The sequence below is a fragment of the Aphidius gifuensis genome, linkage group LG3 (genome assembly GCF_014905175.1).
Source record: "Aphidius gifuensis isolate YNYX2018 linkage group LG3, ASM1490517v1, whole genome shotgun sequence".
Lineage (NCBI taxonomy): Eukaryota > Metazoa > Arthropoda > Insecta > Hymenoptera > Braconidae > Aphidius > Aphidius gifuensis.
Genome location: NC_057790.1, coordinates 12,624,936 through 12,769,114, shown reverse-complemented (window position 1 = coordinate 12,769,114; position 144,179 = coordinate 12,624,936). Strand labels below are relative to the sequence as shown.

Genomic DNA, 144,179 nt, shown 5'->3' with positions numbered 1-144,179 from the left:
TAATACCCTGGTGAAAAAAATCTGGCAGATTCTGCAAAATTCGACAAAAAATGAAAAAAATTCGGCAGAGATTCAGCCAATAGCTTTTTAACAGTCTGCCAGATTCTGTCAGGTATTGCCAGTCATATACTCGACTTTCAACAGTCTGTCAGATTCTTCCAGATTCTGTCAGATTTTGCCAGCCAAATACTCGACCTTAACAGTCTGCTAGATTCTGCCAGATTCTTACAGATTCTGCCAGATTCTGTCAGCCACATATTTGATTTCCAACAGTCTGCCAGATTCTGCGAGTTCAATTGATAAATATTGTTTTTTTTTCAATAAATTGATTTTTTTGAATTAATACAACTGATTAGGAGACATCAAGTCGTCATCGAACTATTAGTATGTTATAATTTATTCTTTTATAGCTCATTTATCATTATTTTACGTTAGTTGTTATTCAACGATTCTCACATGTGCTCAGGTCAGAGTTAATTCACATATATAGGAACTGAGATTATGATACTTATAAAAATTTATAAAAACATATTCAAGTTTAAAAAAAAAAATGCAACGCTTCGAGATTGAAGTTTCTTGATACCTTACCGTGATGTTTGTAATAACCACAATAACTCGTCCAGAATTTTTTTTTTTTTTTAGAATTTTTTCGTAAAAATAGTCTGGCAGATTCTGGCAGATTCTCACAGATTCTGGCAAATTATGACAGATTCTTACAGATTTAGACCAGTTTTTGGAACAACTGCCAGATTCTGTCAGTTTATTCTGCCAGTTTTTTTTCACCAGGGTATATATATAAATGTGGCATTCTTAGCCAAGTCACGAGGTTTGTGGCCTGACCCTCTGCGATTTCGCTCATTTTTGGAAATGTTGTAGATTTTGGCATTAAAAAAACCCGTATTTTTTTTTTTTTTCTTCGATTTTCGAGGGCGTCACCATCGAATTTCAAGATATCTAAAATAGTACCATTTTTTTTTTTTGCTGAATTTTTTATCACAGATTTGAGGACGCAAAACAAGTATTTTAAGCTCTTCACTGGAGTGGGCACTCAATGGGAAGTATTTTTTTTTGATCTTTGAAATTTCAATTTTTGAAAAAAAAAAAAATTTTTTTCCTCAATTTTATTTTTTTTTAGATTTAAAAAAAAAAAGATAACGAAATTTACTCTTATGAAATTTCCAATTTCTTTTTAGTTTTCGAGAAAAACCATATAGTTTGTTTTGTTACTCTCGATTTGTTATGTGGTTTTTCGGAAAAACTAAAAAGAAATTGAAAATTTTATAAGAGTAAATTTCGTTTTCTTTTTTTTTTACATCTAAAAAAAAATAAAATTAAGAAAAAAAATTTTTTTTTTTTCAAAAATCTAAAAAAAATACTTCCCATTGAGTGCCCACTCTAGTGAAGGGATTAAAATACTTGTTTTGCGTCCTCAAATCTGTGATAAAAAATTCAGCAAAAAAAAAATGGTACTATTTTAGATATCTTGAAATCCGCCCTCAAAAATCGAAGAAAAAAAAAAAAAAAATACGGGTTGACTTGGCTAAGAATGCGGCATGCTGTTAGATCGACACATTTAAAATTGACACGGGCTAGTTAGACACATAAAATTTTCACAAATAAAAAAGACACAAAATACAGTGCCATCTCTCATTTTTTTTCTGAATTACCGACACACTGTAATAGACGAATTTGTCTATGTGGGACTCAAACTCATCTATGTGTCCAACTATTAAGTTTAAATTTTATTTGTGTCGTTCTTTTATTTTAATGTGTCCGATTAAAAAATGTCAATATATTATGTGTCTAACTTTGATATTTTTATATTTATGTGTCTAATTAATTTTTGTCGTATTTTTATGTGTCAAATATTAATTAATATGTGTCTATTATATTTTTTATTAATTATTTTGTGTCGAATTTTTTTGTGTCTAACTATGAGTACAATATTTTCATGTGTCTTATAAAATAATTAAAATATTATGTGTCCGTTTAATACATGTAAATTTAATTTGTGTCATTTTAAATAGTGTCTAATTTATTGTGTCGTTCTTTGAAGTTTTTTATTTTAATGTGTCCGATTATTACGTGTCGATTAATTATGTGTCTATTTTTAATGTGTCTAATTTATTTTTGTCGTATTTTTATGTGTCTAATAATAATTTATATGTGTCTATTTTATTTTTTATTAATTATTTTGTGTCGAATTATTTTGTGTCTAATTATAAGTGTAATATTTTTGTGTATCTTATAAAATAATTAAAATATTATGTGTCCGATTAATACGGGTGAATTTAATTTGTGTCGTTTTAAATTGTATCTAATTAATTTGTGTTTTTTTTATTCGTGTAAATTTTATGTGTCTAACTAGCCCGTGTCAATTTTCAATGTGTCGATCTAACAGCATGCCAAGAATGCCACATATATATATATCATTCTAATTATATGTGTACTCTATTTCCCCTCCATTGAAATAATATTATTTTTTTTTTTTATAGATCTACACGGAGAGAAATCCGCAGCAAATAATGCTGTAGAGTATCAAACAAATTTTACTGTAGTCTACTGGAAATGGAGAAGTTGCGTGGGGAGGCCACCAGGTTCGACTAGAATTTCCTACTACACTACAGTAATTTTAATCAAAACAAAACAAAAAAACGTCACAAAAAATTAAATAAAACCTTATTATTTAAACATCAGAATAAAAATGTAATGTGTTTATTAATTTTAAAAAAATAAACCATTTTATAATTTTCATGTAGCCACCGTATTTTTATTTAAATTCATGAATTAAATAAAAACAATAAACTTTTTTAGAAGAGGTTAGGAACACACTTGATTTCCAATAAATATTCGTGTCATCTGGCGGGAAAACCTGCTGTACACTACAGTAATTTCTGGCATAAAGTATACCATTAACTCGAGACTTCCAAAAATTCTGGTAGACTACAGTAAAAAATTTAGATGAAATATAATAATAATCATTATAATAAGTGGGATTTAGTCGCTTTATTGACGTCAGCTATGATTTTTACGATACCACTACAGTAATATTTGGTGCGGATTTCTCTCCGTGTACATTATTATTTTTCTGTGACTTTATCTTTCACGTTTCGCTACGTGGTACCCATTTATAAAGTAAGCCCGAGATGGCGCAAAAACTAGTGAATTAGAAAACTATCGGCGTGGGACCCCTCAGTCTTCTCTCTGAAAGCCATAAATTAAGGTGAATTTCCACATAATAGTTATCCCAGTCGCTCGAGATAACTTGCGGATAATTATGTCGAGAATAGCTATGCTGGTTTAGTTTTATTTGCAAGAACTGCAGAACCGATTTCAGCTTGTCGATTTCCATCTTAAACAAGGAGAACAATAAGAGGAAATTTCATATTAAACAATAAAATACGGATTCTCTTAAAACCCGTTCTTTAAAACCCGTATTTTATATGAGTATATTGTATAGCTGAACTATGATCTTTTCAATTTTGAAACTGTTAAGACAATTATTATTATATTCATTTCGCATGTGTGTACTTACTTCTGATCCCTCATGATTTTTGAAAATAATTCATCAGCTGAAAATGATAATAATAAATTGATACTCAGCAATGTTAAAATTACAAATGAGTTGTCTGCACAAGAAAATAATTCATCCGCTAAAAATGATAATAATACATCGGTACTTAGTAATGTTGAAATTACAAATGAGTACGAAATACCCTTAAAGAGGTTATGCACAAATTCATTACGGGTGTTGCGGGGTGCTTCTGACGTCACAGGCAGAACGGAGATCGGGCTCCACTGTAAAAAAATAAAGTGTGAAGTGCCTGCGCTCCGCAGTCTAATTCACAGGGCATTACAATTTAGGGGTTTTTTTCACCACTCACGGCGCTTGTGAAGCTTTTGTATGTAAAATCTATATGAAAAAAATTTTTACAAGCGCCATCAGCGGCAAAAAAAAGCCCTAAATTGTAAAAAATTTGCCCTGTGAATTGGACTGCCGTATACAATATATGGGACTGCGAGTCTGTGTGTGTATTTGAACATGCCATACGTTGCCACATCTAATTTTTGTAAAGTTTATAATTAATTAATTACTCAGTAATTGACCGATCAACATATGAAAATTTTTCGAGCAATTGATAAAACTCGGTTTCTAGTATATGTGTGATTTTTTTCAATGGCTCTCACAGCAGTACAGCACTGCTGTTGCAGGTGAACATTTTACTGTCGATGAGTTCAGGCGTATTAGCAGTACAACGAATAGCTGTATGACACGTGAAGACTCGTTCTATGAATTAAATGATGTATATATGTATATTATTAATATTCATTATTAATAAATATGATTAGATATTATTATTATTGAATATGATTGATTTTAAAATCTTGTATATTATAAGAAAAATATATATAAAGAATTTGAAAAAAAAAAAAAACTTATTGAATAAACGAAGAAATTGCATGAACTATAATGATAACATAAAAATAATATTACACGGTAAATTAAAACTGTGAAAAACTTGATTTTTAACGTGAAAAAAATTTTTTAAATTTAACATCAAAAGAAATGTTTAATTGAACATTTTAAAAAATGCTAAATTTTAATCCTAACTTATAAGTAATGTCAAAGTCGTGAACCGTATATGACCGCGCATTCAGTTGCCACAGCAGTGCTTTGTACTGCTGAATCAGCAGTACCGTTTACCGAGAATATACGGGTGCTTACTGCCAATGTCCCTAGATGAGTTACCCTGGTGAAAAAATTTTGTGAGCCCTCTAGACTCGCGGGTTTATTATGTGTAAACATCTTCGGTGTGTTGTTGTAATTGAATACAATAATAATAAGTACACATTTAAACAAATTTTTTTCATTCATTTATAAAAATATTGTTTGTTTTTATTTCGTTTTTTTCCATTTTCATACAATTATTGTTGTGCAGTAGTTTTCAATAATCAATGATTTTAGGATTTCGATATATCGATTTTGTGTTCGTAATTTTATAATAACGATTGATAAAACACATGAAGTAGAAAAAAGAGTTCAAATAAAATTTTTTAATATATTCCGAACAGCTGGTAAAAATATGTAGGTATTGTTTGTTTGGCTATATACATATATGACATTAAATGAAAAATATAGCTAAGGGAAAATTTAGCTATGGAAAAGATGTAGCTGAGGGAATAATTGAGCTGGTAAAATTATGTAAATATTGTGTCTTTAGTTATAATTGAGACTAAAAAAAAAATTAAGTGGCTAAGTAAAAAATGTAGCTAAGAAGAAGATTTAGCTGAGAGAAAAACTAAGCCGGTAAAATTATAAAGATATTGTGCGTTTGGCTATAATTAAGACTAAGTAAGAGATCAAACGGCTTAGTAAAAAATGTAGCTGAGGAAAAAATCTAGCTAAAGAAAAAATTCAGCTAAGGAAAAGATGTAGCTGCGGGGAAAATTAAGCTGATAAAAATATATTTGGCTATAACGGAGATTAAGTAAAAAGTCTAGCGGCCAAGTAAAAAATCTAGTGGCTTAGTTAAATCTAGCGGTTGAAAAAAAAAAAAAAAAAATTAATATATCGAAATTGTTATTTTGACTTTCTTTTTTACTCGAAGAGTTTTATCGACTGCCATTATTATATTTGCAAAATATATATATATATATATATTAAAATTTATAAATTCCCTGGTAGAATTCCGTGAGATTCAATTAGTTTCAATCCATTTGTTAGCTAATTTCAATGGCTAAAAAGTGGATACAATATAAGTAGGCATATTGTAGCTAATAAACAGCTATTTAAAATAGAAAAATTTTTGTTTCTAACAAAAGTGGCTAATAAGTAGGTAAATGTTAGATTCAACGATTAGATTCATTTTATTCTGAGCGCCCTCTGTAACTAGTACCACTATGATTATTTTGTATCTAAAATATGACCTATAAAATAGCTAATAAATAGGTAAAAATTGTCTTGCTACATATTTGTTTAGTTTTAGTGCTCCAGAGGGCACTGAAGTAAATTTACAGACTTACAGGGGATTGTGTTTGAGAACTGCAAGAACTTAGAGTTGCTTAGAGTCCATTTACAGCTGTCAGTGAATAACATTAATTATTTTATTTAATTTACAATCAACAAGAAACATTACAAAATTATTTATTTTCTTTTGAAGGTGAAAAAATAAAGTAAGTAAATTTTTAATATGAATATTTTATTTAATCTTCATTTTTTTAATTTTGTTTTTTTGTAAATTTTTTTTGCAGCTACTTGAGTAAAAAATTTGAAGGTTAAATGTCGTACCTACACCATCATTTACCATAGTAATATTTTTTTTTAAGTGAAATTATTTGTCATTTATTGAAATGTGAGTAAATATTAAATCTAAATTTTTATCGAACCATTTTTTTTCCTTGACGAGCTTTATTGATCGATATTAATAAATTTTATAATTAATCGTTATTTTAATAACTATACGACATATAACCGATAAATAGCCGTTTGTTACATACTTCAACTCCATTTTTAATGACTTTGCGCATGTGTAGGAATTTTTTCCGTAATCGTGAGAAAATTTTTTATAAAAACTGAATAAAAAAACATGTTGTCTGGAATATGATAATATCATCTGAAAGTGTCAATATAATAGATTTGTATTTGTTTTATTAATATTTTTTGATTTTTTTTTATATTAATACCCCTGGTGAAAATATTTCTTCGAATTTCAACGAATTTTTGACGAATTTTCGACGAATTATTACGAATTTTTACGAAATTGACCCATTCGTAAAACAGTTCCGAAATTTTCTCCGAATATTTCTTTGCGGATTTTTGCTTTCGGAAAAACTTCTCCGAATGCTTAAAAACTTTCACGAAAGCCGACTATGCGTAAAAATAGTTCCGAATATTTATTTACGGATTTTTGTCTTCGGAAAAACTTCTCCGAATGCTTAAAAAACTTTCACGAAGGCCGACTACGCGTAAAAATAGTTCCGAAATTTTCTCCGAATATTTATTTACGGATTTTTGTCTTCGGAAAAACTTCTTCGAATGCTTAAGAACTTTCACGAAAGCCGACTATGCGTAAAAATAGTTCCGAAATTGACACGTCTTTTTCTCTGATTTTCAAGTAGAATTTCTTTGAATGACTGAAGATGTTTTTGATGATTGTTGGAAGGTTTAGTATAGTTATTTCGAGGAATTTAGGGAAATTTAGAATAATTATTTTACATTGTTATTGTTTTTATTGTATTCATTGATATTTTATTAATGTTCGATACACAGTGTCATCACGTTAACATACAAACCATATGGTATCAGAGTAATGAATTCTGATTGATTTAGCTTTACATACAACACGGTCGAGCTAAATTGTTGTAAATAACGAATATTATACGTCACGTTTTGATTGATATTCACCTATCCTATCCGAGCTAACTTGATATACATTTATAAACAAAATTATTATTTCTTGGGAACTGTGTGAAACCTTATAAATATTTATAATTTTACCAAAATTTCCGGTCTTGAGAAATACGACAGAATCATTTGACTTTCTACATCGCTGTTTATGATACGAATTCGTAACGGATCTCACACCATTACAAACTATTTTGTCGAATGCACAACAAGCATCTACATCATATTGCAAAAGAGACAACTCCCTCCTAGACAGTACATGATTTCTTCCTTTGCCTAGTAAAACACAATCGTCTATTTTTGAAAAAAATTTGAGGTTTTTATCGAAAAGTGAACTACAGAATTTTTCAACTTTCGAACTGATTCTTGTCTTTTCTGGAAATGATTGAATTTGCTGAAAAGATAAAAACCTCCTACTCATTTGAGGAATGAGACGAGTTGGACTATGCTTGAGATTCAGTAAAAATCGGTTTGGGCTTTCGAATAAAAATGTACTATGTACCCACATAGGACCCCAATTACGTACACTTTGACAAATATGTAGAAGAAGATGAATGTTGTAATTCATTGCATCCTTACCAAAGATTATTTGATACATAGTCACGAACTTGATCATAAGTATTTCTGCTTCGTTCAATGATTCTTGTGTAATACTGTCTCGAAGTAAAATATTCATCGCTGCGACAAACAATGCCCAATGCTCTAAGTATTTCTTTTTCAATATTCCATTTAAACAAATAAGTGAATACATAATCAACCAATCTTGCCATTCAGATCCCTTCCAAAGTTTTCTTTCGTTTAGACTTCTGGGTGTACGTGTTATTACAGTTGGTGGTGAAATAGACAACAAACGTTTATTAAGAATAGATAATAAATAAGGTGACCCTATATAATAATCTTCATTGGTTGACGACAAAACAGTATTAGTCCATTGACGAACTACCCCTAGAAGAGCAGCATGCAAATGATCAACGTTTATTCCCTCTACAAGATCAAAATGATTAAGATTCATTAAACTACTCGTTCCCCATACACCGAAATTATCAGTCCGCAATCTTCTGAGATCAGAAGCTTCTAGCATTAACAATTTAATAGATGCGTCAGTGCGGAGTGGTGGGACTGTCGTAGATATCATATACTTTCTTTGACCGTCAACTGATTCAACTGGATGCATGCAGAATGTGCATCCAAAATAACCATTATATTGTTTCATATTTAGCATTTTGCATTTAGCAGGAGTATCTACTGAACATACTAGAGGAATCATTTTACTTGTTATTTCTTTATTGCCTAACTTCCACGTGACCCCTGTCGAAGAAAGATGGTTTGCCTGCCTAACGAAAGATTCTAAAAAAATATTCATTTTTGGTTCTACTTTGTCTATCCAAAGTCCAGCTAGTATCATATATTTTTTACGTTCTCTAGGAGGCATATCATGTAACATCATAAAAATTGGCCAAACAGTAACTTGAGAGGAATCCGCAGCCCTACATCCATCAGTGTTGAACGTATACGACAAATTTGGGTTATTACCAAATAAATGTCTTTTTTATTGGTACATACGGCCATCAAATACATCTTCTAGTGCAGTTTCATTTTTCTTTACTCGTGTGTATCGGTAATTCAAATTTTCTACGAACTTTTGGTTCTTAAAAAAATGTTGTAATTGATTTTCAACATCGAATTGTAAAAAATAGGAATTCGTATTAGACATATCCAGTCTATGTCCACATAAACAATCAATATTGCTTTCTTGATCGTTACGTTTGCCCAAGTATCTATAGCATTCAGGGCAATAGAAATGATAAATATCATTTCCAATGTTAGATGGAAAAAATTTATTCAAAAAATATTTCGTAGCATGAACAACCTGTTTATCAAAAATAGTATTTAGCATTTTAAGGATCGAAAGGATAGCTTCCCATGTTAGTAAATGGCGTAATCCTATGCTCATTAACATTAAAAACACTTCACCACGAGTACATTTCAAAAAATCACACAGTGGTTCAGATAGATAACTACTGTTACTGTTACTTTCATCCGTACTATCGTCTACCTGAAATTAAATTTTACAGAAAAGTAATAAATTGAATATGTTGACGAGCTTTAGTTTGTATATGATTGCATTTTCGTTTGAAATTTGACTTTTTCTTATAATAAGGTAAGTGTAGAAAAATCATAGCTGAGCGACGGAATCCTTACCAAGAAAACTTTAATTTTGTTCTTGGTAGTTGACAGACCAAAAAAAATGAAGCGGGGAAATTTAAAACCCTCAGTATGAACAGAAAAAGGTAGCAGTATATTTTTACTAGTGCACAAATAATACATACACTTGAATCATTGGCATCGAATTCTTCATTTTCATCGTCGTCGGAACCACTTATATCAATGTTGCAACTTTCAATAGTCGTATTATCAACTCTGTGAAATGATTCTTCGCTTGACTGACACATATGAATATCGAAATTATTACTAGAAGAGGAAGCATTTATCATGGCAGCAACGTCATCCCTGTTCACTTGGTAGGTATGATTATGATTTGCAGTTGCCAAAGAAATATCTGGCTCTTCAGTGATCGTTTCATTCTGAAATAAAATCCACATTCGTTTTATTAATAAGCAGAGGTAATCTTAACACTATTCTATAAACCAGGTGATAAACATCAAAAAACCAGGTGATTGTGCGAAAGCGATAACTAAATCATTATGGACAAATGAAGAATTGCAGGACAGAATCATCCGACCAACTCGAGGTGTCAACAAAAAAGTTTTGACACCAGAAAAATTGGACAAGGCCAAAGGCATTTTTTCAGAGTGGCTTAGAGCTAAAACATATGGGAGAGAAGCAAGAAAAATAGAACTCCAAGAGTTTAATACACATGCAAGTCGCTGTATCGATTGTGCTAATAAAGTAGGGAAAAATAAATCAAAGAGTAAAGAAAAAAAATCTGAAGAAGTCACGGAAAATACATCCAAGAATTCAGTTGACAAATAGAGAAACAAATACATGATGGTAAAAACATACGGGAAAAAGAAAGAGATTTAAACCGTGAAAATTGAGAAGGATATTATAATAGAAAATAAGGCTTAAAACATAACTTTTATGTAGAAGAAAAAAAATATGTTGTACAGTCATCCTTGGATTGTTTCTTAATAAAATTAATGTTATACATTCTAAGAAAATTCCTACAACAATCACAAGTATTTGCCTGGTTGAGTCATCAGTTTTTCCGAATTACCAAACGCCATTCGTCTAATTCAGTAAAATTTCTCAAGACCCGTAAAATTCAAAGAAATTTTTTTCGAATCAGTCGAGAGTTTCGAAGTAATTTCTCTGAATTATTACAACCAAATGAAGAATATGTCGTTTGGTTAAGTAATCGAAAGAATATTCTTCAAAACTCTCGTCTGATTCGGAACAAAATTTATTCAAAGTATATGATCCGATAACAAATATTTAATAGATCATATAATTCGTTGAAATCTTTTAGATCATCGGAGAAAGTTTTTCCGAATCAGAGGCATAGGTAAAGGGTATACGAAGAGATCGATCTCTTAATATATTCCGAGTATATCTTAAAATTTTTTTCCAACAAGGGACGATTTCGTAGAAATTCGTTAAAGTTCGTTGAAAATTCGTTAAAGTTCGTTGAAAATTCGTTAAAGTTCGTTGAAAAATCGTTAAAGTTCGTAGAAAATTCGTTGAAGTTCGTCGAAAGTTCGTTGAGAGTTCGTAGAAATTCGAAGAAATATTTCTACGAGGGGAGTGGTAAAGATTACGCAGAAATCTTTCGAAGATGTTTCAGAACTTTTTCTCAGCATGGGTCAATTTCCTAGAAATTCGTAATAATTCGTTAAAGTTCGTAGAAAATTCGTTGAAGTTTGTCGAAAGTTCGTTTAGAGTTCGTAGAAATTCGAAGAAATATTTCCACCACTCGAGTGGTAAAGATTACGCAGAAATCTTTCGAAGATGTTTCAGAACTTTTTCTCCGCATGGGTCAATTTCGTAGAAATTCGTAATAATTCGTTAAAGTTCGTAGTAAATTCGTAATAATTCGTAGAAAATTCGTTAAAGTTCGAAGAGAGTTCGTAGAAAATTCGTAGAAAATTCGGAGAAATATTTCCACCAGGGACGTCTTCACTTTTATACACCGTGTACCTATACATTACAGCACCTCGATAGTTCAGTTCCCAAATTATATTCTACAAACACTATTTCGCATTTAGTATGTTAAACGAACGTGAATAATTGGAAATCAATAAATATCGGCAGATGGAATATAATACATAGTTAGATCCTCATAATATCGATATTGAAACTTTGAATATCACTGTGTTTTTTTATACGTAATATATTATACTTATTAAAAAAAAAGGTACTTTTTAGTTTAAATGAAAAATTATTTTTTAAACTAAAAAGTACCTTTTTTAAATTCACTATAATAAACTTAATAATTATAAATATGGGTATATATATTTAGCAAGTATACCATTTTTTCTTTACTTTGATTAAAAAAGTATAAATAAATTATATTGTAAAATTATTGTACAATTACAATAATAATTTTCTTTTTCAAACTAACACATCAATGCCTATTTCTCTTTTTTTAAAACATGAAATTAGTCATTATTGAATAATAATTCAATATTTTGTTTTTAGTTTAGGAAATATTATTTTATATAAACAATAGTATATTAATAAACTAATCTTACAATGATAATCTTGTAAATTAATGTAAATGAAAATATATTATATATGTACAATATGAACTTTACTTCGCCTAACAAATGCAAGCATAACCAATAAATAAAAATAAAATACTTGTATATTAATATATACAACGGTATATATATAACAATAAATAAATAAATATATAAATACTCGCATTTAAATTCATCTATACTACAGAACGCCCGATGGTAACGGTTACTGACCGATTACCATGGCGCTGCATGGTGCAATGTAGACTGACAGAAAATGGAGTCCTGCCCAGATCCACTACCGGATCTGACGTCTAAACTCAATTTTTTTCCTTTTACTCCATACCCAATCCGCGCCTAAAGATGTTTACACATCAAAAAATCTGGCAGATTCTGTTAGATTCTGCAAAATTCGACAAAAAATGAAAAAATCTGGCAGATTCTGCCAGATTCTGCCAGCCAAATATTCGGCTTTCAACAGTCTGCCAGATTATTCCAGATTCTTTCAGATTTTGCCAGCCAAATACTCGATCTAGCAGTCTGCTAGATTCTGCCAGATTCTGTCAGCCACATATTTGATTTCCAACAGTCTGCCAGATTCTGCCAGTTCAATTTATAAATATTGTTTTTTTTTCAATAAATTGATTTTTTTGAATTAATACAACTGATTAGGAGACATCAAGTCGTCATCGAACTATTAGTATGTTATAATTTATTCTTTTATAGCTCATTTATCATTATTTTACGTTAGTTGTTATTCAACGATTCTCACATGTGCTCAGGTCAGAGTTAATTCACATATATAGGAACTGAGATTATGATACTTATAAAAATTTATAAAAACATATTCAAGTTTAAAAAAAAAAATGCAACGCTTCGAGATTGAAGTTTCTTGATACCTTACCGTGATGTTTGTAATAACCACAATAATTCGTCCAGAATTTTTTTTTTTTTAGAATTTTTTCGTAAAAATAGTCTGGCAGATTCTTACAGATTCTGGCAGATTATGACAGATTCTTACCGATTCTTACCGATTCTTACAGATTCTGGCAGATTCAGGCAGATTCTCACAGATTCTGCCAGATTCTTGCAGATTCTGCCAGATTCTTACAGATTTAGACCAGATCATTTATGATGATTACAGATTCAAAAAAAATTTTAATCATTCATTTTGTGACTGCAATTCATATAACTTGACGCCGTAGCAGTTTGAATTTGCGCGGCTCCGCCATATTGGGGATATCGACGATTTTAAGGCGTGTGGCCACTAGCATAGTTTTTCGAACAAGTTCTATGCCATAGTCCATTTATTACCAGAAACATCTAGATTATTCCCAGTTATCACTGAAAAAGTCAGTTGTTTCTGGTAATAAATGGACTATGGCATAGAACTTGGTCGAAAAACTATGCTAGTGGCCACACGCCTTTACTTCGGATGACTTGGGGTACGTTCCAAAACCTTCGTTCGGTTCGGTATATCAAGATGGCGGATTTCAGTGTTTTTTTTGCCATTTTTTTTATCGCAATAATAAGTTAATCACTTATTATTGATGAGAATAAAAAATAACTAACTAACATTATTCTCCTTCCTCTACTAAAAATACATCAACTGACACTAATATAGAAAAGTTTATAGAGGTGTTTAAAATTTTCATAAATTTGATTTGAATCGCTGCCATCTTGATATACCGAATCGAACCAGGTTTTGGAACGTACCCCTGTATATTGGGAATCATTCTAGGGACCTTGCTTACTGCGGATTTACATGGACATCCTGCTACTGTAGCTGTCTACCATTACCGGTACAATGGACCGTGCCTGCACCCGTATTCACAGGATGATCTCATTAGAGCTTCTTTTTCCAATGGCGGCCCTAACGGTACGACCCAACCCCTTATGAACCGTTTTTAAACGGTCGTCTCAAGGTTGGAATGTGCGCAAAAAAAACCGCAAACAAACCATTTTTAAACCTAAATATAAACAAAGTAGAACTAACCGTTAATTGACCGTTGATAAACCTTGTTCAAACCCAAATATTTTAGATTGAAATAACTAACCAAAAACTAACCAGAAACTTACTTTTCTGGTCAGCATTTATGGTTTACTCATAGTTTATTTAGAGTTTGTTAGTGGTTCGTTAGCGGTTAATTCAACTCAGTTTATTTGTGGTTGGTTAGCGGTTTGTTAGTGGTTAATTATATGATTATATATCACAGTAAAAAAATGACCATATAAATTCGTTTATATTGAAAATAATCTGAAAATATGCATAAATAACAAGGTTTCAATAATAATTTATCATTTCAGTCATATAAATATGGTTACAACATACAATATTGTATATAGACGATACAAATGAAAAATACATAAAAAGAACAGAAAAAAATAGAGCGATAAAAAAATTCTATAATTATGGATGTATATAGGGTTACCATGCGTCCTGATTTAGCAGGACATGTCCTGATTTTGATTGGCTTGTCCTGATACGGTCCTGATTTGTCAAATGTCCTGATTTTTGAGACTTGTTCACCCTAGCGGAACACTCAACAACAGTTCGATAGCGACTTGTTAATAACATGGGCGCTTATTCAATAGCAAATTAATAGCAAGTCAATAGCAAAAAGAATTATGGATTACAAAGGCTCTACATTACACTAAACATATTAAATTGATCTACATAAATTAAGGAAAAAATTAACAATGTTCCTATCACATTATTATAGCGTGATTCGATGTCATTTCTCAATAATGATAGCGAAGAATGATGTTAAATTTTTTTAGGTTATGTCCGAGCTGTCATTCGTTGTTGTCTGAGTTTTGGTAATTTATGGAAACTTACCGCGAGAATGGAATGACATGAAACATCCACTCAATAGCTAGTCAATAGCTAGTTAATAGCAAAAAAAAAAAAAGTACAAAATACGATATTTATCATTGCTCTTGTTTAATTGTTTATTATATTGTTTTTTTAATTTTATGTATTGTTGTTAAAAACTTTTAAAAAAACAATATAATAAACAATTAAACAATAGCAATGATAAATATCGTATTTTGTACGTTTATAACATAACTAGCTGAAATGATGATGTTTCATGCATTCCATTATAAATACCAAAACAAAACTGCGCTGCTTCAGGCTTACTGTTTAAAGCCCAACATCATTCTTCGCTATCGTATTGAAATAACATCGAATCACAAATGATAGAACATTTTAATTTTTTCCAATATGTAGATAATAAATGCTTTATCCCGCCATAATTCTTTTTGCTATTGACTTGCTATTAATTTGCTATTGAATAAGCGCCCATGTCATTAATGACTCTTCCGCTAGGGCACAATTTTTAAAATTTTTTTTTTATTATAATTTTTTTTTTTAATAAATATAGTATAGAATTTATCATTTACGCTAACTATGATAGACTCTTGAATACCTCTAATTATTGAAATTAAAATGGCGTGCAGAATATGTACCTCGTCCTATCGAGTATAGAGGGCCCGATGCAAAATTTCTATAGCGTAGGCAACCCTTCTTTTATTTTTGTAAATTTTGTGGCTTGCCACTTAATTTCTTTAGCTAAATTAATTTTTTAAAAATGAATAAGTAAGCCACATCCTTCCCTTAGCCATTTTTCCTACAGCTTATAATTTGTTTAAATAAATAAAAAGCTATTAACAAATGGCTAAAGAAAGGATGTGGCTTGCCAGTTAATTTTTTTAGCTAAATTGATTCTTCAAAAATTAATTGGTAAGCAACATCCTTTCCTTAGCCATTTTTTCTATAGCTTTCAATTTCCCTGGTAGAAATAATTTATCCGGATTTTTTCCGGATTTCTCCGAATTTTCTACGCAATTCACAATTGAGACTACCGGAGATATTAATCCGGAATTTATTCGGATTTTCTCCGGATTTTCTTGGAAGAAAATTCGGTTTTTATATTTCGGATGTAAACTTTTATTTCTGGTTCTTTTATTGATTTTTCTATTTTTTTTGTTGGTTTTTTTTAAGCGAAAATTCCGCAAAAATCCGGAGATATTATGAAAATAGTCTGGAGATTACTCCATAAATATCTCTGGAAGTCTCAATTACGTCGAAATCCGGAGAGATTTTTTCCACCAGGGTTGTTTAAATAGATAAAAGGCTATTGACAATTAATTGGTAAGCAACATCTATTTCTTAGCCATTTTTCCTATAGCTTTTAATTTGTTTGAATAAATAAAAAGATATATTGTCAAGTTGCTAAGAAAAGGATGTAGCTCATAATTATTTTCTTTAGCAAATTAATTCTTCAAAAATTAATTGGTAAGCAACTTCCTTCCTTAGCCATTTTTCTCATAGCTTTCAGTTTGTTTAAATAATTATTAATTTAACAACTTAAAAGCTATAACAAAAAAGCCTAACGAAAGGATTTCGCTCACCAATTAATTTTTGATGAATTAATTTAGAACAAATTAACTACTGTAAAAATTTTTCTATCGTTTGTGTAATTTTGATGAATAATTATTGAATAATTAAAAGAAAACAAATGAATAAATAACATATAATCAAAATAAATGAATTGTTATAATTATCTACTTAAAACATAAATTTATAGGTGGAGGGGGTAAAATTTTGGAGTGGGAGGAAAATGTCCTGATTTGGCTTTTTCGAGATATGGTAACCCTATTTACACATGTATAGTACATATATATAATGATTAACTGTCAAAATATCAAATTGTCAACAAATAAGAAAGCTTATATTTTTATTTATTTTTTATGTGTTTCTAAGCAAGTTGATACAGCTGAAACAATTTCAAGAAACGATTAAAACGCCGCCCTATAGCCGTTATGTGTGAACTTTTTCTTCCATAGTACTATGGCATAGAACGTGGTCGAAAAAATATGCTAGTGGCCACAAGCCTTAATGGTCACCCGCCCACAGGTAAGCCAGTTAAAAAAAACGATTTTTAAACAACGTTAAAAATAGAAGGCGAGCTTGATTTTTTTTTTTTTTTAATGTATTTCAAGTATAAAAAAAAAATTTCTACCAAAAAAAAAATTGTTAAACTCTGTAAACCCCACTCATATTATCAACCTCGTGGAGGACCTTTTGTTTCTACTGGAATGACTTCTAAATTCAATATCAAATCACTAGGTGATGCATCATGATATCAAAGTTGAATTACCCTAACAGCCCTGGTGAAAATAATTTGGCGGATTATGTCATAATATGGCATAATATGACATAATCTGACATAATATGACAAAATATGCCATATTCCGACAAAATTCATTTGCCAGAAAATGGCATATTATGGCATCCAAAAATCATGTAAGAATATGTCAGAATATGTCATAATATGGCATATTCTGACATATTCCGACAAAATTAATTTGCCAGAAAATGGCATATTCTGGCATCCAAAAATCATGTAAGAATATGCCATATTCTGACATATTCCGACAAAATTCATTTGCCAGAAAATGGCATATTATGGCATCCAAAAATCATGTGAGAATATGTCAGAATATGTCATAATATGGCATATTCTGACATATTCCGACAAAATTAATTTGCCAGAAAATGGCATATTCTGGCATTCAAAAATCATGTAAGAATATGCCATATTCTGACATATTCTGACATATTCCGACAAAATTAATTTGCCAGAAAATGGCATATTATGGCATCCAAAAATCATGTGAGAATATGTCAGAATATGCCATATTATGACATATTCTGACATATTCCGACAAAATTAATTTGCCAGAAAATGGCATATTCTGGCATCCAAAAATCATGTAAGAATATGCCATATTCTGACATATTCCGACAAAATTCATTTGCCAGAAAATGGCATATTATGGCATCCAAAAATCATGTGAGAATATGTCAGAGTATGTCATAATATGCCATATTCTGACATATTCCGACAAAATTCATATGCCAGAAAATGTCATATTCTGGCATCCAAAAATCATATAAGAATATGTCAGAATATGGCATATTCTGACATCTAAAAAGTTTGTAATGGCAAAATCATTTTGATAATAGTTTTTTTAGTAAATAATATTTTATTCTCGGTCACGTCGTTGTTTTAATTATGTGACTTTGTTATTAAATTATTACGCAAGAAATTTTTTGAGTGATACCATTTTTTTTACATTTCTTCTTGTACATTGCTTTTTGAAGTTTCTCGCATGTGGTCATCTCACAACTAGTTCTTATATATACGATAACGATATGGATCCATCATATTCATATCCAAAAAATATGACGATATAATAATACAAAAATTTAAATAATCAATGTTTCCCGTAATTGTTTGAAAGAAGTAAAAATGAATAATACGTAAATAGTTATGTTTAATGAATATCAGAAATTCGCCAGGTGCCATAAAATGCCATAAAAAGTTGCGGCGGATTATGCCATATTATGACATAATGTGCCATAAATTGCTATAAAAAGTTGGCGGATTATGTCATAATATGCCATAATATGCCATAGAATGCCATAAAAAGATGGTAAATTATGTCATATTATGACATAAAATGCCATAAATTGACGTTAAAAAATGGCGCATTATGTCATAATATGTCATAATATGTCATAATATGACATAATATGGCATAATCCTCAAAAAAAAATCTTGTAAGAATTTGTCGGAATTTGTCGGAAGTCCAAATAACCTTAGAAATTCCGGCATTTTCCGACAAATTCTGAAAAGTAATAATGACAGAAGATGTCAGATTATGTCATATTATGCCATAATATGGCATAATATGCCATAATTTTCCTGTCATTTTATGGCATATTATGGCATATTATGACATAATCCGCCATATTATTTTCACCAGGGAGAACTTCCCAACCGTGAATAAACCGGAAATAAAGGATAATTACGGTTGAAAGTTGCACAAATCAAACCCAAATTGAACAGGCAACCCTAATTGAACCGAGAATAAACCGAAAACAAACCCGGCGAAAAATCGATTTTGTTCCAAAGGTTTGAATTTGGTTAATCCAACTGAGTTCAAATCAAATAGATTACTCGACCAAATTTGAACACTTTTAAAAACTGTTCGGTTGGGAAATTCTGCTAGGGTATAATCAGATATAGTTGTGATATTTATTTTATTTTTGTCAACATGACTTGCAATTCAATTTCATGCAATACTTATTTCTTGGATTGGAATTATCTTTTCCCGAGATATATGAGGTGTGTTCGTTCACTTTTCACACCGAGCGTATGCACGGAGCGTATGCAAGGAAGCGCTAGCCTTCGTCAGTTGGAATCGGGTTATTTTGGGGTTAAGTTTTTCTAAGGTTTGTTCGTGGTTGGATAACTGTTACCTGACGGTTGTAATGTGCGCAAAGACAACCGTCTCTAACCGCGTTGTATAATGGTTATTCTAAGGTTATATGAACCGAAGACCAGTTTTCTGTAACTGTTATTTAACTGTTCAATAACTTCGGTTGGATTTCGGTTACTTCGAGGTTGCCACAACGATATGACCCAATCAGTCTCGTGGATTGGAATCAGGTTATTCTGAGGTTTGAAGTTTTTATAGGGTTTGCTTGTGGTTGGATTACATCTACTAATCCGACATATCCCTGGTAGAAATATTTCTCCGCCATGACTCCGGCATTACTCCGTTTTTCGCCCATTTCCGGAGAAATTACTCCGGCATGAGATTGGTCGATGGGGGGGGGGGGATTACTCCGACACGAGATCGATGATGGGGAAATCACTCCGGCATGAGATTGATGGCGGAGAAATTTTTCTGGCATGAGATTGAAACTAGAAGTCTTTTTTTCATCGGTTGAATATTTTCATGATATGACAATCTTTTTTTTTGTGTTCTTTTGATTTATGGAGAACCACATACAACCTCGCACATACAAATACTTAATTACAAAAAAAAATTGTCAAGTTCCATACTTCCGTCACACATTTATAATCCAATACATATTTGATCACCGCTTGTTACATAATTGTTAGGCGTTTCTTTCCACGGCGAATGCCTGCCAGAAATACCACCTCCACTGCTCGCCGTCATTACTCCTATTGACTCCTAATGCGCCACTCAAGAAGACTAGAAAGACTTTCTAGTCTTCTTGGTGCCACTGTAACACTTACACATATTGACGATGGGTGCGTTCCGTGGCTATCCAGTCCGTACGAACTTCAAAATGGCGACGAAAAAAATGAAAATTCTAATAATGTTAAAAGTTACTATGATACATCACTATAGCCAAAGAGAAGGCCAGAGATTTATAAAAACTTAAAATATTAAGTATTACTATTTTTTTCAGGTTTAAGTTGACAGAGTTTCTATTTAATTATTTCAAATCTGTCGAATAAATTGGCTAACGTCAAATTTGATCAGATTATTTTCAAATGAAAAAAATCAGGTCTACCACAACAAAGGATCAAAATATTTCCAAACTCCGCCATTTTGAAGTACGTACGGACTGGATCGACTGGATAGCCACGGAACGCACCCATATATAAGAGTAGTGACGGTGAGCAGTACGGTGAGCAGTACATAGTCCGCCTTCAAAGAAAGCCCGGCTTGCGGCCTGCAGCGCCATGTCTCAATCCTCGGGAATCAGAAAACACCGTAAATGAAAAAGTCTTTCTGACATAGTATTGCGATTCCATCTATTGTGAGCTAGAACAAGTTGCCGACAAGTTGGTCTAGCCGACTAGCGGATCTTTCCAAATTCTGAAGTGTAAGCTTCGTAAATGAACTTTTCTTAAGTTGGGCCGAACTCTTAAAAATAGAAATTATTAATTAACGTTTATAATTATCATTCATAAATTAGATTAGGACGAATTTAGAGATTTCGAATATTGTTGTTTGCATTATATTGAAAATGATAAACATTTTTTTGCCGTTTACTGAATTCTACTAAAAAAAAATTATGTTTCATGTGAGTTGATAATATTTACTAAAAATATTATTAGATAAAAGTATAATTTTTTTTTGTTCATATATTTGGAAAATATATGATCCCGGGAAAAACGGTTTGTATACAACCATATACAACCATATACAACCATATACAACCATATACAACCATATACAACCATATACAACCATATACAACCATATACAATCATATACAAACATATACAAACATATACAATCGTATATAGATGTATATGGAAAGTTGATTATTTTAGTGACTTTGTATACAACCTTATACAGTTGTATATAAGTTTATACAATCATATAAACTTGTATATAAGTTTATACAATCATATAAACTTGTATATAAGTTTACACAATCATATAAACTTGTATATAAGTTTATACAACTATATAAACTTGTATATGAGGTATAAACTGTTTGTATACAACAATATACAACTATATACAACCATATACAACTATATACAACTATATACAACCATATACAACCATATACAACTATATACAACCATATACAACTATATACAACCATATACAACTATATACAACCATATACAATCATATACAACCATATACAACTATATACAACCATATACAATCATATACAACTATGTACAACTATATACAATCATATACAACCATACAACTTGGTAGCTTAGTTTATTAATCTTGTATACAATCATATATGGTTATATACAAACATATATGGACATATACAACTGCATATATTTATATATGTTTATATATAAATTTATAAAATCATATACAACTATACAACTTGGTAGCTTACTTCATTTATCTTGTATACAATTATATATGGTTATATATACAAACATATATGGACATTTTTAAAATTATATACAATTTTACAACTCAGTAGCACATTGAAGACTGACCAACCTATGACTTGCCATTCATCGATTTTTATTCGGGTCACTAAGGCTGATTTTTTTTCATTCTTTCCATGTATATATAAAAATATATTAAGAACCGCTATTATGTATTTAATATTGGAAGGGTGTTTGTTTAATTATATATAACAGCTACTTATTTTTTTTACGAAACGAAAATTTCAGGGATAAAAAATTTTTTTCATAAATTATGACAATACATTCCGGGGTATACGAAACAAATGAAATTCATATATCGGCCGAGTGTTAGTTGATCCTTGGATTGCTATGATTATAATGAATATTTGAGTAGAACAAATTTTCCTAATTTTCAATTGTAGCTGCCGTGGTTAGGTAAGTAAGGCTCTGGAGTTTCAACTAGAAGATACCGTGTTCAAGTCCCGGTAAAGTCAAGTATTTTTATGGTGTAATTTTTTCGGTCAAATAAATCATTAAATATATAAACAAAAAGATTAAATTGTTTAAATAATTATAAATTTTTTTTTTTTTATGATATTAATAAATTTTTGAAAGTCACGGCATATAAACTTGTATACAACTATCTATGTTTGTATACAACTATCTATGTTTGTATACAACCATTCTTGAATTTGATCTATAAATTCCATATATGGTTGTATACAACTGTATACAACTTTATAAATTTGTATACAGAAAATGGCGATATACAACTGTATGAGTTTGTATACAATCATATATGGTTGTATATGATTGTATATGGTTGTATACAAACCGTTTTTCCCGGGATATTATCACACTAAACTTTTGATTCTCTTAATACGAGTTGGTGATAAAAGCGAATTTTATTCTACAACTTTTTATCATTTTAATAAATATTGATAAAGAATTAAATGCCACTTTATAAACGATAATAAAATAGAATTCTGAATTTGCACTTAACAACCAAATAGTTATGTGTCCGCAAATATTGTTTCAATAAAATTAATATTCTATTTCTACACCAATTTTCGAAAATAGGAAGCTGTTATTTTTGTGCACAATCAAAAAAAGTTAATCCGAATAAACAATTCTATAAAAATGCTATGGAACTTTTCAAGCATCGTATAATTGTACCTTAGGCCTACTGTATTGTTACACCAATTTCATAGTCATACGACAGTGAAAATCATCTGTCACCCTGAGTCGTTAAAGTTTTCAATCTTAAGAATAAACAATAGTCAAAAGTGAAAATAATATAATCAGATTATTGACCGCTTGTGTGCATGCAACGTTAATACAACTATGTGAATAATGGTTTTTAATTAAACGGTTCTCTACAAAATCCAAAATGTGAAATCCTGATTCATCCGCCGTATAATTTATCACCCAAAAAATACCGTCGATAAGGCAGAAATTTTAGGTGTACAGTTTTTTTACGATTATTATTATTATTATTATTGTTGTTGTTGTTATTATTATTATACATAGCCTTGAATTGTAAATAAAAAATTTTTGATGTTATAAATGATGTAACTATAAAAAAAAAAAAAACAACAACAACAATAACAACATTGATGTATGTATTTTGACAACATATTTTGAGGTTATGTCTATAAATTTTAAATAAATTTGAATGGTGTCGCCATCTTTTGCCAAAAGAGTTAGTAAAACAGGGCCCTATTTATCCATTAATTTTGCGGATGAATCAGGATTTCTAGTATTTCGTTTTAATAACAAATGCAAATCTGAGCATTGTAAAAATCTAGTGTTACATAATTATGATGGAATCATCACTAGAGTTTTATTAAATTTCAGAAACTCTATAATGGTTAATATATTCGAACGGAGAAAATACATTGCGAAAAATATAGAACAAATGAATATATGATTAGACAATAAAGATACAACTTCAGAAAGCTATTGATCGGCTTAGCTGATTGAATCTGAAAACAGAAAGAGGTTGTAAAATAATATACATAGATTATTATTCGGCTATATCAATCAAACGGACAATAATTTTAATATAGAAAAGTAGAATTAGCTATATATACATTTGATTAAAATCGTTTTTGGCTCATTCGTACTAGCGGAATTTGATAATAAGAGTACTCTATGTATATAGATGAACCAATTTTTTTACGATAGATTTTACCGTTGATTATTTGTTGTCTGTAATCTATTTCTACATATAAATATAAGACGGATTTTTTTTCAGACGATGAATAGACACAAACTCGTAAAAAATTACTAGTGATTTTTATCGTATTCGGTATAATTATTGAACATTATTTTTCGTTAAAAGGTGACTCATATATTATGATAAATATCGTAATAACATGAATTTAAAAAATTAAAAAATTAAAATATGCTAATTAATAGAAATACATAGTGTCATAAATTTATTATTACAAAATATGAGAAAATAAAAAAAAATATATCATCGAAAATTATAACTCTTAAACATAATAAATATATCTTATTTATCATTCATCTTGTGGCATAATATTATATCGGATAAAAGCAAAATATTTTAATATGTAACTAGGAAAAGTCGATTTACGTAAAGTATTCAAGTCGGACATAGTGCCAACTGGATATTTACCGACATTCAATACCCCTATTACGGACTAAATGAGCTTAAAGAGACAGGGTTGCCAGACGTCCAGAATTGTCTGGATTCTTCCAGACATTTTAGTGGCTGTCCAGAATCCAGATTCTGTATCATTTTTTTCCAGATTTTTTAGATTTTTTAGATTTTTCATTTTATTCATTTATATTTTAATCTTTCGCTAAACTTTTACAGATACCGATAAAAGATAATAACTAAAAATTACCTACAAATTAATTTGGACCAATCACAATCATATTATTATGGTTTCCATGTTTGTGGCGGGATATTAAATGAGCAGAAATTTTTTGTCGAAAACCATATTTTATTATTCATATGGTATCTAAAAATTTCAAAGGTTGATTTTGAATTGAAATTTTATAATATATAATATATTCGTAATCAGTTATTGCCGTCCATGATTGTAATTGTAATCGATTTGTACTTCAATGTAATGTATTTGTTGTTATTTGTAACCCCCATTAATTGTAATTAATTATTGTGTTTTATACTTAGCCGACAACAGTGAATAATTTATGATTGTATTTTATGGAAATCATTTGTACATTCAAATAAATATTTGTAATGTTTGTCCGAGGTCAACTTTTTTATTAATTAAATAAACATTTAATATTAATTGCCTAATTAAAAGCAACGGCGCATGCGAGAGGGTATTTTTCAGATAGCTGCAAAAGATGGCGGCGGATGTTTATTTACAATAAAATGTTCAACAAAAACAACAACAGCTTAAAATTTACTCTAACAATATAATGTTTAAATTGTTTTAGTAAATTGCTGTTTGTTGTTGAAAATTTTTTATTGTAAATAAACATCCGCCGTCATCTTTTACAGCTGTCATCTCAATTGATACACTATATAGAAAAAAAAATCTACGCGCATGCGCCGTACAACTTTTATTAGGCAATTAATATTGAATGTTTATTTAATTAATTGAAAAAAAAAGTTGACCTCGGACAAACATTACAAATATATATTTGGAATGTTCAAATGATTTCCTATAAAATACAATCATAAATTAATTTTTACAGCTGTTCCTTATAATTTGTCCTTATGCAACATAGAATTTTAATTAATTAATTACAATTAATGAGGGGGGTTACAAATAATTACAAATACATTACATTAAAGTACAAATCGATTACAATCGATTACAATCATTAGTTTTATGTCGGCCCGTCAATTGTTGGCTAACTGATTACAACCAATATATTCATTTAAATTTTCAATCTAGGATAGCTATAATATATGTATGATTCTTCTTTATTAACCTTATCTACTTTATTATGTGGACTATATCAAGAGGCACGGTAGTGCCTCGCGTCAAGTATGAGAAAAAAAAAAAGTGGGAGAAATACCTATATTCAATATTAAGTATCGATATTAATATTAATGTTAAAAAAAAAAATTAATATATTTTTTTTTACATATTAATAAATGATAAATGGTAAAAATATATATTTCTACCATGCCTATTAGTGCAAAATTTTCTCCTATTAATTTTTCAAAGATATTTATTAATATGTAAAAAAAAATATATTAATTGCTAATAGGTATATTCCGTGTTTTACGCTATAAAAAATTTAATAAAATGGTAGGGTTTTTAATTTTTTCTAAGCCATCCAGATAAATACAGACTTTTGCTCAGCCCCCTCCAGACTTCTCTTTTAGACTGTCTGGCAACCCTGTAAAGAGACTTTATTTTTCGGATGTTCACCCTGAACGGTGTAACCGAAACTAGCGCTCCGAGCCGCAAGCCGAAAGCCCCTATTAATCGATGGAAGCAACGTAGACTGTTTTTATACATTATCTTGTAAAAAGAAAAAAGTTAGAGTGTTGTGCCCTAGTGTATAAGGCAATGGAAAATCATATAAATAAACAGATAAAATAATAAAAAAAGCAATATTGTGCCCGAGGCTTATAAATTTCGCTTGGGTAAAATTTGTGGTTGAGGAAATAATGGCAGCAGCCGACTCATCAACCAACGACAGCCTTTATCCAATTGCAGTTTTGATAGATGAATCATAAAAAGAAAATTTACTAGTAAGTACAATAATTATTATTTTTGACAATAGTACCAAAGTTTGAAAAAAAAAAACAGCTTGATCTTAGTCAGCAAGTATTTGTAACAGTGAGGTTACAACTACGGGGGTTTTTTTTGATTAATTTCATCATATCAGTTGATCGACAATTTTTTGAAACGATTGTTTAAAATGTAAATATGATAAAGAATTTATTTTATTTCAATTAATAAATATATTTTCATTTTATAGCTGCGATTTAATTCAATCGAAAAACTTTCAACGATTGCCTTGGCACTTGGTGCTGAACGTACTCGTAGTGAGTTGATGCCTTTTTTGACGTGGACAATGTATGATGGAGATGAAGTTTAATTGGCACTCGCTGAACAAACAGTTTTTAAAAGTGTTCAAATTTGGTCGAGTAATCTATTTGATTTGAACTCAGTTGGATTAACCAAATTCAAACCTTTGGAACAAAATCGATTTTTCGCCGGGTTTGTTTTCGGTTTATTCTCAGTTCAATTAGGGTTGCCTGTTCAATTTGGGTTTGATTTGTGCAACTTTCAACCGTAATTAACCTTTATTTCTGGTTTATTCACGGTTGAGAAGTTCTGTTAGGGTAATTCAACTTTGATATCATGATGCATCACCTAGTGATTTGATATTGAATTTAGAAGTCATTCCAGCACCCGTATTCAGAGGATGTTCTCATTAGGGCGTTTTTTTCCGATAGTGGCGCTTGTGAAGCTTTTCTATGTAAAATCTATATAAAAAGTTCACAAGCGCCGCCATCGGAAAAAAAAAGCCCTAATGAGAACATCCTCTGAATACGGGTGCAGTAGAAACAAAAGGTCCTCCACGAGGTTTATAATATGAGTGGGGTTTACAGAGTTTAACAATTTTTTTTTTGGTAGAAATTTTTTTTTTATACTTGAAATACATTAAAAAAAAAAAAAAATCAAGCTCGCCTTCTATTTTTAACGTTGTTTAAAAATCGTTTTTTTTAACTGGCTTACCTGTGGGCGGGTGACCATTAAGGCTTGTGGCCACTAGCATATTTTTTCGACCACGTTCTATGCCATAGTACTATGGAAGAAAAAGTTCACACATAACGGCTATAGGGCGGCGTTTTAATCGTTTCTTGAAATTGTTTCAGCTGTATCAACTTGCTTAGAAACACATAAAAAATAAATAAAAATATAAGCTTTCTTATTTGTTGACAATTTGATATTTTGACAGTTAATCATTATATATATGTACTATACATGTGTAAATAGGGTTACCATATCTCGAAAAAGCCAAATCAGGACATTTTCCTCCCACTCCAAAATTTTACCCCCTCCACCTATAAATTTATGTTTTAAGTAGATAATTATAACAATTCATTTATTTTGATTATATGTTATTTATTCATTTGTTTTCTTTTAATTATTCAATAATTATTCATCAAAATTACACAAACGATAGAAAAATTTTTTACAGTAGTTAATTTCTTTGTCTAAATTGATTCATCAAAAATTAATTGGTAAGCGAAATCCTTTCGTTAGGCTTTTTTGTTATAGCTTTTAAGTTGTTAAATTAATAATTATTTAAACAAACTGAAAGCTATGAGAAAAATGGCTAAGGAAGGAAGTTGCTTACCAATTAATTTTTGAAGAATTAATTTGGCTAAAGAAAATAATTAGCGAGCTACATCCTTTTCTTAGCAACTTGACAATATATCTTTTTATTTATTCAAACAAATTAAAAGCTATAGGAAAAATAGCTAAGAAATAGATGTTGCTTACCAATTAATTGTCAATAGCCTTTTATCTATTTAAACAACCCTGGTGGAAAAAATCTCTCCGGATTTCGACGTAATTGAGACTTCCAGAGATATTTACAGAGTAATCTCCAGACTATTTTCATAATATCTCCGGATTTTTTCCGGAATTTTCGCTTAACAAAAACCAACAAAAAAAATAGAAAAATCAATAAAAGAACCAGAAATAAAAGTTTACATCCGAAATATAAAAATCGAATTTTCTTCCAAGAAAATCCGGAGAAAATCCGAATAAATTCCGGATTAATATCTCCGGTAGTCTCAATTGTGAGTTGCGTAGAAAATTCGGAGAAATCCGGAAAAAATCCGGATAAATTATTTCTACCAGGGAAATTGAAAGCTATAGAAAAAATGGCTAAGGAAAGGATGTTGCTTACCAATTAATTTTTGAAGAATCAATTTAGCTAAAAAAATTAACTGGCAAGCCACATCCTTTCTTTAGCCATTTGTTAATAGCTTTTTATTTATTTAAACAAATTATAAGCTGTAGGAAAAATGGCTAAGGGAAGGATGTGGATTACTTATTCATTTTTAAAAAATTAATTTAGCTAAAGAAATTAAGTGGCAAGCCACAAAATTTACAAAAATAAAAGGAGGGTTGCCTACGCTATAGAAATTTTGCATCAGGCCCTCTATACTCGATAGGACGAGGTACATATTCTGCACGCCATTTTAATTTCAATAATTAGAGGTATTCAAGAGTCTATCATAGTTAGCGTAAATGATAAATTCTATACTATATTTATTAAAAAAAAAAATTATAATAAAAAAAAAATTTTAAAAATTGTGAACAAGTCTCAACAATCAGGACATTTGACAAATCAGGACCGTATCAGGACAAGCCAATCATAATCAGGACATGTCCTGCTAAATCAGGACGCATGGTAACCCTATGTGTAAATATGAACAAACAAATTTATTAACAACGCTAACCATTCTTGTTGTATTTTTTTAATGTTGGCTGTATCAAAAAAAACTAGTGTGAAGTTAGCGGTTCTATGCTGAAAATGCTGCATGCAGCATTTTTTCAACATAGTCCTCGGCGGCCATTCTCTAGTAAATTTCTAGTTAGATATAGTGACACAAGTGCTATGGCATAGAACTTGGTCGAAAAACTATGCTAGTGGCCACATGCCTTCAGTTACATCTTTTCCTCAGCTACTGCTTGTCCTCGGGATTTTTATTTATTTAATGAATAAAATACATGTAATTCTATTTTTTGAAAAAAAAAATGTCCAAGGAAAAGCAGTAGCTAAGGAATTAATGTTGCTCAAAACATAGTTTTTCTGGCCACATTAATTCCTTAGCTACATCTTTTCCTTAGCTACTGCTTTTCCTTGGACATTTTTATTTTTTCAAAATGAATAACATGTATTTTATTTGTTGAATAAATAAATGACTAAGAACAAACAGTAGCTAAGGAAAATATGGAGCCAAAAAAAATTATATGGTTAAAATTTATTACGAAATGCGTATAATATTCCAAAAAACCAAAAAAGCCCAACACTGGAGTGAAGCCACCGAGGTTTTATTAGTCCGACATTTTGTGCTCGCACATATGGAGTGGGTATGAAGCGGTGTCCCCAGTCTCCACGCTATAGAAAATTTGATATTTTGACAGTCAATCATTATATATATGTACTATACATGTGTAAATATAAACAAACAAATTTATTAACAACGCTAACCATTGTTGTTGTATTGTTTTAATGTTGGCTGTATCAAAAAAAACTAGTGTGAAGTTAGCAGTTCTATGCTGAAAATGGTGCGTGCAGCATTTTTTCAACATAGTCCTCAGCGGTAGTGATGGGCAGTAATGGGTCGATTTTTGAGGTTTCTTACACTTACAGTAAGATACTGTAAGATACTGTAAGAAACTGTAAGATACCTGAGACGCTATTTTTGAACATTCTTACCGACTGTCGACTCGACAATTAGCTGTCATTGCTCGATATATGTTGGTACATGTATTTTATTTGTTAAATAAATATATAAGATATCAAGGAGAAGCAGTGGCTAAGAAAAGATGTAGCTCGGAAATTAATGTTGCCAAACAATTATGCTTTAAGAAAGTAATGTTGCTTGAAACAGAATTTTTTTGGCAACTGTAATTCCTTAGCTACATCTTTTCCTTAGCTACTGCTTTTCCTTGGACAGTTTTATTTATCAAATAAATAATATACATGTAATTTTATTTGAAATAAATAAAAATGTTCAAGGAAAAGCAGTAGCTAAGGAAAAGATGTAGCTAAGAAATTTTAAGGTTGCCAAAGAATCATATTTTAAGCAACATTATTTCCTTGAAACATAATTCTTTGGCAACCTTAATTCCTTAGCTACATCTTTTCCTTAGCTACTGCTTTTCCTTGGACATTTGTATTTTCAAAAAACAAATTTACATGTATTTTATTCATAAAATAAATAAAAATGTCCAAGGAAAAGCAGTAGCTAAGGAAAAGATGCGTGGCTAAGGAATTATAGTTGCTCAAAAAATAATTCCTTATACCCACTTCAGCAACTGGAATCCCTTAGCTCCATCTTTCCCTTTGCTACTGCTTGTTCTTGGGATTTTTATTTATTTAATGAATAAATGACATGTATTTATCGAATAAAAAAAAATTGTGGCATGAAGGTTCCACTTAAAAATCATAGGAGGCGCTGGGAACGCAGTGTAAGATACCTCAATGTATGAAACCAATGATGTAAGATACAGTATCTTACATGGTATCTTACCTACCCAACACTGGTGATGGGTAATTCGACGATTTTCGGGATATCATACAATCATACGTATAATACGTATCATACTACATAAAGTGTATGATAGTTAAAAGTACCCTCTTTTTTTATAAAATGAACTAAATGATTTATTAAACTCTCACTCACACCACTGTACACAGCTGTCAAACTTTTCCTTTGTATTACACGATAAATAATAAATAAATTCATCAACGTGTATAAAAAATTTATTAGAATTAAAACATTAAACGAGAAAAGAATTTAACAGTTAATATTATGACTTCTTTAAAAAATTGGCTCATGAGTTCGCCTGGAATATATTCAAGTATGCAAATATGATGAAAGAGGTCAACTGGGCAAATAGGTCTCCCAGATTAATATAATACGTTTCTCATGAAGAACGACAGGGAAAATATATTTGTAATATTGAGTGATGTTAATTTATCTGTGTGATTATAATCTCATAATTACTATATTTATTATTTTTTCTTTGCAAGCTAATGAAACTATCTTTTTTCTGGGCATTTCATGATGTTCCTCAAGACTTGTCAAAACCCTCCTTGCCCACATATCATGTCTATTTCATTTTTTTTATTGTAATTTTTGAGATTATTTGAATAAAATACACACAATCATTTTTCGTTAGTTGATTTATTAATGAATATTAATAAATTCTTGAGATTACATATTATGTTGGATGTTGACATATTGTTTTTGGGCGCCAATTATGTGTATAATAGCGGATAGGCAAAATGGCGACAGTAAAATAGTTTAAAAAGTAAAATGAAGAGGCGCTTTTAATGTATGATATATGGCGTCTGATAATGGAGATGTATCATACTGCTGTATGATACACCGGTATCATACCTACCCAACACTGCTCAGCGGCCATTTTCTAGCAAATTTTTAGTGATATATAGTGACACAAGTGCTATGGCATAAGGCTTGTGACCACTAGCATAGTTTTTCGACCAAGTTCTATGCCATAGCGATATAGAGAAATTCGGCGGCTTTAGGGCGGCGTTTTAATCGTTTTTTGAAATTGTTTCAGCTGTATCAACTTGCTTAGAAACACATAAAAAATAAATAAAAATATAACCTTTCTTATTTGTTGACAATTTGATATTTTGACAGTCAATCATTATACATATGTACTAAACATGTGTAAATATAAACGAACAAATTTATTAATAACGCTAACCATTGTTGTTGTATTTTTTTGAGTTGGCTGTATCCAAAAAAACTAGTGTGAAGTTAGCGGTTCTATGTTGAAAATGCTGCGTGCAGCCTTTTTTCAGCATAGTCCTCAGCGGCCATTTTCTAGTAAACTCCTAGTGAGATATAGTGACACAAGTGCTATGGCATAGAACTTGGTCTAAAAACTATGCTAGTGGCCACATGCTTTAATATTGTCATCGTTGAATTTTTTTCAAATCTCTGGCCTTGGGTGCATTCCTCTAATAAAAATTTTTTTTTCGTTTTGCAATTTCGCCCTGTAATACCGACTAAAAACTAGAAACAGAAACAACGAAAAAAGTGATGAATTTCTCTATGCAATATTCCAGGCTTGACAGTTTACGATAATGTGTGGTACAAGCTATGTGACAATAACAAACAATCACAACAAGTCAATTTTCTATTTATTTCAGTTTGATATAAACATTGAACAGTTATCCATCTAATAATTGGAAGCCAAAAAAAATAATGTCATGTGCCAGTACTGCCACTACAAGAAACAGCTTTTTCCTATAAAATTTTGGCCGGTATTACAGGGCGAAATTGCAAAACGAAAAAAAATTTTTTATTAAAGGAATGCACCCCTTCTCTCTGGCTATAGTGATATATCATAGTAACATTTAACATTATTATATTTTTCATTTTTTTCGTCACCATTTTGAAGTTTGTACAGATTAGGTAGCCAACTCGCTACGGAACGCACCCTATGTAGCGTGATACCCCAGCAGTCCAGTTCACAGGGCATTACAATTTAGGGCTTTTTTCCTCCACTGACGGCGCTTGTAAAATTTTTTTTATATAGATTTTAGGTGTGTTCGTTCACTTTTCACACCGAGCGTATGCACGGAGCGTATGCAAGGAAGCGCTAGCGTTTTGCGGTCATTTGAAGAAACTTTAGCAACTAAAATTTACTATTTATTTATTGCTATTCGTTTTTTCCAGTTCTTTCGCTCTCTTCCATTATTATTAATTGGTAATTTGTTCTTGCGTCTGAGAAAAAATTATTAAATTAACAAAATAAACACAATGACTGAAAATAACGAATGTTTTAGTAAATTTTAGTTACTAAAGTTTCTTCAAATGACCGCAAAACACTAGCGCTTCCTTGCATACGCTCCGTGCATACGCTCGGTGTGAATAGTGAACGAACACACCTTTTATATACAAAAGCCATATATGTAATACTACTATATTGCTAATATGGCCGCTTTGTGTCTCTGAAGGCAAGAGCGTCGACGATATTTCCTTCTTTTTTCAGAGCAGTAAAAAATGAGAAAGAGTAGGGAGCGTAGGGAGGGTTCGGATTAACTCGACAACTCACCAACACAATGTATACATATGTATATGTATATTGTATATATATGTATATGTATATTGTATACATATGTATACAAATATATTTAAATCTACGAATAATTATATTATTTGAATAATAAATATTGAATAAAGTAAAATAATTTTTTTCATTCATTTTTTTTTTTTTTTTCATTTAGTTATTTCAATTATTTCAAAATATTTTATTTTATTTATTTAATATACGTGAGAAAGTAAAAATAGTATTGGTGAGTTGTCGAGTTAATCCGAACCCTCCCTACGCTCCCTACTCTTTCTCATTTTTTACTGCTCTGAAAAGAGAAGGACATATCGTCGACGCTCTTGCCTCCAGAAAAGCTCCACTTATTGGGAAGATAGGATGTTAGCAATATAGTAGTATTACATATATGACAAAAGCTTGTAAAGCTTTGATGAAAAAATTTTACAAGCGCCATCAGCGGCAAAAAATAGCCCTAAATTGTAATGCTCTGTGAATTGGACTGCTGGGTAGCTATTCTCGACATAATTATCCCCTGCAGTCTAATTCACAGGGCATTACAATTTAGGGCTTTTTTTCACCACTCACAGCGCTTGTGAAGCTTTTGTATGTAAAATCTATATAAAAAAAATTTTCACAAGCGCCATTAGCGGCAAAAAAAAGCTCTAAATTGTAAAAAATTTGCCCTGTGAACTGGACTGCTGTACCGGGGATAACATGAAAACGCTTGAAAGCGATATAGTCGTTTGATGGAAACCATTGAAAAAGATACAAATAAAGCCATAAATTAAGGTGAATTTCCACAAAATAGTTATCCCTGTCGCCGGGGATAACTGAAGGGATAATTATGTTGAGAATGGGCTCGAACTCACGACAAGCTAAAATTTCCGCTTGTAAACATGGCGGCCAATGGCGGCTGCAAAAATAACCAAATTCACTAAATTTATTGCAAATCCGTGATTTTAGAACAAGCTTGACACCGCCAAGCTTGTTCTGCAGTCACGGAGAGACACCACGGATTTGCAGTAAATTTAGTAAATTTAGTGAATTTAGTTATAATTTGGTTATTTTTGCAGCCGCCATTGCACCGCCATTGGCCGCCATGTTTACAAGCGGAAATTTTAGCTTGTCGTGAGTTCGAGCCCGATAGCTATCCAGCACCCGTATTCACGGGGCAAAATTGTTCTCATTAGGGCTTTTTTTTTCCGCTGATGGCGCTTGACAAAATTTTTTTCATATAGATTTCATATAGAAAAGCTTCACAAACGCCACCATCGGAAAAAAAACGCCCTAATGAGAACATCCTCTGAATACGGGTGCTGGTGTGTGCACATGGTAGAGGTACTACAGGTATGGCAGTAGGCCATGCTTTTTTCGTCGCGTTCTGCGCAGCCTTATTTTTTCAACCGCACCCGTATTCACAGGGCATTACAATTTAGGGCTTTTTTCATCCACCGGTGGCGCTTGTAGAGCTTTTATATGTAAAATCTATATAAAAAAAATTTTATAAGCGCCATCAGTGGCAAAAAATGGCCCTAAATTGTATAAAATTTGCCCTGTGAATACGGGTGCCGATCAACAACGCGCCATCGAGCTGTTTTGCTTTTCTTTCCAACACGCAATCTCTATTATAAGAGCCTCTCTAACATACTGTTTTGACAACTATTTTTTATATTGTTGTAAATACTAATAAATATATGTGGAACATGTTTATAAAAAATCAGAAAAATAAAAAAACCAAGACAGTTTAACAAATAAATTATAATATTTTCATTATTGTTGTTTTTTTTATGCCACAAACAATGGAGGTTGTGTTGTATTTATTATACTTGGATTTATTTATTTAATATAAATAATTAATTTTTATTTTTGATGTATGTGAATCATTATAAAATATACCAAATCTAGTTGAATAAATATGATAACTTTTGAAAAATTTAAAAAAAACTTGAAAATTTTCTTAACAAGTTTGTATCGCGCGCGCATAGTCTTCCATTTTTGTGGCGAGAAGGCGACCTTTTGATTGGTCGATTCACAGCGGCCAAATCAGGCTGCGCACTGCCATACCTGTAGTATTTCTACCATGGTGTGTGCATATCTACTGCACCCGTATTCACAGGGCAAATTTTATACAATTTAGGGCTTTTTTTTGCCACTGATGGCGCTTATAAAATTTTTTTTATATAGATTTTACATATAAAAGCTCTACAAGCGCCACCGGTGGATGAAAAAAGCCCTAAATTGTAATGCCCTGTGAATACGGGTGCGGCATAGAGTGAAACTGGCAGAAGAAAATCATGAGAAACCATATGCACATGCGCGAATATGGAAGCACACAAAGGCAAATTGTATATATGTGTGAACAGCTTCATTCCCCCACTCACAATTCTTGTACACACAGCCATGGAGGTGTATATTAGGGGACGTTCCAAAAATCACTCGGAAACCCGGACCGGCGCAGTAGATGAAAAAATATAGAGATAAAATAAACTTAAAAGTAACTAGAGGTTACTGTAGATATTGTAAGCAACAAAAACAGCCATATTGCATATGCCATTTACTTTTGTTACTTATTACAATTGTGAAAAGTATTTTTTATAATTATTATTAATAATTAAACAATAATAATTTATTGTTTTGTGCCTATAAAAATACATGAACAAAAAATCATGTCTACCACAACAAAATATCAAAAATTTTCTATGATCACAATCTTGACCTTCCGAGTTTCCGAGTGATTTTTGGAACGTCCCCTTGAACTCCATGACACACATACAATTTGTCTCTGTGTGCGTCAATACTCGCGCATGCGCATAACATACCTCGTGAACTTCTTCTGACGGTTTCACTCTATGTAGTGTGAGCATCATGGCGGATTTCGACACAGTACCGATGTCACGTCTACTCAAAATTGCTAACAAATTCAACTGCTTTTATCTGTCAGGTAACGATCTTCCAAATATTTTTTTTTATTTTGTTAGACTTATTACATTTTAAAGACGTATAAGTCACATCCAACGAAGTCTGAGTTTACCGAATTTTCATGATGAGATATCGATCTCGACATTGTTGTTGATTTTTGTCCAACTGACTTTCAATAATCTACATGAGATAATCAAATGAAAAAAGGAAAATAAACATAAAGATCGAATAAATGACTTACACTTTATTTTTCACTATAGCTGTAAAGTATTCTTTTTTTTTTTTATGCATTTTCATTTTTTCGACATATGGTAATATTTTTCATTGACACCGCCTGTCAAATATTTTTTTTTTTAAAAAAGTGAATGAAAACAATATCAATAAACAAACAATAACAAACTTGTCGTATAGTCAAGTCATAGAATTCTATTAAAATTATTCTTTTAGTGTAATTTCATACGAATGTTAGTGAGTTTATGCAAATTATTGAAAGTAGTTTGAAAAACGTCTACATTTGCATAAAAACTAACATATTGTATTCACCAAAAACACTGCAAAACTAAACTATTCCCTATATCAACTTTGCAAGTCTTATTCAATACAAAATACTGCGATGTGTAATTAAATTACGTTTTTTTTAAACAGCGTTTTCATGTATAATTTCAACATATATTTACATCGATACAATGTTTCGTACGTCGTCATATGATACGAGAAGCTCAGTTGACTTTACTGTTATTAAAATCAATTTAATTTTTTTTTTTCGAACTGTAGGTTTTCATGGTGGTGATTGCAGGGCTTTTATTGTCGATGGACAACAAGTCGGACTCGTTCGACCTGATGTAATGAAAGAGCTTCTGAATTATCCACATGTAAGAAAACATTGATCAAAAAAGTTAAAAAATAAAAAGGATTGAAGTATTCTACAAAAAATATATAATTAAATCTTATTTTACAATTTTTCTTCATACAGAATGGAGTTAATAATAATAATGATTTTTTTTTTTATTTCAAACAAGTTTCATTTATGAACTTATTTATTCAACTAGGTTTTTCAAGTGCAACCAGACTGTGTTCAACTGAATCCAGCATTTCGTGGTTACGCTGAACGAAGTGCACGAGTCGATGAAGTTTTAAGAGAATGGAAAGCTGGTGGTAAATTTATAACATTAAGAGGTTGGAGAGAAGAATGTTATGATGTACGTGCACAATTTAACACTCCACCTCTTTTTAAAATGGATCGTTCAGCTACATGTAAGTGTTTTTTTTTTTTCATTCATTTATTATTATTATCTTCACACTTGTATCGCATTTTGGTAACAGAAGAAAGTAAGAAATAATTAACAATATTTTTTTCATATGTATCGATGTTATCTTCAATCAGGTTTATTTGGTATTCGCAAGTATGGAGTAGATATCAATGGATACGTAATGGATCCAGTTAAAGGCCTGTCCATTTGGTTGCAAAAACGTAGTCCAAATAAACAGTAAGCAACTAGCAATTCATTTAATCATTGAAAAACAATAAAATTTGGTCAATTTTATTTAGAACTTGGCCTTCATACTGGGATTCGATGATAAGTGGTGGTTTGAGCGTTGGTTTTGGTATTCATGAAACTGCTGTTAAAGAAGCTGGCGAAGAGGGAAGTATACCAACCAATTTATTAACAAAACTTAAAAGCGCTGGATGTATATCACTTTTTTTCGAAAGTGAGAGAGGTCTTTTTCCTAATACTGAGTTTGTCTATGATCTTGAATTGCCAACGGATTTTGTGCCAAGCAATAGTGACGGCGAAGTCGAGACATTCGAGTTGTTACCAGTTCATGAATGCATCGAAAGAATACTATCATCAAATTTTAAGACGACATCTATTCCAGTTGCACTCGACTTTTTAATTAGACATGGTTATATCACACCCGAAAACGGTAATATTATTCATTTTTCACCTTTGGAAATGTAATTTGATTTAATTATTAATTTAACTGCATTGTTTTTTTTTGTTTTTAGAACCAAATTTTATACAAATTGTGGAATTGCTGCATGTACCCCTTCAAACAATGTACAGTTACGTTCAATCAAAGCATAGAATTACTGCGAATGGTGAAACTAATGATACTCTACAATAATTTCAATATATAACATATTATCATCATCACATTGACGCGACAGAAAATTTAAGTAAGCGTTCTAAATATGAATTTCTAATTAATAGATTTTAAAATAACTTGTTTCAATTCCGAGACGAACGAATGTAAAATTAATCAATTTTTTATGTTCAATTTTTTTATAATTTAAAAAAAACAAAGCCATCAAATGACTGCGTGGTCATTTAGTGCATTTAATTTTTGTTTATTTATTTTTTTATCAATCTTCGAAAAAATATTACAACAATATTTATCCGACTGCTATTACTGTTTGCTGTCTTCTCCTTATAGTTACATCTTTTTTGTCTCAACGTGCTTGATAAACAAAAATAAATCACCAAACTTAAAAACATGAAGCGCACAATATTTTCATTACAACATTCCAACAATAAAAAAGTGCCATTTAACTGACAATTAAAGATTATGAAGGAGTTTTCTTCAGATGCACAACGTACTTATGCGTACTTAATTTTTACTGAAAAACCAAAAAATTCGAATTTGTGATTTTTTTTTGTTTCATACCATTGACATGGTATATATGCCAGTAAATGTATATTTAACTGTGAATGCAAAAATAAACAATTTTAAACATCTGATAAACTATAGAGCTTTTTTATAGTTCCGAAACTAGAAACGTCATGAATTAAGTAGAATTTCGTCTAACGTAAAATATCATTAGTTTTGCATTTACATTTGAGTCTATAATGAAGTTTTGATTGACTCGTTTGCCTATTATTTAGAATCTGTTTTCAGAATTTTATATAACCATTTATAATCTTTGTGATGTTCCTTATGTCATATGATAATGTCAGTGACTGTAAGTCCCATCGTCAAACACAATGGAAAATTATTTCATGTTATTTGCTTCATTAATTATTATTTGTGAGCGAATAGACTTGAATATTCTAGGGTGCATTCGTTTATTCACGGATTTTTCCCCTCTATTTTTTTCGCTCTGCAATACCTGCAATTCAATAAAAATGCTGGGAATAACAAAAATGACAAAATTCTCCATAAAATATACCAGACTTTATGGCCTTTTGTCATGGAAGTCTAAATACAAAAATCCATGCCTTTTGTCTATCCGTTTTCAGCCGAGTGTTTGTATATATACAAGAAAAATTTTCATAAACAAACAGTTTTAAAAACCATTATGGATAAAAAAATTAAGTTCTGTATAATACGAATGATTTTATAGTTTTGAAAATGTAAGTGATAGTTATCATAACTTTTCAAATTATTTATGCTTTTGATTATTGTTTATTAATTTATTATAAGAAATCCTTATTATTTTTTCAGCTAATGAAATTACAAGTGTTGAATTGAATAATAATATAGTTCAATCATTTCATCTTGCTATTTACATTTGTGATGATGATGACAGCAACAATGACAAAACAAGTGTTCCACTGAAAAATGTTAGGAATCGTGAAAGAATCGTTCATTGATGAAAAGTACCTCGATAAAGATTTTTTAAATGAACAAAACGATTATGATAATATGGAGGTGTTTACAGATGTCAATAATCAACCATCAACTTTGAGTGGACAGTGTCACAAAATAAAGCCGAAAGTTAAGTGGAACAATTTTACTGATTTAGCAACTTGTTCGAATCAAATGCAGCACGTATTACTTGACGTTGTGCAAGTGTAGGCCAAGAAATTATTTGAGGTGCAATTCAAGTTAATGCATTTGTACACTTTGCCATAAAGTTGATTCGGCTATTCCAAACCAATCAGCGACAGATCTATGAAAATATTTCCAAGTATGAGAACGACGAATAGTTTACGTGGACATTTTAGTCAGGGCCCCCATCGTGCAAAAAGTTATGCCATCTCCAGAATGGTTAATTTTTTTTGTGAAGACTTATCTTGGTGGGTACTTTAGGTAAACCTTTGGGCTGCCACGTCAAAGTTCATGTTTGGGGGTGGTATTCGGTTAAAAGAGGGTGAAAAATAAGTTAACTTATGTCATTCCAGAAAGGCAGCCATAACGCGTAAAATATTCTTTAGTATCTAGACAATATGAAATAAATATTGGCTGACAAATAAATAGTCAAAAAAGAAAATTATTACAGAAAAACCTACAGGACCCGTAAAAAATCAATCAAAATGGCATAAGTTAAGTTATGTCATTCCAGAAAGGAAGCGAGTGGGTATAATTGGTTAGAAATAATGTATAATATATAGGGTTACCATGCGTCCTGATTTAGCAGGACATGTCCTGATTATGATTGGCTTGTCCTGATACGGTCCTGATTTGTCAAATGTCCTGATTTTTGAGACTTGTTCACAATTTTTAAAATTTTTTTTTTATTATAATTTTTTTTTTTAATAAATATAGTATAGAATTTATCATTTACGCTAACTATGATAGACTCTTGAATACCTCTAATTATTGAAATTAAAATGGCGTGCAGAATATGTACCTCGTCCTATCGAGTATAGAGGGCCCGTTGCAAAATTTCTATAGCGTAGGCAACCCTTCTTTTATTTTTGTAAATTTTGTGGCTTGCCATTTAATTTCTTTAGCTAAATTAATTTTTTAAAAATGAATAAGTAAGCCACATCCTTCCCTTAGCCATTTTTCCTACAGCTTATAATTTGTTTAAATAAATAAAAAGCTATTAACAAATGGCTAAAGAAAGGATGTGGCTTGCCAGTTAATTTTTTTAGCTAAATTGATTCTTCAAAAATTAATTGGTAAGCAACATCCTTTCCTTAGCCATTTTTTCTATAGCTTTCAATTTCCCTGGTAGAAATAATTTATCCGGATTTTTTCCGGATTTCTCCGAATTTTCTACGCAATTCACAATTGAGACTACCGGAGATATTAATCCGGAATTTATTCGGATTTTCTCCGGATTTTCTTGGAAGAAAATTCGATTTTTATATTTCGGATGTAAACTTTTATTTCTGGTTCTTTTATTGATTTTTCTATTTTTTTTGTTGGTTTTTTTTAAGCGAAAATTCCGGAAAAAATCCGGAGATATTATGAAAATAGTCTGGAGATTACTCTGTAAATATCTCTGGAAGTCTCAATTACGTCGAAATCCGGAGAGATTTTTTCCACCAGGGTTGTTTAAATAGATAAAAGGCTATTGACAATTAATTGGTAAGCAACATCTATTTCTTAGCCATTTTTCCTATAGCTTTTAATTTGTTTGAATAAATAAAAAGATATATTGTCAAGTTGCTAAGAAAAGGATGTAGCTCGCTAATTATTTTCTTCAGCCAAATTAATTCTTCAAAAATTAATTGGTAAGCAACTTCCTTCCTTAGCCATTTTTTCCATAGCTTTCAGTTTGTTTAAATAATTATTAATTTAACAACTTAAAAGCTATAACAAAAAAGCCTAACGAAAGGATTTCGCTTACCAATTAATTTTTGATGAATTAATTTAGACAAAGAAATTAACTACTGTAAAAAATTTTTCTATCGTTTGTGTAATTTTGATGAATAATTATTGAATAATTAAAAGAAAACAAATGAATAAATAACATATAATCAAAATAAATGAATTGTTATAATTATCTACTTAAAACATAAATCTATAGGTGGAGGGGGTAAAATTTTGGAGTGGGAGGAAAATGTCCTGATTTGGCTTTTTCGAGATATGGTAACCCTAATAATATATGAAAATAATGCTGGCTGACAATTATCTGATCATATGTCCAATTGTTGCCCGGAAAAGCGCGTTAAAATAAAATAATTGAATTTTTAAAGTAGTGCAGCAGCCATTTGGCTTAAATTATCTGATAACATTTCTAGAATACGAAAAAAATAATGGCTGCCAAAGAAATGGTCAAAAAAAAAAATTAATAGTAAAAAAAAATAGTCTCGTTAAAAATCAATCAAAATGACATAAGTTAAGTTATGTCATTTCAGAAAGGAAGCGAGTAGGTATAATTAGTTGGAAATCATGTGTAATATATGAAAATAATACTGGCTGCCAGTTATCTGGTCATATGTCCATTTGTTGCCCGGAAAAATGAAACAATCGAATTTCCGGGCACTTTTCTGGGCAACAAGTGGACATATGACCAGATAACTGGCAGCCAGTATTATTTTCATATATTACACATGATTTCCAACTAATTATACCTACTCGCTTCCTTTCTGAAATGACATAACTTAACTTATGTCATTTTGATTGATTTTTAACGAGACTATTTTTTTTGACTCTTAATTTTTTTTTTGACCATTTATTGATCAGCCATGATTTGTTTCGTATTCTAGAAATGTTATCAGATAATTTAAGCCAAATGGCTGCTTTTCTGAGATGACATAACTTTAATTATGTCATAAAAATTAAATTTTTTTTTAAGGCGCTTTTCCGGGCAACAATTGGACATATGACCAGATAGCTGTCAGCCATCATTATTTTCATATATTATACATTATTTCTAACTAATTATACCCACTCGCTTCCTTTCTGGAATAACATAACTTAACTTATGTCATGTAAATTAATTTTTTACGGGACTTGACTTTTTTGGCTTAGCAATTTTTTTTGACTATTTATTAGTCAGCCAATATTTATTTCGCATTGTCTAGATACTTAAGAATATTTTACGCGTTATGGCTGCCTTTCTGGAATGACATAAGTTAACTTATTTTTCACCCTCTTTTAACCGAATACCACCCCCAAACATGAACTTTGACGTGGCAGCCCAAAGGTTTACCTAAAGTACCCACCAAGACAAGTCTTCACAAAAAAAATTAACCATTCTGGAGATGGCATAACTTTTTGCACGATGGGGGCCTGGACTATTTATAATAGGTACACCATGGTTTTATATATCCTGTAACATTCAGGTGTTGCTCAAAGCCATATTGTTGCTAGCAATTGTTTACGAGCGGGTATGGGTTTTCTTCCTCCTCCATCGTTAGGTATTGCTATTCATGGTCCAATTCTAGCCACATCATCATGTCATCATTCTCTTCATCCTCCTCACTGCTTGTCAAAGAATTACTTTTAAATACGGCTTGACAAAGAGGGTGTATAACATGGGCAATCATCAATACAGCTTCAACATCCTAAAAGTCAAATGATGAATTTTTGATAAAAAAAAATAAATGAATATTGCAAATTCTTTATGAATATAATCAATAAATATTTAGTTACCATTATGATTGTCATGCAATTATTGTTACACTTTATTATTTTGTTATAATAGATTTGCTTCAAAATAAATATAAATTTGTTTATGTCAAATACGAGCACAGGTAGGTTATATCTATGCATATAGTTTGTAGACATGGAGGTGAATAAGGAGTGTAAGCTTTGCTTTTTTGGCTTGCGGCCTGCAGCGCCATGTCTCAATCCTCGGGAATCAGAAAACACCGTAAATGAAAAAGTCCTTCTGACATAATATTGCGATTCCATCTATTGTGAGCTAGAACAAGTTGCCGCCGTAATGTTTTAGCCGACTAGCGGATCTTTTTAAATTCTGAAGTGTAAGCTTCGTAAATGAACTTTTCTTAAGTTGGGCCGAACTCTTAATAATAGAAATTATTAATTAACGTATATAATTATCATTCATAAATTAGATTAGGACGAATTTAGAGATTTCGAATATTGTTGTTTGCATTATATTGAAAATGATAAACATTTTTTTGCCGTTTACTGAATTCTACTAAAAAAAAATTATGTTTCATGTGAGTTGATAATATTTACTAAAAATATTATTAAATAAAAGTATAATTTTTTTTTGTTCATATATTTGGAAAATATATGATATTATCACACTAAACTTTTGATTCTCTTAATACGAGTTGGTGATAAAAGCGAATTTTATTCTACAACTTTTTATCATTTTAATAAATATTGATGAAAAATTAAATGCCACTTTATAAACGATAATAAAATAGAATTCTGAATTCGCACTTAACAACCAAATAGTTATGTGTCCGCAAATATTGTTTCAATAAAATTAATATTCTATTTCTACACCAATTTTCGAAAATAGGAAGCTGTTATTTTTGTGCACAATCAAAAAAAGTTAATCCGAATAAACAATTCTATAAAAATGCTATGGAACTTTTTAAGCATCGTATAATTGTACCTTAGGCCTATTGTATTGTTACACCAATTTTATAGCCATACGACACTGAAAATCATCTCTCACCCTGAGTCGTTAAAGTTTTCAATCTTAAGAATAAACAATAGTCAAAAGTGAAAATAATATAATCAGATTATTGACCGCTTGTGTGCATGCAACGTTAATACAAATATGTACATAATGGTTTTTCATTAAACGGTTCTCTACAAAATCCAAAGTGTGAAAATCCTGATTCATCCGCCGTATGATTTATCACCCAAAAAATACCGTCGATGAGGCAGAAATTTTAGGCGTACAGTTTTTCTACGATTATTATTATTATTATTATTATTATTGTTGTTGTTGTTATTATTATTATACATAGCCTTAAATTGTAAATAAAAAATTTTTTATGTTATAAATAATAACAAACATAAATTTTAAATAAATGTGAATGGTGTCGCCATCTTGTGCCAAAAGAGTTAGTAAAACAGGGCCCTATTTATCGATTAATTTTGCGGATGAATCAGGATTTCTAGTATTTCGTTTTAATAACAAATGCAAATCTGAGCATTGTAAAAATCTAGTGTTACATAATTATGATGGAATCATCACTAGAGTTTTATTAAATTTCAGAAACTCTATAATGGTTAATATATTCGAACGGAGAAAATACATTGCGAAAAATATAGAACAAATGAATATATGATTAGACAATAAAGATACAACTTCAGAAAGCTATTGATCGGCTTAGCTGATTGAATCTGAAAACAGAAAGAGGTTGTAAAATAATATACATAGATTATTATTCGGCTATATCAATCAAACGGACAATAATTTTAATATAGAAAAGTAGAATTAGCTATATATACATTTGAATAAAATCGTTTTTGGCTCATTCGTACTAGCGGAATTTGATAATAAGAGTACTCTATGTATATGGATGAACCAATTTTTTTACGATAGATTTTACCGTTGATTATTTGTTGTCTGTAATCTATTTCTACATATAAATATAAGACGGATTATTTTTCAGACGATGAATAGACACAAACTCATAGACACAAACTCGTAAAAAATTACTAGTGATTTTTATCGTATTCGGTATAATTATTGAATATTATTTTTCGTTAAAAGGTGACTCATATATTATGATAAATATCGTAATAACATGAATTTAAAAAATTAAAAAATTAAAATATGCTAATTAATAGAAATACATAGTGTCATAAATTTATTATTACAAAATACGAGAAAATAAAAAAAAATATATCATCGAAAATTATAACTCTTAAACATAATAAATATATCTTATTTATCATTCATCTTGTGGCATAACATTATATCGGATAAAAGCAAAATAGTTTAATATGTAATTAGGAAAAGTTGATTTACGTAAAGTATTCAAGTCGGACATAGTGCCAACTGGATATTTACCAACATTCAATATCCCTATTACGGACTAAATGAGCTGAAAGAGACTTTATTTTTTGGATGTTCACCCTGAACGGTGTAACCGAAACTAGCGCTCCGGGCCGCAAGCCGCTTTTTTACTGTGTTAAAGCCATGGAGGTTAAAACTCCATGGTTAAAGCATAGTCTGTCACGGAAGCCTCAATTTCGGAGTAAGTCAGTTCGAAAAACTACTAGCTGCAGCGCTGACATCAGCCCTTGACCAAAAAAAAGACAGAACAAAATATTCTTATTCACTCTAGCCTGTACAACTATGTTTAAAGATAAAAGATTACACGTGATACTGTCGTTTGAGTCCGATCCCAGCGCCCTCATTTACTCCGAAATGTCGGCTTCAGTAAAAAAGCAAAGCTTACACTCCTTATTCACCTCCATGTTGTAGAGTAAGACCATGGAGTTTTGTAGACCTCCATGAGCATGAGCATCCATGAGTAAAACCAACACTCCAATTCTGAACCCGCAGTCCAATTCACGGGGCAAATTTTTTACAATTTAGGGCTTTTTTTTGCCGCTGATGGCGCTTGTAAAAATTTTTTTTATATAGATTTTACATACAAAAGCTTCACAAGCGCTGTGAGTGGTGAAAAAAAGCCCTAAATTGTAATGCCCTGTGAATTGGACTGCCGTATTCACAGGGCATTACGATTTAGGGCTTTTTTCCTCCACTGGCGGCGCTTGTGAAGCTTTTGTATTAAAGCTGTAAGTCGGTTATTAACTGGTTAAGGGATTACCCCCGCATATCTAGAGACCTCTTGCGTATGAAATTTAGAAACATAATATTTCTATGAGTGCGAACGAGATAAAAAAGAAAGAGAAAATCTTGTTTCTCACTTCAACTTGAGTATTTAGACAAAGACAAAAATTTATTTTTATTTATTGTAAAATAAAAAGGTCTCAAAGCCCTATTAATTTTTATATCAAAACTTTCCTTATTGTTTCCTCTATCTATCTGTAGTTTTTGAAAAAGCTATCTGCGTTTTCCATAAAATGGCTAACCAGGTTTCTAAAAACTAAACCGGACTCTCCATAAGAACCTATGTATAACCTTCAAAAAAGCAGCCTACTTTAGTAACTAATTACTAAGTAATTAGCTACAAGAAAATTATCAAAAAATTTGAGCGTATGTATTATTATTTCATTAATCTGCTCAAAAATTTCAAGGCTCTATCTGCGTTTTTGATTGGTGGTGGTAATCCCTTAATAACAGGCGGTTAAAAATTTTTTGGTTTTGAACCGAAAAAGGGAGGATCCTGCACACGAAAAGCTGCGCGTACAACATACTGCGTATGTGTGTACAAGGCTGAAAATATTATTTATTTATTTTCAACAATAAAAAAGACATGGTAACGTTCGTTGGGGCGTGTGGCCCGCGTTACCCGTTGAAAATTAAAAATTTTCAATACTCCGGCTAGGGCCATGGTTATTTTAAATTATTGTTCAAATATAATTTAATGGTTCATTAAAAGCAACATAATTCAATTCAAAGCTTTTTTGAACCCTTATAAACATTTTAGATTCAACTCTATGATGACATTCTTCGGTCCGTTTTTTTAATTTTTTTTTCGGCGAGCCATAACTTTTGTTATAATCAAGATAGAGTTCGTATTAGGCTCAAACTATGCGTCTCAAACAAATCTAGTGACATCGGTTGGGTTTTTTTTTCTATCAATAACGGTTTTCGAGAAAAAAAATTAAATATCAGAATTTTTTTTTTTTAATTTTATAGTTTTTTTTTTTTTCTCAAAAACTATTAGAGATAGAAGAGAATGTCAAAATTGTGATGATAAAATTAAAAAAAATTTTATGGAAATGGTTGTGCCAAATAATAAACCTGATGTCAGACCTCATCTGAGCAAGTTGTAGCACTAATTACAAAGAACAAAACAACTCAAAACAAAGGCTCAATTGACAATTTTATTGATACTAAAATGTCCAAAGAAAATCATGATAAATTGACTGCTTCTTTTGAAAATATTCATACAAAAAAAAAAAACTCATTATTAAATGATCGTACTCAAAAACTTGTTAGTATCAAACACAATTTACGACTTGTTGAACCTGCTCGATTAACAATATCACTAGTAAGAAAAAAAATCATTAGCAACAAAAAATGATACGAGTTTTAAAGAATTTGTTGGAGAAATATCTGATTGAGAAGATGAAGGTTGGGACGATTGTTCTCTTTATGATGATGAAAGTGAAAATGAAATTTAATTGTTGACCAAAAAAATTAATTAGTTTTTTTAAGTGAAGAGCTTAAATTATCATTATTGTTCTTAAAAAAGGGTTACAAGTTTTAACTTTTAAAGTTCAAAGTACACCAAAAATTAATCATATAAAATTTAAAAACATATCTAGTTTTCAGTTAATTTGTCATTTTTTTTTTTCTTTGAGAAAATTGCTTTTTTTGAAGTGAAACTTCTTTACGCAGGGTAGTGAAAAAAAAAATAGTTTGTCGGCCATGTAACGCTCGGAGCGAGCGAACGCTCGGCACCCGTATTCACAGGGCATTACAATTTAGGGCTTTTTTCATCCACCGGTGGCGCTTGTGGAGCTTTTATATGTAAAATCTATATAAAAAAAATTTTATAAGCGCCATCAGTGGCAAAAAGAAGCCCTAAATTGTATAAAATTTGCCCTGAGAATACGGGTGCGGAGCAAGCGAACGCTCAGAACAAGCGAACGCTCAGACCGAGCAAGCGTTGACACATATAACTAATAGTGAGTGAGTAAGTGGCTACGGGCGAGAAAGAAGATATGTTTTGAATAAATGTGTGTGTGCGTGTGTGTGTGTGTGTGTGTGTGTGTGTGTGTGTGTGTGTGTGTGTGTGTGTGTGTGTGTGTGTGTGTGTGTGTGTGTGTGTGTGTGTGCGTTGCCAATAGTGTAGCTGATCGGTTTTGTTTGCAGCGTTTATAAAAATGATGAATCAAAAAATTATAAATGAATATACTCAATTGAAAATTATTATTAGTATATTAATATTATTAATATAATTATTATAATTATTATTTTATTCTTAATATCGATATAATTATTATGAATATGATGAATACCATTGATATTAGGGTTACCATATCTCGAAAAAGCCAAATCAGGACATTTTCCTCCCACTCCAAAATTTTACTCCCTCCACCTATAAATTTATGTTTCAAGTAGATAATCATAACAATTCATTTATTTTGATTATATGTTATTTATTCATTTGTTTTCTTTTAATTATTTAATAATTATTCATCAAAATTACACAAACGATAGAAAAATTTTTTACAGTAGTTAATTTCTTTGTCTAAATTAATTCATCAAAAATTAATTGGTAAGCGAAATCCTTTCGTTAGGCTTTTTTGTTATAGCTTTTAAGTTGTTAAATTAATAATTATTTAAACAAACTGAAAGCTATGGAAAAAATGGCTAAGGAAGGAAGTTGCTTACCAATTAATTTTTGAAGAATTAATTTGGCTGAAGAAAATAATTAGCGAGCTACATCCTTTTCTTAGCAACTTGACAATATAGCTTTTTATTTATTTAAACAAATTGAAAGCTATAGGAAAAATGGCTAAGAAATAGATGTTGCTTACCAATTAATTGTCAATAGCCTTTTATCTATTTAAACAACCCTGGTGGGAAAAATCTCTCCGGATTTCGACGTAATTGAGACTTCCAGAGATATTTACAGAGTAATCTCCAGACTATTTTCATAATATCTCCGGATTCTTTCCGGAATTTTCGCTTAAACAAAACCAACAAAAAAAAATAGAAAAATCAATAAAAGAACCAGAAATAAGAGTTTACATACGAAATATAAAAACCGAATTTTCTTCCAAGAAAATCCGGAGAAAATCCGAATAAATTCCGGATTAATATCTCCGGTAGTCTCAATTGTGAATTGCGTAGAAAATTCGGAGAAATCCGGAAAAAATCCGGATAAATTATTTCTACCAGGGAAATTGAAAGCTATGGAAAAATGGCTAAGGAAAGGATGTTGCTTACCAATTAATTTTTGAAGAATCAATTTAGCTAAAAAAATTAACTGGCAAGCCACATCCTTTCTTTAGCCATTTGTTAATAGCTTTTTATTTATTTAAACAAATTATAAGCTGTAGGAAAAATGGCTAAGGGAAGGATGTGGATTACTTATTCATTTTTAAAAAATTAATTTAGCTAAAGAAATTAAGTGGCAAGCCACAAAATTTACAAAAATAAAAGGAGGGTTGCCTACGCTATAGAAATTTTGCATCAGGCCCTCTATACTCGATAGGACGAGGTACATATTCTGCACGCCATTTTAATTTCAATAATTAGAGGTATTCAAGAGTCTATCATAGTTAGCGTAAATGATAAATTCTATATTATATTTATTAAAAAAAAAAATTATAATAAAAAAAAAATTTTAAAAATTGTGAACAAGTCTCAAAAATCAGGACATTTGACAAATCAGGACCGTATCAGGACAAGCCAATCAAAATCAGGACGCATGGTAACCCTAATTGATATTATTACTAATATTAAATTGATATCATTATTATTCTTGATAATATTATTGAAATTATTATTATTTATAATAATATTATTAATATCTATAACCATAGTGTAAATGAAAATAACAACAATAATTTCAATAATATCATCGATAATAATAATATCAATATAATATTAGTAATAATATCAATGGTATGAATCATGTTAATGATAATAATAATAATATTGATATAATATTGATAATGATTAGATCAATACTGACATTAATATTCAAGTATAAATATTAATAATTATAAATGTTATTATTAATATTTATATTATGACTAATATATATTGATATTATTTCTAATTTATAATGTTATCAAAATTATTATTGTCATTATTATTCTGGATAATATTATTGAAGTGATTGTTATTAATAATACTATTAATATATATATTCATTCATAGTATCCATAATAATAACAATAATAATTTCAATAATATCATCGATAATAATAAAATCATTGATATTAATATTATTAATATCGATATAATATTAATAATAATAATAATAAGAATAATAATAGTACGGTGCTTGATATTCAAATATAAATATTAGTAATTATTAGTATTTATATTTCGGATATTATTATTATAGATATTGTTATTAATATCAATAATATTGTTAATAATTTATGATATTATTTAAATTATTGTTATTATTATTATTATTTATATATATTCATTGTATAAATAATAATAATATTGATAATAATTTTAATATCAAAAATTTATAATACCAATGGTATTAATAATAATAACAATATCAATAACGATATAATATTGATAATATTATCAATATTTATATTTTGAATATTAACGATATGATTGATATTATTATTATAAATATCATATTGATATCATTTATACTATGAACTTTATCAATATTAATAATATCATCACTAATTAATTGATTGTTCATATCATTAAAGTCGTTACAAATATCTTGACAGACTGCGAAAGAAGTTTCACTTCCCTCGCGCGTACTGCTAACACACACATGTTTTTTATTTTTTTGTTTTTCATTTCTACTTTGATCTTTTTATATTTCTTTTTAAGGACAAATTGCAAGCGTGCAAAATATTGACAAACTAATGTCAAAATAAAAATGAACAGCTTTATTAATTCACGATATAAAAATATATAAAAAACGTTAAAATATGGTATATTTCAAAATTTATATTATTCTCAGTGAAAATATTATAAGTCTTAATTTTTCTTCTATTTATTGTTACTAATAAATATAATATGGAATCTACAGGTCTTGTTAATATTATTATTTTCAATCATTATTTTTCATATTTATTTTTATTTTCAATATGTATTATTAAATTTTTTTTTTTTAAACTCTAGTTTTATAACGGTTACTCAAATATTATTTTTTTTTTGTTTATATCAATTTATTTATTTATATTAATTTATCGTTTATATTATTAATAATTAATTATATTAAACATTGAAATAAGTCTCTGATTTTTGACCTATCATAAAGCTTAAAATTTTGCACATGCGCGTCGATGCCCCGCCCCCGTTTGGTTTGAAACCGGTACCCATGGCGGAAATGGTGAGAGAGAAGCCAGAGTAAAACGATATCGCTTATGTCGCCAAATCCAGAGCGAAACGGAAGCAAAGCTAGAGATAATAAATACAGAATATTAATGATGTTAAACGTAAATTTATGCTTTTTATGGATATATTATTCAAATTGAATTATTAATTAACTTATTTTAAGCAATAATATTGATCTAGAAAGTTAAATATAAGTGGAACAAGTAATGTAAAAGTTGACAGATGTTGACGTTTTGAGGTTGACTTAAATCGGCTAAACACAAAAATCCCTAGCGTGAAGCTATAGTAAATCCAGACCTTTTCCAGAGTAAAGCCAGACTTGTAAAAAAAACATTTATTTATAACAATAGCACTAACTATTAATAAACAATAATAAATCAATAAATTTTGAATGACTTTTAGAGACTTTTTTATTGTTAAAATTGATTTTTCGATTGAAAAAAAAAAAAAAAAACACATCAATCTCTGGCGATACAAAAGCCGGAGTTAAGCCAGAGTAAAGCCAGAGGAAAGCCAGACTTGTCAAAAAAGACATTTATTTATAACAATATCACTAATTATTAATAAACAATATTAAATTAATAAATTCTAATGACTTTCAGAGACTTTTTTATTGTTAAAATTATTTTTTCGCTTAAGGTGTTACCCGCGCATATCTAGAGACCTCTTGCGGATAGCATTTAGAAACATAATATTTCTATGAGTGCGAACGAGATAAAAAAAAAAGGAGAAAATCTTGTTTCTCACTTCCACTTAAGTATTCAGACAAAGACAAAAATTTATTTTTATTTATTGTAAAATAAAAAGGTCTCAAGGCCCTATTAATTTTTATATCAAAAGTTTCCTTATTGTTTCCTCTATCTATACTTAGTTTTTGATAAAGCTAGCCGTATTTTTCATAAAAAGGCTAACCAGGTTTCTAAAAACTCAACCGGACTCTCCATAAGAACCTATGTATAACCTCCAAAAAAGTAGCCTACTTTATTAATTAATTACTAAGTAATTAGCTACAAGAAAATTATCAAAAAATTTGAGCGTGTGTATTACTATTTCATTAAGCTACTCAAAAAATTTCAAGACTCTATCCGTATTTTTGATTTGTGCTGGATATCCCTTGAAAAAAAAAAAAAAACACATCAATCTCTGGCAATACAAGGGTGCGTTCCGTGGCTATCCAGTCCGTACGAACTTCAAAATGGCGGAGTTTGGAAATATTTTGATTCTTTGTTGTGGTAGACCTGATTTTTTTCATTTGAAAATAATCTGATCAAATTTAACGTTAGCCAATTTATTCGACAGATTTGAAATAATTAAATAGAAACTCTGTTAACTTAAACCTGAAAAAAATAGTAATACTTAATATTTTAAGTTTTTATAAATCTCTGGCCTTCTCTGTGGCTATAGTGATGTATCATAGTAACTTTTAACATTATTAGAATTTTCATTTTTTTCGTCGCCATTTTGAAGTTCGTACGGACTGGATAGCCACGGAACGCACCCCAAAAGCCAGAGGAAAGCCAGAGTAAAGCCAGAGTAAAACCAGACAATCAATCTTGAGATGGCTTTACTCTGGCTTATTACTCTGGCTTTTGTATTGCCAGAGATTGATGTGTTTTTTTTTTTTTTTTAAGCGAAAAATTAATTTTAACAATAAAAAAGTCTCTAAAAGTCATTAAAATTCATTAATTTATTATTGTTTATTAATAATTAGTGATATTGTTATAAATAAATGTCTTTTTTACAAGTCTGGCTTTACTCTGGCTTTTGTATTGCCAGAGATTGATGTGTTTTTTTTTTTTTTTAAGCGAAAAATTAAGTCTCTAAAAGTCATTAAAATTTATTAATTTATTATTGTTTATTAATAGTTAGTGCTATCCTATTATAAAAAGGACACTTGACCGCTTTTTATTCGTAATATAATTGGTCGAAATTTTTTATTCGTAATATGATTGGTCGAAATTTTTTAGCATTTGTTTATACCTAACTAATATTTTATCGTTTTCTCTCTCACACTAACACGTTACTACGTGTTATGTGGTTGCTACGTGTTGTTGTGTGGTTGCTATGTTTGTTTTTTTTTCAAGCGGTTGGCAGTTATACTTATTCACAGTTGTGTCGTTGTCGTTGAAGAGAAGTAAAATATTAATTAAATCATTGATCAGAATATATTTATTTAACTTTTAGTTTATTACTTAAATATTAATATCATTTAAATATTAATATATATTAATATCTTGATTACTTGAATATTAATATATTGATTATTTAAAGATTTTTTCCAAAACGTTTGGTTGCTACGTGGTTACTACGTCTTATTAATCATAAAAAGTGTGTGATTTATCATCAAAAAATATATTTTAAATAATAAAAATTTAAATATAATATAAAAAAAAATTAGTATGACATGATATTATAATATTTATAAAATAAAAATATTAGAAGTGAATAATAGATAATAAAAATTACTATTTTTTTAAAAATGAAAAAACGTGGTAGACTGTGTGTGCAGTGACATTTTTGTGGGTACGTTTACAAAGACTACGCGTGAATGCAGCATAAGCTATCACAAACTTTCGCTGCTTTCGCTGCATGTATCGGTCGATTTTGGAAATATTAAATCCTATTATAAATGATATAAATGATGAAATAGAAAGAAAAAATGTCGTAAATATATTCTTTTTTTTTTTTTTTTCAATAAACAAAATTAGAATTTGGTTGCTACGTGGTTACTATGTATAATAAAATAAATAAATAAAAGTGTGTGTGTCTCAATACTTTTTTTTTCTATATAATAATAATAAAAGTGAATCAGTGTACGAATTTTTTAATCGTTTATTTTATGAATTATAAATTAATTAAAAATACTGATGATTTCGTGGTTTATCTTTAAAATATTTAATAAAAATATACTTTTTGGAAATTCTTGGAGGTAATTTATCAACATCTAACCCAAAATTCCGTAATCCAAAAGACAATATTCATATTTTAGAATTTAATTATCAAGATTCAAGTAAGATGATTACACATGGTCTTTTTGTTCAACCAGAAATAACGAATATTGATTATCAAAATGTTGAACTGGAAAATTTGTTAAAAACAAAAATTAAATATATTGGTAATAATATATGAATTTTAATTATTTTTAGATTGAAAAAATATATTTTATTGATCCCTTTTATTTATTCGTTTTTTTTCAGAAGTTAAAGCTTATTTAAAATCAATGTCATTAATGGAAAAAGGAGAGAAGTCTCATGGCTTAGGAAAAATTGTTGATCACAAAGAAAACTACGTGTTGGTTAAAATTGTCAATTATCCAAAAGAAGATGAACGTTTAAAAATTGGTGTTGCTGTTAAAATGCGTGGAGTCATTTACGATGATCGTAGGCATTCACTTTTGTATACTATTATCTCTTAATTCATTATTGTTTGTAAAAATTTTAATTTTTATATTTTCAGAAATACCAATTTTTCAAGTAAAAGATATGGACGACGTGGATGTGTTAGAAGAAAAAACGTTGCCAATTTCACAAGTCAGAAAAAGTTTTCAACGTTTATCTGCTGTTGTTAAACGTCAAAAAATTGATAATGAAAATGATGATATTTAAATTAATAATATATTTGTACTCAATTAATTACATATAATAAATTATTTAAAAAAATTCGAGATAATTGATAATCAAAATATTGATTATTGATAATTAAAAAAATATGTATAAATATAAATTATATATTGTAACGAAATTTATTATTTCGTGGGTTCTCGAAATAAATAATCATCCAAATAGATATGGATTATTTATTTGTTAACGTTTACGTATTAATAACCAATGGGAGTTGGCTATTAATAAATAAAGGATCACTAGTGCAAGGCTCTGTGTAGGGTCAAGACTATTATATATGACATCAATGGGGTGCCTATTCGATGTCTATAAGATGTCTTGATATGTAAACCTTATCGCGGCGATGGCTTCACTCCTCCGTCGAAGAGACGAACTCACCGAAGGCTGCGTACGAAGCCCGATCGTAAACCTATCGAAATGCGGGCTAGGAAAGCATGCTGCGCATGTCCGGGGGCGATAGTAGGAGAGTGCTACTGAGTGGGGTTAAAGCTCACAGCAGCTGAGCACTGAACGTCGTCGTTAGACGACACAACTTGTCTGGCTCTCGAACTGATCACTTCTCTTCTCTTGACTGGCTCTCTTGGTTCACTACTGGTTCTCTCGACATCGTTTGGGTCTCTCGTAAAGGTTCCCTAGGTATCAGACGTTAAGTCCTGGTGAAACTCTGTCCGAATTTCCAATGACGGACTAATACTAATGATCACGCTATATGGTTCTCTATTTATAATAATAATTATTATTATATTCATCGCACATAAATGTGTATGTGTGAGTTCACGAATGGATCGCTGTAAATAATAACAATAATAATAATATTGAGATATATTATTATTGCAATGGCAACGTATGTGTAAGACCTGGTCACGGATGGATCGCTGTATGGTTCCCTATACAAAATACATATCTCACATGTAGACTATTTGCTTCCACACTTACGATACTAGTGACGTAGCTATTCTACTATAGTATAGTCGCAATGTAATATAGGCGTATGTAATACACTATGCTTGGTTCACGATAGTTCCCTCTGGTTTGGTTGCGTATTTCATAATCCAATCAGGTGGACCGCGCCCCTCTACCATTTCTAAGACTGAGTTAGGCTCCCGAATTAGTTCTCGTGACTCCCACGGTTGTTGGCTTCCGAGATAACCAACATGGCTCCCCCCGGTGATTTTGAGGAGGATGGTGAGAAATCCTCGTTGTTAACCTTGGCCGATAGTTCTCGCCGTGCAGGTCAGAAAATCGGTTACAATATATATATACTCTATGTATTGAAATAAAATAAAAATATAGAAATAAAAATTATTATTCTTTGTATTGAAAAAAATGACATTTAAATAATAAAGTCTGCTAAAATTAGTCTACCATTATGTTTTCTTTGAGATTTTTCAAATTATTTTTTGGTAAAAAATATAATAAATAATTTTTTTAACCTACAGGTATGGCAGTAGTCCATGCTTTTTTCGTCGCGTTCTGCGCAGCCTTATTTTTTCAACCAATCAACAACGCGCCATCGAGCTGTTTTGCTTTTCTTTCTAACACGCAATCTCTATTATAAGAGCCTCTCTCTCTAACATACTGTTTTGACAACTATTTTTTATATTGTTGTAAATACTAATAAATATATGTGGAGCATGTTTATAAAAAATCAGAAAAATAAAAAAACCAAGACAGTTTAACAAATAAATTATAATATTTTCATTATTGTTGTTTTTTTTATGCCACAAACAATGGAGGTTGTGTTGTATTTATTATACTTGGATTTATTTATTTAATATAAATAATTAATTTTTATTTTTGATGTATGTGAATCATTATAAAATATACCAAATCTAGTTGAATAAGTATGATAATTTTTGAAAAATTTAAAAAAAACTTGAAAATTTTCTTAACAAATTTGTATCGCGCGCGCATAAAGTCTTCCATTTTTGTGGCGAGAAGGCGATCTTTTGATTGGTCGATTCACAGCGGCCAAACCAGGCTGCGCACTGCCATACCTGTAGTATTTCTACCATGGCTGCTTCCGTTCATGAACTTAATGTTCAGAACATTGATGTGATCTCCATCAGCGCACGCGTAGGCGCAGATGCGCAGAATTATTTATTTTTTTATAAATGGCTGTGCATTGGCGCCGGCAACCACTGGCATTACATATATTTTTAGGTTAGTACTTAGTACACAATTGTCAAGAAAAATATAAATATAATACCGGCGCCAATGCACAGCCATTTTAATAATTCACATCAATGTTCTGAACATTAAGTTCATGAAAGAAAGCAGCCATTCTTTTTCCTGTTTATTTTCGCTCATGCGCAATCAAATGCGCAGTTAGAAAAAGTCAGTTTGCAACAGCGTAGAACATGAGAGGCTGCATCAACCATGTTTTAATTCTCATTTTATAAGAATTATTTGTTCGACGCCACTGCATGCTATCTTTCTGGTGTTTATTATTTTAAAATACAATTAGTTGAATGAGAATGATCATACACATGTGCGTATTATGCAAAGATGAAAAGAGAACAATGGCGCCGAAAAATAATTATTAAAACATAGATGTACTACGCTGTTGCAAACGGACTTTTTGATGACTGAGTATTTAACTACGAAAAAATAAATTTGAAAAAAAATAAACACCGAAAAAGACAGCATAATATTTATACGAAAAAAAAAATATATATATGCAAACACGCGCCGAAGGCGCGTAATCGGTCTCGTTGTTATAAATAAATGTCTTTTTTACAAGTCTGGCTTTACTCTGGAAAAGGTCTGGATTTACTATTGCTTCACGCTAGGGATTTTTGTGTTTAGTCGATTCAAGTCAACCTCAAAACGTCAAAATCTGTCAACTTTTACATTACTTGTTCTACTTATATTTATCTCTTTACATCAATGTTATTGCCAAAAATAAGTTAAATAATAATTGAATTTAAATAATATATCTATATAAAGCGCGAATTAACGTTTGATATCGTTAATATTCTGTATTTATTATTTCTGGAGTGCTATTCTTGGTCCCGTATTGCGGGAGTTATTGCGGGTCCCGCAATAACGATTCGCTGACAAGAAATGTTTGTCGCGATAGAAAAATATGAAGGCGCTTGTTGTTGCTTTTATGGGAAGATGCCATAGTCGATTGCAAATGCAAAAATAAGGTAGAATTTACATGAAAGCAACAACAAGCGGCTCCATATCGCGACTATCACGATATACTTGTCGGCAAATCTCTGGTTTTGCTTTGGCTTTGGCTTTGGCGACAAAAGCGATCACTCCAGTTCTGCCAGGGGTTACGAACCGTTAATAACAGTTATTAACCGTCCAAAAAATAAATAACCGGCTAATCAACAGCTCTATTTTGTATGTGAAATCTATATAAAAGAAATTTGACAAGCGCCATAAGTGGCAAACAAGAAGACTAGAGACCAAGAGACAGAGAGTCAACTATGTACATTGGGAATGGGACAAAAAACGTCGTGAAATGAGGCTTGTAAATTTGGCCACAGAATGGCGCTTTCGTAAACCAAAATTGTTTATATTTGTTGTTGATATTTCAATGCCGTTTTGTACTGTTTTACATATTAGTTGTGTTCGTTCACTATTCACACCGAGCGTATGCAAGGAAGCGCTAGAGTTTCGCGGTCATTTGAAGAAACTTTAGTAACTAAAATTTCACAAACATTCGTTATTTTCAGTCATTGTGTTTATTTTGTTAATTTAATAATTTTTTCTCAGACGCAAGAACAAATTACCAATTAATAATAATGAAAGAGAGCGAAAGAACTGGAAAAAACGAATAGCAATAAATAAATAGTAAATTTTAGTTACTACAGTTTCTTCAAATGACCGCAAAACGCTAGCGCTTCCTTGCATACGCTCCGTGCATACGCTCGGTGTGAAAAGTGAACGAACACACCTATTCGCTACATCTAATAGTGAGGATAGCAGCACTGAAGGCCGCGAGCAGACTTATGAGAAATAGGTAGTGGGTGAGACTCGTAGGTGATACTGGACTAAGTGATACTATTGCTTTCGAGCAGAGAAAGTGAAATTCTGCGGTATTGGCTAGGCAAGACTTTTTGGAAGAAAGATACTGCTTTGAAAGAAAATACAGGGTAAATTATCCGGAACGGGAGGAGTGGATGAATGAACTGGGTCCGACTTCGGGATGCGATCTCATCTGGTTCATAGATGGATCCCGGCCAAAAGAACGCAGATCTGGCTCAAGTTGACCAAGGCACTAGGGCTGGTGTAGGGTAATGATACAGCCGATGAACTGGCTCGTGGAGGTTCAGCATTGAGACTCTATGGGCCGGGACCAGTCGTAGGGGTTGCGGATTGCTTTGTTAAGACAGAAATTCGCGACTATCAACACAGGATACATAAATTATGGAGAAAGGAGCCCAAGGCGAGGCAGACTTACGATTTTCTAGGTGAACCTGAGCGAAAGGTAGCTAGGCAGCTATTAAATATGACTCCGTGTCAGGTGAGGCTAGGAGTAGGACTGGTAACGGGACACTGTAGACTCAGGGCATCTGAAAAGAATAGGCCTAGTACGGGATGACGCTTGTCGCAAGGGCGACAAAGGGGTGGAAGAAACAGCGAGTCATGTGCTATGCTATTGCATTGGACTGGTCGAGCTTAGATTTCAATGCTTTGGGAAGCACTTTTGTGAACCCAAAGAGATCATGAAGCTATCAATGGGCGCGATCGCAGCGTTTGCTGCAAGATCGGGGGTATTGGTGGCTTAAGGGAAATGAAAGGACGGCAAAATGGACCGGAGGTCCAATTACTTATGCGGACGCAGTGGTGACCGCACCCTAGTTGCATAAAATAAAAATAAAAAATGAATAGACTGTTAAGGAAGAACGGCCTCCATTGAAGGAAATTATAAACTTCTTTTCTTATTGCGTTTTTAGATAGTTAAAATTATGATGAATCCATTAAGGAGGTTCTACACAAATTCATTGCGGGTGTTGCGGGGAGCTTCTGACGTCACAGTCTCAAGTGAAACTTGGCTACACTGTAAAATAATAAAGTGTAAAGCGCCTGCGCCCTGTATACAATATATGGGATTGCGGGTATGTGTTTATGTTTGAACATGCCATACGTTGCCACATCTGATTTTTGTAAAGTTTATAATTAATTTCTCATTAATTGACCGATCAACATATGAAAATTTTTCGCGCAATTAATAAAACTCGGTTTCTAGTATATGTGTGATTTTTTTCAAGACTTTTTTATCATTTTTTCTATCCGAAAAAAATGGTTGAAATCTCCGTAAGAGCCAATGTTAAATATTATTTTCAATAATTAATTACAAAAAATTTAACCGATCAACATAAGAAAATAATTATACCGTTGTATTCAGAATGAAAAGATTTACTTGTATACAAAATTTCAGAACATTCTCATTATATTTTTTAAAAAAAGAGTAATTTGTGTATAACCTCCTTAAAACAAACTTCTAAGTCTCTTACATAGTGAGTTTCAGAATGTTTATAAAAAAAATAATTTAACATGAGCTCTTATGGAGTAATGAAAAAATGACCCTCCAAAACAGTAGTTATTGCAAAAAAAAGTATAGATCGGAATTATTTTGTATAGTGTTTTTTTGTGAATATGAGTAAATGTTACTATCTTATTGTTTATAAAAAATAGCAATTAAAAAAAAAAAAACGCTAATTTTATCATTTTTTTTTTCTTGTCAACAAAAATATGGCAACTGCGCATTGGATTCTTGTTATAAATTTGATGATATATTATTGACTGCGTCTCTAAAACGCGTGTCTACTCAGATCAAACGTTGCCAAATCGCTTTTGTTGTGTAGGTGTGAATTTTTTTAATTGTGTGTGGTTTTGGTACAAGCAAAAAATAGAGCTCAGGGACAAAACTTTTGGTTGATATGATACGTACCGTTCTCCTTTAAAGTCAACATTTATTTATTTGGTATTACATGTATTATATTCAATACATGTGTGAATGTGTGCGTGGTTCATGGGTCGACAACAGCGCTAAAACGGCATTTGTATGAAGCCTGCTCTGTGTAAAAGTTTACGACGTTTTTGGGCCAATCCAGCCTATCTCCCACTACAGGGAGTTGACTCTCCTGGTCGCTAGTTTTCATGGTGGCAAAAAAAAGCTCTAAAGTGTATAAAATTTGCCATGTGAATACGAGTGCTGATGGCATTACAATTTAGGGCTTTTTTCTTTCACTGGCGGCGCTTGTGAAGCTTTTGTATGTGAAATCTATATAAAAAAGATTTTACAAGCGGCAAAAAAAAGCTCTAAATTGTAAAAGATTTGCCCTCAGAATTGGACTGCTGGTGCTTTCTTTTGGGTGTTTATTTTTTTTCACTTCAATGCGCATGCATCACACATGCGCATATTATGCAAATATGAGGGAGGACAGTGAGTGCTTTGCGCAGAAGTCGATAAATCGAGTAAAATTTTTGAATTACGTATGTGTGAAAACCCACTTAACACACTTGACACGGTTAAGCTTGTTCTGAAACATGGAGGTGAATAAGGGGTGTAAACTTTGGCTTTTTACTGTGTTAAAGCATAGGCTCAGTCACTGAAGCCGAAATTTCGGAGTAAGTCAGTTCGAAAAACCGCCAAGTGCAGCGCTGTTATCAGCCCTTGACCAAAAAAAAAGACAGAACAAAATGTTCTTATTCACTCTAGCCTGTACAATTATGTTGAAATATCTTCTTGGACCATCCAGGTGCATGCAGTTTAATTGATTAATTGATTAATTGAAATTAATCTAGACTGTTAATTAATTTATTTACGGCTTTATTTTTTTCTTAGATACATTTGCCATAATTAATTGATTAAAAAACTATTTGCCAATGTTGCTGAGAAAAAGATGTCACCAAATACATTTATTTATAATCTAAATTAACTCCACAGCCATTTTGAAATCATTGTGTCAAACAGCTGTGGAGTTAATTTAGATTATAAATCAATTTATTTGGTCACATCCTTTCCTTAACTATTTCTGCTATAATTAATTTATTGAAAATCTATTAAGCGATTAAAAACAAGCTGAAAGCTGTTTCTAGTTCTAACCTTATGTTTACCTTTCAAACAATTAACTTTAGACAAACAGATCAGACACAAAAACAATAGACTTCACACACAAGTTCTAAAAAATCAATTAATTTATCAACTAATTACATTTAATTCATTTAAAGAATAATATTTGCAATTAAAATAAACCAAAACTGACATCAACAGTATTTGCATTACAAACATCACAAAAAACGTAAACAAGCAGTAAATAAAAGATTACACGTGATACTGTCGTTCAAGTCCGATCCCAGCGCCCTTATTTACTCCGAAATGTCGGCTTCAGTAGAAAAGAAAAGCTTACACTCCTTATTCACCTCCATGTTCTGAAATTACGGTAGAGTGGGTATAAGCAGAGTGAAGCCACCGAAGTCCCATTAGTCCGACATTTTGTGCTTGCCGTATGGAGTGGGTATAAGAGGTTTTCGTCACTTCCGAGGTAAGAATCATCTATGGCGTCACTCTGCTTATACTCACTCTAAATTACGGCAAAACACCACGAATTTGCAGTAAATTCAGTAGATTCAGTGATAATTTAGTAAATTTAGTAAATTTAGTTATAACTTGGTTATTTTTACACCCACCATGTTACAAGCGGAAATTTTAGCTTGTCGCGAGTTTGGGTACGTTCCAAAAATCACTTGGAAGCCCGGAAGTTCAAGATTGTGATCATAGAAAATTTTTGATATTTTATTGTGGTAGACATGATTTTTAGTGTTCCGTAGGACACTTATGTTTTCACTTTTCGTGTGACTTTTTGTTATTTCGCGATAAAAATAAAAGTTATGAATTGAATTTGCTTCTATGAAGCCCATTAGGTTCCATTTTTTTTCCCAAAAGGAATCATCGTATTTATTTTCAATTTTTGGCTCTTATCAGTTGTGATAGTGCTATTTTTCTACAGGGCCCAATTTCAAATATTGACGGATCGGATCCGGCAATGATTAAATCGACGACGCTTCATCTGTAGACTCTACGATATTTTTTTGAAATTTTTTCCTCGTTTATTTTTTTTTTATTAAACAAAATGTAGTGTCAGAATTTGTTTTTGCAAGATATTTTTTGAACCGCCGAACCGAATTAGTTGATGTTAAATGAAATTCATGTTTTTTTTTTTCCCAAAAGCAATCATCATATTTATTTTCAATTTTTGGCCCTTATCAGGTGTGATAGTGCTATTTTTCTACAGGGCCCAATTTCAAATATTGACGGATCGGATCAGGCAATGATTCAATCGACGACGCTTCATCTGTAGACTCTACGATATTTTTCAAAAATTTTTTGGTCGTTTATTTTTTTTTTTATTAAACAAAATGTAGTGTCAGAATTTGTTTTTGCAAGATATTTTTTGAACCGCCGACCCGAATTAGTTGATATTAAATGAAATTTATGTTTTTTTTTTTCCCAAAAGCAAATATCATATTTATTTTCAATTTTTGGGCCTTATTAGATTTAATATTTCCATTTTTCGCTAAGGCCCAATTTCAAATATTGACAGATCGATTCCGGCAATGTTTCAATCGATGACGCTTTATCTGTAGACTTTACGTTATTTTTTTGAAATTTTTCGGTCGTTTATTTTTTTTTTTTTATTAAACAACAGAAATAAACAACATTAGAAAATAAAACAAAACAAAAAAAACAGTCATTTATTTTACAACAAAATGAAAAAACAAATCAAACAACAAAAAAAAAAATAAAAAATCCTACGGAACACTTAGGGTGCACCTTGGGGGACTTGACTAAATTTTTTTTCCATGAATTTTAATAGGTACGAATCCAAAAAATATTATTGTTTAATTATTAATAATAATAATAAAGCCATGTTTCAATTTTTATTTTTTAAGAATTATTTGTTCGACGCCACTGTTCTCTTCTCATGTTTGCATAATATGCGCATGTGCACGATCATGCGCATTAAAGTGAAAAAAAATAAATACACAAAAGAAAGCACCTAGTTTAGGACATGAGGGGCTGGATCAGCCATGTTTTAATTCTTATTTTTTAAGAATTATTTGTTCGACGCCACTGTTCTCTCCTCAAGTTTGCATAGTCATGCGCATAAAAGCGAAAAAAAAATCAATACACAAGAAAAAACTTTTTTTGTTGCAAGCTGACTGCGCATTTGCACTACGCATGCGCAAAAATAAATAGAAAAAAAATTTAACACCCAAATGAAAGTACCGGAAAAAGAACACGAGGTGTTTTAAGTGCGTGCGCGAACATTGACGCACTCAAAAGTGCTCTGTTTCCGTAGGTGCTTTCTTTTGTGTATTTATTTTCGTGCATGCACAGTTGAATGCGCAGTCAGAAAAACGTCAGTTTGCAACAGCATAGGACATGAGGGGCTGTATCAGCTGTGTTTTAATCACTGAAATATAATATATGTCGCCGAGAAAGAAACTCAATGGATGGGCTTTTGTTCTTGTCGATACAGTCACGTCAACTAAAATTCGTTGAGACTACTGCAGTCCAATTCACAGGGCGAATTTTTTACAATTTAGGGCTTTTTTTTGCCGGTGATGGCGCTTGTCAAATTTTTTTTATATAGATTTCACATACAAAAGCTCTACAAGCGCCGCCAGTAGAGGAAAAAAGCCCTAAATTGTAATGCCCTGTGAATTGGACTGCTGAAATATAATGTTAATGAAATACAATGGGTGCATTCCTTTAATAAAAAATTTTTTTTCGTTTTGCAATTTCGCCTGTAATACCGGCCGAAATTTTATAGGAAAAAGCTGTTTCTTGTAGTGGCAGTACTGGCACATGACATTATTTTTTTTGGTTTCCAATTATTAGATGGATAACTGTTCAATGTTTATATCAAACTGAAATAAATAGAAAATTGACTTGTTGTGATTGTTTGTTATTGTCACATAGCTCGTACCACACATTATCGTAAACTGTAAAGCCTGGAATATTGCATAGAGAAATTTATCACTTTCGTCGTTGTTTCTGTTTCTAGTTTTTAGTCGGTATTACAGGGCGAAATTGCAAAACGAAAAAAAATTTTTTATTAAAGGAATGCACCCCTTAAGTTTGCATGACATGCGCATGTGCATGATCATGCGCATATAAGTAAAAAAAAATAAAATACAAAAGAAAGCACCTAATGACAAATTGTATATCTGCGTCATATATGTGATACTCCTAGGGTCCGTTCAGAAACTTTCATTCTATCGGATCTTCAATATGGTGGACATCAGTGCCTATCTAAACTGCTGGGCTAAATTGACGCCATCTGGGAGATCTAAAAAAATGAGAGTTTCTGAACGGACCCTTATATTGCTATTGTGTTGACATTTACAATGGGGACATGGGGTTATGGTGTCATTCATATGTATTTATATTGATGTTGACTCTTGCTTCCAAAAGTAAAAATGAGCTCTCTTGTCATGAAATAAATTTGACATAGAACTGCTCAAACAACATTTTCGAACGCCCTCATCGGCCGTAAAATGTAAACTTTAATTTTGCCCTCAGCAGTCCAATTCACAGGGATTTACAATTTAGGGCTTTTATCCTCCACTGGCAGCGCTTGTAAAGCTTTTTTACGGGTGCAGAATTGGAGTGCAGCACCCGTATTCAGAGGATGTTCTCATTAGGGCGTTTTTTTTCCGATGGTGGCGTTTGTGAAGCCTTTCTATATGAAATCTATATAAAAACAATTTTGTCAAGCGCCATCAGCGGAAAAAAAAGCCCTAATGAGAACAATTTTGCCCCGTGAATACGGGTGCAGGGCATTACAATTTAGGGCTTTTTTCCTCCACTGGCGGCGCTTGTGAAGCTTTTGTATGTGAAATCTGTATAAACAAAATTTGACAAGCGCCATCAGTGGCAAAGAAAAGCTCTAAATTGTATAAAATTTGCCCTGTGAATACGGGTGCTGAATTGGACTGCTGGTGCTTTCTTTTGGGTGTTTATTTTTTTTCACTTTCATGCGCATGATCATGCACATGCGTATGTCATGCAAAATTAAGGAAAGAGCAGTGGCGTCGAAACAAATAATTCTTAAAAAATAAGATTAAAACATGGCTGATCCAGCTTCTTATGTCCTACGCTGTTGCAATCTGACTTTTTTCCGACTGCGCATTCAACTGCGCATGCGCGAAAATAAACACCCAAAAGAAAGCATCTAATATTTATAGGTGCTTTCTTTTGTGTATTGTTTTTTTCACTTCCATGCGCATGATCATGCACATGCGCCTGTCATGCAAACTTGAGGGAAGAACAGAATTTGATTTTTTAATAATTAATATTTCAAAAACAGTTAGAGATATTAGATTTCTATTATCACCATTGTTTTCCTCTAATAAAAAATACTGCCAAAACCAATAATAAATTTATTTTTTTTAAAATTTATTTATAGTAAAAAATAGCAAAATAATAAAAAATTAGTAAAAAATTTCGATATTTTTACCTTTAAAGCTCAATATCTCGAAAAATATTAAAGATACGATATTGCTGTTCAATAAAAAAAAAAATAACAAAAAAAAAAAAATGATCATACAGTTGCTGAAGCAACTGTGCCTTCCCTGCGGGGGGAATTTTAATTTCTTCTTTGATATATATTAAAATTCGTGACTACAAATTCATTTCATTCTCTATTGTTACAATGATTATTGTTACAGCTAAAATTTATTTAATTTTCATTCATTTTGCTTGTTCCTTCTAATGGGTCATCTCCATGTCCAGAATCGCTTCCTTCTAACCTTTTAAACTCTCTGTTTTTATTCATTTTGTTGTACTATGATTTTAACCTGTCAATGTTAAATATTTATTACAAAATTGTCGAGTTCGATTGTATTTATTCTATTTACTTTTTTCTCTCGGTTGAATCAGGATTTAACGTTTTAGTTGTTGCTGAAGTCGTCATTATATTTTTAATTTTTTTATATTCATTTATTTTCAATTCCTTCAATACTACACATCACCCTTTTTTCCCTAGAAATTTTCTGCCTTTTCATTCCATATAGTTAGTTCAATCTAAAATATATTTTCTTTGGTAAATTTATTATCTTTATTTAGTTTAATCAAACTTTTATTCATTTAAATTTTATTTCACTTCATAATCACTGTCGTCTGCTAATGTTATTGTTCTTTATTTTAATAACCGTCCTGACATTGCATATATAAATTCCATTTTATTATTTACTATTTTTTTTTTATTTTTCTAAAATTATTTTGCCTGCAAATGAATTAATTGGTAGATGTACAATTTCTTGTATTTTTTTAAACTCGAAATTAATGTTTGGTATATTTTTATTTTCCTCATCGTCATCGAATTTTATATTAGCTTCTACTGGTATCATTATTTCTTTATTATTTATTGATGGGTATTGTGTTTTCTCACTAATCCTCCAGTGATCGTATATATTTTGTTTAAATTGAATAATTAATAATTTATCATGTTAATAATTTTTTTTAAAATCTTTTTGTTGAAAAATCTTGTTGAAAAATATTATTTTTCCATGATATTTTGCTATACTTTTCTTTTTTGTTTACTGATATTTTCCTAATATTTTCCTATAATTATCGTATTTTTCTTTATATTCAGTGATTTTTCTATATTTTTGTTTATTCGTTTATATATTCTTTATTTTCCTATATTTTTCTTCATTTTCCATATTCATTGTGTTTAGATTAATTAAGGGACTTAGAAAATTTTCGGGGGGGGAGGGAGGCATAATTGATATGTTCCCTTATTTATCTGTTTTTTCTTCATATTCAGTCACTTTTCTATATTTTCCTTTATATTCAGTAAGTTTTCCTTGATATTTACTGGTATTTCCCTGATATTTTCCCATGATTATGAGAGTTTTCTTTATATTTACCCTTTTTTTTTATATTTACTGATATTTATCTATATATATCGGTTTTTTCTTCATATTCAGCAATTTTTTCTTTATATTCAGTAATTTTTCCTCTATATTTGCTGATATTTTCCCATATTTATTTCCTTTTTTTTCTTTATATTCACTGATTTTTCTTTGCTATTTTTCTATTTTTTTCTACATTGTTCTTTACATTTACTGATATTTTCCCATATGTATCGTATTTTTCTTCATATTCAGTGATTTTTCCTTTATATTTACTGATATTACCCTGATATTTTCCCATAATTATAAGAGTTTCTTTTATATTTAGCGCTTTTTTCTTTATATTTACTGATATTTTTCCATATTTATCGGTTTTTTCTTTATCTTCAGTAATTTTTCCTTCACATTTACTGATATTTTCCCATATTTATCGTTTTTTTTTTTTATATTCAGTGATTTTTCTATATTTTCCTTCATATTTAATGATGTTCCCCATATTTATCGTATTTAGATTAAGGGACTTAGAAAATTTTCGGGGAGAAGGGGGGGGGGGGGGTCAGATGAAAAGCGAAAACAATAGGAAATTAAAATTCCCTAAAAAAAAATTTCGATATCATGGGTGCATTCCTTTAATAAAAATTTTTTTTTCGTTTTGCGATTTCGCCCTGTAATACCGGCCAAAATATTATAGGAAAAAGCTGTTTCTTGTAGTGGCAGTACTGGCACATGACATTATTTTTTTTGGCTTCCAATTATTAGATGGATAACTGTTCAATGTTTATATCAAACTGAAATAGATAGAAAATTGACTTGTTGTGATTGTTTGTTATTGTCACATAGCTCACTTAAATTTATCACTTTTGTCGTTGTTTCTGTTTCTAGTTTTTAGTCGGTATTACAGGGCGAAATTGCAAAACGAAAAAAAATTTTTTATTAAAGGAATGCACCCCTTGTTTCGTCGATATCTCCAAAAGTAATCGAGATATCGAAATTCTGTTGCGGTCATTGATTTTCTTTCGAAAAGACGTTCTTATGTCAGTCATAAAATCTTGTCGCCACGGATATCGTAATCTTGCCGAATTAAAACATGGCTTATCCAGTCCCTCATGTCCTACGCTGTTGCAAACTGACTTTTTGCTGACTGCGCATTTAATTGCGCATGCGCGAAAATAAACACGAAAAAAAATAAATACACAAAAGAAAGCACCTTGGGTGCATTCCTTTAATAAAAATTTTTTTTTCGTTTTGCAATTTCGCCCTGTAATACAGGCCAAAATTTCATAGGAAAAATCTGTTTCTTGTAGTGGCAGTACTGGCACATGACATTATTTTTTTTAGCTTCCAATTATTAGATGGATAACTGTTTAATGTTTATATCAAACTGAAAGAAATAGAAAATTGACTGGTTAAGATTGTTTGTTATTGTCACATAGCTCGTACCACACATTATCGTAAACTGTAAAGCCTGGAATATTGCATAGAAAAGTTTATCACTTTTGTCGTTGTTTCTGTTTCTAGTTTTTAGTCGGTATTACAGGGCGAAATTTCAAAACGAAAAAAAGTTTTTTATTAAAGGAATGCACCCCTTATGTTACGAGAAATGAATCGTGATATTGTTTACAATTATATGTAATTAGATTTAATATAATTATATTATTATATTATTATATTATGTAGCCCAAAAGAAAGCTAGTCAAGGACATACATATAAATAAAACCTTTTAATAACCTTAGGGCCGGTTTTGTAATCCATAGTTAAGTCAACATGGTATAGTATAGTATAGGGAAGCAAAACGTTAGACTATACCAAAAACCTGTAACTGTGGACGAAAAAACCGGCCCTAAATTAATAAAATAATAAAAAAGAATTAAGGAAAGGAAAAAATTTAAGTTACCGACTAAAACCCATAACGGCGTCTGAAATCCCACAATTCACCGCTAGAGAGTAGAGAATCCTGCACAGCCCAGTTGGCAACCCTGTCTAATATATTGCGACACTCCGTGCATTTGGTAAGCATAGGAGTCCAGCAGTCCAATTCACAGGGCATTACAATTTAGGGCTTTTTTCCTCCACTGACGGCGTTTGTGGAGCTTTTGTATGTGAAATCTATATAAAAAAAATTTTACAAGCGCCATCACCGGCAAAAAAAAGCCCTAAATTGTAAAAAATTTGACCTGTGAATTGGACTGCAGTGATGGGTAAATGGTCGATTTTTGAGGTTTCATACACTTACAGTAAGATACTGTAAGATACTGTAAGAAACTGTAAGATACCTCTGACGCCATTTTGAACATTCTTATTGACTGTCGACTCGACAATTAGTTCTTATTGCTCGATATATATTAGTACATGTAATTTATTTGTTATATAAATATATATAATATCAAGGAAAACCAGTTTTAAGGAATTAATGTTGCTTGAAACATAATTTTTTGGCAACATTAATTTCTTAGCTCCATCCTTTCCTTAGCTACTGTTTTTCTCGGACATTTTCTATTTATTAAATAAATAATATACATGTCATTTTATTTTTAAAAGATGGAAATGTCCTAGAAAAAGCAGTAGCTAAGGGAAAGATGTAGCTAAGGAATTAATGTTGCTTAAAAAAGAATTTCTTTGGCAACTGTAATTCCTTAGCTCCATCTTTTCCTTAGCTACTATTTTTCTTTGGGATTTTTATTTATTTAAAAAATAAAATGCATGTAATTTTATTTATTAAATAAATTAAAATGTCCAAGGTAAAGCAGTAGCTAAGAAAAAGATGTAGCTAAGAAATTAATGTTGCCAAAAAATTATGTTTTAAGGAATTAATGTTGCTTTAATTTTAAATAACTAATTTTTTAAATAAATAATCTTTTCCTTAGCTACTGCTTGTTTTTTGAATTTTTATTTATTTAATAAATGAATTACATGTACTTATCGAATAAAAAAAAATTGTAGCACGAAGGTTCCACTTTTATTCGTAGAAGGCGCTGGGAACGCAATGTAAGATACCTCGATGTATGAACCCGATGATGTAAGATACGGCATCTTACATGGTATCTTACACATGTAAGATACCAAGGCATCTTACCTACCTAACACTGCGATAGGACTATAGGAGTTCAGCTTCTAGTTTTATTATATTTCAGTGTCGACACCCCATTTTACTCTTTTGCTGATTCACAATAAATTCTGATAAATACAGTAATTTTAGCAATTTTTTTAAACGGGTGGACGGGTCGTCGCTTCTGTCCCTGTCGCATCTTTTATTTTAAGCTTTGATTGATTTGAAGTAATGACTTCAAAAGAAAACATCGTTCCAAGTAGTAAAATGCCATCATCGAGTAATAACAAGCAATATGGCAAAATTGTTTTAACATTGCAAAATTGTCTTTTACCAGAAGAAAAGTTGAATTCAACACCATCACATTTAGATGGTTTAGATGCTGAAACTGAAACTGACTTACGAATACTAGGATGTGAATTAATACAAACAGCTGGTATTTTACTCAAATTACCCCAGGTATTTTTATAAATTTTTTTTGTTATGGCCTTCTAAAATATTAATCTTTATGTCTAGTAAAAAAAGCTATTGTTAAATGAAATAGAATGATAAAGCTAGAAATTTCATTTTTTTGCAGGTAGCAATGGCTACAGGTCAAGTGATTTTTCAACGTTTTTATTACAGCAAATCATTAGTCCGACATAACATGGAGACAACAGCAATGGGATGCATTTGTTTAGCTAGTAAAATTGAAGAAGCACCGAGAAGAATACGAGACGTCATCAGTGTTTTTCATCACATCAAGCAAGTGACTAGTAACAAGTAAGTTAGCTGAGTATTAGAAATAAAGATTCCTGTGAAATTTCTCTATTACGAGTTGTGTTTGTTTTTATTTTTCACAGACCAATTAGCCCTGTCATACTTGACCAAAATTACGTTGCTCAAAAAAATCAAGTAATTAAATCTGAACGCAGGGTACTCAAAGAACTTGGCTTTTGTGTTCACGTGAAACATCCACACAAAATAATTGTCATGTATCTCCAGCTATTAGGCTACGAAAGAAATCGTCTTTTAATGCAACAAAGCTGGAATTACATGAATGATTCATTACGTTCAGATGTATTTTTGCGACATCATCCGGAAACTGTAGCGTGTGCTTGCATTTACCTAGGTGCACGGCAACTACAATTACCATTACCATCGTCACCAGCATGGTTTTCACTGTTTAAAGTACAAGAGTCTGCAATTAAAGATGTTTGTCGTCGTATATTACGACTCTATACCCGCCCTCGTGTTCGTTCAGAAGAATTAGAAAAAAAAGTTGAAGAATTGAGACGACAATATGACGAAGCCAGATCAAAAACACGAGGTGGTGATATTGATGGTCATACACCCAGTCCTCCACTTCCAAAAGAACATAATGCTTGGGGTGGTTTCATCAGTCGCAGTGGAACTCATGCTCCTCCAGAAAGATCAAAATCACCACGGCATTGTCATGAGTAATTATTCCGATTCATTGTGATAGCTTTTTTTTATATTACTCATATCTTGATAAAATGATTGTGATTTGTTTGCAGACGCTCAAAATCATCAGCTATAATAAATTTACCAGCACAACGCAATGACTTTACAAAACATCAAAAGCGAAAAAAGTACCCAAGTCGAAGCCGATCAAGAAGTCGTGGACGAACGCGTAAAACTAAAAAAGCACAAAGACATCGTTCAAGTAGCCATAAGTCACGCAGTCGTTACAGGTCTCGTAGTTGATTTAAAATTTATCTTTTTTAGTGAAACTCATTCAATTTGAGTCATATTAAAAAAGCCTATTTTAAAACTCTACTTAGAAAAAATATTTGGGTTCAAAAAAGTTGACTCAATGAAATAAAGTGCTCTCATAATTATCACAGTCTATTAACATAATAATAATTTTCTAATTTATTTTAAAACCACCTTTATGTACCACACTTGACAATTGTATAAAAATATTTTTGCATTAAAACTCTTCATTCTTTTTCTTTTTTTTACTGATGAACATTTTATAGATATTGTACTACTTACACGTTAAAAAAACTAAAATATTTGAATTCAACATTTTCAACGGCTCGTTTTCAAGGTAATGTACAAATTCCGAAAATTGAGAAGTGGCCCGCCAAACTACAAACAACAAAAAAAAATGAACAAAGTCATATGCATTTAATTGTTCCACGTATTTTGGAGCAGTATAGACATCTTATTTTTAACACTTTCGTATGAAAGTAATAGTCCAGACCCCCATCGTGCAAAAAGTTATGCTATCTCCAGAATGGTTAATTTTTTTTGTGAAGACTTGTCTTGGTGGGTACTTTAAGTAAACCTTTGGGCTGCCACGTCAAAGTTCATGTTTGGGGGTGGTATTCGGTTAAAAGAGGGTGAAAAATAAGTTAACTTATGTCATTCCAGAAAGGCAGCCATAACGCGTAATAGTATATTTCGTTACAAGTGCCCACTCAGAGAGTGTACTCTCAACGAATTTGGAGGGGCAAGCACGAGCTTTGGCGAGTGATTCCCCTCCAAATGAGTTGTGAGCGGGCTCTCTGATTGGGCACATGTAACGAATAGTCCGTGGGCCAAGGCCAAAAAACTTGCACAGAACCGCATCGGCTTAATACCTAATATATGTTAGCCCTATACACCTATAACACGTTGCACATACTCCCTACCGTTTTAATGGTCACCTGTCCACAGGTAAGCCAGGTAAAAACCACGAATGAAAACAACGTCAAAAATAGTAGGCGAACTATATTATTTTTTTTTAATGTATTTTAAATATGAGGAAAAAATCCCTACCATTTTAAAAATTTTTAAAGTGGTTAAAAAAATTATTGAAAAACGATGAGCTCCCCACTACTTTATTATTATCGCGCTCCTCTGTAATCCCCACCCATACCGCTTAACTTCCCCCTATTACTCAACAATTTAATATAATTTTTAATAATTTTTTTAACCACTTTAAAAATTTTTTAAATGGTAGGGATTTTTTCCTCATATTTAAAATACATTAAAAAAAAATAATATAGTTCGCCTACTATATTTAACGTTGTTTTCATTCGTGATTTTTACCTGGCTTACTTGTGGACAGGTGACCATTAAAACGGTAGGGAGTAGAGTGAAACCGGCAGAAGAAGTTCACGAGAAACCTTATGCACATGCGCGAATATAGAAGCACACAGAGGCAAATTGTATATCTGTGCGTACAAGAATTGCGAGTGGGGGAATAAAGCTGTTCACACAGATATACAAATTGCCTTTGTGTGCTTCCATATTCGCGCATGTGCATTAGGTTTCTCGTGAACTTCTTCTGCCGGTTTCACTCTATGTGCAACGTGTTATAGGTGTATAGGGCTAACATATATTAGGTATTAAGCCGATGCGGTTCTGTGCAAGTTTTTTGGTCTTGGCCTACCGTCTAGAACCATATTTTATGTTACTAGGGACAGTGGTAATAATGTGTGAATTTCCAAAAAGCGCACTACCCCTCTTACGCTTTGGAAATTCACACATTATTCCCACTGCTAACATAATATTTTTAAGTTTAGGATGGTAAATATTGGCTGACAAATAAATAGTCAAAAAGAAAATTATTACAGAAACACCTACAGGACCCGTAAAAATCAATTAAATGGCATGTTGTTATGTCAGTTTCCAGTAGGAAGAAATAATGTATAATATATGAAAATAATGCTGGCTGACAATTATCTGATCATATGTCCAATTGTTGCCCGGAAAAGCGCGTTAAAATAAAATAATTGAATTTTTATGAAATAAATAAAGTTATGTCATCTCAGAAAAGCAGCCATTTGGCTTAAATTATCTGATAACATTTCTAGAATACGAAAAAAATAATGGCTGCCAAAGAAATGGTCAATTAATAGTGTAGTCTTAAAATCAATCATCAATGACAGTGTTGTTATGTGCTTCAGGAAGCGAGTAGGTATAATCATGTTGGAAATCATGTGTAATATATGAAAATAATACTGGCTGCCAGTTATCTGGTCATATGTCCATTTGTTGCCCGGAAAAATGAAACAATCGAATTTCCGGGCACTTTTCTGGGCAACAAGTGGACATATGACCAGATAACTGGCAGCCAGTATTATTTTCATATATTACACATGATTTCCAACTAATTATACCTACTCGCTTCCTTTCTGAAATGACATAACTTAACTTATGTCATTTTGATTGATTTTTAACGACACTATTTTTTTTTTGACCATTTATTGGTCAGCCATTATTTTTTTCGTATTCTAGAAATGTTATCAGATAGTTTAAGCCAAATGGCTGCTTTTCTGAGATGACATAACTTTAATTATGTCTTAAAAATTAAATTTTTTTTTAAGGCGCTTTTCCGGGCAACAATTGGACGTATGACCAGATAGCTGTCAGCCATCATTATTTTCATATATTATACATTATTTCTAACCAATTATACCCACTCGCTTCCTTTCTGGAATAACATAACTTAACTTATGTCATGTAAATTATTTTTTTACGGGACTTGACTTTTTTGGCTTAGCAATTTTTTTTGACTATTTATTTGTCAGCCAATATTTATTTCACATTGTCTAGATACTTAAGAATATTTTACGCGTTATGGCTGCCTTTCTGGAATGACATAAGTTAACTTATTTTTTACCCTCTTTTAACCGAATACCACCCCCAAACATGAACTTTGACGTGGCAGCCCAAAGGTTTACTTAAAGTACCCACCAAGACAAGTCTTCACAAAAAAAATTAACCATTTCGGAGATGGCATAACTTTTTGCACGATGGGGGCCTGGACTGTTAGTAATGCATTTAATATTATAAATTGAGAGGCATCGACGTTTTTTTCCATATCTGTGTGATTCAGTTTATTTTTGCATGTATGGAAAAAAAACATGTTTCGCTTCTTCGTTTCTCTGCTGGTACACTGAGATCGTACCTCAATAAAACTTACGATATGAGATATACGAGCTATATGTATATGGGTCATTTCAGGTCAAATCGCGTGGTCATCATGTCTGACCCCTTCTTTGGGTGGATTTTCGGACGGGCTTATTTTTTTTCCACCATAAATAACTTTTTTCCTACTGTCGAGTATTTAACAATTGAGGGTCGATGTAGACCCTCAATTTTGACCAAGTTTCTGAAAAATTCTGAAATTTTTCCCGTTAAGTAAAAACAAGTAATTCATTAAATTGGATAATTTAATAATGGTTTCCTGTAGAAAAATAAAAAATAAAACCAAATTATATCTCGATAAGTTTTGTTTTTTCCCATATTTCAAGGATAAAAGCATCAAAAACTGAATTTTAAGTAGTGCAGGTTTTATATGTTTCTATCCTTAAGTATGGGAAAAAACAAAATTTACCAAGACAAATTCCTGGTACAAATCGTTAAATACTCGATAGTAGGAATAAAAAGTTAGTGTAAAAATGGTGGAAAAAAAAAGCTTGTTTTTTGGACCAAAATACGCCCAAAAAAAAATTATGAACTGAGTCAATAGGGGTCAGGCACCACGTGATTTGACCTGGAATGCCCCATATATATATTGTTAAGATAATAGATATACAAGCCGTTCATCGTTGATATCGATTATATGACTGTATGGGACACAATAGTGTTCTTAATTGAAAAAAAAAAAAAACAACAATAAGTGATTAAGTTGGGTTGCATACCTTACTTGTTTTCGGCATTACTGTAAGTTGGTCTACCAGCCAATTCTAATAAGTAACGATCTGGATGATCCATCCAATCAGCACTACTTAGTTTCACAACACGCTGTTTCTCAGCTTCTTTAACTTGCCATCTTTTGATATCCAACTGTTTTTCTCTAAATTAATTAATGAGAATTAATAGGAAACATAACATATCACGAATTCACAGGGGCTGGGAGCCGAAGCTTCAGTCACAGTGTTGAATTTGTCGACGGGAAAAAAATTATGGTCATACTTTCTAAACATAGCAACGTAAAGATTCCGTATAAAGCTGCAAAGAAGTGTCTGTGACAACTTTAGAGCTCCTAGGAAAACTAACCCTTTTATATATTTTGAATATATAGTTTTTCTTATGAACCACCAAAAGGTTTATTTTCATAAGAGCTCTGAGCTGTTAAAGGTGCTTTATTCGAGCTCAAAACAAAGTCTATAAAATTATTCTATCGAGATATGGCTCATAAATGTTTTCACTATTTTTATTTATTGTTCATAACTTTCCTCAAAACAATAAATTAAATGGATTCAGCACGATCCCAGCCAAGGCATTAAAATTTTGAATAGATTTATATATGAATCTTAAATTACTTACTTCAGCTTTCTATCACCACAGCCCCAAACTTCAATGGTCATGATACGATATGGTGCACCTTCAATCATAACTGAATTAAATGATTGATCAACATTTATTATTGGATTTCTTGTATCTGAGCCAGCTCTCAAGCCTTGAGCATATCCTCGTATCAGTGTATTTAGGTACAATAATTTTGGTCCTTTTTCAATAAGTCTATATATTGGTTTTAGTTGTATAACTATCGAATCATCACCACCCCAATAACTACTTGATTCATGCCATTCGACAGTCGAACCAATGCAATATGTGACACACTTGTTATTTGAAGAACTGCCTCGAATGAAAAGTATAGTTGGTCCTCGATAACCCAAGACGTGATGGAGCAAACGATTTACAGCAGCTCCATGTAAGTCACTTGAGTACAAAAGTGACCAGTGACTTGGACATGGAGTTCCAGCCATTTTAAAAGATAGTGGGATATTTGTGTTTTCTTCAGTTGGTGAAGGAACTTCTACCTGTGAATAAAAATTTTACAATTTATTTGAAAGAAATATTTGTTACATATTTACGATAGTTACTTAGTTTTCAAAATCAGTTTATGGCAAGAGTAGGAGAATTATCAAACCTACTTGGACATAGCGGGAAGAAAGAGTTGTTGATAACAACCAAACATGACTAATTGGCAATAAATCGCTGGTTTCAAGAGAAAAGTCAGTCTTTTCAATGACTGGAGTTACAGATCCAATGTGAGGATGTGATTCTTCAGCCGTTGGAAAAACTTTTCCATTACGATATGATGTTGTCAACACATGAACAACATAACGATGGATACTGTATAATAGTTTTGGAGTATTTTGCCAAAGCCAGTTGCAAACAAAAGTTGCTGATAGATTCTCTTTACCATGAAACTGGAAAATCATAAAATTCAAGAAAGTGATGAACTTATTTGTAAAATAATTATGAATGAAATATATTTGATTGTACCCGAGTGGAAATTTCGGTCCAATTCGGATCCAGGTCGGATCCAGTTTACCTGATTACATATTCGAATCGGATCCGGCCAGCCTGATTCGGACTGAAAATGTAACGCCGGCTAGGCTCCGGATCCGGTTACAATAAGGACACCGTGGCTAAATCGGATACCAAATTATATATCCGAAATTACATTTAAATCGGATCCGATTTTACATCCAAACCGGATCCAATTTTATGCATAAACTAAATCCGAATGTATACTTAAGGTTGATTCCGAATATCTGAATTTCTGATAGACTTTCAATTTTTTCGGCTTATTTTCTAAATGAAATAATTATCTATATTGTGAATTTTTTTGAATTTTTTCTTGTTTGCTTTTTTCGAGATATTTACTGTCAAAGTTGACAACTTTAACACACAAGGTATACGCGTTACCTCATGTTTTTACGAATAACTTTTTTTTGTGTTGATTCAAAACTGTACATTTACTATCAGATTGTAGCCCTGGACAAGACGAAATTTTGATAATTATTTCAATTTTTTCTTCTTTTTCTTTTAATAAATATTTAACTTTTAAACTTCGAAATTTTGCTAGATGCGCGGCACACAGACATGAACACAAGCATGGTTTCGGCGTACGACGTAAACTTTGTTTGCTAGTGTGTTGCCGCGCATACACATACTACTAAAGAACTTGGTTTTTTCATCAGTGGCGCCACAAAAATTTCAGGATACGGGGAATAAAAAATAGCGTTATTAATATACGGGCCCTTTGTGGCATAAATATTGGTACGGCGATGGGACTTGGAATCAACCTTAAACTGGATCCGAATTTATATTTAAACCGAATCCGAATTTTGTTTTAAAAAAATGTTGATTTAAGGGAGAACGGTAAGTATCATATCAACCAAATGTTTTGTCCCTGAGCTCTATTTTTTGCCTGTACCAAAACCAGTCGCTGACGTGAAACTTTTGATTTTTTTTACCCACACAATTAAAAAAAAATTCACACCTACACAACAAAAGCGATTTGGCAACGTTTGATCTAAGTGAACACGCGTTTTAGTGACGCAGTCGATAATATACCATCAAATTTATAACACCAATCCAATGCGTAGTTGCCATATTTTTGTTGACAAGAAAAAAAAAATGATAAAATTAGCGTTTTTTTTTTTTAATTGCTATTTTTTTTAAACAATTAGATAGTAACTGACAAAACTAAAACTGTCAATCTGTTCTAAATAACTTCATTTACTTATATTCACAAAAAAACACTATACAAAATAATTCCGGTCTATACTTTTTTTTGCAATAACTACTGTTTTGGAGGGTCATTTTTTCATTACTCCATAAGAGCCCATGTTAAATTTTTTTTTTTTTAAACATTATAACTCTTAAACTAACTCTGTAAGCGACTTAGAAGTTTGTTTTAATAGATTCATCATAATTTTAACTATCTAAAAACACAATAAAAAAAGAAGTTTATAATTTCCTTCAACGGGGGCCGTTCTCCCTTAAAAAAAAAATATATGCTTTTTACGGAGGTGGGATAGACGCGAAGCGTCCCACCATAGTTTTGTTTTCACTATATGTTTTATGAATACCGCTCATAGCTTCCATAATAATTAAGCTAGATTATTCGTATTAGACTTAAATTAAAGATCTCGATAAGCTCTAGAGCCTCTGATAAAATTGAAATTTTTCGGGTAATTATTGAGTTTACAAATGACGAAAGAAAAATGTAACAAAATCTTCGAAGCGAAATATTAAGAAAACTAAGAAAAAATCATGGATGCGAAAATTTCACAGATAACAGTAAATAATGAAATGAAGATAATTAACAAAAGTTTATATTTTTTAAAATCGAATTCGTTTGTTTATTCAAGAAAAACTGAAACGACATTTTTTTGGAACAGACATAACTTTTTTAAAAATTAACTGAGAGGTTTTATTTTAGTTTTAATGGATTCCTCGTCAAAAAATCTACAACCAGAGCCATACTCAAACTTTTTTCAACAATTAGTTTTTTTATAATTAGCGATTGTTTATAAAAAATATCAGAGTGAGTAGTTTATAAAATGAAAAGAACCACAAAGAAATCATTTAATGAGCTAATTTGGCTTGACAGCTTGTAGAAAATTTTCTACCAAATTTTTTGACTATAATATGAAATTTTTTTAGTTAATTATTTAAACAATTAATGAAGATTTAAACAATCATTATTTTTTTTTCCATCATTTTTTTGCCGTACGCATGCGCACTTGTGACTGTAGAGCATAATTCATTTTACATTAGATTTTTTTTTAAGATGGCAGATGGTAGCACTAAACAATTCTAGGAATCAATTTGGTTTATTTATTATTTTGTATTTATCCTGTTTTTTGAAAGTTTAAGGTTAAAGTTTTATAAATAAATTTAATATAACGAATAATTCAATCATAGGTATAGATGAGAGAGTGGGAAATTGATTGGGATAGAGGAAAAATCGCGGAAAAATTTTTAAAGGGGGGAAAAAAAATAAAAAGTTTTTCTATTTTGAATAGCGGGTAAGATATAGGGTTTACGGAAAATTTGTGAAGGAGAAAGTTGTAGAGAAAAAAATTAGCTAAATTTCATTGTAGGTCATTTTTGGGGTTTATAGAAGGGTTTAGAATATATAAGGGTTTTAAAAATTTTTTGGGTGCGTTCGATTGGAAATCAGGGGGAAATAAATGACGTAGGAATGAGGGTCGCGGTCTCCGTTTTGTTCTGTCATTCGTCGCAGTTCGTCGTACTAGTTTGCGGGCTGAAATAAAATAATAATAACTAAAATATAAAATAAAATAAAATAAAATTGAGAGATATTTTAATTTCCAGATTTTTTAATTTACAACATATTTTATTGTTTAAATAATATATTGTTTAAAGTATTAATAATTGTAACTAACAAAAATTAATGAATATTAAAATTATTTTTAAAAAAAATTGACAATGAAATAAAAAAAAAATTTTTTTTTGTTTGAACAATTAAATTATAAATATATAAATTGATAAAATAATAAAAAGATAAGATTTTTTTTTTAATTTAACAACAATTTCATTTAACAGCGAAAATATTAACTACAATACGGTTTTCTTCTTTTCTCCGAGTTTGAGGGACTGTGGGCGGAAAAAAAGGGGTAAAATCACAGAAATGATCTAAAAGTAAATGATCCAAATGAAAAAAGCAATTGACAGCCTATCATAATTTTTTTTTACAACAATTATTTACAAAGTTATTAATTTTTAAAGTTTTTAAATAATAATTTTTTTATATTTTCTCTGAGTTTGAGGGACTGTGGGCGGAAAAAAAAGGGGTAAAATTACAGAAATGACCTAAAAGTAAATGATCTAAATGAAAAAAGAAATCGACAGCCTATCATAATTTTTTTTTACAACAATTATTTACAAAGTTATTAATTTTTAAAGTTTTTAAATAATAATTTTTTTATATTTTCTCCGAGTTTGAGGGACTGTGGGCGAAAAAAAAAAGGGTAAAATCACAGAAATGACCTAAAAGTAAATGATCTAAATGAAAAAAGAAATCGACAGCCTATCATAATTTTTTTTTACAACAATTATTTACAAAGTTATTAATTTTTAAAGTTTTTAAATAATAATTTTTTTATATTTTCTCGAGTTGGACTGTGGGCGTGGGTAAAATAGTGACCTAAAAGTAATGATCTAAATGAAAAGAATGACAGTTTATCATTTTTTTACAATATTATTTACAAAGTTATTAATTTTTAAAGTTTTTAAATAATAATTTTTTTATATTTTCTCCGCCCACAGTCCCTCAAACTCAGAGAAAATATAAAAAAATTATTATTTAAAAACTTTAAAAATTAATAACTTTGTAAATAATTGTTGTAAAAAAAAATTATGATAGGCTGTCAATTGCTTTTTTCATTTGGATCATTTACTTTTAGATCATTTCTGTGATTTTACCCCTTTTTTTCCGCCCACAGTCCCTCAAACTCGGAGAAAAGAAGAAAACCGTATTGTAGTTAATATTTTCACTGTTAATCTTTTTATTATTTTATCAATTTATATATTTATAATTTAATTGTTTAAACAAAAAAAAAAAAAAAATTTTTTTTTTATTTCATTGTCAATTTTTTTTAAAAATAATTTTAATATTCATTAATTTTTTTTAGTTACAATTATTAATACTTTAAACAATATATTATTTAAACAATAAAATATGTTGTAAATTAAAAAATCTGGAAATTAAAATATCTCTCAATTTTATTTTATTTTATTTTATATTTTAGTTATTATTATTTTATTTCAGCCCGCAAACTAGTACGACGAACTGCGACGAATGACAGAACAAAACGGAGACCGCGACCCTCATTCCTACGTCATTTATTTCCCCCTGATTTCCAATCGAACGCACCCAAAAAATTTTTAAAACCCTTATATATTCTAAACCCTTCTATAAACCCCAAAAATGACCTACAATGAAATTTAGCTAATTTTTTTCTCTACAACTTTCTCCTTCACAAATTTTCCGTAAACCCTATATCTTACCCGCTATTCAAAATAGAAAAACTTTTTATTTTTTTTCCCCCCTTTAAAAATTTTTCCGCGATTTTTCCTCTATCCAATCAATTTCCCACCCTCTCATCTATACCTATGATTTTTTTCAAAAGTTCACTCACAATTGAGCAAACTCAGACAACTTTCGACTGGACTACAAAGGAAGTTTTATCAAAAGACCAAAGAAGAGCTTCGTCAGAGGATGGCCAAAGGGGAAGCCAACCTTTACATCAAGGAGAGAAATGGGTGCTTCCTGATACATCAGGGTGTAAATGTGATGCATTAAATATTAATACATCATTATCAACTACATCTTCAAGGCTAAAATTAAATAAATTGTCAATTTTTTGAAACTTTTTGAAACTTGGCTACACTGTAAAATAATAAAGTGTAAAGCGCCTGCGCCCTGTATACAATATATGGGATTGCGGGTATGTGTTTGTGTTTGAACATGCCATACGTTGCCACATCTGATTTTTGTAAAGTTTATAATTAATTTCTCATTAATTGACCGATCAACATATGAAAATTTTTCGCGCAATTAATAAAACTCGGTTTCTAGTATATGTGTGATTTTTTTCAAGACTTTTTCATCATTTTTTCTATCCGAAAAAAATGGTTGAAATCTCCATAAGAGCCAATGTTAAATATTATTTTCAATAATTAATTACAAAAAATTTAACCGATCAACATAAAAAAATAATTATACCGTTGTATTCAGAATGAAAAGATCTACTTGTGTACAAAATTTCAGAACATTCTCATTATATTTTTTAAAAAAAGAGTAATTTGTGCATAACCTCTTTAACACCTCAATAAAAAACTACCTTCATAAAACTTCAAAATCTTAGAAAAATTATAGAAAAAAAAAAAAATTCAAGTTCCCTGCTAGAAAGTTAAACAACCCTAGCGGATGGCTCGACTCTCCAATGTAGCACTCAGTCGACAGCGATTTGACAGCCATTCGACAGCATATATAAAACGTAATTCACGAGCGCCGGATAATCAAAATGAATTGGAAAAATATGAAATAAATATAAGATTATAATGACAACAACTTAAACTGAAGAAAACCTTGACTAGTATATGTATTTAATATTAAATAAGAGTTTAAATTACATACGGTAGAGAGGTTAGGTTGACATGATTCGAATATCTACGGGAGTCAAAAAGCTGTCGAGCCGCAGACCATGGGTGCATTCCTTTAATAAAAAATTTTTTTTCGTTTTGCAATTTCGCCCTGTAATACCGGCCAAAATTTTATAGGAAAAAGCTGTTTCGTGTAGTGGCAGTACTGGCACATGACATTATTTTTTTTGGCTTCCAATTATTAGATGGATAACTGTTCAATGTTTATATCAAACTGAAATAAATAGAAAATTGACTTGTTGTGATTGTTTGTTATTGTCACATAGCTCATACCACACATTATCGTAAACTGTAAAGGCTGGAATATTGCATAGAGAAATTTATCACTTTTGTCGTTTTTTCTGTTTCTAGTTTTTAGTCGGTATTACAGGGCGAAATTGCAAAACGAAAAAAAATTTTTTATTAAAGGAATGCACCCCATTCATCGGTAATTGATTCGGTCATTATTACAGAGATATTTTGTCACTGAATCGACAGGCTTTCAACACCAAATTGAGAGGGTCTACTTTGCTCATTTTTTATTGTTTTAAATTGTTTGAACATTATAATGGACTTTATCAATGATAAAGATTTTTTTTATAAAAAAATTAATAGAAAATAAAAAAAAACCTGTAAAAATTTATAAAAAAATTTTTTTTTTCATGTATTCATTTCGTTTATAATGATGTCAGTTATCGATTGGAATAAAAATAATATTTATAAAAAAACTGATGAAAAAACTAAATTTTCCAATAGCGTCATAAATGTAGAAAAATTGGTTTTTGAATTATTGAAAGTATCATATAGCTTAAGGTCAATGATGAATGGGTTACGGGATACATAGTAAATTTCTTAACAAAAGTCAAAACCGCTTTTCAGAAAGATTTCATATTTAATGTTATTGATTTTATAAAAAAATGTTACGTAAGGTTGACTGGCCACTAGTTCTGGCAATGGCTAATAATTTAATATTTGGTTTTAAAGCGTTGATGTAATCGATAATTATTTATCATAATTTTTCATTTTAACATTGAGTAGCAACATTTTTTTTTCTTAAAATAAGCACGAACCCCTATAATATCTTATAGTTTCATAAAAACCGTTCAGTGCTGATTGCTATCGGGAACTGTTTACAGAGTTATTTAACAGTTTTTGAACGTCACATAGCCCGGAATGAACCGTGCCAATCAATAAAATTCATGGAGATCTAAATATTAAATGATAACATCCAAGCCAAGGGAAATGGTTGCACCGCTCCGTAATAATGGTCATTTTATGTACGTTACGCAATTCCTATTCAACTTCCTCAATGCTCAAATGAGTAAATTCCACATTTTAGGAATACGATATCAACCAAGGCGTGGTAAGAAAAAAGTTACGGTATTCATTTGTGTTTGAAGTCACTCTAAAATTTTGTGTATATAAAACATTAGATTAAAAATTCCTTGTTATCATACAAAATTACCTGATTACACAAAGTTTCCGTTTTTTGGTAATCACAAAGATTCCCAGTAATCTCTTATGTTCAAGTATCTTATAATTAATATATAATTAAAATAGTGCACTGTCAATTATAATATGTCAATTTTTCAAGTGCAGTTGAATATACTTTTAAAATAGACATAAAAAAGAAAATCATAACAAAAGAAAAAACTGAGTTTTTTCTACAAAAAGAAGCGTCAAGTATTCGAAAGCTGTTTATTTTTTTTGTACAAAAAGATGTGGTACCAAAAAAATAAACAGCTAAAAGATTTCGAATACTTGATGCTTTTTTTTGTAGAAAAAACTCGGTTTTTTTTTTTTGTTATATCACATCTTTTTCTCAAGTTTTAATTATAATAATTTGTTTTTATACGTTGACGAATTAATTTATTATTTATTCTATAATAATAAAACATCGATTAAATTTTTCTTTTTGAATATCTCAGATTTTTCTTTTAAAACAATATGAAAATAATTGCAAGTGGAAACATAGCTTAAAGCATCATTATTAAATATTAACTCAAAATATATGGCGCGCGCACCATCGATGCGGTATTGAATACTAAATAAAGGTTTTTTCACACCATCTACTATTACCTTGCTGAATTTTATTTTATAATGTTGTCAATATTGATCTGGACTTTGAAAACCTAAAGCTTGATTTTTCAAAAGCTGTAAGATTGCTCTGGAATTTTGAATAAATTTCAGCAAAAAACGCAAACTTTTTAATTTGATGTTATTGTTTAAGAAAAAGTATACATCTAAAAATTTCGATTTTTTTCTTATTCAAAAGCTTGATATCGATTTATGGGATCAATACAAAAAGGAATTTTTCTATCTTACTGAATTTTTTTATCTTATAATTAATAAAAGCGTGAAGATTTTGGAGGGGTTTGCTCAAGAAGACTAGAAATACAGGAGAACGAACCTGCTCAAAAACCGTACGATGTGGAGCCGTTAGGGCGCTAGGCCCTTGAACGGTGCGACTTGTATCGCACAGGCACAATACAAACATACTCTGACAAACACTAATAGAGCATTATATACATGATGTTTGTCAGAGTATGTTTGTATTGTGCGCATTGTAAAAAAAAGCGATACAAGTCGCGCACGTTACCGGGGTACTACTAGCGCCCCTCAATTATGCGGCGACCACATAGCGATACGGTTTTCATGGGGACGTTCCAAAAATCACTCGGAAACTCGGAAGGTCAAGATTGTGATCATAGAAAATTTTTGATATTTTGTTGTGGTAGACATGATTTTTTGTTCATGTATTTTTATAGGCACAAAACAATAAATTATTATCGTTTAATTATTAATAATAATTATAAAAAATACTTTTCACAACTTTAATAAGTAACAAAAGTAAATGGCATATGCAATATGGCTGTTTTTGTTGCTTACAATATCGACAATATCTACAGTAATCTCTAGTTACTTTCAAGTTTATTTTATCACTATATTTTTTCATCTACTGCGCCGGTCCGGGTTTCCGAGTGATTTTTGGAACGTCCCCCATGAACGTCCCCTATATACAGGCGAGATAGATAGATTCTCAGAGTCAGGGATGCTTATTTCGATGGCGGCGCTTGTGAAGCTTTTCTATGTAAATCTATATAAAAAGTTCACAAGCGCCGCCATCGGAAAAAAAAAGCCCTAATGAGAACATCCTCTGAATACGGGTGCTGTATTTCTAGTCTTCTTGGGTTTGCTCTATGTCGCTTATATATAGGTACGGTGGTTATTCTCGTTTCCCCACTCTTTTTTTTTTGCTCTTACTTGACGCGAGACACTATCGTAGTATCGTGCCTCTTGATAGAAAGAAAACGAAGCTAACCTCTCTCTGAATAGCATGTAATTATTTCATGAAAAAAATATCGAAAGTTAGAGATCTGCATAAATATTTTAATTTTTTGTTAACTTTATTTATTGTTAAGGTTGAATGTAAATAGAATTTCTAACTATACGATTTTCGAATTTTTAGTTCCATATAAAAGCTAGAATAATTATCTATTTTGTTGAATTTTTTCAGAATTTTACACAACGTTTTTTTTAGATAATTAATGTCAAAGTTAACAACTTTAACACGTAGGTATAGGGACTAAACACATATTTTCTTATCTAGCTCAAAAAAATTCTATACGATTTTACTTAATTTACTATCAGTTTGTACTCCTTTACAATACGAATTTTTTAAGCTCTCAATGATCATTTTCTACAACAGATTTTAAAAGATATTCAACTATTAGAATTAAAATTTTCTATCATTAGCGGTCATTCTCTTTCTTTTATTCGTCATTTCGTCGTGCTGTCTTATGTTTTTTGGCTATGGTAGTATGTGTGAGTCTATCCAGATAGCCTGCATACACACATTCTACCAAGAGCCTGCCAGTATAGTGAATATATTTCGGACAGAGGGGCACTGAAAATATTTTTTATAACCATATGTAGATGCGCATCCTCTCGGGCCCAAACTTCGTCCACCGATGCGATTTACATTCAACCTTAAGAAATGAACAGCTAATAAACTCAAATTGCGTCGAAGGGTAAAAAAAAAAAAAAAATTTCATGCATGTGGAATATGGGCAAAAAGTTATAAAAGATAACTGAAATTCACTGTAATCATATCGAGATTACAAATATACGACGTAAGATTACTGATTACATAAGATTTTTCAAGATTATTGATAATTAGAGAAGACTACAAGAGTACAAGAGATTTCAATAATCACACGATGTTTTTGAAATCATTTCGGTAAGATTACAAGAGGTTATTAAAGTTTCGTTTTTCGTTGTACAACAGACTGAACAAGTGACTTTCTCCCTCGATTATAGCTAATTTTCAAATTCCATGCAATTTCAATCCAAAATAAAAAAATGTTGTCACTAAAATTATAAAATTCTAAATGACGTGTGGTTGACTTAAGTAACCAAGTGTTAGCTTTTGTTTATAATCCTTTTGTAACTGTCAAGACATTTTCGGATTAGAAATTTAACTAATAAAAGATCTGGTAACGTTTGTTGGGGCGTGTGGCTCGCGTTACCGTTGAAAATTAAAAATTTTCAATACTCCGGCTAGGGCCGTGTTAAATTTTATCTCTTAAATGGTTTTTAAAAGTAACAATACAATAATAGTACTTTTTTTTTATTTTTCTGAAAATCGATTTTTTTTTTTTTTTTTTTCGTTCAAGTTAAGGCAAGCTATAACTTCTGTTAGAATGAACGGAATGACTTCATATTAAGCTCAAAAAACGTGGTTTTTAAAACTCTATCGCCCCTTAAGGAGTTTATCCTGATTCCAATAGTCAATTTTTTTCGATTTTTGAAACAAAAGAGACAAAAATATTTCAAAAATTCTATTTTTTACTATTTTATGAAAACTATAATTTTTTTTGAAAAAAGTTTCGACTAAAAGTTGTAGGATTTTACCACACATGCTTTTTAAGTCTTATACAAAGTATCTAGGACGATTTTGTCGAAAGTTAGAGCGTTTTTCAGAAATTACTCGAAAACTAGAAATGCAATAACTTTTGATAAAATTGTAGTAGAGACTTCGTATTAGGCTCAAACAACGCGTCTTCTGAAACTCCATCGCCCTTCATGAGAAAGAACATTATCTGTTTAGTCACTTTTTTTTTTTTTTAAAAAACTAAATTTGAAAAAAAAAAAAAAAAACGGTTTTTTTTTTAATTTTTATGAAAAATATGATTCATAGATCAAAATTTTTTCGGGGAGGCGATAGAATTTTTGAATACGCATGTTTTAAGCCTAATATGAAGTCTCTAACACCATTTCATCATGAGTTATCGTTTGCCTAAAAAATGAAAACGGCACAAGCTATAACTCAAAATAGAGTAGTCGCAGAGGTTTCATATTAGGCTTAAAATAATCGTTTTTCAAAATTCTATAACTTTTTTAAATGAATTTTTATCGTACGAATAGTATTTTTCGTTTTTCGGGAAAAAAAAAAAATGGCCGAATAGATAATGTTTTTTTTTATTAGGGGCGATAGAATTTCCAGAGCCGCTTCTTTTGAGCCAAATCCGAAGTCTTTACGACAATTAGTTTAGAAGTTATGAACGTTTTTTTTTTTTGGGGGATAAATCCAATACTGCGGCTGAGCCTTTCGGCTCCTAGCCTCCGTAAAATCAAAACCAAGTAATAGATTAATAAAATAATGAATAAACTCAAAAATTTTAAACCAATAAAAATAAAGATCGTGATAAGATAAAAAACAAATGCATACACACGATGTGACAGCGGCATCAATTGTTTCTTCGATGTAATTACAAGTTGGTAAGCAATCATCCATTGATAACCTATATGACATCATAAATAGATCCTTCAAAGCATTAACTGTAACATCACTACTGTCATCCGTTGTATTTGAATATACTTGAACATAAATATCAAGTAATGTACGATCATTCATTTGTGAAAGAAATTTTTCGACTTGTTGTTTAAATGTTGGTGAATTCAAATAGCTCGATGATGTACCAGATGATGTCAATAAAAAATAGTAAAACCGATTTCCAAATTCTTTATAATTTGGAAATAAGTAACGTGTAAATATGTCAACAGAAATACCATTAATGTTCTCATTCTCGTAAGTCAGATCGTTGAGAATCTAAAAACAAAATTATAAATTATATGTAAACAAATACAAATAGACTCGCTCATGAAATTAAATAATGATTAAATAATGATGAAAAAGATATTTCCTGTTTAGATCCACGACTTTTTTTTATCTTTAAGTCTACAAAAAAAGTCGTGTGAATCGAAGTTGTAGGTTTACCTTTGTTAACTTATCCACAGGAACAAAGTGTGTTACAAAATTATGCTCCATATCAGTAGCAGATGAATTACCCGATGGCTTACGACTCGAATAAACTGTTTTTTTACTAGAATTACTTTTTGTTGATCCATTATTACTGCGCACTACATGATTACCCATCGTAATTCAATGTTTTCTTATTTTTCTAATTTGTATTATTAGCTTTGTTTGTACGCGTCAAAAAAAAAAAAAAACTTAACCTCAACGTTCAATTCGGTCAAGAGTAGAGTAAAACCTCCATGGAAACCGGCAGAACAAGAAGTTAGAAGACAAGAAGACTAGAAAGAGTTAGAAGACTAGGAGAGAAAAAACTTCGATAGTGGGGTAGCTTTCGATGGGACCTTGTATAGTTTGAAATAGTTCTGTACCCATATATATGCTATGATGTAGCTGAAAGAATCAATACAGTGTATTGAGATTTTGTGCCTTTGTAGTTCTTCAAACAACCGTACGTCGCTAGCGCCATAAGTGAGCCGTAAGTGTGACGGAACTGAGCCGAGACGACCATCGAAAACAGCTAATTAATACTACTATAGGTGCGTTCTTTGACTTGCGGCAGTCCAATTCACAGGGCATTACAATTTAGGGCTTTTTTTCACCACTCACGGCGCTTGTGAAGCTTTTGTATGTAAGATCTATATAAAAAAAATTTTTACAAGCGCCATCAGCGGCAAAAAAAAGCCCTAAATTGTAAAAAATTTGCCCTGTGATTGATTGTGGAGCTCTCTAGCGATCCCTCTCTACTCTTTTTCCCTTTCTTTTTCTAACTTGCGTGAAATTTCGTTATTGCGCTTCCAATTCCACGCAAATCAGAAGAAAAAAGGGAAAAAAAGTAGAGAGGGATCGTTAGAGGTGGGGATACCCGCAGGCTCCCGCTAGCGAAAGAACGCACCTAATATTGCGCATCGCCTATGCTTTCCCATAAGTGGGCTGTGCGCATTCATTACGGTGCAGACAATCTCTCTGTCGCAGTCATACTGCTTGACAAAAATCTTTTGCGCATGTCCGAATTATTATTCGAGTAGGAGCTCGGAAACATTCGGCAACGCACACAAATTCATTGTGTATACGTGGGTGCATTCCTTTAATAAAAAATTTTTTTTCGTTTTGCAATTTCGCCCTGTAATACCGGCCAAAATTTTATAGGGAAAAGCTGTTTCGTGTAGTGGCAGTACTGCAGTCCAATTCACAGGGCAAATTTTTTACAATTTAGGGCTATTTTTTGCCGCTGATGGCGCTTGTTAAATTTTTTTTCTATAGATTTCACATACAAAAGTTCCACAAGCGCCGCCAGTGGAGGAAAAGAGCCCTAAATTGTAATGCCCTGTGAATTGGACTGCTGGCACAAGACATTATTTTTTTTGGCTTCCAATTATTAGATGGATAACTGTTCAATGGGTGCATTCCTTTAATAAAAATTTTTTTTTCGTTTTGCAATTTCGCCCTGTAATACCGGCCAAAATTTTATAGGAAAAAGCTGTTTCTTGTAGTGGCAGTACAGGCACATGACATTATTTTTTTTGGCTTCCAATTATTAGATGGATAACTGTTCAATGTTAATATCAAACTGAAATAAATGAAAAATTGACTTGTTGTGATTGTTTGTTATTGTCACATAGCTCGTACCACATATTATCGTAAACTGTAAAGCCTGGAATATTGCATAGAGAAATTTATCACTTTTGTCGTTGTTTCTGTTTTTAGTTTTTAGTCGGTATTACAGGGCGAAATTGCAAAACGAAAAAACATTTTTTATTAAAGGAATGCACCCCGTGTCATGGAGTTTAATATAGGGTTCTGACTTCTGACCTATTCACCATGGCATCTGCAGTCCAATTCACAGGGCATTACAATTTAGGGCTTTTTTTCACCACTCACGGCGCTTGTGAAGCTTTTGTATATAAAATCTATATAAAAAAAATTTTTACAAGCGCCATCAGCGGCAAAAAAAAGCCCTAAATTGTAAAAAATTTGCCCTGTGAATTGGACTGCTGCAGTCCAATTCACAGGGCATTACAATTTAGGGCTTTTTTCCTCCACTGACGGCGCTTGTAAAGCTTTTGTATATAAAATCTATATAAAAAAAATTTTACAAGCGCCATTAGCGGCAAAAAATAGCCCTAAATTGTAAAAAATTTGCCCTGTGAATTGGACTGCGGGTGGCCGAATAGTAAACTATTTCCAAATGGTCGGAATCATAATAATAATATAATACATACAGGACATACCACACATACAAATAGTGGAGTGGTGTGAGTCGTAGCCAAATGTCAAAATACGTATACAGATTTAATATTATAATAATGATTATAGATAACAATAAATCAATTGATAATTAAAAAATGAATGTCGAGGCTGGTATTTTTTCAGAGCCTATAAAAAAAACTGAATATATATGTTTAGTAAAGAATTCTATCAATCTTACTGGAAAAAAATTTTAATTAAATATTTCATATATTTTTAAAGCCCAATAAATGCCTAATCAAAAACAAAAACTTGGAAACAGTAGACCGTCTGTTATTGTAGAATAAATTTATTAAAAATGATCCATAATAATTTGATAAAAATATAACACTCAAATAATACTGTATTTATTATTCAAATAGAGCGCCAAAAACCATTTGGAATGCGCCATGTTGGCACATGGACACGGTGAGTGTGTGTAGGTGCTACTGAACCCACTGAAATATAATAAAACTGGAAGGTGAACTCCTATGCCTAGCCAATGCACGGAGTGTCGCTAGAGATAGCAATACATTGGATGGCTTTTCCTCTCACTCACGCATGCGCACATTAAATCTCGTACAGTCAACGTCAAAACAAACTAGTACTACACGATATAAAAGTTACATTATATTTCAGTACAGTCTCAACAACTTTAGTTGACGTGACTGTACCGACAAGGACAAAAGCCCAACCATTGAATCTCTCTCTCGGCGACGCTAAGTTCGGCTTCCAGTTTTATTATATTTCAGTTACTGAACCCTGCCCATAGGTCAGATCCCTGTACGCCTCCATGATACATGTGAACCGAACGGATTATTCGGACATGCGCAAAAAAATTTTTGTCGAGGCGTATGACTGCGACAGAGAGATTGTCTGCACCGTAATGAATGCGCACAAAATCATACCCTATGCGCAATATAGTAGTGTTAAATATATGGGGTTTGATGGGTGCGTTCCGAATTCTGTGTAATGGTCTTCGATAGGTATAGGTGCGTTTTTTCGTCAATTTTTTGTTGACGCATCATGACCGCGCATTTGCGCAAAAGCTGAAAAAGCACGTAAGCTTTTAATTGTTTGTAAGTGTGAGTAACGCACACATACATACTTTAGGTGCTATTTATATACATTCTTTTGTGTATTTATTTTTTTTCCTGGTTATTTTCACGCATGCGCAATTGAATGCGCAGCCAGAAAAAAGTCAGTTTGCAACAGCGTAGGACATAAGGGGCTGAATCAGCCATATTCCAATTTTTATTTTTTAAGAATTATTTGTTCGACGCCACTGTACTCTTCTCATGTTTGTATAATATGCGATTTTTCAGAATTTATTTTTTTTTTGGTAAAAAAATTGAAAAACTAAAAATCTAATTCATATAAAATTCTTTCATATAAAGGCTTAAAAAGCTTAAAAAACTTAAAACACTTAAATCTAATTCACACCATATTTTTCCACACCACAAATCCCTAGATTTTTAAGTTTTTTAAGTTTTTTAAGTGCTCAGTTGGCTGGATAGCCTTGTTGTTTCTATATGAAATCTATATAAAAAAAATTTTGTCAAGCGCCATCAGCGGAAAAAAAAGCCCTAATGAGAACAATTTTGCCCCGTGAATAGATACGGCAGTACAATTCACAGGGCATTACAATTTAGAGCTTTTTTCCTCTACTGGTGGCGCTTGTAGAGCTTTTGTATGTGAAATCTATATAAAAAAAATTTGACAAGCGCCATTACCGGCAAAAAAAAGCCCTAAATTGTAAAAAATTTGCCCTGTGAATTGGACTGCGGGTGCTGCAGTCCAATTCACAGGGCAAAATTGTTCTCATTAGGGCTTTTTTTTGCCGCTGATGGCGCTTGTAAAAATTTTTTTTATATAGATTTTGCATACAAAAGCTTTACAAGCGCCGTGAGTGGTAACAAAAAGCCCTAAATTGTAATGCCCTGTGAATTGGACTGCTGGACTGTAATTTTTGGCATGACTCGCCCCTTCATAGGGCTCGAACTCACGACAAGCAACATTTCGCTTGTAAACATGGCCGACATAAATCTAAGCGATCTGAGCATGCGCAAATCCGTGAGATAAGTCACAAGTTCGACACTGTCGAACTTGTGATGTAAATCACGGAGGCACTGTGTTTATATGCAGTGTAAATAGTCAGCTGTCAGTAGTGCTACAGAAATAAAAACCAAATAATTATAAAAACATTTGGGCATGACACCACATTACACAAAAAAATATATAAACAAAACCTTGAGCAAAAGTGTTCAATTAAAAAAGAATTTAAAAAATACTTCAAAATTTAATCAAAACATCAATATTGAGATTTTAATAAGGTTATATTTATTTATTTTTTGAACCGTGACAATAGCACAGCTCATACTGAAATCACGGATTCGCGCATGCCCAGTAGGTCCGTAGGAACAACGGCCATGTTTACAAGCGAAATGTTGCTTGTCGTGAGTTTGAGCCCATCACTGCACCCGTATTCAGAGGATGTTCTCATTAAGGCGTTTTTTTCCGATGGTGGCGTTTGTGAAGCCTTTCTATATGAAATCTATATAAAAAAAATTTTGTCAAGCGCCATCAGCGGAAAAAAAAGCCCTAATGAGAACAATTTTGCCCCGTGAATACGGGTGTTGAAATATAATAAAACTGGAAGCTGAACTTCGTGTCGCCGAGAGAGAAACTCAATGGTTGGGATGTTGTCCTTGTCGGTACAGTCACGTCAACTATAATTGGTTGAGACTACTGAAATATAATGTAACTTTTGTACCGTGAAGTACTAGTTTGTTTTGATGTTGACTGTACAAGATTCAATGCAATTCAATGTGCGCATGCGTAAGTGAGAGGGAATGCCAACCAATATATTGCTACCCAAATAACCACAACTGGTAGGATTATATGCTACCGGTAATCTACTGGTAGCTTACCAGTAACTACTACTGGTAGATAACTGGTAGCTCCTACCAGTAATTTCCAACCAGTATATTACTGGAATTCTACTGGTAAATACTACCAGTAGGAACTACCAGTAATCTACCAGTAAATTTCCGGTAAAAAATTACTGGTATCAACTACCAGTAGTCTACTGGTAGATTACTGGTAAATCATTTTAATAAACCCGAAAGCCTCAGCATTAGAGTATTTGCCGCAATAAATATCACGCTTGCTTGTAATAATATTATTGAATAAATTAATATTTTACGGCATACAGCTAAAGTATAAATGCAGCTAAAAAAATTGATTTTTTTTAAAAGAAAAATGTCCCAGAAGATGTAGTGAAGATGGAATGTTGCTTGAAACATAATTTTTCTAGCCACATTGATTCCTGAGCTACATTTTTCCCTTAGCTACTGGTTGACCTATATATAAATTCATTTATTTAATAAATAAAGTAAATGTAATTTGATTTTTGAAGGATAAATATGTCTAAGGAAAAGATGTAGCTAAGGAAAAAATGTAGCTAAGGAATTGAAGTTGCTTTAAACATAATTTTTCTGGCCACATTAATTTCTTAGCTATATCTTTTCCTCAGCTACATCTTTTCATTGGGAATTTTATTTTCGAAAAATGAAATATTATATTTTTTAGTCATTACAAAAATAAAAATCGCAAGAACAAGCAGTAGCTAACGAAAAGATGTAGCTAAAAAATTAAAGTTGCCAAAAAATTATGTTTTAGGCAACATTAATTGCTTGAAAAATAATTTCTTGGCAACCTTAATTCCTTAGCTAAGGATGTAGCTAAGTAATTAAGGCTGCCAAAGAATTATGTTTCACGAAAACAATCCCTTAGTCACATTAATTCCTTAGCTACATCTTTTCCTTAGCTACTGCTTTTACTTGGACATTTTTTATTTATTTTATAAATAAAATACATGTGAATTTATTGTTTAAAAATACAAATTTCCAAAGAAAAGCAGTAGCTAAGGAAAAGGTGTAGCTAAAGAATTGAGGCTGCCAAAGAATTATGTTTCAAGGAGATAATTCCTCAGTCACATTAATTGCTTAGCTACATCTTTTCCTTGGACATTTTTTATTTATTTTATAAATAAAATACATAATTTTTAAAAATAATAAATGTCAGTGAGTAGCTAGGAAAAGATGTAGCTAAGGAATTATTTCCTTGAAACATAATTTTTGGCGGCCTCAACTTAGCTACATCTTTTCCTTAGCTACTGCTTTTCCTTGGAAATTTGTATTTTTAAAAAATAAATTTACATGTATTTTATTTATGAAATAAATAAAAAATGTCCAAGGAAAACCAGTAGTTATGGAAAAGATGTAGCTAAGGAATTAATGTGACTAAGGAATTATTTCCTTGAAACATAATACTTTGGCAGCCTCAATTCCTTAGCTACTGCTTTTCCTTGGACATTTGTATTTTTGAAAAATAAATTTACATGTATTTTATTTATAAAATAAATAAAAAATGTCCAAGGAAAAGCAGTAGCTAAGGAATTGATGTGACTAAGGGATTATTTCCTCGAAACATAATTCTTTGGCAGCCTCAATTCCTTAGCTACATCTTTTCCTTAGCTACTGCTTTTCCTTGGAAATTTGTATTTTTGGAAAATAAATTTACATGTATTTTATTTATAAAATAAATAAAAAATGTCCAAGGAAAAGCAGTAGCTAAGGAATTGATGTGACTAAGGGATTATTTCCTCGAAACATAATTCTTTGGCAGCCTCAATTCCTTAGCTACATCTTTTCCTTAGCTACTGCTTTTCCTTGGACATTTGTATTTTTGGAAAATAAATTTACATGTATTTTATTTATAAACTAAATAGAAAATGTTCAAGGAAAAGCAGTAGCTAAGGAATTATTTCCTTGAAACATAATTCTTTGGCAGCCTCAATTCCTTATAGCTACATCTTTTCCTTAGCTACTGCTTTTCCTTGGAAATTTGTATTTTTAAAAAAATAAATTTACATGTATTTTATTTATAAAATAAATAAAAAATGTCCAAGGAAAACCAGTAGCTAAGGAAAAGATGTAGCTAAGGAATTAATGTGACTAAGGGATTATTTCCTTGAAACATAATACTTTGGCAGCCTCAATTCCTTAGCTGCATCTTTACCTTAGCTACTGCTTTTCCTTGGACATTTGTATTTTTAAAAAATAAATTTACATGTATTTTATTTATAAAATAAATAGGAAAAGTTAGTTATAGTGAAGATGTAGCTAAGGAATTAATGTGACTAAGGAATTATTTCCTTGAAACATAATTCTTTGGCAGCCTCAATTCCTTAGCTACATCTTTTCCTTAGCTACTGCTTTTCCTTGGACATTTGTATTTTTGAAAAATAAATTTACATGTATTTTATTTATAAGGAATTAATATGACTAAGGAATTATTTCCTCGAAACATAATTCTTCAAGGAAATAATCCCTTAGTCACATTATTTCCTTAGCTACATCTTTTCCTTAGCTACATCTTTTCCTTAGCTACTGCTTTTCCTTGGACATTTTTTATTTATTTTGTAAATAAAATACATGTAAATTTATTTTTTTAAAAATACAAATTTCCAAGGAAAAGCAGTAGCTAAGGAAAAGATGTAGCTAAAGAATTGAGGCTGCCAAAGAATTATGTTTCAAGGAGATAATTCCTCAGTCACATTAATTGCTTAGCTACATCTTTTCCTTGGACATTTTTTATTTATTTTATAAATAAAATACATGTAAATTACATTTTAAAAATAGAGCTAAGGAAAAGATGTAGCTAAGGAATTATTTCCTTGAAACATAATTCTTTGGCGGCCTCAATTTCTTAGCTACATCTTTTCCTTAGCTACTGCTTTTCCTTGGAAATTTGTATTTTTAAAAAATAAATTTACATGTATTTTATTTATGAAATAAATAAAAAATGTCCAAGGAAAACCAGTAGTTATGGAAAAGATGTAGCTAAGGAATTAATGTGACTAAGGAATTATTTCCTTGAAACATAATACTTTGGCAGCCTCAATTCCTTAGCTACTGCTTTTCCTTGGACATTTGTATTTTTGAAAAATAAATTTACATGTATTTTATTTATAAAATAAATAAAAAATGTCCAAGGAAAAGCAGTAGCTAAGGAATTGATGTGACTAAGGGATTATTTCCTCGAAACATAATTCTTTGGCAGCCTCAATTCCTTAGCTACATCTTTTCCTTAGCTACTGCTTTTCCTTGGAAATTTGTATTTTTAAAAAATAAATTTACATGTATTTTATTTATAAAATAAATAAAAAATGTCCAAGGAAGAGCAGTAGCTAAGGAATTGATGTGACTAAGGGATTATTTTCTCGAAACATAATTCTTTGGCAGCCTAAATTCCTTAGCTACATCTTTTCCTTAGCTACTGCTTTTCCTTGGACATTTGTATTTTTGGAAAATAAATTTACATGTATTTTATTTATAAACTAAATAGAAAATGTCCAAGGAAAAGCAGTAGCTATGAATTATTTCCTTGAAACATAATTTTTGGCAGCCTCAATTCCTTATAGCTACATCTTTCCTTAGCTACTGCTTTTCCTTGGAAATTTGTATTTTTAAAAAATAAATTTACATGTATTTTATTTAAAAAATAAAAAAGGCAAAAAAACCAGTAGCTAAGGAAAAGATGTAGCTAAGGAATTAATGTGACTAAGGGATTATTTCCTTGAAACATAATACTTTGGCAGCCTCAATTCCTTAGCTGCATCTTTACCTTAGCTACTGCTTTTCCTTGGACATTTGTATTTTTGAAAAATAAATTTACATGTATTTTATTTATAAAATAAATAAAAAATGTCCAAGGAAAAGCAGTAGCTAAGGAAAAGATGTAGCTAAGGAATTAATGTGACTAAGGGATTATTTCCTTGAAACATAATTCTTTGGCAGCCTAAATTCCTTAGCTACATCTTTTCCTTAGCTACTGCTTTTCCTTGGACATTTGTATTTTTGAAAAATAAATTTACATATATTTTATTTATAAGGAATTAATATGACTAAGGAATTATTTCCTCGAAAAATAATTCTTCAAGGAAATAATCCCTTAGTCACATTATTTCCTTAGCTACATCTTTTCCTTAGCTACTGCTTTTCCTTGGACATTTGTATTTTTGAAAAATAAATTCACATGTATTTTATTTATAAGGAATTAATATGACTAAGGAATTATTTCCTCGAAACATAATTCTTCAAGGAAATAATCCCTTAGTCACATTATTTCCTTAGCTACATCTTTTCCTTAGCTACTGCTTTTCCTTGGACATTTTTTATTTATTTTATAAATAAAATACATGTAAATTTATTTTTCGAAAATAAAAATATCCAAGGAAAAGATGTAGCTAAAGAATTGAGGCTGCCAAAGAATTATGTTTCAAGGAGATAATTCCTCAGTCACATTAATTGCTTAGCTACATCTTTTCCTTGGACATTTTTTATTTATTTTATAAATAATCATATGTATTTATTTTTCAAAAATAAATGTCCAAGGAAAAGCAGTAGCTGGCGAAGATGGGCTATTTCCTGAAACATAATTTTTGGCGGCCTCATTTCTTAGCTACATCTTTCCTTAGCTACTGCTTTTCCTTGGAAATTTGTATTTTTTAAAAATTACATGTATATTAAATAAAAAATGTCCAAGGAAAAGCAGTAGCTAAGGAAAAGATGTAGCTAAGGAATTAATGTGACTAGGGAATTATTTCCTTGAAACATAATTCTTTGGCAGCCTCAATTCCTTAGCTACTGCTTTTCCTTGGACATTTGTATTTTTGAAAAATAAATTTACATGTATTTTATTTATAAAATAAATAAAAAATGTCCAAGAAAAAGCAGTAGCTAAGGAAAAGATGTAGCTATAGGATTATTTCCTCGAAACATAATTCTTTGGCAGCCTCAATTCCTTAGCTACATCTTCTCCTTAGCTACTGCTTTTCCTTGGAAATTTTGTATTTTTAAAAAATAAATTTACATGTATTTTATTTATAAAATAAATAAAAAATGTCCAAGGAAAAGCAGTAGCTAAGGAATTGATGTGACTAAGGGATTATTTCCTCGAAACATAATTCTTTGGCAGCCTCAATTCCTTAGCTACATCTTTTCCTTAGCTACTGCTTTTCCTTGGACATTTGTATTTTTGGAAAATAAATTTACATGTATTTTATTTATAAACTAAATAGAAAATGTTCATGGAAAAGCAGTAGCTAAGGAATTATTTCCTTGAAACATAATTCTTTGGCAGCCTCAATTCCTTATAGCTACATCTTTTCCTTAGCTACTGCTTTTACTTGGAAATTTGTATTTTTAAAAAAATAAATTTACATGTATTTTATTTATAAAATAAATAAAAAATGTCCAAGGAAAACCAGTAGCTAAGGAAAAGATGTAGCTAAGGAATTAATGTGACTAAGGGATTATTTCCTTGAAACATAATACTTTGGCAGCCTCAATTCCTTAGCTGCATCTTTACCTTAGCTACTGCTTTTCCTTGGACATTTGTATTTTTAAAAAATAAATTTACATGTATTTTATTTATAAAATAAATAAAAAATGTCCAAGGAAAAGCAGTAGCTAAGGAAAAGATGTAGCTAAGGAATTAATGTGACTTAGGGATTATTTCCTTGAAACATAATTCTTTGGCAGCCTAAATTCCTTAGCTACATCTTTTCCTTACCTACTGCTTTTCCTTGGACATTTGTATTTTTGAAAAATAAATTTACATGTATTTTATTTATAAGGAATTAATATGACTAAGGAATTATTTCCTCGAAACATAATTCTTCAAGGAAATAATCCCTTAGTCACATTATTTCCTTAGCTACATCTTTTCCTTAGCTACTGCTTTCCCGTGGACATTTTTTTTTTTTTTATAAATAAAATACATGTAAATTTATTTTTTTTAAATACAAATTTCCAAGGAAAAACAGTAGCTAAGTGAAAAGATAGTTGGCGATAGGTAATTATGTTTTAAGCAACATTAATTTTTTTAGCTACGTCTTCTCCTTAGTAATCCATTTATCTGTAAATAAAACACATGGAATTTGATTAATAATAAAATTAATAAATAATAAAACTCCATGTATTTTATTTATTAATAATAAACTCCATGTGTTTTATTCACCGATAAATGGATTACTAAGGAGAAGATGTAGCTAAGAAATTAATGTTGCTTAAAACATAATTTTTCTGGCCAAATTAATTCTTTAGCTACTGCTTTCCCTGGGGGGTGTTGGTTTTAAAAAAAAATATCACATATGTATTAATAATAAATAAAATAATATTTGAGCATTCTTCTTCGGTTTTTCAGAAGCTGTTCCACGTATTTTTAGACAACGTCAGCCAACAGATGAAGAGTTCAACAAATTCATGCAATGTGCATTTAAAAGTACCAAAAATCGTAGGGCTGAAAAAACTAAAACAGCCGGAGCAGCATAGATCGACATTTAAAAAAAAAAAACATTACAAATAATAATTAATTTTCCTGTTCTATTAATTATATTATATTTAATCCATTTTATAAAATTTTCATCAAAATATACAATATATTTATTCATGTAGATTTTATTCAAAAAATTTATTTATAAAATTATATATTCATCACAAAACTATATATGTTTCTACATTTATTTCCTGTTCAATCATCATGCTCTGAATTTATTTTGTGTCACCGAGCATATATTGATACAATTGATAGCTAAATCTTTAGTTTTCAAACTGCGAATTAATTGATTGGCAGAAACTACCAGTAATCTACTGGTAGATAACTGGTAGGAACTACCGGTAATTCCTACGAGTAACCTACCAGTAGATTGCTGGTAGGACCTACTGGTAAATCTTACCAGTATTCTACCGGTAAATTACTGGTAGGAGATACCGGAAAGACTTACCAGTAATCTACCAGTAGGTCCTACCAGTAATCTACTGGTAGGTTACTCGTAGAAATTACCGTTAGTTCCTACCAGTTATCTACTAGTAGATTACTGGTAGGTCTTACTGGTAGATTTCCAATGAAAATTACCGGTAGCTACCAGCAGTTCAATTCACAGGGCATTACAATTTAGGGCTTTTTTTCACCACTCACAGCGCTTGTGAAGCTTTTGTATGTAAAATCTATATAAAAAAAATTTTTACAAGCGCCATCAGCGGCAAAAAAAAGCCCTAAATTGTAAAAAATTTGCCCCGTGAATTGGACTGCAGGATAGCTATTCTCGACATAATTATCCCCTCAGTTATCCCCGGCGACAGGGATAACTCACTGAAATATAATAAAACTGGAAGCCGAACTTTGTGTCGCCGAGAGAGAAACTCAATGGTTGGCCTGTTGTCCTTGTCGGTACAGTCACGTCAACTATAATTGGTTGAGACTACTGAAATATAATGTAACTTTTATACCGTGTAGTACTTGTTTGTTTTGACGTTGACTGTACAAGATTTAATGTGCGCATGCGTGAGTGAGAGGGAAAGCCAACCAATATATTGCTATCTCTAGCGACACTCCGTGCATTGGCTAACTGCAGTGATGGGTGAATGGTCGATTTTTGAGGTTTCATACACTTACAGTAAGATACTGTAAGATACTGTAAGAAACTGTAAGATACCTGAGACGCCATTTTTGAACATTCTTACCGACTGTCGACTCGACAATTAGCTGTCATTGCTCGATATATGTTGGTACATGTATTTTATTTGTTAAATAAATATATAAGATACCAAGGAGAAGCAGTGGCTAAGAAAAGATGTAGCTCGGAAATTAATGTTGCCAAACAATTATGTTTTAAGAAAGTAATGTTGCTTGAAACAGAATTTTTTTGGCAACTGTAATTCCTTAGCTACATCTTTTCCTTAGCTACTGCTTTTCCTTGGACAGTTTTATTTCTCAAATAAATAATATACATGTAATTTTATTTGAAATAAATAAAAATGTTCAAGGAAAAGCAGTAGCTAAGGAAAAGATGGCTGGAGAATAGGTTGCCAAAGAATTATATTTTAAGCAACATTATTTCCTTGAAACATAATTCTTTGGCAACCTTAATTCCTTAGCTACATCTTTTCCTTAGCTACTGCTTTTCCTTCGACATTTGTATTTTTAAAAAATAAATTTACATGTATTTTATTTATAAAATAAGTGAAAGTAGCTGGCGAAAAGATGCGTGGCTAAGGAATTACAGTTGCTCAAAAAATAATTCCTTATACCCACTGCAGCAACTGTAATTCCTTAGCTCCATCTTTTCCTTAGCTACTGCTTGTTCTTGGGATTTTTATTTATTTAATAAATAAATGACATGTATTTATAGAATAAAAAAAAAATTGTGGCATGAAGGTTCCACTAAAAAATCATAGGAGGCGCTGGGAACGCAGTGTAAGATACCTCAATGTATGAAACCAATGATGTAAGATACAGTATCTTACATGGTATCTTACCCATGTAAGATACCAAGGTATCTTACCTACCCAACACTGTGGCTAAGCATAGGAGTTCACCTTCCTGCACCCGTATTCACAGGGCAAATTTTATACAATTTAGAGCTTTTTTTTGCCACTGATGGCGCTTATAAATTTTTTTTTATATAGATTTTACATATAAAAGCTCCACGAGCGTCACCGGTGGATGAAAAAAGCCCTAAATTGTAATGCCCTGTGAATACGGGTGCCGTTTTATTATATTTTAGTGGTGTTTAGTGGAGCCCATAGATATGTGATAGATAAGAGATTAAGAGCTACAAAATTAACATTTGCTATAAAGCGTCAAATTACTAAAAACAGCAAAAACACAACCTCAAAGATTGCAAGAAAAAAGGCGGTTAAATTTCACTATCGTTATTAATTGTTATTAATTAATAACAAGATTTAACAATAAATGTAGTTAACATACATCATTTTAAACATGAATGAATTAGAAGATTCACACTGCGAGGTAATTATTTTGAAAGTTTTTATAAAAATAGCTATAAATTTTTTCTCGAATAATCAATTCGATTGCTTGCATAGTGTAAAATTCCCCATACATACCATGCCCGTGTATTATTCATCTTATAAATAAATCCACAATTTCCAACATTTTAACTGAATTCGTCTATAATATTTTTTATTTGTCTTATCAGGTTCGCCAAGTTCTCAATTTACAAAATTGTGATATCGAAAATTTGTTTCAAACACCTGAAGATAAAAGAACTTTATCCGGCTCATCAACCTTCAAAAAAACCTCAACGTGGAGTAACAACTGTCTGGGTGGCTTTTTCGATGATTGCAGCTATGCGTGGCTAAGTTGTCAATCACGTTTAATTATATTTGACGTAAAGACTGGAGTAAGTGTTAGTTCATGGACATTTCGTGATCGAATAACATGTGTCGCACAGTTCCCTTCATTGACTGGACAAGTTCCTCTAATTATCGTTGGTCTTGATAATGACGCAAGTCGAATCAAGGAGTCAAGTGGCACACTATGCATCTTCAATTGCACCATATCTCAAGTACTCAGAGCCATACGTCTACCAGCTGGTGTTGAAAAAGTCACAGTGCTTAATGGTGGTGCAGAATCGGAAGATTACGCCGATAGACATATAAACACTTATCCTATTGAGGCAAATGGTATTGTTTGTACTGCTGTACGGAATCTCAATCATTTCATGATTGATTTGCAACGTGATTCCTGGGAGAATGTTAATAATGCATCATTGTTAGTTAACGATGAATCTAATCCAATCTCAATCTACATTTCAAATGATGAAAATTCATTACAATCACCATCAAATGACAGAAAAAAACACTTGTCATTCAATCTGTTGAATAAACGATTGGAAAAATTCATTCAATTTGATCGTGATGATTTTGAATCTTATCCATTATCTGATAACACAATAACAAGTGCAATGATATATTCTCGTAAAATTGGCTGCATTATTTCTGGTGTTTTTGGGCGGATCATTATTTGGCAAAATAGCGGTGTTGTCAGGTGGATCAGTCCAGCAATTGAGGCGAACATATCAATCAGTCATTTAGCAATACTCGAACCAACTGATGACCCACGACCATTCTGTTATCTTTGGGTTAACTATCAAAACGATCTTGCCACTTCCTTGTCACAAAATCCAATCCAGAAAATGTATTCAATGCTTTTTGAGCGTAAGTACTCTGATAAAGGCGCAAATTATTATTTCAATCTTGATGGTGAACCAGCTCTAAAATTCCAATTACAACTTAACGATGACAGTAGAATAATTAATCTTTGTCCAATACTTAGAAACAGTAGTCAGGAACAGTGTGAGTCTGGTAATAAGCGTGGAGAAGAGAGTATCTTAATGATTGCTACTGGAAGTACAACGTATTTGTTCGATTTGAATCAATGGTACAAAGAACAAATGCCAAGAAAAATCAGTGAGTGTGATAATGTCAATGCAATTATTGCAAGTTATCAGACATCAAGTGATCCATTAGGTGATAGTTTTATTATCAATTGTTCGTATATGCCAAACAGTTTACGTGAATTTTCTAAGACTGGTCAAGGTTCACCGGAAGAATTTTTATTTCCAAATTCATTGGCATTGGAATGGCTTGAATTACACAATAATCGTATTATTGTTTGGTTAACACGTGGTGTTCAATCACAAATATTACGTGAAATGTCAATGTCAGGACCGATCATTATCATACAGCCAACAGAGACTTATTATCGCTGTCTTTCTGCTGGACTTATTGCATCTACAAACGATGTATCGAATTCAAATGTTGACTATCAACGTGAGTCACTACTAACACTGTGTCTTGAACAAAAATGGACTACATTTTTTTTTAAATGTGTGAGGGAGTGGTCTGATGGCAGTGCTGCATATCTTTTTCCAGCTTTTTTGCGCTGGGGTGTTCAACAAGCTTCAACAATTAAACTCACAGCACATCGGCTCTGTATTCCATTGTTTGATCAATCTGGCATAGGCACTGGCGACGCTGAAATCAAAATTCTACGATCTTTTGCACAGCAAATGGAATGCCTGTCAAATGTTCTTAAATGGATTTCTATGAATTGTGAAAACATTGATCAACAAGAGCAACAACAACAACAACAACGTGTCCTCCAAAGAATATCAACATATCTTGATATTTTACTCTGGTTTTATGACGTTGGATTGCTGCCCGAGACAAATGAGCTTGATGACGAATCATTGCCAATGTCATTTAACTTTAGAATACCATATCCAGTTGATAGGCTAACAGCCATGTATGCTGACCGACGGCTTCAGTATTCTCAAAGTGAATATGAATGCAATAGTGATGAAAAGACAAAAAATTTATTTATTGATGAATTAATTGTGCGTGAGTGTCCGGCATTGATGTCTCAATGGGAACGGGAAGGCTGTGAAACAACTCAGGTATCGTCTAGCTACTATCCACCACCGTCACTTCAGTCATTACTACGAAGTTGTTTGACCGATTGTTATTATCCCGACACAAATGAAATCGAGAACAAGCACCAAGTTATTATCTATCTGCTAATGGATCTTGTTATGCTACTTCAAGGTTCATTTCCCGGTGTCGATCAGCTCATTAAGTATCCAGCAGCCTTTAAGCTCAGTCCAAGTTTGATAAAAATAATCCAGGCATTCTGGCTACTTGATCATCAAGATTATCAAGGATTTATGGACATAATAACAGGACAGTTAGTATCTGATTCAGACGTCAAAGACTGGCACCATCGATTGATTATCAGAACTCTTCTTAAAAATTCACAGAATAAATTAGCATTAACATACCTCAAAGTGAGAAAACCACCGTTGTCATCCATTGATGATCAAAGTGTCCTTGTCTCGCTGTCAGTTGAGTTTGGCTTAATTCAGTCAGCATTTCATTCTCGACCACCATCACACTATAACCAATTGTTAAATAAATTTTTTCATTCATGTCGTGATAGTGGACGTCTTAATGATATTCTACTTCTCTCACTTGATCCAATCGAAGAAAATGCTTTTGTTAAATTTCTTGAAGAACAAAAATATGACGATACACGTTTATTTTATTATCTTCAGCGTTGTCGTTACACCGAGGCAACAGGTATCAATCCTATGAGCAATCAGTCTAGTCGGGCTGATGATAGAATCAACAAATCTGCTTCTCTGATGATGTATAATGCCTACAATTTAACACTACCTGATATAACCCGAAAGTTCTCATCATCAAGTTTCTTACGGCAGAGTTTGAGTGGTTATACAAACATACGAAGTTCATTACATCCAATGACACATTGTCAAAATCGTGTAAACAGACGCGACATACATGAATCTGTCGTGAGAAAAGCAAAAGAATTGAATCATGAAAAATCACGAATTCCATTTATCAGTGCTCCATGTATGTCATTAAAGTTACCATCAAAAACACAGGACAAAAATAGCATACTGTTCCTTGAACCTGAAAAAAAGTCACTGCGGAAGCGTCCATTGGATCAAGTAACAAAGAATGACAATGTCCAGAAAAATGATAAAAAAGGTGTAAAAAAACGACGAGTCGTGCAAGATGACCATGATCGTCATGATGAAATATATAAAAAAAAAGTGGATATCAGTATTACATTTGATACTCCAATAATTAAGCGTAAAAATCAATTGACTAGTTCAATAAATCAACCAATTGAAAAACCACAATCTATCCTTAAAACACGTCAAATGTTAAAAGACACATCACCGTCATCTTCTTCAGTTACAAGTGAAATACAGAGCAAAGAAGATAAAGGAAGAAAACCACGTCAAATACGATTCAGTATTGGTCAAGTCAATGACATTGATACTCAAAGTATTTCAGTAAACAATAACGGAACCAGTGATCAAAAATATAATGACAATGTTGATGAATTTATTGCTGAAAAACTTCAGGAGACATTTGAAGAAGACGAAGTAAACCAAGGTAATACCTTGAATACAACAAGTAAATCTCTCTATCAAAGTACAGTTTTATCTGATAATTCATGCTTTGAAATATCTATATCTAAACCACGACCAAAACTACGAACATCAAGTGCGAATAATCTACTGAGAAAATCATTGAACCAAAATTTTTTCAATAATCTTCAATCCACAAAATTACTTGATGATTCAATACCTGATATTTCAATGATGACCAACGATGTTATTACAAGTTCTCCTTTAGAATCACAAGAACAGAAATCATCACATTTATCTGAACTTAATACATCAGTTTGTGCTTCAACGATACTTGATTCTGACAGTAATTTTGAATTTTCGCCAGTAAATAATAAGCATGAAAATCAAAATAACGAGAATTTCACATTGCAGCCAACAAACTTATTTGCATCAAATGCTGAGACACAAGATGGTTGTCAACTTGAGATTACTCAAGATCATGGTGTAGAATTATCTCAAGAGGCAGATATAAAATTATCTATTGACGAAGTTACTAATGATAATGATGATGAGTATCGTAGTCTATCAGCTTCTTCAGAAATACAAGAAAATGTTTCACAAGAGCAAGTTCCAGAGAATCAAACTAAACAGAACATGAATTCAGAAATAATAAAAAATGAACAAAGTTTGAATTCATCACTCATTTCTAATCATAATCAAATAAAAAGCATAGAATCCAAACTACTTTTTAATGAGGATAAGTACATGAGTCAACCAATATTAGCTGATCTTAATCAAGATGATAAAGTAATAATGAATAATCATGTTACCACTCATCAGTCGGCTAACTCTGATCACAAACCAACAGTTTCCACGTACGAAGAAGTGGATAATGACGATATATTTGAAAGCTTCAATAATTCAACAGACATAGAAAACAATGAACTACTAACACTGTCATTTCATAATAATAGTACCGAACAAGAAATTGTAAATGCCGTAAAAAAATCGGCTGCAAGTCAATTTTTCGAATCATTTAATATCACCGATGATGAGTCATCTATAAGTCACGATGAAAGCGTGAGCACAATAAATTTACAGCATCCAAATACAAAAGACATTATAATTAACAAAGAAGACGGGAGTCTTGAGACAATTCCAGAGTATATTGTTGACTCAAGCACTGATGATATTCTCCTTTCGGATACGTTGAAAACTGTTACCGCTACAATTGATCAAAAAACCAATAATGTATATAAAAAAAACAGCCAGAATGCCATTAATGACACAAAAAATCTTTCTACATTTGAAAAAGATAACGAAAGCAAAATTGAAGAATCAAGTATTCAACAATTAAGCGCTATTGTAGAGACTAAAATCGAATCTGTAGTTGCAAAAGATAGTGAAACCCTACTGAATAAATCAAAGACTGAACAACTGTCATTACATTGCACAGTGAAAACAAGAAGGTCATCTTCAGTTGCGCCACCGACCGTTGAACCTATTCTTAAATCATCGAGTTTAGAAATTCAGAGAAACAGACGTGCATCATCACTAGCTGCTGAAACAATTAGCTTAAGTATTCCCACAATTTCTTTAAAAAATGATGAAGTTATCAAGACACCAACAAAAAGAGGAAGGCCTCCCAAGTCTTCGCTCATGAAAGAAGTATTAACATCATTTGTATCATGTGATGAAACAATCTCAGACATTTCTGATTCATCATCCATAAGACGCACAAGACGTGGAACATCAGTACAAGAAGAATTTTCTGAAAAATATACAAATAAAAATAATAAAAATGATAATAGTTATGAAATTGAAATAATTCGTCCAAAAAGAACACGAGCAGCATCGGTGAATAAAGATAAATTAGTTCAAGATACTGAAACTAATGATAAAAATGAAAAACAATTAAAACGACAAATAAAAAGAGCAGTTGTTTCCAAAGAATCTGATTATAATGATATGAAAATTGTTGAAATGAAAACAAAAAAAATACGAAGTGCTTCAATATCAAAAGATATTTTAGATGATGGTGAAAATTCAATAAATTCACGAAAAACTCGTTCATCATCAGTAGCAAAAGATGAATCAGCAATGAGTGTCCGACCAAAACGAAAACGTGGAAACTCAGTATCACAAGTAATTGATGATATTCATGAAGAAAATATAATCTCGTTAAGGCAAAAACGTGCATCATCAGTGACAAACGATGAAGTTTTAACCCGAACGAGAAAACGAACTGGATCATTATCAAAAAAAAATGAAAAAAAATTGAATGACTCGACTACGGTAAAAAGCACCAAAGGAAGTTCGTTGTCTATAGATATTTTGAATATAACCAATAAAGACTGTGAGACAGGTAATACAGATAGAAGAATTACAAGAGGTCGATTAAGACGTGGAAATAGTTTTTTAAAAGAAGTCATTGTTGAAGAAGTCATTATTGATGATACTGATGATACTCTGCAGAAAAATAGTGATTTACTTTTAAAAGAAAGTATGAGAGTAGACCTAAAATTGGTTCAACAAATTCCCGACGACAATCAAAAATATGAAAAAACTGTTATCGATACAAAAAAAGGAATCAAGTCACGAGAAATAAGAAGGCATAAAAGAGCAGTGAGTGTTGATAGCTCACAAATAGATGTAACAGCAAAAACACGTAGTAAAAATGGTGTTAAGGTTGATCCAATTCAAGAAGAAGATGAGAGTGATATTAATTGTAAGGTTGAAAAAAAAATTGTCAGGAAAAAGCGTTCTATATCTGAAACAAAGGAACTTAAAAGTCAGTCAATTATTACTGAAAAACCACAACGCATCAAAAAAGCTTTACAAAAAAGTATTGATAATGATGATAATGTTTTTTAATTTTCAACGTTACAATCAACAAAAGATGCATCCAGTGATAAAGCAAGTAATAATCATCAATATCATCGCTTGAAAAATTAGTTAATTTAGAATCAGTCAATTAAATTTCACTAAGTTTGTTTGATAGATATCGTAGAGTCATCTGATCTTACATTTTCATCTCCACTAACGAGGTTTGATCATTCAAATATCAGCCAACCTCGTAGGTATAACGAAGATGAGATTCCCAATTTGCTTTTTTTTATTGCTTTGAAAAACTAAGCTTAATATTTGTTTGCCTTCATTTTTTGTTTATTAAAAATATTTTGATCAATTTGTTATTTTTTCAGGGAAATAATAAATTTCAGTCGACCATTGACGAATGATGAAAAAAAATTAGTAGGTTCAAATAAAGACGTTACAAAACAACTAAAGTGTCAAAGCCGATTGTTGTATGCACATTTATTATCGTACGAAATTCAACATACCCAATCGGCCTAAAAATACATCAAAATAAAGTATATTGAGCTTATTAATACGAAAACACGATTTGATTAGATAACATACATAATCCTAATTGTTACATTAATAAATCAAGTTTTTAAAAATAAAAATGATCAAACGATTTTACTGAAAGTAGCTAAATAATTAATAGTTAAAAATTTGTTGATGATTGAACAATTGTTATCTTAATTTGTTAAGTCATTTTTTTTGTTTTCGAATTGTTATTAGCCATTATCTCTAAGTTATTTATTAATCAAGCTTTTCTGCTATCTTATTTTTTAGTTATTCCATATTTAGTATACTAATTGTTTATCCACTCATTATTGACTATTATTGACTAATGTATCTGCCTGTAATATTTTGGGTATTAATAGTATATTGTGTTACAAATGCACCATATCATATTATATATCACTTAAATTTTTATTTGTAAGTTAATAATTAAATAATTTTTTTTTTTTTTTGATAAATAAAATCATCGAGTAAAGTTGGTTGTAAATAATTTATTTTTAGTCATGTATACAAATTAGGCCACTATGCAATGCTATAAATATTTTTAAATATAATTAATTGTATAATAATAATAAAAAAAGAAAAAAAAAAAAGGTGAAAAATTCCAGCCACTACTAAGGCACGTTTAAATAATTTCAATATTATATATCAATATATAGTAGCGATACTAATAAAATTTCTCTGAAAAATAATATCAAAGTTTAGAATCGATAATTAAAAAAAAAATTTTGTTTTTAAATTGATAATTTATATCATTATCATGTGACTGAATATCTAATTATTGTCAAAATGAGGAGCAAGTAACTTAATCAATTATTAAATTAGGTAGTATCATGATTTTAACTATTCTATTTTAACAATTTTAACTATATTTTTATTCATTTATTTGTAAACCAAAATTATTGTCTATCGACATTTTTTTCATCAGTCATGAAAAAATTTAATTTAAAAAAATAATAAAAATATATAAATATCATTTTGTAATAAAAGAAAGACAAAAAGGTCATTATTTGTTTAAGGCGGTATGTCAAAATATTGAAAAAAAATTCCCTCTCACAGATTTTGATCAAAGAAGGCTTATTTTTTAATTGAAATAAAGATCTATTTTATCAAATTTTTTTTGTAATTTTCTACCACGATTTAAGTGAGATAATTAGGGTCAAAGTTGACAACAATTAGCACTTTTTACACACGCATAGGAAGCATTGTCAAGTTTTCCCTTCTATTGAAAAAACGCTCTCACAGAAAACCTTCATTTTACTACAGCTTATACTTCATTAAATTACGAAAATAATAAAAAAAAAATCATTGATTTCTACCACGGATTTTGAAAGTTATTAATTATTTAAGACAAAAGTTTAGAGTCAAAAAGTACCGGGCGAAGCATTGAAAATCTGCTGAAGTAGATTAGTGTGTGTAAATACGGGCCGCCCACACTCATACTTCTAAAGACGCGGCAGTCAAGTATAAAAATTTTAGACATTGGGGGCGCTTATTATTTTTTTGAACTATGGTTATTAGAGTGCCCCTTTGCACCCAAAGCAACCCAAGTCCCAAAGAGTCGTCCTACTTTGGGATTTACATACTGCCTTAAAGCACATTATCCAAATTCTCGATTTTGTGTCGGTTACAGAGCCGAATGTTTCACAATCATTTCTTTGGTTATGTTGATTTGTTTAGATTTTTTTTTTTCTCAATTTAAAGCGAAATTAACAATAATACTATGTATAAAATAATAATCATATAAATGGACGATACGATTAATAATGCTTGTTGAAAATTATATTAAAATTGTTATATGTTTTAAATGATGAATAAATTAGTATAAATTGGTAACTTTTAAAAATACGAAGTTATGTTATAAAAATAAATAGTGATAAATAATTAATAGTTAAAAGTATATAAAAGTGGTGATTCCGTCAATCAATAATAATTGTAGTATTATTTTTTCGTTAGGGCTCAGTAATAATTATTGCCAATGAATAGAAAATATGAATTTTCAAGGTACTTTTCTCATGACGATTTCGTAAAGTTCAGCATTTAAATAAAAAATATACCAATTGTAAAGATTATAATATTTGAGATATTGAGGAGAGATGCTTCTACATGAGGTAACCACGCATTCAACGGTTTATCCTCAAATTCGATAACAAATCGTTTCAGGACTTATTTTGTGTAATTTGAGACTAATTTCTATTGCTTGTTCTAGCTTATAAAATTAGTTTTTTATTTTTTCGATTTTCAGAGAAATATTAGTTTTGATTCAGCTTTCAATTTATAAAGTTTTTCCGATTTTTGTCTTATTGTGAGAATTGATTTCTATTTTTTTTTTTTTTTTTCAGATAAAACAAATAAAGACTTAAGTTCATTGTAAGATTGAAATTATTTTACAAATCTCTGTGTGAATCAAAACAAGTATAAAAATTTGAAAAAAATCGAGATTTCGAATTAAAAAGAGAAGTTAAAAAAAAATTCATTGTGATTTAACTCAGAATACCCCATGTATATTTATTATTTTGTTTTTTTTTTTTTGTGAAAGTTATTGTTGCTTGCAGCTATCTTTAACACGCCGTTTTTGTTTTTCTTCGTGTGATAAAGATAGAGATTGAGCTTGAGTACGACGTTGGCCTTGTATCGGCATGTAGCAAGGAGTACTAACCATGTAATCATGTGATGATGATGGCGATACTGGTAAAGTATAAGAAAGACTAACTAAATTACTCGAATTACCTGACGGACTTTCGTGTTCACTACTGTATGTTGGATCGATAATTGCAGCGACGTTCGGCAGCTCAGGAACATCTTCTGGTAAACTTTCCATCACTTGGATTTCTTCTGGATCCGTCATTTTTTGTGTATAACTCATATAATTATGGGATTTACTACGTTCAATTTCTAAATTATCTGATCTGTCTAGTTTTATTTTACTTATATTATTATTTTCATACTCTTGTTGTTGACGTTCTAACTTTTTTTGTTTAGCACGTTCACGTGCTCGTCGTATCTTAGCACGTTCTTTGTCCTGCAGCATACGTGCTAACTCAGCATCTTGTGCTTCTATTGCTATTTTTTGATCAAGAACTAGTTGGTCATCAATAGGCGAATTATGAGCATCAATTGATCGTTCTTCCTCTTCTTGTAATTTTCTTGCCAGTACCTATAAATTATTTTCATTCAATAATAAGTCTTGTACATCCCTTTAAAAAAAATAGAAAAAAATTACTTGATCTCTTTCTTCTTGCAAACGTCTCTCCATTTCAAGTTCAGCTTCAATCTGTGCTGCTTCATCATCTAAACGTAATTGTAATCTCATTTTTTCTTGAAGTTCCCTTTCTTTCAATCTTTCTTCTCTCTCGAGTTTTAGAGCCATTTGTTGAGCAACAAGTGCATCTTTTTCTTCTCTAATATTGTAAATAATCAATTTTTTAGTAATTTTATTTTAAATTGAAAAATTTTAAATAAGGAAATACATCTATATATACATGACTTACTGCTCTTGAACGATTGTATGATATCTCAATTCCTCAAGTTTTTGTTCAACTCTCGCTCTGGGCAAATCTTCACGAACTTGGGCGTTGCGAACTTTATTACCCGTATAATGCTCTTTAACTATGAACATAATTTATAAGACATTAAATATTACTTGTATGTTTTCTATTATGAATAAATGAAAAAAAACTGTGATTAAATTGACATACTCTCCTTGTCCTGTAGACGATATGCTAAAGCTCCATCTTCATGAACAGACCACTCCCGACACACTTTAAAGTAATTTAATCAATTAATAATCTATGAAAAGATGAAATTATGTATCTCAAGGGTGTATAAATAATAATAATAAGAAACATTGGTTTCTTTTGTCAACAAAAACATTGTGAATGAGGAAAATTCGATTCAATTGTGATTGAAGAATACATATCTTTGTTATTAATATTGTTATTATTATTAAAAAAGTAGAGACCTTACTTTTATTAACCCGTCCAGCTTTTGGCATTGTGTCAGAAGTCAAAACAGATTTTGACATTTTTTAATATTTCTCAATTAATATCAAAATAAAAAGACGTTATACGTGCAGTAAATTTGATAAATAATGTTAAAAATATTTAAAAAAATAACAAAAACGTGAGGGATGATCTAACTTGTTAAAATTATAAGCCCACAGATAATCTTAAAGTTTGTTATGCTCCATTTTGATTCTTGATTCTTGAATAGTTGAATAGATATGATCATGGTAGAAGTACTACAGGGGTGCGTTCCGTAGGGGGACCGCGGTCAGTGTTGGGTAGGTATGATACCGGTGTATCATACAGCAGTATCATACACTGTATCATACAGTATCATACATCTTCATTATCATACGCCATGTATCATACATTAAAAGCGCCTCTACATTTCACTTTTTAAACTATTTTACTGACGCCATTTTGCCTAATCCGCCATTCCCAGATAACCAATTTCCGGTAGATTACTGGAAATTACTGGTAGCTAAATACGAAAATTACCGGTAACTAAATACGAAAATTTCCAGAAATTTACTGGTAATTCTTGTGGCAACTGCTACCAGTAATCGACTAATAATTTCCGGTAATCATTATAGTAGTCTCTACCAATAATCTACCAGTGATTTTCCAATAATATTTGTGGTAAATGTTTACCAGTAATCTACCAGTAATTTTCTGATAATCTTTGTAGTAAAAGTTTACCAGTAATCTACCAGTAATTTTCTGATAATCTTTGTGGTAAATGTTTACCAGTAATGTACCAGTAATTTACCAATAATATTTGTGGCAAGGAATTAAGGTTGCCAAAGAATTATATTTTCAGCAACATTATTTTCTTGAAACATATTTCTTTGGTCACATTAATTCCTTAGCTACATCTTTTTCTTAGCTACTGCTTTTCCTTGGACAATAGTAATTAAAAAAAATAAATTTACATGTATTTTATTTATAAAATAAATAAAAATGTCCAAGAAAAAGCAGTAGCTAAGAAAAAGATGTAGCTAAGGAATTCATGTGACCAAAGAATTATATTTTAAGCAACATTATTTTCTTGAAACATATTTCTTTGGTGACATTAATTCCTTAGCTACATCTTTTTCTTAGCTACTGCTTTTCCTTGGACAATAGAATTTTTAAAAAATAAATTTACATGTATTTTATTTATAAAATAAATAAAAATGTCCAAGGAAAAGCAGTAGCTAAGAAAAAGATGTAGCTAAGGAATTAATGTGACCAAAGAATTATATTTTAAGCAACATTATTTTCTTGAAACATATTTCTTTGGTCACATTAATTCCTTAGCTACATTTTTTCCTTAGCTAATGCTTTTCCTTGGACATTAGTATTTAAAAAAAATGAATTGACATGTATTTTATTTATAAAATAAATAAAAATGTCCAAGGAAAAGCAGTAGCTAAGGGAAAGATGTAGCTAAGGAATTAATGTGACCAAAGAATTATATTTTAAGCAACATTATTTTCTTGAAACATATTTCTTTGGTCACATTAATTCCTTATCTAAATTTTTCCTTAGCTAATGCTTTTCCTTGGACATTAGTATTTAAAAAAAATGAATTGACATGTATTTTATTTATAAAATAAATAAAAATGTCCAAGGAAAAGCAGTAGCTAAGGGAAAAAGATGTGGAAGCAGAATTAATGTGACCAAAGAATTATATTTTAAGCAACATTATTTTCTTGAAACATATTTCTTTGGTCACATTAATTCCTTATCTAAATTTTTCCTTAGCTAATGCTTTTCCTTGGACATTAGTATTTAAAAAAAATAAATTTACATGTATTTTATTTATAAAATAAATAAAAATGTCAAAGGAAAAGCAGTAGCTAAGGAAAAGATGTAGCTAAGGAATTAATGTGACTAAGGAATTATTTCCTTAAAACATAATTCTTTGGCAACCTCAATTCCTTAGCTACATCTTTTCTTTAGCTACTGCTTTTCCTTGGACATTTGTATTTTCGAAAAATAAATTTACATGTATTTTATTTATAAAATAAATAAAAAATGTCCAAGGAAACGCAGTAGCTAAGGAAAAGATGTAGCTAAGGAATTAATGTGACCAAAGAATTCTATTTGAAGCAACATTATTTTCTTGAAACATATTTCTTTGGTCACATTAATTCCTTAGCTACATCTTTTTCTTAGCTAATGTTTTTCCTTGGACATTAGTATTTAAAAAAAATGGATTGACATGTATTTTATTTATAAAATAAATAAAAATGTCCAAGGAAAAGCAGTAGCTAAGAAAATACATATTGAGTTTAGTTATGCTATCTTTTCCTTAGCTACTGCTTTTCCTTGGACAATAGTATTTAAAAAAAATAAATTTACATGTATTTTATTCATAAAATAAATAAAAATGTCCAAGGAAAAGCAGTAGCTAAGAAAAAGATGTAGCTAAGGAATTAATGTGACCAAAGAATTATATTTTAAGCAACATTATTTTCTTGAAACATATTTCTTTGGTCACATTAATTCCTTATCTGATTCTTTTTATAATGCTTTTCTTGGACATTAGTATTTAAAAAAAATAAATTTACATGTATTTTATTCATAAAATAAATAAAATGTCCAAGGAAAGCAGTAGCTAGGAAAGATGTAGCTAGGAATTAATGTGACTATGAATTATTTCCTTGAAACATAATTTTGGCAGTTCTCTCACACCTCTTTTTTCTTAGCTACTGCTTTTCCTGGGACAAGTAAAAAATAAATTTACATGTATTTTATTTATAAAATAAATAAAAATGTCCAAGGAAAAGCAGTAGCAAGAAAAGATGTAGCTATGAATTAATGTGACTAAAGAATTATATTTTGCCAACATTATTTTCTTAAAACATATTTTTGTCACATTAATTATCTAAATTTTTCCTTAGCTAATGCTTTTCCTTGGACATTAGTATTTAAAAAAAATAAATTTACATGTATTTTATTTATAAAATAAATAAAAATGTCCAAGGAAAAGCAGTAGCTAAGAAAAAGATGTAGCTAAGGAATTAATGTGACTAAGAAATTATTTCCTTGAAACATAATTCCTTAGCTACATCTTTTCCTTAGCTACTGCTTTTCCTTGGACATTTGTATTTTTGAAAAATAAATTTACATGTATTTTATTTATAAAATAAATAAAAAATGTCCGAGGAAAAGCAGTAGCTAAGGAAAAGATGTAGCTAAGGAATTAATGTGACCAAAGAATTATATTTTAAGCAACATTATTTTCTTGAAACATATTTCTTTGGTCACATTAATTCCTTAGCTACATTTTTTCCTTAGCTACTGCTTTTCCTTGGACAATAGTATTTTTAATAACAAATTTTACATGTATTTTATCGATAAAATAAATAAAAATGTCCAAGGAAAAGCAGTAGCTAAGGAGAAGATGTAGCTAAGGAATTAAGGTTGCCAAAGAATTATATTTTCAGCAACATTATTTTCTTCAAACATAATTTTTTGGCAACCTTAATTCCTTAGCTACTACTGCTTTTCCTTGGACATTTGTATTTTTAAAAAATAAATTTACATATATTTTATTTATAAAATAAAAAAAAATGTCCAAGGAAAAGCAGTAGCTAACGAAAAGATATAGCTAAGGAATTAATGTAACTAAGGAATTATTTCCTTGAAACATAATTCTTTGGCAGCCTCAATTCCTTAGCTACATCTTTTTCTTAGCTACTGCTTTTCCTTGGACATTTGTATTTTTGAAAAATAAATTTACATGTATTTTATTTATAAATGATTGTAAAAGTTCAGTGAAAGTGAAGCAGTGGAGAGATGAAGCAGTGATTAAGGTTGCCAAAGAATTATATTTCCAAACATTATTTTCTTCAAACATAATTTTTTGGCAACCTTAATTCCTTTTACTTTTCTTATCTCTTTCTTAGCTACTGCTTTTCCTTGGACATTTGTATTTTAAAAAATATATTTACTGAAATAAATGTTCCTTAAAAATATAATCTTTGGCAACCTTAATTTCTTAGCTACATCTTTTCCTTAGCTACTGCTGCTATCTTTTGGACATTTTTTCTATTTTATCGATAAAATACATGTAAATTTTTTTTTTAAACAAATATCTGTAGGAACAGCAGTAGCTAGGAAAATGTAGCTAAAGATTATTTTTATGTATACATTATATTAATTATCAACTTATTCCAGAAAAATTTGTATAGAAATAGAAAAATCTTACATTTTATTTATTCAATTTTGTAAAATAAATATACATTATTTACCTGATATGCTGATTTTTCGGAAATACGAGCTTGATAAATATTATTATGCTTGTATTCTTTTTCTTTCTTTCATCATACGCAAAGTGGAAAATCAAGACATGAGCAACAAAAAAATATGTTCGAAATATAATTTGATAAAGATCCAAGATCTGATTCAAAATCTTTATCATTTTAGCTGCAATGATACCGGAAAATTACTGGTAGATTACTGGTAAATATTTGCCACAAAGATTATCAGAAAATTACTGGTAGATAATTGAGATTATTTACCACAAAAAGATTACTGGAAAATTACTGGTAGATTACTGATAATATTTTTGGTAAATGTTTACCAGTAATCTACCAGTAATTTTTCATATATGTTAAATGTTACCAGTAATCTAATAAATTATAAATATTTGTGGCAAGAATTAAGGTTGCCAAATTTATATTTTCAGCAACATTATTTTCTTGAAACATATTTCTTTGGTCACATTAATTCCTAGCTACATCTTTTCTTAGCTACTGCTTTTCCTGGACAATAGTAATTAAAAAATAAATTTACATGTATTTTATTTATAAAATAAGAAGAAAAGATGTAATAGAAGAGCTCATGTGACAAAAATATATTTTAAGCAACATTATTTTCTTGAAACATATTTCTTTGGTGACATTAATTCCTTAGCTACATCTTTTTCTTAGCTACTGCTTTTCCTTGGACAATAGAATTTTTAAAAAATAAATTTACATGTATTTTATTTATAAAATAAAAAAAAATGTCCAAGGAAAAGCAGTAGCTAAAAAAAAGATGTAGCTAAGGAATTAATGTGACTGAGAAATTATTTCCTTGAAACATTATTCTTTAACAGCCTCAATTCCTTAGCTACATCTTTTCCTTAGCTACTGCTTTTTCTTGGACATTTGTATTTTTGAAAAATAAATTTACATGTATTTTATTTATAAAATAAATAAAAAATGTCCAAGGAAACGCTAGAAAAAAGATAATATAAGGTATAATGTGACCAAAGAATTCTATTTGAAGCAACATTATTTTCTTGAAACATATTTCTTTGGTCACATTAATTCCTTAGCTACATCTTTTTCTTAGCTAATGCTTTTCCTTGGACATTAGTATTTAAAAAAAATGGATTGACATGTATTTTATTTATAAAATAAATAAAAATGTCCAAGGAAAAGCAGTAGCTAAGAAAAGATGTAGCTAAGGAATTAATGTGACCAAAGAATTATATTTTAAGCAACATCATTTTCTTGAAACATATTTCTTTGGTCACATTATTTCCTTAGCTACATCTTTTCCTTAGTTACTGCTTTTCCTTGGACAATAGTATTTAAAAAAAATAAATTTACATGTATTTTATTCATAAAATAAATAAAAATGTCCAAGGAAAAGCAGTAGCTAAGGAAAAATAACTAGAAATTAATGTGACAAAAAATTATATTTATTATTTTCTTGAAACATATTTCTTTGGTCACATTAATTCCTTATCTGAATTTTTCCTTAGCTAATGCTTTTTCTTGGACATTAGTATTTAAAAAAAATAAATTTACATGTATTTTATTTATAAAATAAATAAAAATGTCCAAGGAAAAGCAGTAGCTAAGGAAAAGATGTAGCTAAGGAATTAATGTGACTAAGGAATTATTTCCTTGAAACATAATTCTTTGGCAGCCTCAATTCCTTAGCTACATCTTTTTCTTAGCTACTGCTTTTCCTTGGACAATAGAATTTTTAAAAAATAAATTTACATGTATTTTATTTATAAAATAAATAAAAATGTCCAAGGAAAAGCAGTAGCTAAGAAAAAGATGTAGCTAAGGAATTAATGTGACTAAAGAATTATATTTTAAGCAACATTATTTTCTTAAAACATATTTCTTTGGTCACATTAATTCCTCATCTAAATTTTTCCTTAGCTAATGTTTTTCCTTGGACATTAGTATTTAAAAAAAATAAATTTACATGTATTTTATTTATAAAATAAATAAAAATGTCCAAGGAAAAGCAGTAGCTAAGAAAAAATAAGCTAAGGAATTAATGTGACTAAGAAATTATTTCCTTATAATTCTTTGGCAGCCTCAATTCCTTAGCTATCTTTTTCCTTAGCTACTGCTTCCTTGGACATTTGTATTTTTGAAAATAAATTTACATGTATTTTATTTATAAAATAAATGTCGAGGAAAAACTGTAGTAGAAAAAAAGATATAATAAAGAATATGTGACCAAAGAATTATATTTTAAGCAACATTATTTTCTTGAAACATATTTCTTTGGTCACATTAATTCCTTAGCTACATTTTTTCCTTAGCTACTGCTTTTCCTTGGACAATAGTATTTTTAATAACAAATTTTACATGTATTTTATCGATAAAATAAATAAAAATGTCCAAGGAAAAGCAGTAGCTAGAAAGAAGATAACAACTAAGGAAATAATTTCAAAAATTATATTTTCAGCAACATTATTTTCTTCAAACATAATTTTTTGGCAACCTTAATTCCTTAGCTACATTTTTTTCTTAGCTACTGCTTTTCCTTGGACATTTGTATTTTTAAAAAATAAATTTACATATATTTTATTTATAAAATAAAAAAAAATGTCCAAGGAAAAGCAGTAGCTAAGGAAAAGATATAGCTAAGGAATTAATGTAACTAAGGAATTATTTCCTTGAAACATAATTCTTTGGCAGCCTCAATTCCTTAGCTACATCTTTTTCTTAGCTACTGCTTTTCCTTGGACATTTGTATTTTTGAAAAATAAATTTACATGTATTTTATTTATAAAATGAATAAAAAATGTCCAAGGAAAAGCAGTAATAGAAAAGATAATAAGAATAAAATTTATAAAGAATTATATTTTCAGCAACATTAATTTCTTCAAACATAATTTTTTGGCAACCTTAATTCCTTAGCTACATCTTTTTCTTAGCTACTGCTTTTCCTTGGACATTTGTATTTTTAAAAAATATATTTACTGAAATAATGTTCCTTAAAATATAATCCTTTGGCAACCTTAATTTCTTAGCTACATCTTTTCCTTAGCTACTGCTTTCTTTCATTTTTTCTATTTTATCGATAAAATACATGTAAAATTTTTTTTTAAATGCAAATATCCAACAACAGTAGCTAAGGAAAAAACTAAAGTATTATTTATATACATTATATTAATTATCAACTTATTCCAGAAATTTGTATAGAAATAGAAAAATTCATAAAAAAGATTTATTTATTCAATTTCGTAAAATAAATATAATATTGATTACTCGATATGCTGATTTTTTTTCGGAAATACGAGCTTGATAAATATTATATGTTTCGTATTCTTTTTTCTTTCTTCATCATACGCAAAGTGGAAAATCAAATATAATATAATCCCAAGATCTGGATCTGGAAATCTTTATCATTTTAGCTGCAATGATTACCGGAAAATTACTGGTAGATTACTGGTAAATATTTGCCACAAAGATTATCAGAAAATTACTGGTAGATAACTGGTGATTATTTACCACAAAGATTACTGGAAAATTACTGGTAGATTACTGATAATATTTTTGGTAAATGTTTACCAGTAATCTACCAGTAATTTTTCAATAAAATTTGTGGTAAATGTTTACCAGTAATCTACCAGTAATTTTCCGTTTACCTGTTTTTTGAAATATTTTGTATTTACCAGTAAATTTCCGGTAATTTACTAGTAGCATATTGTCTTACCAGTTATGGTTATCTGGGTTGTACACATATTTTGCGCCCAAAAGCAATATGTCAACATAATATGTAATTTCATGAATTTATTAATATTTATTGGACACAATCAACGACTAATGATTGTGTATATTTTATTTAAATAATTTCAAAAATTATTATAAGAAAAATGAGATAATAGGCCATTACATGATATGTGGGGCAGGAGGGTTTTGACAGGTTCTAAGGAACATCATGGAATGCCAGGAAAAAGTTTCATTAGCTTGCAAAAAAAAAAAATAAATACAGTAATTACGAGATTATAATCACACAGATAATTTAACATCGCTCAATATCACAAATATATTTTCCCTGTCGTTTTTTATGAGGAACGTATTATATTGATCTAGGAAACCTATTTGCCAAGTTGACATCTTTTTCCATATTGGCATACTTTAATATATTCAAGACGAACTCATTAGCCGATTTTTTAAAGTAGTCATAATATTAACTGTTGAATTATTTTCTCATAAAATTTTTTATACACGTTGATGAATTTAATTATTATTTAGCGTTGTCGAATAAAAAAAAACAGTTTGACAGCTGTGTACAGTGGTGTGTACATAGTGGTGTGAGTGATTTTAATCATTTACTTCATTTTATAAAAAAAAGAGGGCACTTTCAACTATCATACACTTCATGTAGTATCATACGTATGATACGTATCATACGTATGATTGTATGATACCCCGAAAATCGTCGAATTACCCAACACTGACCGCGGTCCTTTTTGGCCATAATCAGAGTGAATCCATAAAAATTAAAAATCTCCCTAGGAATCCCTAAAAAATAACCAGTCTCATGTATACTTTTTTTTACACCTTTCTATGTATGTATTGTTAATGTTGTGGATGTGGTGCAGTGTTGGGTAATTCGACGATTTTCGGGGTATCATACAATCATACGTATGATACGTATCACACGTATGATACTACATGAAGTGTATGATAGTTGAAAGTGCCCTCTTTATAAAATGAGTAAATGATTAAAATCACTCACACCACTAACAACACACCCGCACTGTACACAGCTGTCAAACTGTTTTTCGACAACGCTAAATAATAATTAAATTATCAACGTAAATTTTCTGAAAAATAATTCAACAGTTATATTATGACACTTTAAAAAAAACAATGAATAGTCTTGATATATTAAAGTATGCCAATATGAAAAAAGATGTCAACTATTTAAATAGGTTTCTAGATCAATATATACGTTCATAAAACGACGAAAAAATATATAATGATATTAGTAATGTTAAATTATCTGTGTATTATAAGCCAGTACTGTAGGTATTTATTTTTTTTTTCAAGCTGAACACCTGGCATTCCATGATGTTGCCAAACCTGTCCAAGCTACCCCATATACATTTTTTCTTTATAATTTTGAGATTATTTAAATAAAATATATACACAATCATTAGTCGTTGATTGTGTCAATAAATATTAATAAATTCATGAAATTATATTATTTGACATATTGCTTTAGGGCAAAATATAACAATGGCGGATTAGGCAAAATGGCGTCAGTAAAATAGTTTAAAAAGTGAAATGTAGAGGCGCTTTTAATGTATGATACATGGCGTATGATAATGAAGATGTATGATACAGTGTATGATACTGCTGTATGATACACCGGTATCATACCTACCCAACACTGATGTGGTGCTTACTGAATTTTGTACTGAATAAAATTATTAAAACAATAAATTTGTTAATAACAGTTAACAAAATGAAAAGAAAAATTCCACTTCAAACACATTATCTATTGACTGATGTAGGTAGTAATTGTTGTTTTTGTTGAAAATGAACAGCAACATCAGCCAGTTTAAGATCTTGAAAAATAACAAAAATATAAGTGCTGTCCTAACCTTACATTTGAGTTATGATAGGTTTTGAAGCATTAACTTTGAAAAGAAATACAATTTACAGGCTAAATAATTGAGATAACAACAATATACACCTACTATTATAATTGACAATTTTTTTTTTGATGCCAAATTATTTTTTTCTCTATAATACGTTAATTATATTTTTCGGTGTTTACGTTTGCTTATGTTTGTTTACGTTTTCCAATACATAGCAGTGCTGACACTACAACGAAATTAAATTCACCATGATAAACCACGCCTATTTTTGGTAGACCGCGGTCCTCTACGGAACGCACCCCAGGCATGAGAAGCTGTGTTCGATGGTCGTCTCGGCTCAGTTCCGTCTCACTTACGGCTCACTTATCGCGCTAGCGACGTACGGTTGTTTGAAGAACTACAAAGGCACAAAATCTCAATACAGGTGCCTATCTATATCATCACTGTATCAATGCCCCAATAAATATTGTTGATTGACGAAATGACGATTGTTGTTGTTGTTCGTTGTCGTTTCAAAATTTATTGTTATTTATTAAAACTTTAATTTTATAATAACAAAATGAGTTCATAATATTATTTTGATTGTTTTCATCTATTTCCTATGTATGAAAGATAAAAAATTATTGTTCAATAGCACAGATAATAATTCCATCTCCAAAATTTGTATTTTCATTTTTATTTCTTTCATTCACTATTTGCTCTCACCTGAATTATATTTTCTATATTCATTTTGATTATATATTTATCAACTCATTGTAATAGATTATTATGATGACACTGTTTGCATAAAGTAAATAAACAATATTTATTGAAGCATTGATACAGTGATGATATAGATAAGCACCTGTATTGAGATTTTGTGCCTTTTAGTTCTTCAAACAACCGTACGTCGCTAGCGCCATGAGTGAGCCGTAAGTGAGACGGAACCGCGGTCCAATTCACAGGGCAAATTTTTTACAATTTAGGGCTATTTTTTGCCGCTGATGGCGCTTGTAAAAGTTTTTTTATATAGATTTTATATACAAAAGCTTCACAAGCGCCGTCAGTGGAGGAAAAAAGCCCTAAATTGTAATGCCTAATAATTGGACTGCTGAGCTAGAGACGACCATCCGCTGGTAGTATGGCAGTAGTCCATGCTTTTTTCGTCGCGTTCTGCGCAGCCTTATTTTTTCAACCAATCAACAACGCGCCATCGAGCTGTTTTGCTTTTCTTTCTAACACGCAATCTCTATTATAAGAGCCTCTCTCTCTAACATACTGTTTTGACAACTATTTTTTATATTGTTGTAAATACTAATAAATATATGTGGAGCATGTTTATAAAAAATCAGAAAAATAAAAAAACCAAGACAGTTTAACAAATAAATTATAATATTTTCATTATTGTTGTTTTTTTTATGCCACAAACAATAGAGGTTGTGTTGTATTTATTAGACTTAGATTTATTTATTTAATATAAATAATTAGTTTTTATTTTTGATGTATGTGAATCATTATAAAATATACCAAATCTAGTTGAATAAATATGATAACTTTTGAAAAATTTAAAAAAAACTTGAAAATTTTCTTAACAAATTTGTATCGCGCGCGCATAAAGTCTTCCATTTTTGTGGCGAGAAGGCGACTTTTTGATTGGTCGATTCACAGCGGCCAAACCAGGCTGCGCACTGCCATACCTGTAGTATTTCTACCATGGATATGATCAGCAGTTCAATTCACAAGGCAAATTTTTTACAATTTAGGGCTTTTTTTTGCCGCTGATGGCGCTTGTAAAAATTTTTTTTATATAGATTTTACATACAAAAGCTTCACAATCGCCGTGAGTGGTGAAAAAAAGCCCTAAATTGTAATGCCCTGAGAATTGGACTGCCGCACCCGTATTCAGAGGATGTTCGGAAAAAAAAAGCCCTAATGAGAACAATTTTGCCCCGTGAATACGGGTGCAGCAGTCCAATTCACAGAGCATTACAATTTAGGGCTTTTTTCCTCCACTGACGGCGCTTGTGAGCTTTTGTATGTGAAATCTATATAAAAAAAATTTAACAAGCGCCATCGGTGGCAAAAAGAAGCCCTAAATTGTATAAAATTTGCCCTGTGAATACGGGTGCGGGTGCTGGTACGCTGTGACAGTACAGTATACCGGTATAATACCTGTTTATGTCGGTTGTATTTATAACACTGAAATATAATAAAACTGGAAGGTGAACTCCTATGCTTAGGGCTCGAATTCACGATACGCAAAAGTTTGCGTTTTATCATGGCTGCCGTAATTCAAAACATGGCTGCCGGAGTTTTAAACATGGCGCCTCCGTGATCCAAGCTTTGAACACTAGATACACTACACACACATTACACACAACTACATTTTTCAGTGATATTTTGGTAATATATAGTTATTTCTAGTGATTTAAACGCGCGTGTGAATTTACCCGCTCGACAATGTCGAGCGGACGGATTAAATTACGGAGGCGCCATGTTTAGAATTACGGCAGCCATGATAGGACGCAAACTTTTGCGTGTCGGGAGTTCGCACCCTTCGGGCTCGAACTCACGACAAGCTAAAATTTCCGCTTGTAAACATGGCGGCTGCAAAAATAACCAAATTATAACTAAATTTACTAAATTATCACTAAATTTACTAAATTTACTGCAAATCCATAGTGTCTCTCCGTGACTGCAGAACAAGCTTGACACCGCCAAGCTTGTCTAAAATCACGGATTCGCAATAAATTTAGTGAATTTGGTTATTTTTGTAGCCGCCATTGACCGCCATTAGCCGCCATGTTTACAAGCGGAAATTTTAGCTTGTCGTGAGTATGGGACCAATAAAGTTAGCGGCAATATGGCTGCTAGTTTCAATATGGCGGTGCATCAGAGCATGCGCGGTTTGTAAATTCCGTGGTTTGAGCACTTTTTGTCGACTTCCGTGACTCTAATTCTACTGTTCAACTGAGTAGAATTAGAGTCACGGAAGTCAACAAACAGTGCTTTAACCATAGAATTTACCACCGCCATATTGAAAACAGCAGCCATATTGGCCGCCATATTGAAATCGGCCATAATGCCGCTAACTTTAGCGGTCCCATGAGTTCACACCCTTAGCCAATGTACGGAGTGTCGCTAGAGATAGCAATACATTGGTTGGCATTCCCTCTCACTCACGCATGCGCACATCAAATCTTGTACAGTTAACGTCAAAACGGGGCGCGGCCATTTTCCCCACTTATATTTGTTCCGAATTACAAATGTCACGAATTGTAAATTTGTAAAAATCGAAGTTTATACAATTCGAGCGCTTTGACATTTATTCTAATACAGTTTCGAGCACTTTAAATGTCGAAGAAAATCCATTTTTTTTTAATTGTATCTCTATTAATTATTGATTCTAAATATTTTTTTTTCTAGTTATTTAATAATCGTTGATTTAACAATTCGATATAATCAAAACTCTATACATTTATAATTTTCACTTATTGAAATTCTTAACGTAAACATTTCTATGGCTGTACATTACCGATATATTGTAATTCATTATATACATATTTATACAATTCTAAAATTCTATGTTTTATAATTCTGTGTAATTGCGAATCTATACATTTCAGATTCGAACTTTTTGCACTTCGATCATTTTTCTATACTCCAGCATGTCGGTAATGTAACTATCGTAGGGCTTAAATGGTAACTAAAATGATAATATTTTTGAACTTAGTGGGACATGTTGAAATCTGTACTGAATTTAGGCGCGAAGTATACTCTATATGATTGAGATACAATTAAATTTATTTTTTTACAACAATTTAAAGACAATGTAATTCACTATGATTCAAATTCAACATAAAACCGGATGAATTGATGTTCATGATAATTATAAAAAATGTTTCGAATCATGTACATAATGATAATTATAAAAAATGAATATATGACTCTATGATTTTATTTTTGTATTGAAGTTAATTGCTTTATAATTTGATTTGTTGTATAAATTTCAAAAAAAACAAGAACGCACATTGGCTTAGAATAAGATGAGGCTAAAAAATTATGTGGTGAAATTTCCTTAGCCACTGCTTGTCTTTGGTATTTTTTTATGTTATTTAACAAATAAAATACATGTAATTTATTTTTTTTAAAACAAACATGTCCAAGGAAAAGTAGTAGCTAAAGAATTAATGTGGCCTGAAAAATTATGTGGTAAGCAACATTCCTTAGCTCCATTTTTGCTTTAGCTACTGCCATTTTCTTGGACATTTTTATTAAAAAAAAAAAAAAAAAATAACATGTATTTTATCTATTTAATAAATAAAAATGTCCAAGGAAAAGCAGTAGCTAAGGAAAAGATGTAGCTAAGGAATTAATGTGGCTAAGGAATTATTTCCTTGAGACATAATTTTTTGGCAACATTAATTCCTTAGCTTCATCTTTTCCTTAGCTACTGCTTTTCCTTGAACTATTTTATTTTTTAAAAAATAAAATAACATGTATTTTATCTATTTAATAAATAAAAATGTCCAAGGAAAGGCAGTAGCTAAAGAAAAGATGTAGCTAAGGAATTAATGTAACTAAGGAATTATTTCCTTGAGACATAATTTTTTGGCAACATTAATTCCTTAGCTTCATCTTTTCCTTGGACATTTGTATTTTTAAAAAATAAATTTACATGTATTTTTCCTTAGATTCTGCTTGTCCTTGATGTTTTTTTTTTTATTAAAATCAGTTGCAGTAATTTTATTTAAAATAAATAAAATAATTACCAAGGAAAAGATAATAGTTATACTTACATTGATTATTCAATAAATTTTACTTGCCACAATTATTCAAAATATAACAGTTAAATATAAACAAAACTTATCAAGAGTTTGAAATAATATTTAAATGTTTTTTTGGATTTCAGTCTTAGTTTTGTATTCTATATTTACCATGAGATTATTTTTGTAGTAGGTAAAAAAGATTTCTAAGTCGACTGTATTTTCGCTTTTACCATCACATTATCGACTGAAAACACTGAACTTGCACTGTCGAACTTTTTGCACTTCGGCACACTTGTATTTCTATATTTTTCTAATTCTATGTATTTTATTATCTAAGTTTTTCCATTTCGATAAATAAATAATTACTAAATTTAGAAAACCTAGCCATTGACAATTCTGAACTATGCATAATCTATTACTTTACATTTTATGTTTTTTCATATTCGGTTTTTATCAAATACATATTATTTGCAATATATTAAAATTAAAATTCTACAAACTGGTTATTCTCCAAAATAATAAATTTATCGTTTACTTTTTCATCAGTTTAAACAATTGAAACAATACGATTCTTACAAACTATAATTCGAGACAATAATAATTGGTGCACATTATAATTCTCTAAGTTTACACTTCGTAATTTATTTTTTCGATAATTTTATAAGTCGTACCAATTGCAAGTGGGGAAAATGGCCGCGCCCCGTCAAAACAAACTAATACTACACGGTATAAAAGTTACATTAACATTATATTTCAGTAGTCTCAACCAATTATAGTTGACGTGACTGTACCGACAAGGACAACATCCCAACCATTGAGTTTCTCTCTCGGTGACACGAAGTTCGGCTTCCTGCAGTCCGATTCACAGAGCAAATTTTTTACAATTTAGGGCCTTTTTTTAAAAATAAAAGAGACGTTTCATGCGTTACTTATAACTTATAAGTACAATATCTTCACCATCTTTTTCTTAATATGAAAGACCAGTTGGATTTAAAATTACATTTAGAAAATCACTCAATTTTAGATGGCTGTTAACTTCTTTGAAGATAATGTCAATTTGTATTGGTTGTGGCCACAAATAGCTTTCATCGTTCTTTACCGAAAAAAACAGATAATGAAATAATGTATAGTAAATAATGAATAAATGATAGTTTTAAGCAATAGTATTTAAAGAAATATTGACTTACGGTGTAACTAAGTCACTGAGCTCATTTTTAAATAGTTTTGTGTTGAACTGTCTACCTAAAGAAGTTCAGATGTTGAAATGATTATGCATGGACACAGCTGTTGACAGCGTCTTAACAATATCCCAAGCACATACATTTATTATGATAATTTCCGTCAATCGTGAATTATTAGGTATAAATATTGTATATTATCCAAATTGTTTTCACCGTCTTATCAATTTAAACAATATAATTCGATAAACAATTATCACTGAATATGACAGACCATACACAAACCATTTGTTTTGATTTGTTTATTAATAATAATAACAATATTAAATATAATATGGCGAATAATGCATGCGCGCGCCGATTTTTATTTTTTTCTTGCGTGCGTACGTGCAATCGTACGATTGCAAGTACGCAAACTTTGATGTTTTCTGTGTGCGTTCGTACGATTGCACGTAAGCACTCAATGTCCCTACCCGGCTTCCGTACATTTGGTCCCAAATACTTGCACACACTTACACAGGAAGTTGATGAAAAATGTTGTAATGTGTGATGCTTTTTGGGTCCATGTAATGAGCATAAAAAATGATGCGTTGATGAGTATTTGTATAAAAATTTATCTGAGTGTGTGTTAAATATTTTAGCACTCCCACACTCAAATGCAGCACCCGTATTCACAGGGCATTACAATTTAGGGCTTTTTTCATCCACCAGTGGCGCTTGTAGAGTTTTTATATGTAAAATCTATATAAAAAAAAATTTATAAGCGCCATCAGTGGCAAAAAAAAGCTCTAAATTGTATAAAATTTGCCCTGTGAATACGGGTGCTGATAGTGAGAGAACTTTCAGTAAAATTAACTTGGCTAAAACAAAAATAAGAAATAAATTAGCTGTACCAACAATGCGTGGAATATTATAAGCTAGTCAACATGTTCTTTCCAATGGAAATTGCATTAAATGTAAGCGATCCGAAGAAATGCTTCCACGTATGACTACAAGTACTTTGTATAATAAACCAAATATTAAAGAAAAAGAAAATTATATTGATGATGATGATGATGAGTTAATGGGAGTTTTGTTTGATACAAACTGAAAATTTTAATTAAAAAAAAAAATTAAACAATATATATTGTTTTTTAATTAAAAATATATTTTACATTAAAAAGTACTAAAATTCATATGATAAAAATTTAAAAAAATTAATATGAAAAATGTCATTATTAATAAATAAATATATTAATAAAAATAAGTAAATATGACTAAATAAATAAATAATAATAAAAAAAAATTAATTGCATGGTTTCATTTAATTTATTTCAATAAAAAATTTAAAATTTCGTTCTATACCATAATGGTGTCCATTTTACCATATTTTCCTCTCCTTCATACCATATTGCTGTTTTCAGAGTTGGCAACGCTGCATCAAACACAGCTAATGTGCCCCAGATAACCAGTTTCCGGTAGATTACTGGAAATTACCGGTAACTAAATACGAAAATTTCCAGAAATTTACCGGTAATTCTTGTGGCAACTACTACCAGTAATCGACCAATAATTTTCCGGTAATCATTATAGTAGTCACTACCAGTAATCTACCAGTAATTTTCCGATAATCTTTGTGGTAAATGTTTACCAGTAATCCACCAGTAATTTTCCGGTAATCTTTGTGGTAAATATTTACCAGTGATCTACCAGTAATTTTCTGGCAATCTTTGTGGTAAATATTTACCAGAAATTTACCAATAATTTTTCGGTAAGGATAGCAGCTACGATAATTATTATATATATATATTCATATTTGAACAAATTATATTCAAATTATATTTTTAATCATGATTGCAAAAAGATTATATGCATCTTCAATTTTCTACTGTGTGTAGTATAACAAAAAATGTCTTTAAAGAAAAAAAATACTAAGCGATACCGTGTTATTTGGCGAAAATAATTGTTCTAATTTCCTCCGATTTTGTAAAATCGAAGACATTCAGGAAAAATTGGAGAAAGGAGAAAAGGAATTTCCCCGAGGGAAAAGAAACTTAGAAAAAATAACGAAGTTCCCCCGCCGGGAATCGAACCCGGGTCTCTTGCTTTCCGGGCAAACGCCTTGACCACTAGACCACAGGGCTTCTTATTTTTTCTAAGTTTCATCAAGTTAACTCCGACGTCCTTCTATGCGTCAATTCATTTTTTGAAACACATTGCAGGTAATCGATAGATATAACCATTTATTTTAAACAGCGATATTATAATTATATTATAGTATTATTAATTGATTCCAGTAATATTTGTAGAAAATTTCGTCTAGAGTTTTTCAATAAAATTTAGAACAAAAATGACAAACTGTTTTCAGAAATATTCTACATACTTTCTGATAAACGGTTCTACAAATTGTTTGTTGAGACTAATTTTGTAAAAGACGGGATAACACACAATTGATAGTGCGTAGAGAAATATTTTCACGCAAAAACATTAATTTTGAAGCTACATCTTGTCCTTAGCTACTGCTTTTCCTTTGACATTTTTATTTTTTCAAAATAAAATTACATGTTTATTATTCATTTAATAGATAAAAATGTCCGAGAGAAAGCAGTAGCTGAGAGATATATGTAGCTAAGGGATTGAAGTTGCCAAAAAAATTATGTAGCTTGAAATATAATTTTTTTGGCAACTGTAATTCCTTAGCTACTGCTTTTCCTTGGACATTTTTATTTTTTAAAATAAAATTTACATGAGTATTATTCATTTAGTGGATGAAAATGTCCAAGAAAAAGCAGTAGCTAAAGAAAAAATGTAGCTAAGGAATTGAAGTTGCCAAATAAATTATGTAGCTTGAAATATAATTTTTTTTACAACTGTAATTCCTTAGCTACTGCTTTTCCTTAGACATTTTATTTTTTAAAATAAAATTTACATGTATTTTATTCATAGAATAAATAAAAAAGTCCAAGGAAAAAATGTAGCTAAGGTTCCCAAAGAATTATGTTTCAAGGAAATAATGTTGCTTAAAATATAATTCTTTGGCAACCTTAATTTCTTAGCTACATCTTTTCCTTAGCTACTGCTTATCTTTGGACATTTTTATTTATTTTATCGATAAAATACATGTAAATTTTTTTTTTTTAAATGCAAATATCCAAGGAACAGCAGTAGCTAAGGAAAAAATGTAGCTAAAGAATATTTTTATGTATACATTATATTAATTATTAACTGATTCCAGAAATTTTTATAGAAATAGAAAAATTTATAAAAAAGATTTATTTATTTAATTTCGTAAAATAAATATAATATTGATTACTCGATATGCTGATTTTTTTTCAAAAATACGAGCTTGATAAATATTATATGTTTCGCATTTTTTTTTCTTTCTTCATTATACGCAAAGTGGAAAATCAAGATGAGCAACAAAAAAAATATGTTCGAAAAATATAATTTGATAAAGATCCCAAGATCTGGATCTGGAAATCTTTATCATTTTAGCTGCAATGATTACCGGAAAATTACTGGTAGATTACTGGTAAACATTTGCCACAAAGATTATCATAAAATTACTGGTAGATAACTGGTAATTATTTACCACAAAGATTACTGGAAAATTACTGGTAGATTACTGATAATATTTTTGGTAAATGTTCACCAGTAATCTACCAGTAATTTTCCAATAATATTTGTGGTAAATGTTTACCAGTAATCTACCAGTAATTTTCCGTTTACCTGTTTTTTGAAATATTTTGTATTTACCAGTAAATTTCCGGTAATTTACTAGTAGCATATTGTCTTACCAGTTATGGTTATCTGCACCCGTATTTTGCAATTAGCCTCATTGATGGCGGAATTGACAAAATTATAGAAAGGCTTCACTAACGCCACCATCGGAAAAAAAACGCCCTAATGAGAACATCCTCTGAATACGGGTGCTGGGGCGTTCTTTCGCTAGCGGGAGCCTGCGGGTATCCCCACCTCTAACGATCCCTCTCTACTTTTTTTCCCTTTTCTCTTCTGATTTGCGTGGAATTGGAAGCGCAATAACGAAATTTCACGCAAGTTAGAAAAAGAAAGAGAAAAAGAGTAGAGAGGGATCGCTAGAGGTGTGGATACCCGCAGGCTCCAGCACCCGTATTCAGAGGATGTTCTCATTAGAGCGTTTTTTTTCCGATGGTGGCGTTTGTGAAGCTTTTCTATATGAAATCTATATAAAAAAAATTTTGTCAAGCGTCATCAGCGGAAAAAGAAAGCCCTAATGAGAACAATTTTGCCCCGCAGTCCAATTCACAGGGCATTACAATTTAGGGCTTTTTTCCTCCACTGGCGGCGCTTGTAGAGCATTTGTATGTGAAATCTATGTAAAAAAAAGTTTACAAGCGCCATCACCGGCAAAAAAAAGCCCTAAATTGTAAAAAATTTGCCCTGTGAATTGGACTGCCGAGAATACGGGTGCCGCAAGTCAAAGAACGCACCTATTACTACTTTTCTACCACTTATATACCGGAAACATACCGGTATCATACCAGTATGTGGTTATCTGGGATCATGGAGGTGTTAAACTCCATAGCTGTGTTCGATGGTCGTCTCGGCTCAGTTCCGTCTCACTTACGGCTCACTTATGGCGCTAGCGACGTACGGTTGTTTGAAGAACTACAAAGGCACAAAATCTCAATACAGGTGCTTATCTATATCATCACTGTATTAATGCCCCAATAAATATTGTTTATTTACTTTATGCAAACAGTGTCATCATAATAATCTATTACAATAAATTAATAAATATATAATCAACATGAATATAGATAATATAATTCAGGTAAGAGCAAATAGTAAATGAAAGAAATAGAAATAAAAATAAAAATTTTAGGGATGATATAGATAGGCACCTGTATTGAGATTTTGTGCCTTTGTAGTTCTTCAAACAACCGTACGTCGCTAGCGCCATAAGTGAGCCGCAGTCCAATTCACAGGACATTACAATTTAGGGCTTTTTTCCTCTACTGGTGGCGCTTGTAGAGCTTTTGTATGTGAAATCTATATAAAAAAAATTTGACAAGCGCCATTACCGGCAAAAGAAAGCCCTAAAATGTAAAAAATTTGCCCTGTGAATTGGACTGCCGTAAGTGAGACGGAACTGAGCCGAGACGACCATCGAACACAGCTCATGTCTGGGATATTTCTGATGATGTCAAATTAGACTTTTTCCGTATTATCAGTATTAATTGGTATTAATGTTTCATTTTACCAATTGAAAAAAATGTAACACAACATTTTTATTTTTCTCTTCAAATCCAAGCAATCCAAGTTTGACGGTGTAATTGCATATTATGAAGTTGTTGTATTCAAAACAGAACATGATTTTCACTAAAACAGTCATTTAAGAAAAATGATACAAAAACGAAAAAAAAACCGACAGTTTTACAGTTTTTTATCTCTCATGTTATCAATTATCGTTTTATAGGTAATTTAAATGAAAAATTAGTAGACTAATTCCTACAATAATCTCATTTACATGATTATCATCACTATTATTAATATTATTATTCATAATAATAAACAACCCGTTTACATATCTACGAACGTTATTACTCATCTTAAAATATGAAATTCAAGTTACTTGATATCGAATAAAATTGGTGATAACAATGTTGGAAGTTGGCTTGAGAGTTGTGCGAGGATATGACTGGAAATGGAAAGATCAGGATGGTGGTGAAGGACATGCTGGTACAGTTGTTGAAATTGGTAAACCCCTTGCACTTCTCGAAAATAATACTAGACATGGTCAAAATTCTACTGACAAGACACCAGATAAAACAGTTATTGTTCAGTGGGATCATGGACCAAGAAGTAATTACCGAATTGGATACCAGGGATACTATGACCTTTTAGTATTTGACAACGCTGCTGCTGGTATACAACACAATCAAATTGTTTGTGATGGTTGTAAAAAATTTATTGTTGGGTTTAGATGGGAGTGTTCACAATGTTCAAACTATGACCTATGTACACACTGTTATATGGCCGATGTTCATAATTTAAGTCACAGTTTCCAAAGGATACAAACACCTGACTCAATTGGCATTAAAATTAGTCCACGCGAGGGATGTGTAAAAATACCGCTGAAAGGAATATTTATTGGTGCAAAAGTTGTACGTGGTCCGGACTGGGAATGGGGCAATCAAGATGGTGGTTCTGGTAATAATGTTGATATACTGCTTTTTGTACAAAATTTTTATTTTGTACATACATATAAAATTTAATAAAAAAATATTTAATATGGAAAACTTATGATTTATTGATTTTCAATATTTAAAAAAATTATTCAACAGGACAAAGTGGCACGGTTGTGGAAATTCGTGGATGGGACAACGAGAGTAGCAGATCAGTTGCAACAGTTGCTTGGACATCAGGAACAACAAATGTCTATCGACTCGGCTACAAAGGTTGTGTTGATTTATGCTCAATTGAAGATGCGACTTCTGGTACATATTACAAAGAACATTTACCAGTTTTAGGACATGCTTTTGTTACTGCTAACAATGCTACTGTTGGTGGTAATGAAATTTTCATTGACCCGCCAAATCAAATACCAGTAATATATGAAGTTGGTGATAAAGTTAAAGTATCTAAAGACATTGATACATTGAAAGAGCTCCAAGCTGATCATGGAGGATGGAATCCTCGCATGGCTGATTATATTGATAAAATTGGCTTTGTACATCGTATTACAGATAGAGGTGATATACGTGTACAATATGAAAAATGTGAAAATAGATGGACTTTTCATCCACTTGCACTTATTAAAGTTGCTGGTAAAGAAAAATTTAGTCTCGGTGATTGGGTGCAAATTAAAAATGATATTGTTGTTGTTAGAAATTATCAAGTTAATCATGGTGAATGGACTGATACAATGAAAAGTGCGTTAGGTAAAACTGGAAAAATTGTCAAAATTTATCGTGATGGAGATTTGCGTGTTGCATTGGGTGGACACACATGGACTCTTAATCCTCTAAACGTCATCAAGATATTCAGTTTGCCAGTTGAAGAAAAACCACTTTCACTCCCAGGTTAGTATCAATTTATTATTTATTTTATCATTTTGATATTACTTAATTGATTGATCTTACAGTTGATGTTGGAACGACAGAAGTAGAAATTGAAAAACTTTTGCATTATACAAGTAAGGGTGCTGCTGGTATTTTACTTATTCGTGAATGTTTAAAAAAATATTCAGGCAATATTGATATACGACTGAATGATCGTGTTTGCGGTGGTAAAAAAACGTTTCTTCAAGTTGCAGCCCACGAAGGTAGCTATGAACTCTGTGTGATATTATTGGATGCAGGTGCATCTGTAAATGCATCTGATGACGAGGGTGATTTGCCACTTCACTATGCAGCATTTGGCAATCAGCCAAAAATAATGGAGTTATTGCTGAGTCGCGGTGCTCCAGTTGACGCACAGAACAATACTAGTTGCACGGCACTTTACGTCTCAGTCAATAGACAGCATTCGGCATGTGTTAAAGTTTTGCTTCGCCATCGATGTAATGTCAATCTTCAAGACTCTTATGGTGACACTGCGCTCCATGATGCGATTGGCAAAGACGCTGCTGACATTGTCGATGCATTAATAACGTGTGATAAAGTTGATTTTACAATACGAAACAAACGTGGTTTTAACGTACTTCATCATGCAGCATTAAAAGGTAATGCACATGCGACGAGACAATTAATGCTGCGAGTACAGAATCTTGTTAATGTTAAAAAAGATGATGGTTTTGGTGCACTTCATCTTGCATCACTCAATGGACATCGTGAAGTTGCTGAGATTTTAATTATGAAATCACGAGGTCGCATTAATATTAATCTTCAAAACAACAGATTGCAAATTCCACTTCATGTTGCAGTATCACAAGGACAATGGAGTCTAGTTGAACTTCTGATTACACATAAAGCTGATATAACTGCAATTGACGATGATGGTGATAATGTACTCCATATTGCAGTTTCCAAAAGTTTTAAAAAACCATCCACAATCCCAACACCCGAGAGCAGTCATGATGCACCAAAAATTACTCAGGTTGGCTTCTTATTTTGAACGTAGGAATATCATTATTACTAATATGATTAAGTTCTAGGGTTTAATTTACGACACTTTTTTATTTCTTGTTTCTTATTGCTCTAGATTTGGCAAGAGCTAGCAGCTATAAACAAACCAAAAGAATTAGCACTTGCATGTTACCTTGTAAGCTGCAGTAACTTTGGTATGCTTTTTTTGAAAACACAAAACATCAAAGGCAAAACACCAATCGACTTGGCACCATCAAGTCAGACGGAAATTGTTTCTGAAATATTATTTTCTTATGTTCGTCCTGAACTGAAGCAATCACCTTTACATCTGTGAGTTGATTAAAAATTTTTATCTTTTCTATGTTGACAATTCAAAAAAATATTCTTATTTATTATTACTTAATTTTGCAGACACTTATCTGACAGTTCAGTCGAGCAAGAAAATTTTACAATAGAAACAGTTTCAAATGATGGAACTGAAAAGTCAACAACAAGTAAATTTAATAATTTATTTTAATCTTTTTTAACTTAAAAATTATAAAAATTAATTTTATTATTTGCAGGTACATCGAAGACTGCTAAAGATGAACTAAATGCAAAAGCTGAAGAAAAAAACAAAGACTTGGAAAGATTAAGATATTTAGAAACAAGAGTTGCTGATCTTGAAGAAGCAAGTATGTGTAGTATCTGTATGGAGAGACGACGGAGTGTTGCATTTTTATGTGGACATGGTGCATGTGAAAATTGTGCAGCACCCTTAAAAACTTGTCATATGTGTCGTAAAAATATTACCAAAAAAATTAATCTCTATTAGACATTTGAAAAGTAAAAAAAATAAGTTACATGTATAAATAATACAAATACATGTCGTAGTTAAAATAATAATAAGTTTTATGTCATACGATTTTTTTAAGTAATTTATTAAATTGTGCTTGCCAAACTTAATTTTTACGGTACAATAATGATAGTTAATATAATTAATGTGCCATTTTTTAATATTAGAATAATAATAAAATACGGAAGAATAAACAACAATCGAATCCAAGAAGTAAAAAATTTCATCAATTTTCACAACTTAATTAATTATAATAAATTAATTTTTTTTTTTGTCGTATAAACAGTTTAAATAAATATATTGTATACTATAATTTTAGATATTGAATATATAATCATGATAATAAAGAAAAAGTTTTTTTTTACAAAAAGAGGCGTCGAGTATCCACAAATTATGATAATTCTAATTGTAAGTTATACAATTTTAATTAAGGAAGGGAAATTTCTTTGAACATACCTAAATTACATTCCTATTAAACACTATTTTTTCAAAAACCAATCAATAATAGTAAAAATAATAAGGAATTTTAAAATGTTTGGTTCACATGGAGTTTTAATACTGCTTTCTGAGTAATAAAAATTGATAAAAATTATCTGTCAAAAACACGGTTTTTACTGACCACTAGGGCACTAGCATAGTTTTTCTCGACCAAGTTCTATGCCATAGCGTGCCATAGCGATATGGCACTATGGCAGAAATATCTAGTTCACATATGACGGCTTTAGGGCGGCGTTTTAATCGTTTTTTGAAATTGTTTCAGCTGTACCAACTTGCTTAGAAACACATAAAAAATAAATAAAAATATAACCTTTCTTATTTGTTGACAATTTGATATTTTGACAGTCAATCAATATACATATGTACTAAACATGTGTAAATATAAACAAACAAATTTATTAATAACGCTAACCATTGTTGTTGTATTTTTTTAATGTTGGCTGTATCCAAAAAAACTAGTGTGAAGTTAGCGGTTCTAGGTGCATTCCTTTAATAAAAAATTTTTTTTCGTTTTGCAATTTCGCCCAGCAGTCCAATTCACAGGGCAAATTTTTTACAATTTAGAGCTTTTTTTTGCCGCTAATGGCGCTTGTAAAAATTTTTTTTATATAGATTTTACATACAAAAGCTTCACAAGCGCCGTGAGTGGTGAAAAAAAGCCCTAAATTGTAATGCCCTGTGAATTAGACTGCTGTAATACCGGCCAAAATTTTATAGGAAAAAGCTGTTTCTTGTAGTGGCAGTACTGGCACATGACATTATTTTTTTTGGCTTCCAATTATTAGATGGATAACTGTTCAATGTTTATATCAAACCAGTGTTGGGTAGGTAAGATACCTTGGTATCTTACATGTGTAAGATACCATGTAAGATACCGTATCTTACATCATCGGTTTCATACATCGAGGTATCTTACATTGCGTTCCGAGCGCCTCCTACGAATAAAAGTGGAACCTTCGTGCTACAATTTTTTTTTATTCGATAAATACATGTAATTTATTCATTAAATAAATAAAATATCCAAAAACAAGCAGTAGCTAAGGAAAAGATGTAGCTAAGGAATTAATGTTGCTTAAAAAATAATTTCTTTGGCAACTGTAATTCCTTAGCTACTATTTTTCCTTGGGATTTTTATTTATTTAAAAAATTAGTTATTTAAAATTAAAGCAACATTAATTCCTTAAAACATAATTTTTTGGCAACATTAATTTCTTAGCTACATCTTTTTCTTAGTTACTGCTTTTCCTTGGACATTTTAATTTATTTAATAAATAAAATTACATGCATTTTATTTTTTAAATAAATAAAAATCCCAAGGAAAAATAGTAGCTAAGGAAAAGATGGAGCTAAGGAATTACAGTTGCCAAAGAAATTCTTTTTTAAGCAACATTAATTCCTTATTATATCTTTTTCTTCTTAGCTACTGCTTTTTCTTGGACATTTCCATCTTTTAAAAATAAAATGACATGTATATTATTTATTTAATAAACAGAAAATGTCCGAGGAAAAGCAGTAGCTAAGGAAAAGATGGAGCTAAGGAATTAATGTTGCCAAAAAAATATGTTTCAAGCAACATTAATTCCTTAAAACTGGTTTTCCTTGATATTATATATATTTATATAACAAATAAATTACATGTACCAATATATATTGAGCAATAAGAACTAATTGTCGAGTCGACAGTCAATAAGAATGTTCAAAATGGCGTCAGAGGTATCTTACAGTTTCTTACAGTATCTTACAGTATCTTACTGTAAGTGTATGAAACCTCAAAAATCGACCATTTACCCATCACTGTATCAAACTGAAATAAATAGAAAATTGACTTGTTGTGATTGTTTGCTATTGTCACATAGCTCGTACCACACATTATCGTAAACTGTAAAGCCTGGAATATTGCATCGAGAAATTTATCACTTTTGTCGTTGTTTCTGTTTCTAGTTTTTAGTCGGTATTACAGGGCGAAATTGCAAAACGAAAAAAAATTTTTTATTAAAGGAATGCACCCCTTCTCTCTGGCTATAGTGATATATCATAGTAACATTTAACATTATTATATTTTTTATTTTTTTCGTCGCCATTTTGAAGTTCGTACAGAATAGGTAGCCAACTCGCCACGGAACGCACCCCATGTAGTGCGATACCCCTGGGGTCCGTTCGTAATGGCAATTCGGCAGGGTTAGGGTTAATAGGGAGAAGTTAACACCGAACTATAACCCCGTCCGTTCGTAATGGCCGGAGTTAGTGTTTACTTAACCCTGGCATATAAACGAATTCGAATCATTTTATCATGTACAATCAAATTATCATGTTTACAACCCTTTGACATTATTCAAACGAATTCTATTTTTCTAGCAATTGCTTAAGATTTTACAATAATAAATCTTGTTTATATTATTGAAAAAAATAAGACACCGATTCAGCAGTCCAATTCACAGGGCAAATTTTTTACAATTTAGGGCTATTTTTTGCCGCTGATGGCGCTTGTAAAATTTTTTTTATATAGATTTTATATACAAAAGCTTCACAAG

The 144,179-nt window shown here is 30.8% G+C and overlaps 7 protein-coding genes across 12 annotated transcripts; 5 read left to right on the top strand and 2 right to left on the bottom strand.

Moving 5' to 3' along the window:
- Nucleotides 1-36,484: 36,484 nt before the first annotated feature.
- Nucleotides 36,485-39,108, top strand: LOC122851969 (uncharacterized protein YJR142W). The gene is made up of 6 exons (XM_044151510.1): nucleotides 36,485-36,575; nucleotides 37,328-37,425; nucleotides 37,603-37,807; nucleotides 37,938-38,040; nucleotides 38,103-38,479; nucleotides 38,562-39,108. Exons 1-6 carry the CDS (start codon nucleotides 36,500-36,502, stop codon nucleotides 38,678-38,680), a joined length of 978 nt encoding a protein of 325 aa, XP_044007445.1. The 5' UTR covers nucleotides 36,485-36,499; the 3' UTR covers nucleotides 38,681-39,108.
- A 4,367-nt stretch (nucleotides 39,109-43,475) lies between these two features.
- Nucleotides 43,476-91,436, bottom strand: LOC122851964 (MTOR-associated protein MEAK7). 3 transcript variants are annotated; one of them, XM_044151503.1, is made up of 6 exons: nucleotides 91,049-91,436; nucleotides 90,500-90,880; nucleotides 78,735-79,013; nucleotides 78,124-78,620; nucleotides 77,496-77,650; nucleotides 43,476-43,737 (listed from the first exon to the last, which is right to left on the bottom strand). In XM_044151503.1, exons 1-5 carry the CDS (start codon nucleotides 91,205-91,207, stop codon nucleotides 77,497-77,499), a joined length of 1,470 nt encoding a protein of 489 aa, XP_044007438.1. In that variant the 5' UTR covers nucleotides 91,208-91,436; the 3' UTR covers nucleotides 43,476-43,737; nucleotide 77,496. The 3 variants fall into 3 exon arrangements, with proteins under 3 accessions (XP_044007438.1, XP_044007439.1, XP_044007440.1); XM_044151504.1 differs by lacking the exon at nucleotides 43,476-43,737 and adding an exon at nucleotides 73,840-73,950; XM_044151505.1 differs by lacking the exons at nucleotides 43,476-43,737; nucleotides 78,735-79,013 and adding an exon at nucleotides 73,840-73,950.
- Nucleotides 55,505-56,014, top strand: LOC122851972. Its single transcript, XM_044151514.1, has 2 exons — nucleotides 55,505-55,681; nucleotides 55,758-56,014. The coding sequence occupies exons 1-2, from the start codon at nucleotides 55,522-55,524 to the stop codon at nucleotides 55,904-55,906; spliced, it is 309 nt and encodes a 102-aa protein (XP_044007449.1). The 5' UTR covers nucleotides 55,505-55,521; the 3' UTR covers nucleotides 55,907-56,014.
- LOC122851966 (cyclin-L1) lies at nucleotides 71,886-73,790 on the top strand. Its single transcript, XM_044151507.1, has 4 exons — nucleotides 71,886-72,315; nucleotides 72,434-72,618; nucleotides 72,699-73,295; nucleotides 73,374-73,790. The coding sequence occupies exons 1-4, from the start codon at nucleotides 72,088-72,090 to the stop codon at nucleotides 73,561-73,563; spliced, it is 1,200 nt and encodes a 399-aa protein (XP_044007442.1). The 5' UTR covers nucleotides 71,886-72,087; the 3' UTR covers nucleotides 73,564-73,790.
- Nucleotides 91,437-104,905: 13,469 nt separating the features above from the next.
- Nucleotides 104,906-112,416, top strand: LOC122851960 (protein ELYS). The gene is made up of 2 exons (XM_044151494.1): nucleotides 104,906-105,190; nucleotides 105,378-112,416. Exons 1-2 carry the CDS (start codon nucleotides 105,161-105,163, stop codon nucleotides 111,993-111,995), a joined length of 6,648 nt encoding a protein of 2,215 aa, XP_044007429.1. The 5' UTR covers nucleotides 104,906-105,160; the 3' UTR covers nucleotides 111,996-112,416.
- Nucleotides 112,417-114,161: 1,745 nt separating this feature from the next.
- On the bottom strand, nucleotides 114,162-116,739 carry LOC122851967 (coiled-coil domain-containing protein 50). 2 transcript variants are annotated; one of them, XM_044151509.1, is made up of 5 exons: nucleotides 116,457-116,739; nucleotides 116,189-116,251; nucleotides 115,982-116,099; nucleotides 115,714-115,891; nucleotides 114,162-115,647 (listed from the first exon to the last, which is right to left on the bottom strand). In XM_044151509.1, the coding sequence occupies exons 1-5, from the start codon at nucleotides 116,512-116,514 to the stop codon at nucleotides 115,030-115,032; spliced, it is 1,035 nt and encodes a 344-aa protein (XP_044007444.1). In that variant the 5' UTR covers nucleotides 116,515-116,739; the 3' UTR covers nucleotides 114,162-115,029. The 2 variants fall into 2 exon arrangements, with proteins under 2 accessions (XP_044007444.1, XP_044007443.1); XM_044151508.1 differs by having other exon boundaries at nucleotides 116,630-116,730.
- A 20,673-nt stretch (nucleotides 116,740-137,412) lies between these two features.
- On the top strand, nucleotides 137,413-141,762 carry LOC122851962 (E3 ubiquitin-protein ligase MIB2). Of its 3 annotated transcripts, none has more exons than XM_044151499.1 (7): nucleotides 137,413-138,438; nucleotides 138,573-139,310; nucleotides 139,373-139,423; nucleotides 139,538-140,325; nucleotides 140,431-140,645; nucleotides 140,727-140,809; nucleotides 140,879-141,762. In XM_044151499.1, exons 1-7 carry the CDS (start codon nucleotides 137,889-137,891, stop codon nucleotides 141,127-141,129), a joined length of 2,676 nt encoding a protein of 891 aa, XP_044007434.1. In that variant the 5' UTR covers nucleotides 137,413-137,888; the 3' UTR covers nucleotides 141,130-141,762. The 3 variants fall into 3 exon arrangements, with proteins under 3 accessions (XP_044007434.1, XP_044007433.1, XP_044007436.1); XM_044151501.1 differs by having other exon boundaries at nucleotides 138,038-138,153; nucleotides 138,212-138,438; nucleotides 139,373-140,325; XM_044151498.1 differs by having other exon boundaries at nucleotides 139,373-140,325.
- The last annotated feature ends 2,417 nt before the right edge of the window (nucleotides 141,763-144,179 follow it).

Coding starts and splice junctions, on each gene's coding strand:
- LOC122851969 (XM_044151510.1), top strand. CDS start 36,500: ATGGCGGATTTCGACACAGTACCGATGTCACGTCTACTCAAAATTGCT. Junction 38,041..38,102: donor AAACGTAGTCCAAATAAACA/GTAAGCAACTAG, acceptor AATTTTATTTAG/AACTTGGCCTTCATACTGGG. Junction 38,480..38,561: donor TTATATCACACCCGAAAACG/GTAATATTATTC, acceptor TTTTGTTTTTAG/AACCAAATTTTATACAAATT.
- LOC122851972 (XM_044151514.1), top strand. CDS start 55,522: ATGTCATTAATGGAAAAAGGAGAGAAGTCTCATGGCTTAGGAAAAATT. Junction 55,682..55,757: donor TGGAGTCATTTACGATGATC/GTAGGCATTCAC, acceptor TTATATTTTCAG/AAATACCAATTTTTCAAGTA.
- LOC122851966 (XM_044151507.1), top strand. CDS start 72,088: ATGACTTCAAAAGAAAACATCGTTCCAAGTAGTAAAATGCCATCATCG. Junction 72,316..72,433: donor TTTTACTCAAATTACCCCAG/GTATTTTTATAA, acceptor ATTTTTTTGCAG/GTAGCAATGGCTACAGGTCA. Junction 72,619..72,698: donor AAGCAAGTGACTAGTAACAA/GTAAGTTAGCTG, acceptor TATTTTTCACAG/ACCAATTAGCCCTGTCATAC.
- LOC122851964 (XM_044151503.1), bottom strand. CDS start 91,207: ATGGGTAATCATGTAGTGCGCAGTAATAATGGATCAACAAAAAGTAAT. Junction 79,014..90,499: donor ATGCCGCTGTCACATCGTGT/GTATGCATTTGT, acceptor ATGATTTTCCAG/TTTCATGGTAAAGAGAATCT. Junction 78,621..78,734: donor TTTCTTCCCGCTATGTCCAA/GTAGGTTTGATA, acceptor TTTTATTCACAG/GTAGAAGTTCCTTCACCAAC.
- LOC122851960 (XM_044151494.1), top strand. CDS start 105,161: ATGAATGAATTAGAAGATTCACACTGCGAG. Junction 105,191..105,377: donor TAGAAGATTCACACTGCGAG/GTAATTATTTTG, acceptor TTGTCTTATCAG/GTTCGCCAAGTTCTCAATTT.
- LOC122851967 (XM_044151508.1), bottom strand. CDS start 116,720: ATGATCATATCTATTCAACTATTCAAGAATCAAGAATCAAAATGGAGC. Junction 116,252..116,629: donor TGGGCTTATAATTTTAACAA/GTTAGATCATCC, acceptor ATTACTTTAAAG/TGTGTCGGGAGTGGTCTGTT. Junction 116,100..116,188: donor TCGTCTACAGGACAAGGAGA/GTATGTCAATTT, acceptor TTATGTTCATAG/TTAAAGAGCATTATACGGGT.
- LOC122851962 (XM_044151498.1), top strand. CDS start 137,889: ATGTTGGAAGTTGGCTTGAGAGTTGTGCGAGGATATGACTGGAAATGG. Junction 140,326..140,430: donor ATGCACCAAAAATTACTCAG/GTTGGCTTCTTA, acceptor TTATTGCTCTAG/ATTTGGCAAGAGCTAGCAGC. Junction 140,810..140,878: donor AACTGAAAAGTCAACAACAA/GTAAATTTAATA, acceptor TATTATTTGCAG/GTACATCGAAGACTGCTAAA.